The sequence below is a fragment of the Rattus norvegicus genome, chromosome 1 (genome assembly GCF_036323735.1).
Source record: "Rattus norvegicus strain BN/NHsdMcwi chromosome 1, GRCr8, whole genome shotgun sequence".
Lineage (NCBI taxonomy): Eukaryota > Metazoa > Chordata > Mammalia > Rodentia > Muridae > Rattus > Rattus norvegicus.
In genome coordinates this window covers 75,063,951-75,180,849 of record NC_086019.1, presented here as the reverse complement: position 1 = coordinate 75,180,849, position 116,899 = coordinate 75,063,951, and the positions used below count along the sequence as shown (strand labels likewise).

The following is a 116,899-nucleotide window of genomic DNA, read 5'->3' as shown; positions in this document are numbered from 1 at the left end:
GAACAGGACTCCCCTTGGGGGAATTAGGAAGGATTGAAAGAGCTAACGGGGTTTGCAACCCCATAAGAGCAATAAAACCAACCAACTAGAGCTTCCAGGGACTAAACTACTACCCAAAGACTATACATGGACTGACCCAGGGCTCAAACTGCATGTGTAGCAGAGAATAGACTTGTTGAAGCACCAATGGAAGGGGAAGTCCTTGGTCCTGCCAAGGTTGAACCCTCAGTGCAGGGGAATGTTGGGAGGTGGTAAGTGGGGGTGTATGGGGAGGTAACACAATTCTGATGGAGGGGGAGGAGATAGGGGGCTTATGGACAGAAACCAGGAAAGGGAATAACACTTGAAAAGTAAATTAAGAAATATATCTAATAAAAAAAGAAATGTAGGCACTGAAGCTGCAGGTACCCTGCTGTCAAGACTGAGCCTGGATCTGAAGGGATCCGGTCAAACAAATCCCGTGGGAGGGAGAGCTAAACCTTCAGAGGGCAGACATGCCTGGGAACACTCTGCCCACATTTCTGACACTAGAGGAAAAGGCCTAACACCATCTGGGCACCCTGTGCACAGAGACCCGAGAAAAGGCAGGGAAGGTCCTTCTGGTTGCTGGCCTCACGGAGAGCTGAAACAGAAACCCCGAGGAGTGAATTCAGGCCTGAGACCAGAGGTAAGACCAACTTTCCTGCTCCAAGTAACCTGCCTGGTGGACTCAGGACACACAAAGGCAAAATTCCTATGGGACCGGACACTTCTGGTTTCTAGCAAGAGCCTGAATGTCTCGGATCCCGGCCCACAGCTCCCTGTTCCCAAACCCCGTGGGAGGGAGAGCTAAATCTTCAGAGGGGCAGACACACCTAGGAAGTCAGAGGAGATTACCCTCTGCCCACATTTCTGACTCTAGAGGAAAATTCCTAGTACCATCTGGGCCCCTTGTGCACAAGAAAAGGCAGGGCAGGCCCTTCTGGTTGCTGGCCTCACAGAGAGCTGAAACACAGCCCCCGAGGAGTGACTTCAGGCCTGAGACCAGATGTAAGACCAACTTTACTGCTCCAAGTGACCTGCCTGGTGGAGTCAGGACACACACGCCCACAGGAACAGCTGAAGACCAGTAGACAGAAAAGACTACATGCCTGAAAGCAGAACACTCTGTTCCCATAACTGGCTGAAAGAAAACAGGAAAACAGGTCTACAGCACTCCTGACACACAGGCCTATAGGATGGTCTAGCCACTGTCAGAAATAGCAGAACAAGGTAACACCAGAGATAATGTGATGACAAGAGGAAAGCACAGGAACCCAAGCAACAGAAACTAAGACTACATGGTATCATCGGAGCCCAATTCTCCCACCAAAGCAAACACTAAATATCCAAACACACCAGAAAAGCAAGATCTAGATTTTAAATCACAGTTGATCATGATGATGGAGGACTTCAAGAAAGACATAAAGAACTCCCTCAGAGAAATGCAGGAAAGCACAAGTAAACAAGTAGAAGCCTATAGAGAGGAATCACAAAAATCCATGAAAGAATTACAGGAAAACACAATGAAAGAGGTAAAGGAATCAAAAATGGAAATAGAAGCAATAAAGAAAGCACAAAGGGAGACAACCCTGGATATAGAAACCAAAAGAGACAAGGTGCCATAGATACAAGCATCACCAACAGAATACAAGAGATAGAAGACAGAATCTCAGGAGCAGAAGATTCCATAGGTATTATCAACACAACTGTTAAAGATAATGTAAAAGGGAAAAAGGTACTGGCCCAAACCATACAGGAAATCTAGGAAATAATGAGAAGATCAAACCTAAGGATAATAGATATAGAAGAGAGTAAAGACTCCCAGCTCAAAGGACCAGTAAATATCTTCAACAAAATCATAGAAGAAAACTTTCCTAACCTAAAGAAAGAGATGCCCACAAACATACAAGAAGCCTAGAGAACTCCAAATAGAATGGACCAGAAAAGAAACTCCTCTGGTCACATAATAGTCAAAACACCAAATGAGCAAAACAATGAAAGAATATAAAGAGCAGTAAGGGAAAAAGGTCAAGTAACATATAAAGGCAGACCTATCAGAATTATACCAGACTTCTCACCAGAGACTATGAAAGCCAGAAGATCCTGGACAGATGTCATACAGACATTAAGAGAACACAAATGCCAGCCCAGGTTACTGGATCCAGCAAAACTATCAATTAACATAGATGGAGAGACCAAGATATTCCATGACATGATCAAAATGTGAATGCTTCACGCCTTCTTTAAAAGGGGAACAAGAATACCCTTGGCAGGGAAGAGAGAGGCAAAGATTAAAACAGAGACTGAAGGAACACCCATTGAGAGCCTGCCCCACATGTGGCCCATACATATACAGCCACCCAATTAGACAAGATGGATGAAGCAAAGAAGTGCAGACCGACAGGAGCCAGATGTAGATCGCTCCTGAGAGACACAGCCAGAATACAGCAAATACAGAGGCAAATGCCAGCAGCAAACCACTGAACTGAGAATAGGACCCCCGTTGAAGGAATCAGAGAAAGAACTGGAAGAGCTTGAAGGGGCTCGAGACCCCATATGTACAACAATGCCAAGCAACCAGAGCTTCCAGGGACTAAGCCACTACCTAAAGACTATACATGGACTGACCCTGGACTCTGACCTCATAGGTAGCAATGAATATCCTAGTAAGAGCACCAGTGGAAGGGGAACCCCTGGGTCCTGCTAAGACTGAACCCCCAGTGAACTAGACTGGTGGTGGGAGGGCGGCAATGGGGGGAGGGTTGGGAGGGGAACACCCATAAGGAAGGGGAGGGGGGAGGGGGATGTTTGCCCGGAAACCAGGAAAGGGAATAACACTCGAAATGTATATAAGAAATACTCAAGTTAATAAAAAAAAAAGATATTCCATGACAAAACCAAATTTACAAAATATCTTTCTACAAATCAAGCCCTACAAAGGATAATAAATGGTAAAGCCCAACATAAGGAGGCAAGCTACACCCTAGAAAAAGCAAGAAACTAATCCTTTTCCAACAAAACAAAGAGAAGACAAGCACACAAAAATAACCTCACATCCAAATACGAATATAACAGGAAGCAAGAACCACTATTCCTTAATATCTCTCAAAATCAATGGACTCAATTCCCCAATAAAAAGACATAGATTAAAAAACTGGATATGCAATGACGACTCAACATTTTGCTGCTTACAGAAAACACACCTCAGAGAGAAAGACAGATACTACCTCAGAGTGAAAGGCTGGAAAACAACTTTCCAAGCAAGTGGTGTGAAGAAGCAAGCTGGAGTAGACATTCCAAGATCGGATAAAATCAATTTTCAACCAAAAGTCATCAAAAAAGATAAGAAAGGACACTTCATATACCTCAAAGATGGACTCTCAATCCTAAATATCTATGCTCCAAATACAAGGGCACCTACATACATAAAAGAAACCTTACAAAAGCTCAAAGCACACTTTGCACCTCACAAAATAATAGTAGATTTCAACACCCCACTCTCATCAATGGACAGATCATGGAAACAGAAATTAAACAGAGACATAGACAGACTAAGAGAAGTCATGAACCAAATGGATTTAACAGATATTTAGAGAACATTCTATCCTAAAACAGAAGCATATGCCTTCTTCCCACCACCTCATGGTACTTACTCCAAAATGGACCATATAATTGGTCATTTAACAGGACTCAACAGATACAGAAATATAGAAAGAATCCCATGGGTCCTATCAGACCATCATGGGCTAAAGCTGGTCTTCAATAAAAATAAGGAAAGAATGCCCACATATACATGGAAGTTGAACAATGCTCTACTCAATGATAACCTGATCAAGGAAGAAATAAAGAAAGAAATTAAAGACTTCCTAGAATTTAATGAAAATGAAGGTACAACATACCCAAACTTATGGGACACAATGAAAGCTGTGCTAAGAGGAAAACTCATAGCTCTGGGTGCCTGCAAAAAGAAAGAGGAAAGAGCATATATCAGCAGCTTGACAGCACACCTAAAAGCTCTAGAACAAAAAGAAGCAAATACACCCAGGAGGAGTAGAAGGCAGGAAATAATCAAACTCAGAGCTGAAACCAACCAAATAGAAACAAAAAGGACCATAGAAAGAATCAACAGAACCAAAAGTTGGTTCTTTGAGAAAATCAACACGATAGATAAACCCTTAGCCAGACTAATGAGAGGACACAGAGAGTGTGTCCAAATTAACAAAATCAGAAATGAAAAGGAAGACATAACTACAGAATCAGAGGAAATTCAAAAGATCATCAGATCCTACTACAAAAGCCTATATTCAACAAAACTTAAAAATCTGCAGGAAATGGACAATTACTCCAAAGTTGGACATAACTCCAAAGCCACAGTAACTCCTCACAGAGAAGATAACGAAAAGGAGCAGTGTCACACCTATGTATTTCTGAGCAAGACTGGGCACCCCAGAACTCTTCCTCATTGCAGGTTTTCCCAGAATCTCCTGAAAAATGGTCCACACTCAGCTAACAATGTCAGAACTCCTAGGACATTAAGCAAGAACCTCACAAGACATCGGGAGGGCACAAAAAACAAGGAACTTCTCCATACATAATTTCAATTTCATATATCTTTAGATAACATAACTAAATTAATGAATAAGATATGTCATCACATGCCAAGACTCCATGTAAATCTGAGAGATGTTACAGATGCTTGTGGAAGGCCAGCAAAATGGCTCCTTTGGTAAAGGTGCTTGCCATCAAGCCTGATGATCTGCATTCAATTCCTGGGACCAATACATGGAAGGAGAGCACTGACTCCTGAAAATTATTCTCTTATTCAATAAATAAATAATAAGTAAATAAATAAATATGTCTAATAGTAAATAAATACCTGTATAATATGCAAAATTATAGTATTGAAGGGGGTGTAGACAGACTTCCTAGATCAGCTTTTCTCAACTTTTGGGTCTTGATCCCTTGTGTGTTGGGGTTGAAATGAGATAATCAGCCTATCAGATATTTACCTGATGATTCATAACAGTAGAAAAATTGAAGTTATGAAGTAGTTATAAAAGTAATGTGATTGTTGAGGGATACAACAACATGAGGAACTCTATTAAAGGGCTGCCACATTAGGAAGGTTAAGACCCACTGGTCTACATCTTTAACCATCCTTAATCCAGGTTTCAGTAAGCTAGAATCATCTGGGCATCTGTAACCTTCACTGAGAACCTGTTTTCACTCACACCTGTCTGCAGAAATCAGCCAAGTGTTCTAGGTATCACTGGTGACTGACTCCTCCCATCGTACTCAACAAAGAAAGAACAATTGTCCTCTCAGTAGAATCAAAAGAAAAAAATGCAAAAGATGTAATATCTCTCTCTACTCCCAGGTCTTTGTAAGCTAGAAAATAGCCCAATAAAGAGGTCCAAAAACAAATGAACAAACAAACATACAAAAAACCCACCAAAACCCTCACAATGAAAGAAAAGATCATTTAAAATAATCCTCTTTTTTAAAAAGTGTGTGTGTGTGTGTGTGTGTGTGTGTGTGTGTGTGTGTGTGTGTTCAGTACAGAGGATAATTCAGGAGAGTCATTTCTTGTTCTTTCCTTCCACAAACTGTGTCCACTGGATTGAACTCAGGTTCTTGGACTTTGGAGCAGGTATTTTTTTGAGAGTAAGGGTGGCACTACAGTGACAACACTGGACACACTGAAGAGAGAACAGTGTGGAGTTCTAGTTTGGTAGTGGAGCACTTGCCTGACATACTCGAGGACCACAATTGTGTTTCACATCAAGCCAGCCTTGATTACAAAAAACAGGGAATACAAGGAGATATAAGGCAGGTTTGATCAATTCAAAGTTGATATAAGCCTGACCCATCTTCCATATATATATATATATATATATATATATATGTGTGTGTGTGTGTGTGTGTGTGTGTGTGTGTGTGCGTGCGTGTGTGTGTGTATGTATGTATTATATGTTCTCATTATATATTCTCATATATTCCCATTGTATGTATATATATTCTCATATATTCCCATTGTATGTATATATATTCTCATATATTCCCATTGTATGTATGTATGTGTGTATATATATATATATATATATATAGAGAGAGAGAGAGAGAGAGAGAGATGTTTACATTGATCACCTATGTCCATGCAAAGCTTCCCAGTGGATGTGTGAGAATAAGATTAAATGGAACTCCATAAATTTTTTCAATATATACACCTATAGAAGTTTAATATATATTGAGTATAATAAATTATTAGTAATAACTTATAATAAAATAGAGCAACATGAATAATACACAGTAAAAGCTATTTAATACTAATGAGTTCTTTATTTCTGAGATTTACCACTTAACTTTTTAAATGTTTAATACAGTTATTTATCCATCTATGACTGGATAGTGGGTCCGAGGAAAACTTGCAAAAGTAAATTTCTCTTTCCTCCATCAACTCAGGTCTTCAAGGCTTGAAGTCAAGTACAATCAGCTGAGCCTTCTCATGGCTGGCCCCTTTCCCACTTAATATTTTCAAAACGCAGTTGATATTGGCAGCCTAAGTCAAGAAAAGGAAGAGCCATGGTAATGACAGAGTTTGAAATTTATCCACAAGTGTTGTACACATCTGTAATCCTAGCATTTCAGATTCTGATGTAGAAAGAGCCCGATTTGGACTAACTTGATCACTGAAGACTGGTGTCAGAGACGGACTGTCTACCCTCATTTATACCCTCCTTTTAAATGCTAAATAATGACGATACACATAAAATGATAAGAGGAGGATGAAGGGGTCCATCTGTACAGTCAGAAGCCTTGGAGATCCCTTACCTGGATTCATCAGGAACCCTAAATACCCAGATTCACTGCAATATCCATTGCCTATAGAATACCAAGACCTGAGGGTTTAGAGCTACACCAAACTTTCAACATCAATCATGTCTGCTTTCCTTTTGCCAAACTCCCTCCCCCAACCACCACCACCGATGAGAAGGAGGGAAGCACTAGCCAATCACACAGCAACATAGACTGTTTCTTCCCAGTTTCAGCTGCTGCCATATATTAAGAACTAACCTAGGGCAGTGAGTCAGCAAGTCTTGTCTTCTGCTTCATTTCTCTTGTATGTTTTTTTTCTTTTTTTCGGAGCTGGGGACCGAACCCAGGGCCTTGCGCTTGCTAGGCAAGCGCTCTACCACTGAGCTAAATCCCCAACCCCTCTCTTGTATGTTTTTATTGGCTTTGTTATTTGAGGAGCCAGTATGTGTGCATCCGTTATTCTTCCCATTTGCTTCCCTCATGTCCAGAGCAACCAGAACAAGTTTGCATCCTTTCTCATGGTTATTTGGACTCACTTTAGCAGGGTAGCCAGGACTCTAACTTTTTTTTTCTTTTTTGTTTTTGCAGGAAAACAAAAATCATTACTTGTCCAAATCCTCAAACACTTGCTTCAGCTGGATCCACAGACATCCCTAACAACTTAATCTGGCTTTTTTTCAACTTTGAAGTAAGTAGAGGGATCACAAGAGACTGTTAGCGGGGCTGGAGACATTAAAAGACCAGGGAGTGAGGCCCTTCAGATACAAAGAGAAAATAAATAATGTGTAGGCATAGTGAGGATTGGACAACTGAAAATGTAGAGATACATATTTATATTTATATTTATATTTATATTTATATTTATATTTATTTATATGTTTGTGAGACCAATAACCAGGAGAACCCACAGAGAACCAGGCAGGTACACTAGTATTTGTGTCTGAGATCTTTACCTGAGTTCACCCTTTAAAGACTCACACTTTTTGTTTCTTGGCTATTAGGTAAATGCGTGGACAAAAATTGCTTTCATATCAATAAAAACTGCTCTTTACTGTTGGCCGGAGTGTTGAGTTGTTGTGCCAGTTCTAAAGGAATATATGAACTCCCTGACCTCTAATATCTCAAAAAGATACTGTCGTAGATTTAATTAGTTTTTAAAGGGAAACCATGTAGTTACCGGAACACCAGGAAAATGTAATGTGATAATCAAGGCAGATACTGGAGTTAGGTAGCTTCAAGGAAAAGACAACAAAGATTTTCAGCAGCAGAGCGGGAGCTCAGAAGGAGCAGACCAGGTGTTCCATGAGGGAGGAAATGTGAAGCTGCCAACCCTTGCATCACAAACAGTAAGGCTATATAATTCTCAATAATTTTGATGTTACTGGAGTTGTTCCGTGTTTTGAGTCTGTATCAAGTACAATGGGCAGCTGAGAAATCACTGTGTAGCCAAGGATGACCTTGAACTTCTAATCCATCTGCTTTCAGCTCCCAGGATCTGGTGTAACAGGTTTGCTCCACAACATCTGATTTTCTTTGTTGTTAGGGATGGAATCCAGGGCTCTGTAGATACTAATCGAGCATGCTACCAGCTAGCTTACATGCCTAACTATTTCTGCAGTTTTATACGACTTAGTTTACATAATTTTGTAATAGAGACCCTGCAAATTTATCTGTAATATTTATCACAAATAACTCAGGGTTTGTTTTCTGAAAATAAAAGTGGTGTTGTTTAGAACCACAGTATATCAAAGTCAGGAAATTAACTGTTGGCCAACATTAAGAATTATTTATCCTGGAATGATGGCTCATACCTTTGACCTAGCACCAAAACCAGGTGAAATAATAATGAACGAAGGAAAGAGAGTAGAATAAAAAAAAAGTCAGTAGATTCTGTGAGAGACCTCAAAGGCCTAATTAAAAGGAATATTAAAAATGAATAAATAAATAAGAAAATAGTCATAGTGTCACACAATGAACCCCATTCCAGCAGAAAGTCTCCTTGAGTTTGAAATCTACTTCTTCTACAAAGTAAATTTCAGGACAGCCAATGCTTCATTAAACCTCAACTTCAATAACAACAATAAAAAGAAAACAAACAAACAAACAAAACAAAAACAACCAAAAAAAACACTTAATGTTTATAGTGTATTGTTTTTAAATGGTACAATGTGTTTTTCTATTAAATATGTGTTACCACTTCCAGCATGAAGCCTGTGCCTCAAGCAGTTGGGGTACTGGCATAAATGTGTATGCTTGTGCATACCCTGAATCCCTCCACTCCTGTGAGGGGTGTGTGTGTGTGTGTGTGTGTGTGTGTGTGTGTGTGTGTGTGTGTAAAATTCATCTAGAAGGACAAGATGAGTTTGTTTTGAACCAACATATTGAAAAAGATGCTGGAATCTGAAGTCTGGAGAAAGAATTTGTTTCACCTGGTAGAGTTAGGCTTCAACATTTCCCTTAGGGGTTGAAGGTTTAGATGGTGACAAGCATACTTGCCAAACTGCTCAAAACCCTGAGAGTGATATCCAATGCTGGAACTAAAAACTCTTAAAAAGAAATGAAAAGTGAAGAATGTTCTTCTCCAAGAATCTGTATAGATAACCAAAATCATCAGTTTTGTTGGGTTGAAAGTGTTAATTAATGGTATGTGATAAAGCTCCAAGAAGATAACTGAGGATACTCTATTTGCTATTCTGTTTTGGTTTTGTGTATCCTGCTTTTTTTTATTCTTTTTTTTAATCTTTATTAACTTCAGTATTTCTTATTTACATTTCGATTGTCATCCCGTTTCCCGGTTTCCAGGCCAACATCCCCCTAACCCCTCCCCTCCCTCTCTATATGGGTGCTCCCCTCCCCATCCTCCCCCCATTACCGCCCACCGCCCAACAATCACGTTCACTGGGGGTTCAGTCTTGGCAGGACCAAAGGCGTCCCCTTCCATGGTGCTCTTACTAGGATATTCATTGCTACCTATGAGGTTGGAGCCCAGGGTCAGTCCATGTATAGTCTTTGGGTAGTGGCTTAGTCCCTGGAAGCTCTGGTTGCTTGGCATTGTTGTACATATGGGGTCTCAAGCCCCTTCAAGCTCTTCTAGTCCTTTCTCTGATTCCTTCAACGGGGGTCCCGTTCTCAGTTCAGTGGTTTGCTGCTGGCATTCGCCTATGTATTTGCTGTATTCAGGCTGTGTCTCTCAGGAGAGATCTACATTCGGTTCCTGTCGGCCTGCACTTCTTTGCTTCATCCATCTTATCTAGTTTGGTGGCTGTATATGTATGGGCCACATGTGGGGCAGGCTCTGAATGGGTGTTCCTTCTGCCTCTGTTCTAAATTTTGCCTCCTTATTCCCTGCCAAGGGTTTTCTTGTTCCCCTTTTGAAGAAAGAGTGAAGCATTCGCATTTTGGTCATCCCTCTTGAGTTTCATGTGTTCTATGCATCTAGGGCAATTCAAGCATTTGGGCTAATGGCCATTTATTAATGAGTGCATACCATGTGTGTTTTTCTGTGATTGGGTTACCTCACACAGGATGATATTTTCCAGTTCCATTCATTTGCCTATGAATTTCATAAAGTCTTTGTTTTTGATAGCTGAGTAATATTCCATTGGGTAGATGTACCACATTTTCTGTATCCATTCCTCTGTTGAAGGGCATCTGGGTTCTTTTCAGCTTCTGGCTATTATAAATAAGGCTGCTATGAACATAGTGGAGCATGTGTCTTTGTTATATGTTGGGGCATCTTTTGGGTATATGCCCAAGAGAGGTATACCTGGGTCCTCAGGTAGTTCAATGTCGAATTTTCTGAGGAACCTCCAGACTGATTTCCAGAATGCTTGTACCAGTCTTCAATACCACCAACAATGGAGGAGTGCTCCTCTTTCTCCACATCCTTGCCAGCATTTGCTGTCACCTGAGTTTTTGATCTTAGCCATTCTCACTGGTGTGAGGTGAAATCTCAGGGTTGTTTTGATTTGCATTTCCCTTATGACTAAAGATGTTGAACATTTCCTTAGGTGTTTCTCAGCCATTCGGCATTCCTCAGCTGTGAATTCTTTGTTTGGCTCTGAACTCCATTTTTTAATAGGGTTATTTGTCTCCCTGCGGTGTAACTTGTTGAGTTCTTTGTATATTTTGGATATATGCCCTCTGTCTGTTGTAGGATTGGTAAAGATCTTTTCCCAATCTGTTGGTTACCGTTTTGTTCTACCCAGAGTGTCCTTTGCCTTACAGAAGTTTTGCAGTTTTATGAGATCCCATTTGTCGATTCTTGATCTTAGAACATAAGCTATCAGTGTTTTGTTCAGGAAATTTTCTCCAGTTCCCAAAAGTTCGAGATGCTTCCCCACTTTTTCTTCTATTAGTTTGAGTGTATCGGGTTTGATGTGGAGGTCCTTGATCCACTTGGACTTAAGCTTTGTACAGGGTGATAACCATGGATCGATCTGCATTCTTCTACATGTGGACCTCCAGTTGAACCAGCACCATTTGCTGAAAATGCTATCTTTTTTCCATTGGATGGTTTTGGCTCCTTTGTCAAAAATCAAGTGCCCATAGGAGTGTGGGTTCATTTCTGGGTCTTCAATTCTGTTCCTTTGGTCTATCTGTCTGTCTCTGTACCAATACCATGCAGTTTTTATCACTATTGCTCTGTAATACTGCTTGTGTTCACGGATAGTGATTCCCACAGAAGTCCTTTTATTGTTGAGGATAGTTTTAGCTATCCTGGGTTTTTTGTTATTCCAGATGAATTTGGAAATTGATCTGCCTAACTCTCTGAAGAATTGGATTTGTATTTTGAGGGGGATTGCATTGAATCTGTAGATCACTTTTGGTAAAATGGCCATTTTTACTATATGAATCCTGCCAATCCATGAGCATGGGAGATCTTTCTATCTTCTGAGGTCTTCTTCAATTTCTTTCTTCAGAGTCTTGAAGTTCTTATCATACAGATATTTTACTTGCTTGGTTAAAGTGACACCAAGGTATTTTATATTATTTGGAACTATTATGAAGAGTGTCAGTTCCCTAATTTCTTTCTCGGTAGAGGAAGGCTACTGATTTATTTGAGTTAATTTTATACCCTGCCACTTTGCTGAAGGTGTTTATCAGCTTTAGTAGTTCTCTGGTGGAACTTTTGGGATCACTTAAATATACTATCATGTCATCTGCAAATAGTGATATTTTGACTTCTTCTTTTCCAATCTGTATCCCCTTGATCTCCTTTTGTTGTCTGATTGCTCTGGCTAGAACTTCAAGAACTATATTGAATAAGTAGGGAGAGAGTGGGCAGCCTTGTCTAGTCCCTGATTTTAATGGGATTACTTCAAGTTTCTCTCCATTTAGTTTAATGTTAGTAACTGGTTTGCTGTACATGGCTTTTACTATGTTTAGGTATAGGCCTTGAATTCGTATTCTTTCCAGGACTTTTATCATGAAGGGGTGTTGAATTTTGTCAAATGCTTTCTCAGCATCTAATGAAATGATCATGTGGTTTTTTATCTTTCAGTTTCTGTATATAATGGATCACGGTGATCGTTTTCCATATATTAAACCATCCCTGCATGCCTGGGATGAAGCCTACTTGATCATGGTGGATGATTGTTTTGATGTGCTCTTGGATTCGGTTTGCCAGAAGTTTATTTAGTATTTTTGCATCGATATTCATAAGGGAAATTGGTCTGAAGTTGTCTTTCTTTGTTGGGTCTTTGTGTGGTTTAGGTATAAGAGTAATTGTGGCTTCATAGAAGGAATTCGGTAGTGCTCCATCTGTTTCAATTTTGTGGAATAGTTTGGATAGTATTGGTATGAGGTCTTCTATGAAGGTCTGATAGAATTCTGCACTAAACCTGTCTGGACCTGGGCTCTTTTTGGTTGGGAGACCTTGAATGACTGCTTCTATTTCGTTAGGAGTTATGGGGTTGTTTAAATGGTTTATCTGTTCCTGATTTAACTTTGGTACCTGGTATCTGTCTAGGAAATTGTCCATTTCCTGCAGATTTTCAAGTTTTGTTGAATATAGGCTTTTGTAGTAGGATCTGATGATTTTTTTGAATTTCCTCTGATTCTATAGTTGTCTCCCATCTCGTTTCTGATTTTGTTAATTTGGACACATTCTCTGTGTCCTCTCATTATTCTGGCTAAGGGTTTATCTATCTTGTTGATTTTCTCAAAGAACCTACTTTTGGTTCTGTTGATTCTTTCTATGGTCCTTTTTGTTTCTACTTGGTTGATTTCAGCTCTGAGTTTGATTATTTCCTGCCTTCTACTCCTCCTGGGTGTATTTGCTTCTTTTTGTTCTAGAGCTTTTAGGTGTGCTGTCAAGCTGGTAACATATGCTCTCTCCTGTTTCTTTCTGCAGGCACTCAGAGCTATGAGTTTTCCTCTTAGCACAGCTTGCCTCTTGCCATCAGATTGTCTCTGGTGTTACTTTGTTCTGCTATTTCTGACAGTGGCTAGACCGTCCTATAGGCCTGTGTGTCAGGAATGCTGTAGACCTGTTTTCCTGTTTTCTTTCAGCCAGTTATGGGAACAGAGTGTTCTGCTTTTGGGTGTGTAGTCTTTCCTGTCTACAGGTGTTCAGCTGTTCCTGTAGGCCTGTGTCCTGAGTCCACCAGGCAGGTTGCTTGGAACAGAAAAGTTGGTCTTAACTGTGGTCCCACAGCTCAAATTGCTCGTGGGGGGCTGCTTTTGAGCTCTCTGTGAGGGCAGCAACCAGGAGGGCCTGCGCCACCTTTTCCAGGAGCCCCTGTGCACCAGGGTCCCAGATGGCATTATGTGTTTTCCTCTGGAGTCAGAAATGTGGGCAGAGTTTAGTCTCTCTGGCTTCCCAGGCGTGTCTGCCTCTCTGAAAGTTTAGCTCTCCCTACCATGGGATTTGGGTGCAGAGAACTGTTGATCCAGCCCCTTCAGGTCCGGGCGGTATCTGGAGTGCCATGTATCCTGCTTTTTAAAAAATAATAATTTTCCTTTTTTAAGTTTTGTTTGCTTGTTTGTTTTTTGTTTGTTTTTGAGACATGGTCTCCTTTTGTACTCTTAACCTGCTTCAAAATTAGAAATAGAACTACCTCTGCCTCCTGGGTTCTGGGATTAAAGGTGTGTGCCAACAAGGTTAAGTTTTTGTTTGTTTGTTTGGTTGGTTGGTTGGTTGGTTGGTTGGTTGGTTTGTGATAAGGATTCTCTGTGTAGCACTGGCTGTCCTGTAACTCAGTCTGTAGATGAGGCTGGCCTGGAACTCAAAGATAATCCTGACTCTACTTCCTAAATGTTGGGAGCAAAGGTGTATGCCACCACTGCATGGCTTATTTTATATATGTTAATTGTACCTGATAGTTATTCTCAAAGAATCTACTGACTTTGAGTCTGTCTCTGTCTCTGTCTCTGTCTCTCTGTCTCTGTCTCTCTCTCTCTCTCTCTCTCTCTCTCTCTCTCTCTCTCTCACTGTATTTTGCCTATTATTATTTCCTTCTGAGTTTGATTCCCCTCTTTGTTGTTTCTCTCTTAAAGTATGTAACTTGCTCATGAAATTTTAAGCTAAGTATAGTTCAGTTAGTATACGTGAACAGTTGTGGGGTCACTCATTTGATCACTGTCAACTACCAAGTATGCCCCCTCCGTATGAAGACAGGTTCACATCTCAGTAGCTATCAAGTGCCAATAGCTCCTCAGTTAGGAGTGGGACCTTGTCACCTTCTCTTCCATTCATGATAGAATGTTGACAGCTTGAGTTTGTTCATGGAACCACAGCCACTGTGGGTTTGGGTGTACAACAACTGTGCCAAGTCCAAGAGACAGCTTTTCACAGTTCTCCTTCCCATATTCTGCAATTTAAATTCTTTCACAAATTTCCCCATCATATTTCAGAAAGCAAAGCCTCATCTAAAGAATATTCATGGTTGAGACTGCCCCTTTTCTCTTTTCAGCATCATTCACAGGAAGACTGCCTGTAACTTTGTAACTCTGCAAACTGTCAGGCAGAAGTTATAGGAGACATGACCTAGGGCTTCCTGCTTTCAGTCTTTGATTCTTTGATGATCTTTAAGTTCAGAGCACACTGAAAATGGACCAAAACAATTCATTTCTTACAGTGCCCATGAGAGAAGAGGGACTGCTGCGGTTATGGTAACCTGAGCAAAAGTCTTATGTGGATTCTTACACTTTACTTCTTCCTACAGTGTATGATCTAGTTGTCACTAATGGTAGGAACATAGTTCCACACCACACTGGCAACTGTCTGGGAAGTTCTTTTTGGAGAAACCAAACCTCATCCACCCAGGCAAAACTAGAATTTGTGGCTTCAAGGCAGATGTGAAGCCCAATTGGATGTATTTTTTAAAAAAATAGGAAAATGTTCCAGAAGAGAGAGAGAGAGAGAGAGAGAGAGAGAGAGAGAGAGAGAGGAGAGAGAGAGAGAGAGAGAGAGAGAGAGAGAGAGAGAGAGAGAGAGAGAGAGGTGGGGTTGGGGGGAACATACTAGATAGGAAATCAGATTCCTAAGAGCTACTCGGAGATAGTTTCTTTGCAGTAGGCACACACTGGAACTTGGTGGCTCTCAATGAGGTTATACCTCTTAAGATTGCTAAGAAATACCACCAACCTGTTGACCCTCCCACTTCTAATACTGCCAAAGAGTGTACTTTGTGGTGATGGAGAGACAGCTCAGTGATTAAGAATGTTTGCTGCTCTTCCAGCAGACCCATGTTTATTTCCCAGATGAGTGGCTCACAACTGCCTGTAACTTGTTCCAGACTACTGATGCCTTCTTTTGGCCTATGCACACACATCAAGCACATGCATGTGTAAACACACACGCACACACACACACACACACACACACACAGACTCACAGACACAAAAATCATATCAAGAAGCATATGAATACATACATACACACTAAAAAGAATCCAAATATTTTAAACAAGAATGTCATTTGTAATATAATTAAAAGTTGAAGGTATTTTCTCACAATACAAAGTTTTGAGGTGGCTTTAGGATGGGTATCTTGTAGAACAGGAGACCAGAATGGTAGAGAATCAAAGTTATAGATTATGTTAACTCAGTGGTTATCAACCTTCCTAATTCTGTGTCTCTATATAGTTCCTCAAATTGTGGTGATCCCTAATCATAAAAATTTTTCATTGCTAATTTATTGCTGTATATTTGCTAACTGTTATGGGTCTTAATGAAAGTATGTGATATGCAGAATATCTGATATGCAACCCCAGTGAAAGGGTTACTCGATCTTTAAGGGGTCATGACCACAGGTTGAGAATCTGTTTTAGCGAGATGTAATCACAGATTATTCTTGTTTTTGTTATACCCAGTAGAGATGTCTTCAAGAAGGTATGACCTAGAACTATGTGATGGCAGTTCATTTATCTTCTTAGATACAATATCTTTTGAAGAACATACACCGTGTCAGTGGGCTTTTTGGCCCTTGTCAGTGGGGTCTAACTTCTGACTATTTTATCAGTCAAAACAGGAGACTGTGTTTCTAGAGCACAGCGTCATTTCTCCCCAAGCCTTTTCCCACATCACCATAATTCAATCCTTGCCATCTACAAGCTCTATCTAGAACTTTGGAATTGTCTCCAATTTTTTGTGTGTATCTTGATTTCTTAGTTTCCCTCTAAAGAGTCTAGATGTTGGGTAAAGTCTCCCTTTGGACTTCTTGATATAGTCAGTTAGTGATTTCATCAGTTATTTCAAAGGGCCCAGTAGTACCCTATGTATCCAGATACATAGATATAAAGTTCCATCTCAAAAAATCAAGTGTGAATTGAACATACATATATACTTGTAATTTCAATTACATTTATTTTATTTGCATATGAGTATACACATAGGGTTATACACATGCATAGGAGTGTCTGTTTTGTCAGAGACCTGCTTATAAGAGTCGATTTTCTCTTTCCACTGTGTACTCACATCTGAATCCTAAGGCCACTCAGGAGTAGGTTTTATACTCCTTCCGTCTTTCCTTTTTCTTCCATCCCTCCTTTGCTCCCTCCCTCCATCTCTTCATCCTTCCTTCTCTCCCTCCTTTGCTGCTTCCCTTCCCCATCCCTTCCTCCTTCCTTTTTTCTTTCCTTCCTTCCTTCATTTGCATGTGATGCTAGAACTAAACCAGAGCTGGCTGCTTGCTAGGCAAGCATTCTTCCAGCTGAACCACATCCAAAGTCCTTTGTTTTTATTTTCATATTATTAATGATGAATAATGTTTAACATCTTTTCATGAGTGTGAATGCATGTGTGTGCACAGGTGTGTGGGGAACCAGAAGACAACCTCAGGTGTCACTCTATAGGAGCCAGTTCATTTTATTTTGCACGTAGACTGTGTTGTTCTAATACCATTTGTTGAAAGGACACTCCTTCATGTACATTCCCATTACTTACATATAAATCTATTTCCTTTAGATTGACATGTGCTAGGTGACTATAGGTTAAGAATTTTCATATTTTCTGGATAATTCTATTTCTGCATCTGATATCTGGTGAGGGTCCTCCTTTCTGTGCTGTTGTCTTAGAGTTAAAATTCTGGGGTATCTTTGTTAAGTCTTCCTTTGGATGATTTTCTCATTTCTGATTGTTTTGTTTTGCAGTACTGAAGACTGAATCTAGTGCAGTGAACACACTATACAAGCAGTCTACCATTGATCTGTATATCAGCCTTCTTTTTATTTTTTGTTTTAATACGCTTCAAAGATAATATTTACTTATTTACTTATGTGTATGAAAGTTTTGTCAGTGCACCACATGCATGTGTGGTGCGCAGGGAACAAGTTACCACATGCTGTTGAACTGGAGTTATAGGTGATTGTGAGTCATTTGATATGGGTGCAAGTAACTAAACTCAGGTCCTCTTCGTAATCACCAGGTACTTTTTTTTTATTAACTTGAGTATTTCTTATATACATTTCGAGTGTTATTCCCTTTCCCAGTTTCCGGGCAAACATCCCCCTCCCTTTTTTTTTTTAAACCGCTGAGGTGCACCTCACTGTTATTGTAAGCCACTACATGAGTGCTGGAACATAAACCCAAGTTCTCTGGAAAAGCAGGTGGTACTTCTAGCCATTTATTTTGAGACAGAAGTTCACTAATTGCCGTGGTTTGCCTTGCCTTGAGTATGTTTGTAGGCAGACACTGAGGTTTTAATCCTCCTGCTCCTTCCTCTGACATAGGTGGGATCCCAGGCCTGTGCTACTGGACTTAGATATCTGTTTATATTTACAGCTATTTTATGACAGTGTATCATGTTCCAAAATAACATTATAATACTTATTTCCTTATATGCTAGCATCTGTATACTAGCATTCCACCTAATGTCACTGGAGTTACTGGTAGCAGTAATTCTTTTTAACATTTGTTCATGTGTTTGTGTGTGCTTGAGTATATGTAGTGTACAATATGTGTAGCATACCTGCAGAGTCCATAAGAGGGAGTCAGATCCCATGAAGCTAACGTTATAGACAACTGTGAGCCCACCAGTATGGGCACTGGAAAGTAAAGCTGAGTCTTCTGCAAGAACATCAAACGCTCTTAACTGCTGAGCCATTATTCCAGCCCCATCAGTAATTCTTTAGAATAGTAAATCTCACTGTGTTGTTTTCTAAGTGTTATTGCAGTGGTTCTCAACCTGTGAGTTGCAACCCTTTTGGGGTGGGGGGGATGAAACACTACTTAAAAGGGATCGCCCAACACCATAAGAAAAATACACTATTCATAAAGTAGCAAAACTGGTGTTATGAAGAAGCAGAGAAAGTAATTTTCTGATTGGAGGACACCAAGACATGAGAAACTGTATTAAAGGGTTATAGCATTAGGCCTTTGAGCCTTTTAATGAGATGAGAACTAATATGATCCCATATTGAAAAAGTTCCTGCCCTTATTTATCCCCCACAATGAACAGTGTATTATGTGATAAGTTTGTGACCAAATGTATGTGTTGAGGTAGAAAGTGAGGTGTTTGTGTAGAAGATAAATATCGACAGCAAGGATTTCCTCAATTACTTTCTACCTGATTTTTGAGATAGGATTTCACAGTGAAGCTAGAGCTCAAGGAATTTGACTACAGCAGCAGCTATCAGGCCACAGGGATCCTTTTATGTCTTCCCACTGCTAGGATTACAGCAATTTGCCATCACGCCCTGCATCTTTTTATATCTTTAAATGCATTAATTCCCAAAAAGCAGTTTCCCCTACTTTCATGGATCCCAGTTTCCTTCACATATACCTCTTTCCAAGATCTACTCCTCCTTTGTTTCCCTTAAAAAAAATACAGCATAATAAACTACAATAAGGGGCTGGAGAGACGGCTCAGTGGTTAAGAGCACCCGACTACTCTTCCAGAGGTCCTGAGTTCAATTCCCAGCAACCACATGGTGGCTCACAACCATCTGTAAGGAGATCCGATGCCCTCTTCTGGTGTGTCTGAAGACAGCTACAGTGTACTTATATATAATAAATTAAAAAATCTTTAAAAAAATAAAATATACTACAATAAGACTAGGCACAAAGCCTCATCAAGGCTGGATGAGGAAACCCAATAGGAGAAAAATTGTCAAATCCAGATAAAAGAGTCAGGGACAGATCGCCCCCCAACTCTTAGAGAGCCCCCAAAAATACCAAACTATACAACCATAACATTTATTCAGAAAACCTAGGGCAGACCCATGCAGGCTCCATGATTGTCTCTTCAGTCTCTTTGAGCCCCTATGAGCCCTGTTTAATTGATTGTGTGGGTTGTGTTCTCATGGTGTCCTCCACCCTTCTTGCTTCTGAAATCCTTCTGTCTCTTCTGTGGGATTTTTCCTGGATTCACCTTCATTTTGGTCATAGTCTCTGCATCTGCTTCTTTTACTTGCTCAATGATGCCTCTGATGATTCCTGAGACCAGCACTAATATATGAGTATAGCAGAAAAATCATTCCAAATCATTTCATTGACTTTTATTTTTTGGACAGTTGTGTTTGCTTCTATCATGGGTCTCTAGACTGCCCAACGAGTGGTTCCTGGCCATAACTGTAGCTCCAGGTGTATGTTCCCTCCCATATTATGGGCTTCAAGTTGGATCAGTCACTGGTTGTCCACTCCCAAAAGTTCTACATCCCCTTTACTCCAACATATCTTGAAGACCAGACATATACAGCAGGTTAAAGGTTTTTGTGGCTTCACATCCTGCTTCTGACATGAATGATGTGGAACCAACTTATGCCCCTACAATTGTGCACCAAACACTTTATGAGCTCAAACATTTCCCATTGACATTGTTTAATCTTAATTATGAAACTCAGCTGTTTGCCTGATTTTCCCACAGATCCTTGTACTCTATCTTCCTGAAGACACAATGGCATCTTTCTTTTCTGATTTTGGCCTTATGTGGTACTTGGAAGAGTTAAACAAGAAAGAATTCATGAAGTTTAAGGAGTTCCTCAAACAGGAGATTTTGCAACTAGGGCTGAAGCAGGTTTCCTGGACAGAAGTGAAGAAAGCATCCCGGGAAGACCTTGCCAGCTTACTGTTGAAACATTATGAAGAAAAGCAAGCCTGGGATATGACCTTCAATTTTTTCCAGAAGATCAATAGGAAGGATCTCATAAAGAGGGCAAAAAGAGAGATTGACGGTGAGTTGGCGAAAGCTTCTTTACAGTGATTGAGGATCATGTCTTAGTTTTGATAAATTTTTCATGCCCATCTACCATAGAGGCAGCAGGTAGAATGGGATTTTCTCCTGGAGGAAGGAGACAGCTTTATATAGACACATTAGGTCTAGTCTGTGTGGTCAAAAGTATGAGTGTATCATGCTATCATGCTCTAACTAGTTGAGCAAGCTTCTACACAGGACATTAGTAATGTTCCCTTGAATCTAAACTGGAGCCTTAAACCTATAGTGAAAGGGTAGCACTATGAATTTAGGCTAGCAGCAACAGAAAACACCTATAATAGATCATATTCATGGGGTTAGGAAGGTGGCTGAGTCTGTCAGGTGCTTGCTGATTAAACATGAAAAACTGACTTTAGATATCAGCAAGTTGGCCAGTCAGTTTGGCAGTTTCTAAGTCAGCTAAAAAGCTGTCTCAAAAAATGAGATGGAGGGCCTGAAGAGATAAGTCAGTGATTAAGAACACCTGATCTTACAGAGGATCTTGACTCTATTTCCAGAACCTACCTAGTGGTTCACAGCAATCAGTGACTTCACTTTCAGGGGATCCAATGATTTCTGCTATCCTCTGAGGACATTGTACACATCTGGTGCACATATATGCATACAGACAAAAGCATTCATTTACTCAAATTAAAAACAAATCTTTTAAAGTGATAAGCAATTAGACACCTAATATCCACCTCTGGTCTCCATATGCATGTGTATTGCACCTCTCTCTCCCTCCCACATACGTATCATATATGCATTTGAATCATCCTGGTATAAGATATCATGGATGGTGTAAGGTTTAATTCATTTGTCTTTTATGTTCTAGTGTTTTAGTACAATGAACCTAGATTTATGTGAGTTCTAAGCTCATTCTGCTTGGAAGTCACTGATAATCTTAAATCTGTGGCTATAAAATATTCTTTACTCCAGCCATTAAAAGGTGTCATTGTGCTGATTTTTCCCCACATCTAAAAAAATTTGCTTTCCATCTCAATATCAATGCCCCCTCTTCTTAATAAACACCTCACACAGATCCTCCACTCATCCCCCTCCCCTTTTCCTCTGAGAAGGAGACCCCTGGGTACACCCCCCCCCAACCCTGTGCTGCCATATTAAGTCACTTCTTGTCTAGGCACATCATCTCCTGCTGAGAGCAGAGAAGGCAGCCCAGTTAGGGGATCCACAGGCTGGCAACAGATTCAGGGACAGCAAATACTCCAGTTGTTGGGGGACCCACATGAAAATCAGGCTGCACATCTGCTACACACATGCTGTGGGCAGGAGGGCCTAGATTCAGCCCATGCTTGCTCTTTGATTGGTGGTTCAGTCTTTGGGAACCAAGATTAATTGACACTTTTGATGTTCCTGTGGAGGCCCTGCTCTCTTCAGGTCTCTTCCTCCAACTCCTCCATAAGATTCTGAAAGCTCAAATTAATGTTAGGCTGTGGGCCTCTGCATCTCTTTCTATTGGCTGGTGGGTGACCTCTCAGAGGACAGTTATGCTAGGCTCCTGTCTGCAAACATAATGGAGTATTATTAACAGTCTCAGAGTTTGGTCCTTGCCAGTAGGATGGGTCTCAATTTGGGGCAGTCACTTCTTGGCCACTGCCTCAGTTTCTGCTCCATTGTTTTCTCTGAACATCCTGTAGGTATGCAGGGTACATTAATGAGTTGACAGGTTTGTGGGTGGGTTGCTGTCCTTATCCCTCCATGGCAAGTACTGCCTGGCTTCAGGAAGTGGCCACTTCAGAATCCATGTTTTCAACTGCTAGAAATATAAGCTAGAGTTATATTCATAGACTCCCTGGGATCTCTCCCCATCCTAGGTCTCTGGCACATCCTAGAGTTGCCCCCCATTGATTACTATTCTCTCTCCCCTGTACTCCCTAAACCATAGCCCCCATCCTCATCACCTCCCCATCTTCTCTTCTACCCAGTTCCCTCTCTCCATCAAATTCTAATATGTATTTTATTTCTTTTTCTAAGAAATATTCAACCATCGTCCCTTGGGCCCTCCTTGTTATTTGGTTCTTTAGTTGTGTTGATTATAGTGTGGTTATCCTGTACTTTATGTCTAATATCCACTTATAAGTGAGTATATACAATTCATGTTATTTTTATTTGTTTAAAAATTGTGTCAGTGCTTTGTTGTTTCCCACCTTCTTCTTGAAATACAGTTGCATGTAAGAGTCTTTAATTCATGATTAAAATATATGTGAACAGTTAGAAACTATATTATATGTATATGAGAGTGACTGCATACACTATTTAGGGACTATATATACCTTGAAGGCAAGAAGAGTACATCAGATCTGGACCTACAGAATGTGGATACTCTCATGTGGATGCTTGTAACTAAACCCAGAACTTCTGGGTGCTGTTAAACCCTGAGCCGTCTCTTGAACGTCACATGTTGGATCTTCATACAGTGTCTTGTATATATTTATTTTTATATTTCTCTCTGTGCTTTAGGATAGCTTTAGTTTCTAACTGTCCTTGGACCCTTCATTCCCTATTCAGCCACTTATAAGCAATAAAATATCCACTTGTTGGCTTCTTTTGACTTTTCTTACATGTATTATTTGTTTGTACACACTTACTCATTAGTATACCATACTTCACAAGTTGAGATAAGAGAAAAACTTAGAGATTTAATTCTGGCTCTGACATTTGGGTGTCCCAGACCAAACTTAAGTACTCAGGCCTAATGGCAAATGTCTCTATAGAATATTACCAGCCCCTATTTATTGATTTTTTTCATTTTAAAAAATGGATATTTTTTATTTACATTTCAAATGTTATTCCCTTTCCCAGTTTCCTGTCCATCAGTCCCCTAACTCCTACCCCTCCCCTTCTATAAGGGTGTTCCCCACCCTATCGACCCCCCTTAATACCCTCACCAACAATTCCCTACACTGGGGGTCCAACCATGGCAGGACCAAGGGCTTCTCCTTCCATTGGTGCCCCAACAAGGCAATCCTTTGCTACATATGCAGTTGGAGCCTTGGATCAGTCCATGTATAGTCTTTGGGTAGTAGTTTACTGCCTGGAAGATCTGGTTGGTTGGCATTGTTGTTATTATCGGGTTGAAAGACCTTTCAGCTCTTTCAGTCCTTTCTCTAATTCCTACAACAGGAGTCCCATTCTTAGTTCAGTGGTTTGCTACTAGCATTCGCGTCTGTATTTGACCTGTTCTGGCTGTGTCTCTCAGGAGAGATCTGTATCCTGTCAGCATGCACTTCTTAGCTTCATCTATCTTGTCTAATTGGGTGGCTATGTATATATGGGTCACATATGAGGCAGGCTCTGAGTGACCATTCCTTCAGTCTCTGCTCTAAACTTTGTCTCCCTAGCCCCTCCTATGGATATTTTTCTGCCCCTTTTTAAGAAAGAGTGAGGCATTGGCACTTTGGTCATCCTTCCTGAGTTTCATGTGGTCAGTGCATTCCATCTTGGGTAATTAGAGATTTTGGGCTAATATCCACTTATCAGTGAGAGCATAGCACGTGTGTTTTTCTGTGATAGGGTTATATCACTCAAGATGGTATTTTCTAGTTCCATCCATTTGCATATGAATTTCATGAAGTCATTGCTTTGATAGCTGAGAAGTACTCCATTGTATGGATGTACCATATTTTCTGTTGAAGGGCATCTGGGTTCTTTCCAGCTTCTGGCTATTATAAATAAGGCTGCTATGAACATGGTGGAACATGTGTCTTTGTTGTATGTTGGAGCATCTTTTGGGTATATGCCCAGGAGAGGTATAGCTGGGTCCTCAGGTAGTGCAATGTCCAATTATCTGAGGAACCTCCAGACTGATTTCGAGAGTGGTTGTACCAGTCTGCAATCCCACCAACAATGGAAGAGTGTTCCTCTTTCTCCACATTGTTGCTAGCATCTGCTATCCCCTGAGGTTTTGCTCTTAGCCATTTTGACTGGTGTGTGGAGTAATCTCAGGGTTGTCTTGATTTGCATTTCCCTGATGACTAAGGATGTTGAACATTTCTTTAGGTGCCTTTCTGCCATTCAATATTGCTCAGCTGAGAATGTTTTGTTTAGTGCTGTTCCACATTTTTAAATAGAGTTATTTGGTGCTCTGGAGTCTAACTTCTTGAGTTCATTGTATATTTTGGATATTAGCCATCTATCAGTTGGAGGATTGGTAAATATCTTTTCCCAATCTGTTGGTTGCCAATTTGTCCTAATGACAGCATCCTTTGCATACAGAAGCTTTGCAGTTTTATGAGGTCCCATTTGTTGAGTCTTGATCTTAGAGCATAAGCGATTGGTGTTCTGTTCAGTTAATTTTCCCTGGTGCCCATATGATCGAGACTCTTCCCCACTTTCTCTTCAATTAGTTTGAGTGTATCTGGTTTAATGAGGAGGACCTTGATCCACTTGGACTTAAGCTTTCTACAGGGCAATAAGCATGGATCGATCTGCATTCTTCTACATGCTGACCTCCAGTTGAACCATCATCATTCATTGAAAATGCTCTTTTTTCCATTGGATGGTTGGTGAGAGTGGGGTGTTGAAATCTCCTACTATTATTGTGTGGGGTTCAATGTGTGATTTGAGCTTCAGTAAGGTTTCTTTTATGAATGTAGGTGTCCTTGTATTTGGAGTGTAGATATTTAGGATTGAGAGTTCCTCTTGGTGGATTTTTCCTTTGATGAATATGAAGTGTCCTTCCTTATCTTTTTTTTATGACTTTTGGTAGAATGTCGATCTTATTAAATATTAGAATGGCTATTCCAGTTTGCTTCTTTGGACCATTTGATAGGAAAGTAGTTTTCCAACCTTTTGTCTTTGTCTCTGAGGTGTGTTTCCTGCAGGCAGCAAAATACTGGGTCCTCATTACATATTCAGTTTGTTAATCTGTGTCTTTTTATTGGGGAATTGAGTCCATTGATATTCAGAGATATTAAGGAATAGTGATTGTTTCTACCTGTTATTTTTTTATTTGGAGGTGGAATTATGTTTGTGTGCTTCTCTTCTTTTGGTTTTGTTGCAAGGTGATTCCTTTCTTGCTTTATCTAGGGTGAGGTTTATCTCCTTGTGTTGGGCTTTATCATTTATTATCCTTTGTAGGGCTGGATTTGTAGAAAGATATTGTGTAAATTTGGTTTTGTTATTGAATATCTTGGTTTCTCCCTCAGTGATAATTGAGAGTTTTGCTGGATACAGTAGCCTGGGCTGGCATTTGTGTTCTCTTAGGGTCTATGTGACATCTGCCCAGGATCTTCTGGCCTTCATAGTTTCTGGCGAGAAGTCTGGTGTAATTCTGATAGGTCTACATTTATATGTTACTTGACCTTTCTCCCTTACTGCTTTTAATATTCTTTCTTTGTTTTGCGCACTTGGTGTTTTGATTATTATGTGACAGGAGGAATTTCTTTTCTGATACAATCTATTTGGAGTTCTGTAGGCTTCTTGTATGTTTATGGGCATCTCTTTCTTTAGGTTTGGGAAGTTTTATTCTATGATTTTGTTGAAGATATTTACTGGCCCTTTAAGTTGGAAGTCTTCACTCTCTTCTATACCTATTTTCCTTCAGTTTGATCTTCTCATTGTGTCCTGGATTTCCTGTATGTTTTGGGCTAGGAGCTTTTTCCGTTTTACATTATCTTTGAGAGTTGTGTCGATGTTTTCTATGGTATTTTCTTCCCCTGAGATTCTTTCTTCTATCTTTTGTATTCTGTTGGTGATGCTCACATCTATGACTCCTCATCTCTTCCCTAGGTTTTCTCCCTTTGTGCTGTCTTTAGTGTTTCTATTTCCTTTTTTTTTTTTTAGAGATTACATTTTCATTTGAATTGCTTTCTTTTTTTATTTATTTATTTTTTTTATTTTTTTTTATTTTTATTTTTTTATTAACTTGAGTGTTTCTTATATACATTTCGAGTGTTATTCCCTTTCCCGGTTTCCGGGCAAACATCCCCCTCCCCCCTCCCCTTCCTTATGGGTGTTCCCCTCCCAACCCTCCCACCATTGCCGCCCTCCCCCCATAGACTAGTTCACTGGGGGTTCAGTCTTAGCAGGACCCAGGGCTTCCCCTTCCACTGGTGCTCTTACTAGGATATTCATTGCTACCTATGGGGTCAGAGTCCAGGGTCAGTCCATGTATAGTCTTTAGGTAGTGGCTTAGTCCCTGGAAGCTCTGGTTGCTTGGCATTGTTGTACTTTTGGGGTCTCGAGCCCCTTCTATTTCCATTTTTAACTCCTAGGTCGTTTTGTTCATTTCCTACTCCTGTTTAGTCATGTTTTCCTGTAATCCTTTAAGGGATTTTTGTGTTTCCTCTTAAAGGGCTTCTGCTTGTTTACTTGTGTTTTCCTGTATTTCCTTAAGGGAGTTATTTATGACCTTCTTAAAGTTCTCCATCATGATGATAAAATATGATTTTAAATCTAAATCTTGCTTTTCTGGTGTTTTTGTATGTCCAGTATTTGCTTTGGTGGGAGAACTGGTCTCTGATAATTCCAAGTTGTCTTGGTTTCTGTTGCTTGAGTTCCTGTGCTTGCCTCTCACCATCAGGTTGTTTCTGGTGTTTGCTTTTCTGGCTGTTTCTGTGGTGGCTTGACCCTCCTGTGGGCCTGTGTGTCAGCACTCCTATAGACCTGTTTTCCTATTTTCTTTCAGCCAGTTATGGGAACCAAGTGTTCTGCTGTCAGTTGTGTAGTCACTCCTTGCAGTTGGCTTTCAGCTCTCGGTGAGGGCAGCAACTAGAAGTGTCCTGCCCCTATGGCTCCTAGGTCCTTGTATGCAGAGGGCACAGATAGCACTAGGCATTTTCCTCTTGAGTTGGGAATATGGGCAGAGAGTAGTCTCCTCTGGTTTCTCAGAAGTTTCTGCACTTCTAAGGGTCTAGCTCTACATCATGGGATTTGGGTGCAGGGAGCTGTAGGCTGGGATCAGAAAAGTTCCAGGCACAACCAGAATCTGTTGATTCATAAACTAAGACCTTTTGTATATATGTATGCCTTGCTTTTCCTTAGTTTCTACTGATTTCCCAAACTGCCTTTTTTTTTATTAAGTGCCTTTTAAAAATTGTTATACTTGGCATACAAAGTGTTTCAGTACAAATTTGTGTGTGTGTGTGATGTGTGGTGTGTGTGTGTGTGTGTGTGTGTGTGTGTGTGTGTGTCCTTATGCTTTGCTCTCAGTATTTGACCACTGTCACTCTCCATTTCCCATTACTATCTTCAGGCCCTTGAACCTGTACCCTTTTTGCTTTCTTGCCATGTATGTGGTAGGTTGTGTATGTTAAAATATGTTTAAGGCACCTTTTAAATTTTCCCATGCACATGCATATGTGTGGGGTTATGTGTGTGAGTGCAGTGCCTGCAGAGGCCAGGCCCTCTCGAGATGGATCATAGGATGTTTTGAGCACCCTGATATGTATGATGGAAACCACTCTCAAGACCTCTTTTAGAATAGCCAGTGCCCTTAACTACTAATGCATCTCTCTAGCCCCATTATTCTATACTTTTAATGTCAGGGTGATAGTACCTGTTTTCATTATGTAGTCAATCTTCTGTTAATAGTAATACAATTTTTTAGTTTTACGCTGTCATGACAACCATGTATTATTACACTCTGTTAGGTGTACTCATCTGTGTATGTAGGAGGGGTTAACAGACACTGATAATTGAGTTTAGAGAGCCATGCATTCTGCCACACCTGATTGGTGCTTCTAATATCCAAGTGGTGCAGCTTCACACAGCACAGGGTTCCATATGGTTCAAAGTATTATCTAGGAAAGTGATCCTTCTGGTTTTGAATGAGAACATTCACTAAGTACATTGCAAGTCAAAGTCAATAATAAAAAGGAAATGATAGAGATAAACAGTAGGTGGATATGTAGGTAAGTAGGTAGGTAGTAGGTGGATGGATGGATGGATGGATGGATGGATGGACAGATGGATGGATGGATGGACAGATGGATGGGCAGACAGACTGATAGATAGCAAAACATCATCAAATTGTGCCCTCAAACCATCCAATAGAAGTTGATGGGAAAAACTGTTTTTTTATTTTATTTGATATTTTATGTATTTACATTTCAAAGGTTATCTTATTTCCCCCCTCTTCAATACCCCTCCTTCTATGAAGATGCTCTCACCTCACTGCCCTAGCATTACCCTACATTGGGGAAACAAGCCTTCACAGGACCAAGGGCATATCCTACTATTGATGCCAGACAATGCCATCCTGCTACATATGAGGCTGGAGCCATCGGTCCCTCCATGTATACTCATTAGTTGGTGGTTTAGTCCCTGGGAGTTGTGCAGGGATATAATTGGTTGATATTATTCTTCCTATGGGGTTGCAAACCCCTTCAGCTACTTCAGTACTTTCTCTAACTCCCCTATTGTATTCCTGTGCTCAGTCAGATGGTTAGCTGCAAGCATCCTCATCTGTATCAGTAAGGCCCTGGCATATTAGGAGACATCCATATGAGACTCCTGTCAGCAAGCACTTCTTGGCATCAGCAATAGTGACTGGGTTTGGTGACAGCATATGGGATGGATCCACAGGTGGGAGGTCTCTGGATGAACTTTCCTTTAGTCCCTGCTCCATTCTTTGTTTCTGTATATCCTCCTATGAATATGTTCTTTCCCCTTCTAAGAAAGACTAAAGCATCTACATTTTTGGTCTTACTTCTTCTTGAGCTTCATATTGTCTGTGAAGTTTCTCTAAGGTATTCCGTGCTTTGGGGCTAATAGCCACATATCAGTGAGTACAAACCATGTAAGTTCTTTTGTGACTGTGCTACCTCACTCATGATATTTTCTAGTTCCTTCCATATGCCTAAGAATTTCATGAAATCATTGTTTTAATAGCTGAGTAATATTCCATTGAGTAAATGTACCACATTTTCTGTATCTATTCTTCTGTTGAAGGGCATCTGGTTTCTTTCCAGCTTCTGGCTATTATAAAGAAGGCTGTTATGAACTTAGTGGAGTATGGGTCCTTGCTATACATTGGAGCATCCTTTGGATGTATGCCCAGGCAGGAGTGGTATAGCTAGGTCTTCAGGTAATACTATGTCCAATTTTTCTGAGGAACTGCCAGATTGATTTCCAGAGTCAACCATTAGTACCAGCTAGCAATCCCACCAACAGAGGAGGAGTATTCCTATTTATCCAGATCCTCACCAGCATCTGTTGACACCTGAGTTTTTGAACTTAGCCATTCTGACTGGTGTGAGTTAGACTCTCGGGGTCCTTTTGATTTGCATTTCCCTGATGACTAAGGATATTGAACATTTCTTTAGGTGCTTCTCAACCATTTGCTATTCCTCAGTTGAGAATTCTTTGTTTTGTTCTGTACCCCAATTTTAATTGTGCATTTTTATTTTATTTTTATTATATTTTCATATTTCCTTTACTTACATTTCAAATTCCCTGCTGGAATGCCCCATGCCTCCCCCCACTCCATGCCTCTATGAGAGTGCTCCCCTACCCACCCACCCACAAACTCCTTCCCATCTCCATGCCCTGGCATTTCACTACCCACGGGCATAGAGCCTTCATAGGACCAAGGGCCTCCCCTCTCATTGATGCCAAATAAGGTCATCCTCTGATATATATGTAGCTGGTCTTCAGTATATTAAACCATCCCTGCATGCCTGGGATGTAGCCTACTTGACCATGGTGGATGATTGTTTTAATGTGCTCTTGGATTCGGTTTGCCAGAATTTTATTGAGTATTTTTGCGTCGATATTCATAAGGGAAATTGGTCTGAAGTTCTCTTTCTTTGTTGGGTCTTTGTGTGGTTTAGGTATAAGAGTAATTGTGGCTTCATAGAAGGAATTCGGTAGTGCTCCATCTGTTTCAATTTTGTGGAATAGTTTGGATAGTATTGGTATAAGGTCTTCTATGAAGGTCTGATAGAATTCTGCACTAAACCCGTCTGGACCTGGGCTCTTTTTGGGTGGGAGACCTTGAATGACTGCTTCTATTTCGCTGGGAGTTATGGGGTTGTTTAACTGGTTTATCTGTTCCTGATTTAACTTCGGTACCTGATATCTGTATAGGAAATTGTCCATTTCCTGCAGATTTTCAAGTTTTTTTGAATATAGGCTTTTGTAGTAGGATCTGATGATTTTTTGAATTTCCTCTGATTCTATAGTTATGTCTCCCATCTCGTTTCTGATTTTGTTAATTTGGACACACTCTCTGTGTCCTCTCGTTAGTATGGCGAAGGGTTTATCTATCATGTTGATTTTCTCAAAGAATCAACTTTTGGTTCTGTTGATTCTTTCTATGGTCCTTTTTGTTTCTACTTGGTTGATGTCAGCTCTGAGTTTGATTATTTCCTGCCTTCTACTCCTCCTGGGTGCATTTGCTTCTTTTTGTTCTAGAGCTTTTAGGTGTGCTGTCAAGCTGCTGACATATGCTCTCTCCTGTTTCTTTCTGCAGGCACTTGGAGCTATGAGTTTTCCTCTTAGCACAGATTCCATTTTGTCCCATAAGTTTGGGTATGTTGTACCTTCATTTTCATTAAATTCTAAGAAGTCTTTAAGTTCTTTCTTTATTGCTTCCTTGTACAGGTTATCATTGAGTAGAGCATTGTTCAACTTCCATGTATATGTGGGCGTTCTTCCCTTATTGTATTTGAAGACCAGCTTTAGCCCATGGTGGTCTGATAAGACACATGGAATTATTTCTATCTTTCTCTATCTGTTGAGGCCTGTTTTATGACCAATTATATGGTCAATTTTGGAGAAAGTACTATGAGGTGGTGAGAAGAATGTATATCCTTTTGCTTTAGGATAGAATGTTCTATAAATACCTCTTAAGTCCATTTGGTTCATGACTTCTCTTAGTCTGTCTACATCACTGTTTAATTTCTGTTTCCATGATCTGTCCATTGATGAGAGGGTGGTGTTGAAATCTCCCACTATTATTATGTGAGGTGCAATATGTGTTTTGAGCTTTAGTAAGGTTTCTTTTATGTATGTAGGTGCCCTTGTATTTGGGGCATAGATATTTAGGATTGAGAGTTCATCTTGGTGGATTTTTCCTTTGATGAATATGAAGTGTCTTTCCTTATCTTTTTTGAAGACTTTAGTTGAAAATCTATTTTATTTGATATTGGAATGGCTACTCCAGCTTGCTTCTTCTGACCATTTGCTTGGAAAGTTGTTTTCCAGCCTTTCACTCTGAGGTAGTGTCTGTCTTTGTCTCTGGGGTGTGTTTCCTGTAGGCAGCAGAATGCAGGGTCCTCATTGCGTATCCAGTTTTTTAATCTATGTCTTTTTATTGGGGAGTTGAGACCATTGATGCTGAGAGATATTAAGGAATATTGATTATTGCTTCCTGTTATATTCATGTTTGGATGTGAGGTTATGTTTGTGTGCTTTTCTTCTCTTTGTTTTGTTGCCAAGACGATTAGTTTCTTGCTTTTTCTAGGGTGTAGCTTGCCTCCTTCTGTTGGGCTTTACCATTTATTATCCTTTGTAGCGCTGGATTTCTAGAAAGATATTGTGTAAATTTGGTTTTGTCATGGAATATCTTGGTTTCTCCATCTATGTTAATTGAGAGTTTTGCTGGATACAGTAACCTGGGCTGGCATTTGTGTTCTCTTAGGGTCTGTATGACATCTGTCCAGGATCTTCTGTCCTTCATAGTTTCTGGTGAAAAGTCTGGTGTGATTCTGATAGGTCTGCCTTTATATGTTACTTGACCTTTTTCCCTTACTGCTTTTAGTATTCTTTCTTTGTTTTGTGCATTTGGTGTTTTGACTATTATGTGACGAGAAGATTTTCTTTTTTGGTCCAATCTGTTTGGAGTTCTGTAGGCTTCTTGTATGTTTATGGGCATCTCTTTCTTTAGGTTAGGGAAGTTTTCTTCTATGATTTTGTTGAAGATATTTACTGGTCCTTTGAGCTGGGAGTCTTCTCTCTCTTCTATACCTATTACCCTCATTGAGTCCTGGATTTCCTGTATGTTTTGGACCAGTAGCTTTTTCCGTCTTACATTTTCTTTGACAGTTGTGTCGATGTTTCTATGGAAGCTTCTGCTCCTCAGATTCTCTCTTCTATCTCTTGTATTCTGTTGGTGATGCTTGTATCTATGGCTCCTTGTCTCTTCCTTTGGTTTTCTATATCCAGGATTGTTTCCCTGTGTCCTTTCTTTATTGCTACTATTTCAATTTTTATCTCCTTCACCTGTTTGATTATGTTTTCCTGGATTTCTTTCAGGGATTTTTTGTGATTCCTCTCTATAGGCTTCTACTTGTTGATTTATGTTTTCCTGTGTTTCTCTAAGGGAGTTCTTCATGTCTTTCTTGAAGTCCTCCAGCATCATGATCAACTGTGATTTTAAATCTAGATCTTACTTTTCTGGTGTGTTTGGATATTCAGTGTTTGCTTTGGTGGGAGAGTTGGGCTCCAATGATGCCATGTAGTCTTGGTTTCTGTTGCTTGGGTTCCTGTGCTTTCCTCTTGCCATCACGTTGTCTCTGGTGTTACCTTGTTCTTCTGTTTCTGACAGTGGCTAGACTGTCCTATAGGCCTGTGTGTCAGGAGTGCTGTAGACCTGTTTTCCTGTTTTCTTTCAGCCAGTTATGGGAACAGAGTGTTCTGCTTTTAGTCACGTAGTCTTTCCTGTCTACTGGTCTTCCCGCTGTTCCTGTGGGCCTGTGTCCTGAGTCTATCAGGCAGGTCACTTGGAGCAGAAAAGTTGTTCTTACCTGTGGTCCCTCAGCTCAAGTTGTTCGTGGGGGGCTGCTTTTGAGCTCTCAGTGAGGGCGCCAACCAGGAGGGCCTGCACTGCCTTTTCCCGGAGCTCCCGTGCACTGGAATCCCAAATGGCATTAGGTGTTTTCCTCTGGAGTCAGAAATGTGGGCAGAGTGTAGTCTCTTCTGGCTTCCCAGGCGCGTCTGCCCCTTTGAAATTTTAGTTCTCCCTCCCACGGGATTTTGGTGCAGAGAACTGTTGACTGATTCCCTTCATGTCCGGGCAGTGTCTGGACTGTGGGGGATCTGCTGTTCGATTGGCCCTATCTTCCGGTTCCCAGAGGCCATATACAGTTTCCTCTTTGACCAGGGATGTAGGCAGGGGTGGGCAGTATTTGTGGTCTCTCCCACTCTACAGTCTCAGGAGTGCCCACCTGTCCGGGCAGTGAGCTCTCTCTCCTTGTTGAGTGTTTTTACATTGATATTCATGAAGGAAATTGGTCTGATATTCTAAATTTGCTTTTATTATTAGTCTTGTTTCCATTACCTTCCATTCACTGAATCAGTGAATCCATCATTGTTTAACAGAGTTGGAGAGAAAAAGACTATGAAACATGAATGGGGGAAAATATGGTTTACTCTTCATTTCCTTCTCATTTCTTCACTGGATAACTCTAATCCCCACACAGGAACTCCTGTTTATCCAGAAGCACACTGCTTAAAAGTAAACCCAGAGATGCAGAATGTTGATTAGACGTATATTTTCACCCCCTCTCATTCAGACAGATTGGGAATGAGGGTAAATAATCTATGTAGAAGATCATGACCCATGGAAAATCCTTGAGGTTGTCCTGTACATCAGGTGTCTGAATCAAAAAGAAAGAAAATGATGACATTATCTTATCACATAAAACTCAGTGATGGGTTCTCTGACAGTTACCAGCAAGCAGGGAAAAGGAGAAAACTAGCCTGCTGGCTATAGGATTTGTTGAAGTCTGCCAGCACAGCCCAGATCAACTCTGTGGCACTGTTCTTTCACTTCTGTGTTCATTTCTACTATGTCCATGGTTCAATTCATTGCCACATCATACTGATCATTCGTGAGACAAAAGAAGACATTCTCCAGCATATCAGAATAGTGGGCACCAGGAGCACCAGTGTTCGCCTGTCTATTAACTGAGTGTCATTTATCCAATGTTCCAGCACACTGTCTTGAAGGTTTTTCATTAGTCACTGTTTTTCTATTGTATTGGTCACTGGTTAGTGGTCATATTGAAGAGCAGGGAATTCTTCTTCTTTGTGGTTAGTATACGATTTTGCAAAATGCAAAATCACCTTACCCAAATCATCCACGAAATTCAGAACGCAATGAGACAACCAAACCTATGGATAATAAGGGTAGAAGAGAGTGAAGATCCCCAACTTTAAGGGCAAGTAAATATCTTCGACATAATTATGGAAGAAAACTTCCCTAACCTAAAAAGAAGAGATGGCCATGAACATACAAGAAGCCTACAGAACTCCAAATAGATTGGACCAGAAAAGAAATTCTTCCTGTCACATAATAGTCAAAACACCAAATGCACAAAGAATATTAGAATATTAGAATAAAAGAAAAAGGTCAAGAAACATGTAAGGCAGTCCTATTAGAATTATACCAGACTTCTCAATAGAGACTATGAAAGCTGTGAAATAGTGGGCAAATGTCATACAGACCCTAAGAGAACAAAAATACTAGCCCAGGCTACTATATCCAACAAAACTCTCAATTACCATTCATACAGAAACCAAGATACTCCATGACAAAACCAAATTTACATAATATTTTTTCAACAAATCCAACCATACAAAGGTAAATACATGGAGAACTCCAACATGAGGGAAATTATACCCTAGAAAGAGTAAGAAATTAATCATTTTTCAACAAACACAAAAGAAGATACTTATACAAACATAAAATTGACTTTCAACCAGTAGTTATCAAAAAAAGATAAGGAAGGATACTTTATATTCATCAAAGGAAAAATCTACCAAGATAAACTCTCAATTCTAAACACCTATGCTTCAAATGAAAGGACACCCATATTCAGAAAAGAAACTTTACTAAAGCTCAAAGCATGCATTGCACCACAATAAATAATGGGAAACTTCACCCCACTCTCATTAATGGACAAATCATGGAAACAGAAACTAAACTGACACACAGTGAAACTAACAGAAGTTATAACCCAAATGGATTTAACAGATATCTATATAATATTTCATCCTAAAACAAAAGAATATAACTTTCTCTTTTTTTTTTTTTTTAATTAACTTGAGTATTTCTTATATACATTTCGAGTGTTATTCCCTTTCCCGGTTTCCGGGCAAACATCCCCCTCCCCCCTCCCCTTCCTTATGGGTGTTCCCCTCCCAACCCTCCCACCATTGCCGCCCTCCCCCCATAGACTAGTTCACTGGGGGTTCAGTCTTAGCAGGACCCAGGGCTTCCCCTTCCACTGGTGCTCTTACTAGGATATTCATTGCTACCTATGGGGTCAGAGTCCAGGGTCAGTCCATGTATAGTCTTTAGGTAGTGGCTTAGTCCCTGGAAGCTCTGGTTGCTTGGCATTGTTGTACTTTTGGGGTCTCGAGCCCCTTCAAGCTCTTCCAGTTCTTTCTCTGATTCCTTCAATAGGGGACCTATTCTCAGTTCAGTGGTTTGCTGCTGGCATTCGCCTCTGTATTTGCTGTATTCTGGCTGTGTCTCTCAGGAGCAATCTACATCCGGCTCCTGTCGGTCTGCACTTCTTTGCTTCATCCATCTAGTCCAATTGGGTGGCTGTATATGTATGGGCCAAATGTGGGACAGGCTCTGAATGGGTGTTCCTTCAGTCTCTGTTTTAATCTTTGCCTCTCCCTTCCCTGCCAAGGGTATTCTTTTTCCTCATTTAAAGAAGGAGTGAAGCATTCACATTTTGATCATCCGTCTTGAGTTTCGTTTGTTCTAGGGATCTAGGGTAATTCAAGCATTTGGGCTAATAGCCACTTATCAATGAGTGCATACCATGTATGTCTTTCTGTGATTGGGTTAGTTCACTCAGGATGATATTTTCCAGTTCCAACCATTTGCCTACGAATTTCATAAACTCGTTGTTTTTGATAGCTGAGTAGTATTCCATTGTGTAGATGTACCACATTTTCTGTATCCATTCCTCTGTTGAAGGGCATCTGGGTTCTTTCAATTTTCTGGCTATTATAAATAAGGCTGCGATGAACATAGTGGAGCACGTGTCTCTTTTATATGTTGAGGCATCTTTTGGGTATATGCCCAAGAGAGGTATAGCTGGATCCTCAGGCAGTTCAATGTCCAATTTTCTGAGGAACCTCCAGACTGATTTCCAGAATGGTTTTACCAGTCTGCAATCCCACCAACAATGGAGGAGTGTTCCTCTTTCTCCACATCCTCGCCAGCATCTGCTGTCACCTGAGTTTTTGATCTTAGCCAATCGCACTGGTGTGAGGTGAAATCTCAGGGTTGTTTTGATTTGCATTTCCCTTATGACTAAAGATGTTGAACATTTCTTTAGGTGTTTCTCAGCCATTCGGCATTCCTCAGCTGTGAATTCTTTGTTTAGCTCTGAACCCCATTTTTTAATAGGGTTATTTGTTTCCCTGCGGTCTAACTTCTTGAGTTCTTTGTATATTTTGGATAGAAGGCCTCTATCTGTTGTAGGGTTGGTAAAGATCTTTTCCCAATCTGTTGGTTGCCGTTTTGTCCTAACCACAGTGTCCTTTGCCTTACAGAAGATTTGCAGTTTTATGAGATCCCATTTGTCGATTCTTGATCTTAGAGCATAAGCCATTGGTGTTTTGTTCAGGAAATTTTTTTCCAGTGCCCATGTGTTCCAGATGCTTCCCTAGTTTTTCTTCTATTAGTTTGAGTGTGTCTGGTTTGATGTGGAGGTCCTTGATCCACTTCGACTTAAGCTTTGTACAGGGTGATAAGCATGGATCGATCTGCATTCTTCTACATGTTGCCCTCCAGTTGAACCAGCACCATTTGCTGAAAATGCTATCGTTTTCCATTGGATGGTTTTGGCTCCTTTGTCAAAAATCAAGTGACCATAGGTGTGTGGGTTCATTTCTGGGTCTTCAATTCTATTCCATTGGTCTATCTGTCTGTCTCTGTACCAATACCATGCAGTTTTTATCACTATTGCTCTGTAATACTGCTTGAGTTCAGGGATAGTGATTCCCCCTGAAGTCCTTTTATTGTTGAGGATAGCTTTAGCTATCCTGGGTTTTTTGTTATTCCAGATGAATTTGCAAATTGTTCTGTCTAACTCTTTGAAGAATTGGATTGGTATTTTGATGGGGATTGCATTGAATCTGTAGATTGCTTTTGGTAAAATGGCCATTTTTACTATATTAATCCTGCCAATCCATGAGCATGGGAGATCTTTCCATCTTCTGAGGTCTTCTTCAATTTCTTTCTTCAGTGTCTTGAAGTTCTTATTGTACAGATCTTTTACTTGCTTGGTTAAAGTCACACCGAGGTACTTTATATTATTTGGGTCTATTATGAAGGGTGTCGTTTCCCTAATTTCTTTCTCGGCTTGTTTCTCTTTTGTATAGAGGAAGGCAACTGATTTATTTGAGTTAATTTTATACCCAGCCACTTTGCTGAAGTTGTTTATCAGCTTTAGTAGTTCTCTGGTGGAACTTTTGGGATCACTTAAATATACTATCATATCATCTGCAAATAGTGATATTTTGGCCTCTTCTTTTCCGATCTGTATCCCTTTGATCTCCTTTTGTTGTCTGATTGCTCTGGCTAGAACTTCAAGAACTATATTGAATAAGTAGGGAGAGAGTGGGCAGCCTTGTCTAGTCCCTGATTTTAGTGGGATTGCTTCAAGTTTCTCTCCATTTAGTTTAATGTTAGCAACTGGTTTGCTGTATATGGCTTTTACTATGTTTAGGTATGGGCCTTGAATTCCTATTCTTTCCAGGACTTTTATCATGAAGGGGTGTTGAATTTTGTCAAATGCTTTCTCAGCATCTAATGAAATGATCATGTGGTTCTGTTCTTTCAGTTTGTTTATATGATGGATCACGTTGATGGTTTTCCGTATATTAAACCATCCCTGCATGCCTGGGATGAAGCCTACTTGATCATGGTGGATGATTGTTTTGATGTGCTCTTGAATTCGGTTTGCCAGAATTTTATTGAGTATTTTTGCGTCGATATTCATAAGGGAAATTGGTCTGAAGTTCTCTTTCTTTGTTGTGTCTTTGTGTGGTTTAGGTATAAGAGTAATTGTGGCTTCGTAGAAGGAATTCGGTAGGGCTTCATCTGTTTCAATTTTGTGGAATAGTTTGGATGATATTGGTATGAGGTCTTCTATGAAGGTTTGATAGAATTCTGCACTAAACCCGTCTGGACCTGGGCTCTTTTTGGTTGGGAGACCTTTAATGACTGCTTCTATTTCCTTAGGAGTTATGGGGTTGTTTAACTGGTTTATCTGTTCCTGATTTAACTTTGATACCTGGTATCTGTCTAGGAAATTGTCCATTTCCTGAAGATTTTCAAATTTTGTTGAATATAGGTTTTTATAGTAAGATCTGATGATTTTTTGAATTTCCTCTGAATCTGTAGTTATGTCTCCCTTTTCATTTCTGATTTTGTTAATTTGGACGCACTCTCTGTGTCCTCTCGTTAGTCTGGCTAAGGGTTTATCTATCTTGTTGATTTTCTCAAAGAACCAACTTTTGGTCCTGTTGATTCTTTCTATGGTCCTTTTTGTTTCTACTTGGTTGATTTCAGCTCTGAGTTTGATTATTTCCTGCCTTCTACTCCTCCTGGGTGTATTTGCTTCTTTTTGTTCTAGAGCTTTTAGGTGTGCTGTCAAGCTGCTGACATATGCTCTTTCCTGTTTCTTTCTGCAGGCACTCAGCGCTATGAGTTTTCCTCTTAGCACAGCTTTCATTGTGTCCCATAAGTTTGAGTATGTTGTATCTTCATATTCATTAAATTCTAAAAAGTTTTTAATTTCTTTCTTTATTTCTTCCTTGACCAGGTTATCATTGAGTAGAGCATTGTTCAATTTCCACGTATATGTGGGCATTCTTCCCTTATTGTTATTGAAGACCAGTTTTAGGCCGTGGTGGTCCGATAGCACTCATGGGATTATTTCTATCTTTTTGTACCTGTTGAGGCCCGTTTTTTGACCAATTATATGGTCAATTTTGGAGAAAGTACCATGAGGAGCTGAGAAGAAGGTATATCCTTTTGCTTTAGGATAGAATGTTCTATAAATATCCGTTAAGTCCATTTGGCTCATGACTTCTCTTAGTCTGTCGACATCACTGTTTCATTTCTGTTTCCATGATCTGTCCATTGATGAGAGTGGGGTGTTAAAATCTCCCACTATTATTGTGTGAGGTGCAATGTGTGTTTTGAGCTTTAGTAAGGTTTCTTTTACGTATGTAGGTGCCCTTGTATTTGGGGCATAGATATTTAGGATTGAGAGTTCATCTTGGTGGATTTTTCCTTTGATGAATATGAAGTGTCCTTCCTTATCTTTTTTGATGACTTTTAGTTGGAAATTGATTTTATTTGATATTAGAATGGCTACTCCAGCTTGCTTCTTCTGACCATTTGCTTGGAAAGTTGTTTTCCAGCCTTTCACTCTGAGGTAGTGTCTGTCTTTGTCTCTGAGGTGTGTTTCCTGTAGGCAGCAGAATGCAGGGTCCTCGTTGCGTATCCAGTTTGTTAATCTATGTCTTTTTATTGGGGAGTTGAGGCCATTGATATTGAGAGATATTAAGGAATAGTGATTATTGTTTCCCTTTATATTCATATTTGGATGTGAGGTTATGTTTGTGTGCTTTCATTCTCTTTGTTTTGTTGCCAAGACGATTAGTTTCTTGCTTCTTCTAGGGTATAGCTTGCCTCCTTATGTTGGGCTTTACCATTTATTATCCTTTGTAGTGCTGGATTTGTAGAAAGATATTGTGTAAATTTGGTTTTGTCATGGAATATCTTGGTTTCTCCATCTATGTTAATTGAGAGTTTTGCAGGATACAGTAACCTGGGCTGGCATTTGTGTTCTCTTAGGGTCTGTATGACATCAGTCCAGGATCTTCTGGCCTTCATAGTTTCTGGCGAAAAGTCTGGTGTGATTCTGATAGGTCTCCCTTTATATGTTACTTGACCTTTTTCCCTTACTGCTTTTAATATTCTTTCTTTATTTTGTGCGTTTGGTGTTTTGACAATTATGTGACGGGAGGTGTTTCTTTTCTGGTCCAATCTATTTGGAGTTCTGTAGGCTTCTTGTATGCCTATGGGTATCTCTTTTTTTAGGTTAGGGAAGTTTTCTTCTATGATTTTGTTGAAGATATTTACTGGTCCTTTGAGCTGGGAGTCTTCACTCTCTTCTATACCTATTATCCTTAGGTTTGATCTTCTCATTGAGTCCTGGATTTCCTGTATGTTTTGGACCAGTAGCTTTTTCCGCTTTACATTATCTTTGACAGTTGAGTCAATGATTTCTATGGAATCTTCTGCTCCTGAGATTCTCTCTTCCATCTCTTGTATTCTGTTGGTGAAGCTTGTATCTACAGCTCCTTGTCTCTTCTTTTGGTTTTCTATATCCAGGGTTGTTTCCATGTGTTCTTTCTTGATTGCTTCTATTTCCATTTTTAATTCCTTCATCTGTTTGATTGTGTTTTCCTGGAATTCTTTCAGGGATTTTTGCCATTCCTCTCTGTAGGCTTCTACTTGTTTATTAATGATTTCCTGTGTTTCCCTAAGTGTGTTCATGTCTTTCTTGAAGTCCTCCAGCATCATGATCAAATATGATTTTGAAACTAGATCTTGCTTTTCTGGTGTGTTTGGATATTCCATGTTTGTTTTGGTGGGAGAATTGGGCTCCGATGATGGCATGCAGTATTGGTTTCTGTTGCTTGGGTTCCTGCGCTTGCCTCTCGCCATCAGATTATCTCTAGTGTTACTTTGTTCTGCTATTTCTGACAGTGGCTAGACTGACCTATAAGCCTGTGTGTCAGGAGTGCTGTAGACCTGTTTTCCTCTCTTTCAGTCAGTTATGGGGACAGTGTGTTCTGCTTTCGGGCGTGTAGTTTTTCCTCTCTACAGGTCTTCAGCTGTTCCTGTGGGCCTGTGTCTTGAGTTCACCAGGCAGCTTTCTTGCAGCAGAAAATTTGGTCTTACCTGTGGTCCCGAGGCTCAGGTTCGCTCGTGGGGTGCTGCCCAGGGGCTCTCTGCAGGGGCAGCAACCAGGAAGACCTGTGCCGCCCCTTCCGGGAGCTTCAGTGCACCAGGGTTCCAGATGGTCTTTGGCTTTTTCCTCTGGCGTCCGAGATGTGTGTGCAGGGAGCAGTCTCTTCTGGTTTCCCAGGCTTGTCTGCCTCTCTGAAGGTTTAGCTCTCCCTCCCACGGGATTTGGGTGCAGAGAACTGTTTATCCGGTCTGTTTCTTTCCGGTTCCGGTGGTGTCTCAGGCAGGTGTCCTGCTGCTCCTGGGCCCTCCCCCACGGGAGCCAAGAGGCCTTATACAGTTTCCTCTTGGGCCAGGGATGTGGGCAGGGGTGAGCAGTGTTGTTGGTCTCTTCAGCTCTGCAGCCTCAGGAGTGCCCACCTGACCAGGCGGTTGGGTCTCTCTCTCACAGGGTCTGGGAGCAGAGAGCTGCTGCGGGCCGGGATCCGCGGGTGTGGGACTTCCGGTAAACACAGAACGTGCCCGGTCCTAGAGAAATTCTGCTTCCGTGTGTCCCAAGCTCACCAGGCAGCTTTCTTGCAGCAGAAAATTTGGTCTTACCTGTGGTCCCGAGGCTCAGGTTCGCTCGTGGGGTGCTGCCCAGGGGCTCTCTGCAGCGGCAGCAACCAGGAAGACCTGTGCCGCCCCTTCCGGGAGCTTCAGTGCACCAGGGTTCCAGATGGTCTTTGGCTTTTTCCTCTGGCGTCCGAGATGTGTGTGCAGGGAGCAGTCTCTTCTGGTTTCCCAGGCTTGTCTGCCTCTCTGAAGGTTTAGCTCTCCCTCCCACGGGATTTGGGTGCAGAGAACTGTTTATCCGGTCTGTTTCTTTCAGGTTCCGGCGGTGTCTCAGGCGCAGAAGTCCTGCCGCTCCTGGGCCCTCCCCCACGGGAGCCCAGAGGCCTTATACAGTTTCCTCTTGGGCCAGGGATGTGGGCAGGGGTGAGCAGTGTTGGTGGTCTCTTCCGCTCTGCAGCCTCAGGAGTGCCCACCTGACCAGGCGGTTGGGTCTCTCTCTCACCGGGTCTGGGAGCAGAGAGCTGCTGCGGGCCGGGATCCGCGGGTGTGGGCGAATATAACTTTCTCTTAGCGCCACATGATATGTTCCCCAAAATTGACCATATAATCCATCACAAAATAGGCCTCAACAGATACAAGAGGAATGAAATAATGCCATGCATTCTAACAGATCACACAGACTAAGGCTGGTCTTCAACAACAACAAAAATGACAAAAAGCCCACATATGATGGAAGTTGAACAACACTCTACTCAATGATAACTTGGTCAAGGAAGAAATAAAGAAATTAAAGACTTTTTAGAATTTAATAAAAACAAAGGCACAACATTCCCAAACTTATGGGACACAATGAAAGCAGTGCTAAGAGGAAAACTCAACTCTGAGTGCCTGCAAGAAGAAACAGGAGAGAGCATACATGAGTAGCTTGACAGTACACCTAAAAGCTCTAGAACAAAAAGAAGCAAATACACCCAGGAGGAGTAGATGGCAGGAAATAATCAAGCTCAGGACTGAAATCAACCAAGTAGAAACAAAAAGAACTTTAAAGAGAAACTCAACAAGATAGATAAACCCTTAGCCAGACTAACCAGAGGGCACAGAGACAGTATCCAAATTAACAAAATCATAAAAGAAAAAGGAGACATAACAACAGAAAATGAAGAAATTCAAAATTTTTTTCAGATCTTATTACAAAAGCATAGATTCAACAAAACTGGAAAATCTAGATTAAATGGACAATTTTCTAGGAAGACACAAGGTACTGAACTTTAATCAGGGTCAGATAAATCTTCTAAACAGTCCCATAACCCCTAAAGGAATAGAAGCAGTCATTAAAAGTGTCCCAACCAAAAAAAGCCCAGGACCAGGTGGGTTTATGGCAGAATTCTAGCACACCTTCAAAGAAGACCTAATATCAATACTCTTCAAATGATCCCACAAAATAGAAACAAAAGGAACACTACCCAATGTGTTCTTTGAAGCAACAATTAAGCTTATACCTAAACCACACAAAGACCCTACAAAGAAAGAGAACTTCAGACCAATATCCCTCAATAAAATTCTTGCAAACTAAATCCAAGAACACATCAAAAAGATTATTCGCTGTGACCAAGCAGGCTTCATCACAGGGATGCAGGGATGGTTCAATATATGGAAATCCATCAATGTAATTCAGTAGATAAAGGAAAAGAAAAACCACATGATTATCTCATTAGATACCGAGAAAGCATTGACAAAATTCAAAACCCCTTCTTGCTAAAAGTCTTGGAAACATCAAGAATTCAAGGCCCATATCTAAACATAGTAAAAGCAATATACAGCAAACCAGAAGTCAACATCAAACTAAGTGAAGAGAAACTTAAAGCAATCCCACTAAAATCAGGCCCTAAACAAGGCTGCCCACTCTCTCCCTACATATTCAACATTGTACTTGAAGCTCTGGGCAGTGCAATTAGACAACAAAAAGAGGTCAAAGTTACAAATTGGAAAGAAATATCACTATTTGCAGATGATATGGTAGTATACTTAAGTGACTCCCAAAACTTCCACCAGAGAACTCCTTAACCTGATAAAATTTCAGCAAAGTGGCTGGATATAAAATTACCTCAATCAAATCAGTAGCCTTCGTCTACTCAAATGATAAACCGTCTGAGAAAGAAATGAGAAAAACAGCACTCTTCACAATATTCACAAGTAATAAACCTCTGTGTGAGTCTAATGAAGCAAGTTAAAATCTGTATGACAAAAACGTTGTCTCTGAAAAAGAAATGAAAGAGGATCTCAGAAGACGGTAAGATCTCCCATGCTCATGCTCATAGATTTGCATATTAATATAGTAAAAATGGCCATCTTGCCTAAACCAGTACACAGATTCAAAGTAATCCCCCATATTCCATTCAACTCTTCATAGACTTAGAAAGAGCAATTTGCAAATTCATTGGCAGTAACAAAAATCCCAGGCTATCAAAAACTCTTCTCAACAATACACGAACTTCTGGGGGAATCACTATCCCTGACCTCAAACTGTATTACAGAGCAATTGTCATTAAAAACTGCATGGTAATGGTACAGAGACCGGCAGGTAGATCAATGGGGAAGCCTCCTCAAGACAGCCAACTGGAGTTCCCATGTACAGTAATTAGTGTCCTGTCAAGCAATAATCCCAATTCTAAAAGCATATAATGTTAAGAAGGTTACATTAACAAATCTGACTCTCATAACATCATCAAATTGTATTTTCACAGCATCCAGCTTAAACCAGGTTGGGAAGTTGAAGCCAGCTGGAGCTCCCAGTTCAGCTCGTTTTCCATAGCTTAGTTTCACTGGATTCTAATTTGGGCTTCTTATTCCACTGCAGGCACTTTCATATCATGGGGAAAACAGTCATAAAATATGCTTGAAATGCTTCATATTTTACCTGTCCTCAAGGGCATAGTATTTTTATGCTTGATCTGTTTTATTCTCGTCTCTTCCTGTTACAGAATTAGGGTCACCCTATTCCTAGACAAGAACCCAAGAAGGTGGGTACTACATTTAGACATGTTTGGGTCTGAAATGAGGAAGACAGACAACCTTACTTCAAGTGGCAGCTTTTAAAAGAGCCTGTGACAATTTAACAGTGTAACATTCCTGATACACACAGAAATGCAACTGTGATCCTGGCCAGTGCATAAACTTCTCACTTAAACTAGCCTTGTTTTGGGCCAACAGATTACAAAATCATAAAAACATATATCATAAGGGGGCTGAAGAAATGAATCAGTGGCCAAGAGCATGTTCCTCTCTTGTAGAGTGCCTGAGTTCAGTTCCCAGCACCCGTGTGTGGGTTATTCATGGACAGTGGTAAATCCAGCTCTGAGTTGTGGTGGGATTTAATGTGTCTGACCTCTATAGGAAACCACTAAAACAATTTTTTTTTGTATTTCAGTATTTAATACTAAAACTAAGTGGACATATTGCCATTATGTATTTAACTATATTATGTTTTAATTAAATCTTAGAGTCAAGATCAAAATATAACAAAGTCTGTGATTTGTTTTGGGTTCAATTTAAGGGAGGCACCAACCCACTTTTCATGAAGCATGCAAATGTTACACTGACAAAAGTTCGTAATCCAGTACTGAGTCTCTTGATCCTGCCATGTAGCCACATAGAAGCTCCAAGTAGTCACATGGGCCTCCACCATGCATTACTGTGGGTGTCCCATGATGAAATCTGTGATCTCAGAATGTATTTCTGCCTTAGTTTCTAACCTTTGTTGTACCCAGTTTACTCAGCCTCACTGGTAGAATAGCCTTTTATTTCCCACTTCTCTTCAAGGCTATTCTTGCCACATAGAAGGTGTTTCTGCAGCACACAGTTCTCTATGTGCCCTCCCTTTGACCTTTGACCATTGTCCCATAACAGTAGTGACCATCCTCCACTGTCACTCTTCCTGACTGCATTGACCGTATGTGGCCTTTTATTTATTCTTGTGAATTCTAGAATATGGTTAGTAATTTTCACAAAACCTTGCTGGAGTTTTATTGAGATGACAGTGAGTCTTTAATAAGAACTGAATCTTTATACTTGTGAGTCTTCTAATTTGCTAGTGTGGTATGTCTTTTTTTTTAACGTTACTTTGGTTTCAATGTTTTATAGTACTTCAAAGGTTTTACAAATTTATCAGTAGTTTAACAAGTTCAAAAATCAAATCAGTATTTGATTATTAGGATTTTCTTATGCTATTGTAAACATTTATTTAAAGCTTATGTTCTAATTGGTACCAGTGTAAGGAAATACATTCAATTTTTATATAATAGCCTAAAACAAATTATTTTAATGATCCATTCTGGTAATTAAAGTGTTATTGTCAGATGTGGGGCAATGCTTAACTTTGATATATTGTGGATTTATTTCCCTTGTTCTCAGGATACCCAAAATTATACCGAGCTCATCTGAAGACAAAGCTGACCCATGACAGTTCCAGAATATTTAATATTAATATTCAGGATTTTTTGAAGGAGAAATTTACCAAGGATGACCATGATCGTTTTGAGACCCTTCTTCAATCAAAGGGAACTGAATCGAAGCCACAGGTGGTGGTCCTGAGTGGTGTTGCTGGAATTGGCAAGACACTGATGTTGAAGAGGTTAATGCTGGCCTGGATAGAAGGCCTCGTGTTTCCATACAAATTCTCCTACATCTTCTACTTCTGCTGTCAAGAAGTGAAGCAGTTGAAGACAGCTAGCCTGGCTGAACTGATCTCCAGAGAATGGCCTGACCCCTCAGCTCCCATAGAGGAGATTCTATCTGAACCTGAAAAACTCTTATTTATCATTGACAGCTTAGAAGGGATCGAATGTGATTTGTTCAAATGTGATTCAGAGCTGTGTGATAACTGCATGGAGAAGCAGCCAGTGAATATACTGTTAAGCAGTTTGCTCAGAAAGAAGATGCTCTTAGAAGCCTCTCTCCTCATTTCCACTACCCCAGAAACTTTTGAAAAGATGGAGGACAGGATTGAGTACACACATGTGAAAATAATAACAGGACTTAATGAGAGCGATATTAAGATGTGTTTCCACAGATTATTCCAAGATAGGAACAGAGCCCAGGAAGCCTTCAGTCTGGTGAGAGAAAATGAGCAGATGTTGACTATATGTCAAGTCCCTGTGCTCTGCTGGATGGTGGCTACTTGTCTAAAAACAGAAATAGAGAAGGGAAGAAATCTAGTCTCCACCTGCCGACGGACCACCTCTCTGTACACTACTTATATCTTCAATTTGTTCATTCCCCAAAGTGCCCATTCTCCAAGTAAGAAAAGCCAAGACCAGCTGCAGGGCTTGTGTTCTCTAGCTGCAGAGGGCATATGGACTGACACATTTGTTTTTACTGAGGAGGCTCTCAGGAGAAATGGGATCCTGGATTCTGACATCCCCACACTATTGGACATTGGCATGCTTGGAAAGATGGGAAAATTTGAAAATTGTTACATTTTCCTCCACCCATCTCTCCAGGAGGCCTGTGCTGCCATCTTTTATCTGCTAAAGAGCCATGGAGACCACCCTATCGAGGACGTAAAAAGTGTAGAGGCACTCTTGTTTACATTTCTAAAGAAAGCCAAAGTACAGTGGATTTTGGGGGGCCGTTTCATCTTTGGCCTTTTACATGAATCAGAACAAAAAAAGCTAGAGGCATTTTTTGGCCACCAGTTGTCCCAGGAAATAAAACATCAGCTGTATCAGTGCCTGGAAACCATAAGTGTCAATGAAGAGCTTCAAGAACAGATAGATGGCATGAAGTTGTTTTACTGTCTGTTTGAGATGGAGGATGAAGACTTTTTAATGGAAGCAATGAACTATATGGAACAGATTAACTTTGTGGCTAAGGATTATTCTGATGTTATTGTTGCTGCCTACTGCTTAAAACACTGTTATACACTGAAGAAACTATCCTTTTCTACCCAAAATATTCTTAATGAAGAACACGAACACAGCTGTATGTGAGTCCCTTCACTATTTTTTTCAGTCCCACTTTCAGAATCTGCCCTGGTGTATTGATGATTTATATAGACAGATTTAAAACTTACCCTTACTGGTGGTTCAACAGTAAGTGATAGACCTAGAAACTACGTACAGACAAACCACAAAACCAAACTCAAAAGGTTGTGTGTGTATATACGTATATGTAATATACATATGTGTGTATACACATGTATATACATACTTTGTATAAATATGTATGTATATAAACGTATTCATATATATTCATATATGCATATATATAAGCTGTCAATTTTAGAGATGGTGGTGCACATAAGGGACAGCAGGGAGATAGTAATGGAATACTATGTCAATTACATGGTTTTAAAAATAAATTTAAAAAGAAAATAGAGCATTTATGGGACAAAACAAGAAATTCACCTGTTTTTTTGTTTTTTTTTTTTATTAACTTGAGTATTTCTTATATACATTTCGAGTGTTATTCCCTTTCCCGGTTTCCGGGCAAACATCCCCCTCCCCCCTCCCCTTCCTTATGGGTGTTCCCCTCCCAACCCTCCCCCAATTGCCGCCCTCCCCCCATAGACTAGTTCACTGGGGGTTCAGTCTTAGCAGGACCCAGGGCTTCCCCTTCCACTGGTGCTCTTACTAGGATATTCATTGCTACCTATGGGGTCAGAGTCCAGGGTCAGTCCATGTATAGTCTTTAGGTAGTGGCTTAGTCCCTGGAAGCTCTGGTTGCTTGGCATTGTTGTACTTTTGGGGTCTCGAGCCCCTTCAAGCTCTTCCAGTTCTTTCTCTGATTCCTTCAATAGGGGACCTATTCTCAGTTCAGTGGTTTGCTGCTGGCATTCGCCTCTATATTTGCTGTATTCTGGCTGTGTCTCTCAGGAGCGATCTATATCCGGCTCCTGTCGGTCTGCACTTCTTTGCTTCATCCATCTTGTCTAATTGGGTGGCTGTATATGTATGGGCCACATGTGGGGCAGGCTCTGAATGGGTGTTCCTTCAGTCTCTGTTTTAATCTTTGCCTCTCCCTTCCCTGCCAAGGGTATTCTTTTTCCTCATTTAAAGAAGGAGTGAAGCATTCACATTTTGATCATCCGTCTTGAGTTTCGTTTGTTCTAGGGATCTAGGGTAATTCAAGCATTTGGGCTAATAGCCACTTATCAATGAGTGCATACCGTGTATGTCTTTCTGTGATTGGGTTAGCTCACTCAGGATGACATTTTCCAGTTCCAACCATTTGCCTACGAATTTCATAAAGTCATTGTTTTTGATAGCTGAGTAATGTTCCATTGTGTAGATGTACCACATTTTCTGTATCCATTCCTCTGTTGAAGGGCATCTGGGTTCTTTCCAGCTTCTGGCTATTATAAATAAGGCTGCTATGAACATAGTGGAGCACATGTCTCTTTTATATGTTGAGGCATCTTTTGGGTATATGCCCAAGAGAGGTATAGCTAGATCCTCAGGCAGTTCAATGTCCAATTTTCTGAGGAACCTCCAGACTGATTTCCAGAATGGTTTTACCAGTCTGCAATCCCACCAACAATGGAGGAGTGTTCCTCTTTCTCCACATCCTCGCCAGCATCTGCTGTCACCTGAGTTTTTGATCTTAGCCAATCGCACTGGTGTGAGGTGAAATCTCAGGGTTGTTTTGATTTGCATTTCCCTTATGACTAAAGATGTTGAACATTTCTTTAGGTGTTTCTCAGCCATTCGGCATTCCTCAGCTGTGAATTCTTTGTTTAGCTCTGAACCCCATTTTTTAATAGGGTTATTTGTTTCCCTGCGGTCTAACTTCTTGAGTTCTTTGTATATTTTGGATAGAAGGCCTCTATCTGTTGTAGGGTTGGTAAAGATCTTTTCCCAATCTGTTGGTTGCCGTTTTGTCCTAACCACAGTGTCCTTTGCCTTACAGAAGCTTTGCAGTTTTATGAGATCCCATTTGTCGATTCTTGATCTTAGAGCATAAGCCATTGGTGTTTTGTTCAGGAAATTTTTTCCAGTGCTCATGTGTTCCAGATGCTTCCCTAGTTTTTCTTCTATTAGTTTGAGTGTGTCTGGTTTGATGTGGAGGTCCTTGATCCACTTGGACTTAAGCTTTGTACAGGGTGATAAGCATGGATCGATCTGCATTCTTCTACATGTTGCCCTCCAGTTGAACCAGCACCATTTGCTGAAAATGCTATCTTTTTTCCATTGGATGGTTTTGGCTCCTTTGTCAAAAATCAAGTGACCATAGGTGTGTGGGTTCATTTCTGGGTCTTCAATTCTATTCCATTGGTCTATCTGTCTGTCTCTGTACCAATACCATGCAGTTTTTATCACTATTGCTCTGTAATACTGCTTGAGTTCAGGGATAGTGATTCCCCCTGAAGTCCTTTTATTGTTGAGGATAGCTTTAGCTATCCTGGGTTTTTTGTTATTCCAGATGAATTTGCAAATTGTTCTGTCTAACTCTTTGAAGAATTGGATTGGTATTTTGATGGGGATTGCATTGAATCTGTAGATCGCTTTTGGTAAAATGGCCATTTTTACTATATTAATCCTGCCAATCCATGAGCATGGGAGATCTTTCCATCTTCTGAGGTCTTCTTCAATTTCTTTCCTCAGTGTCTTGAAGTTCTTATTGTACAGATCTTTTACTTGCTTGGTTAAAGTCACACCGAGGTACTTTATATTATTTGGGTCTATTATGAAGGGTGTCGTTTCCCTAATTTCTTTCTCGGCTTGTTTCTGTTTTGTATAGAGGAAGGCAACTGATTTATTTGAGTTAATTTTATACCCAACCACTTTGCTGAAGTTGTTTATCAGCTTTAGTAGTTCTCTGGTGGAACTTTTGGGATCACTTAAATATACTATCATGTCATCTGCAAATAGTGATATTTTGACCTCTTCTTTTCCGATCTGTATCCCCTTGACCGCCTTTTGTTGTCTGATTGCTCTGGCTAGAACTTCAAGAACTATATTGAATAAGTAGGGAGAGAGTGGGCAGCCTTGTCTAGTCCCTGATTTTAGTGGGATTGCTTCAAGTTTCTCTCCATTTAGTTTAATGTTAGCAACTGGTTTGCTGTATATGGCTTTTACTATGTTTAGGTATGGGCCTTGAATTCCTATTCTTTCCAGGACTTTTATCATGAAGGGGTGTTGAATTTTGTCAAATGCTTTCTCAGCATCTAATGAAATGATCATGTGGTTCTGTTCTTTCAGTTTGTTTATATGATGGATCACGTTGATGGTTTTCCGTATATTAAACCATCCCTGCATGCCTGGGATGAAGCCTACTTGATCATGGTGGATGATTGTTTTGATGTGCTCTTGAATTCGGTTTGCCAGAATTTTATTGAGTATTTTTGCGTCGATATTCATAAGGGAAATTGGTCTGAAGTTCTCCTTCTTTGTTGTGTCTTTGTGTGGTTTAGGTATAAGAGTAATTGTGGCTTCGTAGAAGGAATTCGGTAGGGCTCCATCTGTTTCAATTTTGTGGAATAGTTTGGATAATATTGGTATGAGGTCTTCTATGAAGGTTTGATAGAATTCTGCACTAAACCCGTCTGGACCTGGGCTCTTTTTGGTTGGGAGACCTTTAATGACTGCTTCTATTTCCTTAGGAGTTATGGGGTTGTTTAACTGGTTTATCTGTTCCTGATTTAACCTCGATACCTGGTATCTGTCTAGGAAATTGTCCATTTCCTGAAGATTTTCAAATTTTGTTGAATATAGGTTTTTATAGTAAGATCTGATGATTTTTTGAATTTCCTCCGAATCTGTAGTTATGTCTCCCTTTTCATTTCTGATTTTGTTAATTTGGACACACTCTCTGTGTCCTCTCGTTAGTCTGGCTAAGGGTTTATCTATCTTGTTGATTTTCTCAAAGAACAAACTTTTGGTCCTGTTGATTCTTTCTATGGTCCTTTTTGTTTCTACTTGGTTGATTTCAGCTCTGAGTTTGATTATTTCCTGCCTTCTACTCCTCCTGGGTGTATTTGCTTCTTTTTGTTCTAGAGCTTTTAGGTGTGCTGTCAAGCTGCTGACATATGCTCTTTCCTGTTTCTTTCTGCAGGCACTCAGCGCTATGAGTTTTCCTCTTAGCACAGCTTTCATTGTGTCCCATAAGTTTGAGTATGTTGTATCTTCATTTTCATTAAATTCTAAAAAGTTTTTAATTTCTTTCTTTATTTCTTCCTTGACCAGGTTATCATTGAGTAGAGCATTGTTCAATTTCCACGTATATGTGGGCATTCTTCCCTTATTGTTATTGAAGACCAGTTTTAGGCCGTGGTGGTCCGATAGCACGCATGGGATTATTTCTATCTTTCTGTACCTGTTGAGGCCCGTTTTTTGACCAATTATATGGTCAATTTTGGAGAAAGTACCATGAGGAGCTGAGAAGAATGTATATCCTTTTGCTTTAGGATAGAATGTTCTATAAATACCTGTTAAGTCCATTTGGTTCATAACTTCTCTTAGTCTGTCTAAGTCTCTGTTTAATTTCTGTTTCCATGATCTGTCCATTGATGAGAGTGGTGTGTTGAAATCTCCCACTATTATTGTGTGAGGTGCAATGTGTGTTTTGAGCTTTAGTAAGGTTTCTTTTACGTATGTAGGTGCCCTTGTATTTGGGGCATAGATATTTAGGATTGAGAGTTCATCTTGGTTGATTTTTCCTTTGATGAATATGAAGTGTCCTTCCTTATCTTTTTTGATGACTTTTAGTTGAAAATTGATTTTATTTGATATTAGAATGGCTACTCCAGCTTGCTTCTTCTGACCATTTGCTTGGAAAGTTGTTTTCCAGCCTTTCACTCTGAGGTAGTGTCTGTCTTTGTCTCTGAGGTGTGTTTCCTGTAGGCAGCAGAATGCAGGGTCCTCATTGCGTATCCAGTTTGTTAATCTATGTCTTTTTATTGGGGAGTTGAGGCCATTGATATTGAGAGATATTAAGGAATAGTGATTATTGCTTCCCGTTATATTCATATTTGGATGTGAGGTTATGTTTGTGTGCTTTCATTCTCTTTGTTTTGTTGCCAAGACGATTAGTTTCTTGCTTCTTCTAGGGTATAGCTTGCCTCCTTATGTTGGGCTTTACCATTTATTATCCTTTGTAGTGCTGAATTTGTAGAAAGATATTGTGTAAATTTGGTTTTGTCATGGAATATCTTGGTTTCTCCATCAATGTTAATTGAGAGTTTTGCTGGATACAGTAACCTGGGCTGGCATTTGTGTTCTCTTAGGGTCTGTATGACATCAGTCCAGGATCTTCTGGCCTTCATAGTTTCTGGCGAGAAGTCTGGTGTGATTCTGATAGGTCTCCCTTTATATGTTACTTGACCTTTTTCCCTTACTGCTTTTAATATTCTTTCTTTATTTTGTGCGTTTGGTGTTTTGACAATTATGTGACGGGAGGTGTTTCTTTTCTGGTCCAATCTATTTGGAGTTCTGTAGGCTTCTTGTATGTCTATGGGTATCTCTTTTTTTAGGTTAGGGAAGTTTTCTTCTATGATTTTGTTGAAGATATTTACTGGTCCTTTGAGCTGGGAGTCTTCACTCTCTTCTATACCTATTATCCTTAGGTTTGATCTTCTCATTGAGTCCTGGATTTCCTGTATGTTTTGGACCAGTAGCTTTTTCCGCTTTACATTATCTTTGACAGTTGAGTCAATGATTTCTATGGAATCTTCTGCTCCTGAGATTCTCTCTTCCATCTCTTGTATTCTGTTGGTGAAGCTTGTATCTACAGCTCCTTGTCTCTTCTTTTGGTTTTCTATTTCCAGGGTTGTTTCCATGTGTTCTTTCTTGATTGCTTCTATTTCCATTTTTAATTCCTTCAACTGTTTGATTGTGTTTTCCTGGAATTCTTTCAGGGATTTTTGCGATTCCTCTCTGTAGGCTTTTACTTGTTTATTAATGTTTTCCTGTGCTTCCCTAAGTGTGTTCATGTCTTTCTTGAAGTCCTCCAGCATCATGATCAAATATGATTTTGAAACTAGATCTTGCTTTTCTGGTGTGTTTGGATATTCCATGTTTGTTTTGGTGGGAGAATTGGGCTCCGATGATGGCATGTAGTCTTGGTTTCTGTTGCTTGGGTTCCTGCGCTTGCCTCTCGCCGTCAGATTATCTCTAGTGTTACTTTGTTCTGCTATTTCTGACAGTGGCTAGACTGTCCTATAAGCCTGTGTGTCAGGAGTGCTGTAGACCTGTTTTCCTCTCTTTCAGTCAGTTATGGGGACAGAGTGTACTGCTTTCGGGCGTGTAGTTTTTCCTCTCTACAGGTATTCAGCTGTTCCTGTGGGCTTGTGTCTTGAGTTCATCAGGCAGCTTTCTTGGAGCAGAAAAGTTGGTCTTACCTGTGGTCCCGAGGCTCAAGTTCGCTAGTGGGGTGCTGCCCAGGGGCTCTCTGCAGCGGCAGCAACCAGGAAGACCTGTGCCGCCCCTTCCGGGAGCTTCAGTGCACCAGGGTTCCAGATGGTCTTTGGCTTTTTCCTCTGGCGTCAGAGATGTGTGTGCAGGGAGCAGTCTCTTCTGGTTTCCCAGGCTTGTCTGCCTCTCTGAAGGTTTAGCTCTCCCTCCCACGGGATTTGGGTGCAGAGAACTGTTTATCCGGTCTGTTTCCTTCAGGGTCCGGCGGTGTCTCTGGCAGGTGTCCTGCTGCTCCTGGGCCCTCCCCCACGGGAGCTCAGAGGCCTTATACAGTTTCCTCTTGGGCCAGGGATGTGGGCAGGGGTGAGCAGTGTTGGTGGTCTCTTCCGCTCTGCAGCCTCAGGAGTGCCCACCTGACCAGGCGGTTGGGTCTCTCTCTCACCGGGTCTGGGAGCAGAGAGACGAAATTCACCTGTTTTGATAATAGCTTCCTTTTTGTAAGATTCATTTTTAATTTATATGTGTGTAGCTACATGTTAGTATGCACATGTGTGGAGATGGCCTGAATGGCCAGAGGAAGTCATCAGATCCCCTGGAGCTATAGTTCAATGCCAGATGTGGGTTCTGGGATCCAAATTCTTATTATCTGAAGAATCTTAAATACTGAACTGTCTGCAGTCCAACAGGCTCTATTTTGAGCCCCAGATGGACTCTTTTAAAGATAATTCTATTGTTCTTATTAATATTTTTTTTGTTAATTGTTTTGAGACTGGGTCTTACTATGTAGATGTGGCAAGCCTGGAACTCAGATAGATATCCATGTGCCAGTCTCCAGAGTACTGGGATTAAAGGAATTTGCCACCGGGCCTGGCTATTTTTGTTAATTATTAGTTTGCATATTTATGAGGTCACAGTGATACATTAGTTCATATATGCATGAGCCCAGGAAGTAGCTCATTATGCAGAGTATTGTGTGGTATAATGTACAGGTCCTGGAACTGTTCCCAGACTCATAAAACTGAGTATAAGGGAATATGCCTGTAATCTAAATACTGTGCCAGGCTTAGAATGTATAAGACAATGTATGTGAAGAAAGCAACACATTAATCACACTTAGCCAGGTATGAGAGTATCATATTTGTAACACCAGCACTCAGGAAACTGAAGCAAAAAGTTCACTCAGCATTTTAAAGGAACTTGGGCTACATACAATGTGGGTTCCAGGTCAGTCTGGTCTAAAGAGTGTGATTTTTTCCAAAAACAAAAAGTCAAAACCCAAAATAACCAAATTAAACAAAAAATACATTTGTATAGTTTCTGATCTTTTGGCTCTATTTTTTCTATCCTGAGAATAGAATCCAGGGCATCGTATATATAAGGCTAGAATGTGACCAGGAATGGCAGCCCAAGCTTATGTTCTTGAGACATGATTTAGCCTTCTATTTGTTCTGTAATCAAGGCTGGCATTGAATTTCTGGTCTTTCTGCAGCAATAATATAAGTTAACGTGATTCCTTAGGAGCCCTATAATTTATCCTTGGAACTCATTTCATATTTGAAGTCTTATTAGGTGAGCTGGCACAATGACTCAGCAGATACAAGGTACCTTCCCTCAAATCTGATGACCCTTAGACCACATAGGAAAACTGATCCTGAGTTCCACAGGTTGTTCATTGACTTCCATACACACATCATGACACATACGTTTCCACACACAGAAATGTTACAAGGCAAATTTTATTATCCTGTTAGAGGTAAATAAAGTAGACAAACTCATTAATACTATCTAAGATTATAAACTTAAAAAAACAAAAGTAAGTAAAAAAAATAAAAATAGACTGAGTAAGTAGTGGCATCTGAAGGTTGAGCCAGAAGGTTTTGTTGTAAGTTTTGACTCAGTGGCTATGGCACCCTTTTTCATTTTTTTATTCTAAAACTACCTGGGTTATCTATGAAGCAGGTTTTCTCAACTTTGACACTGCCATGCTATCTGGGTTATCTTATCCTGTTGTGGGAATGGGAAGGGTAAATGAAAGCCGCAGATAAGTCTGGTTCCCCATGGGTAGGTTCTCAGAATCCTCTGATATTTTCCCAATAGACATTAACTGCATCTCTACCTCAAGATGTAGCAGCCAGACTCCCACAGAACTTGTCATATGTCTGACTAAGAACTGAAAACATGAAATGACCTTAGCTAGCTACCCTTACTCAGTATAGGAGTCAGTTTGCTACATTCATGTGCTGTTAATGGCTTGACTTAACATTTTGTAAATGAGTAGAATCTGAAAGTGCTGACAGGTATTATAATCAATTTATTTTTATTTTATGAATGATTTTGCCTAAACATGTGCATGTTCATGGTGTCCATGCAATGCCCAAGGTAGACAGAAGACTGTGTCAGGTAAACCTGGAATTGGAGTTATGGATAGTTGTGAGCCACCATGTAGGTGCTGAAAACTGGACTCAGGTCTTCTGGGAGAAAAGCCAAATACTCTTAGCCACTGAGCCATCTTTCCAGATCTTTGAATTAACTTACTAACTGTGTAACATATCCCTCTCTCCTCTTTTACAGGGAAAATCTTCTAACCTGTTGGCGTCATATTTGCTCTGTGCTCATAAACAGTAAGGACATCCAGGAACTCCAAATAAAAGACACTAATCTCAATGAACCAGCATTCTCAGTCTTGTATAATAGTTTGAAGTACTGCAATGACACCCTTAAAGTACTTGTGTAAGTTAGAGGTATATTTGATTTAGTCGTATAACAGAAGTAACAGACTAGCCTACCCACCATCTCCTAGCTAACTGAATAAATGAAGGCTTGTTCAGTCTAAAATAGAATCTCACTGTCTTTCAACTTCTAATGTCTGTTGCTGATCCTTATTCATTGAGGGGTGTCCCATAAATTATAGGATGATGAGATAGTGTGTGTGTGTGTGTGTGTGTGTGTGTGTGTGTGTGTGTGTGTGTTGGGGGAAGGGGGCTCTGCTCTTTAGATGCTAGTAGCTTCCTCATATAATAGCCAACCTTGCTTTCACACATTTCCACACAAGTTCCACATAGAAGGGAAAAATCTCCCAGTTTGAGAAACAGTGAGCTGTGTCATGGGGTTCTAAAATTACTTATGTTGTTACTGCAGGATATAGAATCTTGCCGAAGATGACAGCTCAGGCTGGGTGGAAATTGATTGATCCCACTCTTTATTTTGCAGGGAAAATAATGTGTTCTTCTTATGTGAAAAGTACCTGTTCTTTGAGTTGATTCAGAATTGCAATTTACAGCACTTGAACCTCAACCTCACATTCCTCTCCCACAGTGATGTGAAACTGTTGTGTGATGTCTTGAACCAGGCAGAATGCAACATAGAAAAACTGGAGTAAGTCTGTGTGGTCTATTATCTCACTGACTCCCCTCAAAGAAGGCATCTTAATTTTGATCCATTTCCTGTGATTTAAAAATCCTCTAACCTAAGAAATGGTAGAAAAAAATGTTTACTGGACTCAAAAGTTCAACTTATGAGCCATCGCTATGGAAAATCAAGGTAGCAAAACCTGGATGCACAGTCACATCACATGCACTATCAAGAGCATAGAGCAATGGATTAATGCACACATGCTAGTGATCAACTCACTTTCTTCACTCCTATACAGGTCAGGATCCTGCTTCCTGAGGAAAGGTGCCCCCCCCCACAGTGGCTGAGTCTTACCATCTCAGTTAACTTCATTAAGACATTGCCCATAAACATGTCTACAGGCCAACCTTTTCTAGAGAACCACTCATTGAGATTCCCTTTCTAGGTGACTATAGATTGTGTGGAGGTGACAAAAATCATCACAGAACTAGTTTTTAATTTGTTCACTTGTGTCCTATTTTTCTATTCATGTGTAGACTTCCTTACTTTAAAACCTGATCATAGCTAGTCAATGAGGTGGTTCAGTGGATTAAGGCATTTGCTGCCAATCCCACGACCCAAGTTCTACCCCCGGGACCCACATGTAGAAAGGAAAGAATCAACTTCCACAAGTTGTTCTCTTTTGCCACACATTCTCCACATTGTCTTTTGTATGCTATAGCATATGTAATAGTGCATACATACAAAATGTAAATAAATAAATGAATGCAATGGATAATAATGTAAAATACTGTGTTGTTATGAGCTACTGTTGCCCTTTCAGAGGTCCAGAGTTCAATATTCATACCCAGCATGGTGGTTCACAACCAACTGTAACTCGAGTTTCACAGAATCTTCTATCTTCTGTCACGTGTAGGCATTAGGTATTTGTATGATACACAGAAATACACAGGCAAAACACATGTGAAACAAAAATTGTGTAAGTCTAATTTATTTTTTTCTTAAATTTAACTGATTATGGAATGTGAAGGTTAATTTCTAAGTGGGTATATTTACTTTGGAAATCATTACTTTGCTTCAGATTTCATGGCTCCCAATGTACCTTAGAACTCAGAACTGCTAAGTGTACTGTCTGTGAGTGAGTACTGTCTATGGTTGCATGAGTCCATTTGCTGAAAGATGGGGGCTAATCTGAACCATTCATTGCAGGTGTTCATACCAGAAAGTTGTAATTATGACTGATAGTAAACTAGCTGAAAAACATGTGGCTATTGATCATATCTAAATGGATCTCAAATATTGTTGGCAGCACGAATTTGATTCAAAGGATGTCATGTGGTTCACATACAATGTTTAAAATGGCCAGGACTGTGGTATTAGAGGCAAGGAGAGTGGTTCCTGGTCTGCAGCTAGTGACAGAAAAGCTGAATGGGAATTAATATGAAGGACTACAGTACTTGATGTATATACTTTATCCTAATTTTCTGCCCTAGGTACTGTTAATCTGTATGGTTTTCAGATAATGGTGCATTGATTTTGAATGATTGAGTTTATTGAGCAAGAAAACTAATAACTAACTAAATAAGTAAATAGCAAGTCACACATCAGCAGTGGAGACTAGGATAGCTCAGTGTGCAAGAAAACTAAAGGTGACATCATATAAGAACCTACAAACATCCAGAAGAAACTGACTGAAGAAACCTCACTGAACTAATCAGAGGCAAATCCTAATATCATGTCCTGGGAGAATGAGCAGGGTGTCCATTTGCAACCCAATGTTAAAGAAGAGAAAAGACAGCAGATGGATAATGTCTGCAATAACATGAGGAAGAGGGGTGCTTTGGCTCATCCATCCAAAATGAGTGGAAAGGACTTGACATAGCCCTGGTGGAGTTCCCCCATTGAGAGAACCAGGCAGAATAGAGATTTCTTTCTACTCATATGTTCCCTCCAGCACTCTCTTTCATGGTGTATACCATTATTATGTTGTTGTTATGTTGTGGTATAAACAATAGTAACTTTAGTTGGTACTGGCTTAACTTCGAGCCATTCTCAAGAATAGTGATTTTATCGTGGGTGTGGCTACTCACCCCACTTCTTATTAAAGATCAAGAGGAGACAGCGGCATTCAATTTCAACAGCACAATTTATAAATATAGCTTTTATTACATCTGGTAACTCAAGTGCATCACACACACACACACACACACACACACACACACACACACACACCAATAAATACATGTCGATTATAAACTGGACTAGAAACATTGCTCAGAGGATTATGGGCATTTGGTTTTCATGGAGTGAATCTAGGTTTAAGTGCTGTTCCAGCACTCACACCGTACAATCATACAGCTTTTATCTACCTATAATTCTAGTTCTAGGGGATATGGCAACCACCTCCTGCACTCTATAGGCAAAAGACATACATTTCATACACATATATACATGCGGGCATAGTCTTATACAAATTACAAATAATTTTTTAAAAAGTAAATAATGTCAAGTTCTGAGAAGTCCCACAGCTTCATGGGGATAGCAAAATAAAATGTCATAAACACAGAGAAGCATATGATGTTATCCTTTTCCTACAGGGTAGCAGCCTGTAACCTTTCACCTGATGACTGCAAGATGTTTGCCTCTATCCTGATGAGCAGCAAGACTTTAAAGCAACTTAATTTGTCATCCAATATCTTAGGAAAAGGGATATCCTCACTGTGCAAATCTTTGTGCCACCCAGACTGCATTCTGGAGCACTTAGTGTAAGTGGCCTTGGGTGATGTGATGCACTATAGAGACTGTGGAAATAGTTTGAACATGGACTCTGTTTACTAAAATCTCTCCACTGTGTGTCTGGGGAAATGGATCTGTGGGTAGGAGTGCTTTCTATGCTGATATCAGCAGTAAATGACGTCTGTAATAGCAGAGCTGAGAAATGAAGATAGGTGAGTCCTAGAACACAAGGATTAGTCTTATTGGTGAGTCCTAGTCTTTTTTTTTTTGTGTGTGTGTGTGTGTGTGTGTGTGTGTTAACTAGATTTTATTGGGGATAAAATTTGCAGATCGATTTCAGAACAATTGATATCATTACTGTTGAGTCACCGACCTTGTGTACACAATAGCTTTCCTTCACTGTTTTCCAGCTTTAACAAGTGTCTCCATGCATAGTTTGGTAAATATGTGCTGAGGAATTTTTCATCTTGAGGGCAATTGTAAGTGTCCACACTTACTTCTATTTTTTTATATGCTATTTTTTTTAATTTAGAGAATACTTTATTAGTTTTTGTAATCAAACCCACGTATATAAGACCTTACATATTTAATACAGTGTGTTACCCCTGTACAAATGGAAAAAACTTAAGTTCAACATTTCTAGACCAATATGGCTGTTAATTTCTGTACAGTGCCAACTCAACACAGTAAACGGGGATACTTTTTTCGAAAGTTGACAGCACAGGTAAAGTTTCAAAAAATTCAAATTATATATCTGTATATATATATTTATATTTATATAAAAAGACCAATAATAGCAGTGTGTTATGCATCAACAGCAGCAACAGCTTTTCCAGGTTCTGCAGTCATCTGAACAAAACTGTAGAGACATCCAGCACACTCCATTAAAAAAAAAAAAAGTAAAAAAACAAAACCCGAGAAAACAGCACAGTTCTGTTACTCTTGTGGTACCTGGCACCATTTTTTTTTAAATTAGCTTCTCAATCATCATCTGGAAAGAAAACATTCTGAGCAACATCATTAAAAACAGCTCTGATAAAGCACGGTCACTACTACGTATCATAAAGCAGGTACAAGCTATTTTACATCCACAGAGGTATGATACAGTACTGTCCTACATCTATAATACTAGAGGATACAATTTAAAAGGCATTATTTGAGACTTGATTCTACTTTTCCAGCAGAGGGCCCAAAGGATGGTGTGACACAGCTTTGTAAAGAAACATACTCTAGACAGGATTTCCTTTCACTAGTGGCACACTTCTAAGGATTCATTCTCTCCATGAATGTCAGCTAAAACCGTTATTAAAAAAAATGAAATATCCCTAGAACAAAACCGTATAACCACCGGATTCACATGAAGATGACCTAGTGGAGACAAGCTGGACCTCACCTTACCAACAAGCTAGCAAATCTGTTATGTTTAAACAGTGAGACCTCCAAGGAAGGAGATGCCAAGTAGTGCTTCAAAGCTTCGGACCACAATCAAACACAGCATCCTTTTCAACAGAAGCAGAAGCTCATCTGAATATGCTCATGGATGCTGACATCAACATTTAATCATCTCCTCACTCATCCAGGAAGAGGGGGAGATCAGTTACTACTGTACTTTATTGTGTTCAACCAAATCACCATGTTACAAAAATAGCAAGCTGCCATAATAAAAAATAAGGCTCCTCTATCCAGCACCAGATAGCATCATTTTACTTTCAAGCCTAGAAATTGCACACTTGTATATAAACCAATCGAAGATGAGGATTGAGAGTTCATCTTGGTGGATTTTTCCTTTGATGAATATGAAGTGTCCTTCCTTATCTTTTTTGATGACTTTTAATTGAAAATTGATTTTATTTGATATTAGAATGGCTACTCCAGCTTGCTTCTTCTGACCCTTTGCTTGGAAAGTTGTTTTCCAGCCTTTCACTCTGAGGTAGTGTCTGTCTTTGTCTCTGAGGTGTGTTTCCTGTAGGCAGCAGAATGCAGGGTCCTCATTGCGTATCCAGTTTGTTAATCTCTGTCTTTTTATTGGGGAGTTGAGGCCATTGATGTTGAGAGATATTAAGGAATAGTGATTATTGCTTCCTGTTATATTCATATTTGGATGTGAGGTTATGTTTGTGTGCTTTCATTCTCTTTGTTTTGTTGCCAAGACGATTAGTTTCTTGCTTCTTCTAGGGTATAGCTTGCCTCCTTATGTTGGGCTTTACCCTTTATTATCCTTTGTAGTGCTGGATTTGTAGAAAGATATTGTGTAAATTTGGTTTTGTCATGGAATATCTTGGTTTCTCCATCTATGTTAATTGAGAGTTTTGCAGGATACAGTAACCTGGGCTGGCATTTGTGTTCTCTTAGGGTCTGTATGACATCTGTCCAGGATCTTCTGGCCTTCATAGTTTCTGGCGAAAAGTCTGGTGTGATTCTGATAGGTCTGCCTTTATATGTTACTTGACCTTTTTCCCTTACTGCTTTTAATATTCTTTCTTTATTTTGTGCGTTTGGTGTTTTGACAATTATGTGACGGGAGGTGTTTCTTTTCTGGTCCAATCTATTTGGAGTTCTGTAGGCTTCTTGTATGCCTATGGGTATCTCTTTTTTTAGGTTAGGGAAGTTTTCTTCTATGATTTTGTTGAAGATATTTACTGGTCCTTTGAGCTGGGAGTCTTCACTCTCTTCTATACCTATTATCCTTAGGTTTGATCTTCTCATTGAGTCCTGGATTTCCTGTATGTTTTGGACCAGTAGCTTTTTCCGCTTTACATTATCTTTGACAGTTGAGTCAATGATTTCTATGGAATCTTCTGCTCCCGAGATTCTCTCTTCCATCTCTTGTATTCTGTTGGTGAAGCTTGTATCTACAGCTCCTTGTCTTTTCTTTCGATTTTCTATGTCCAGGGTTGTTTCCATGTGTTCTTTCTTGATTGCTTCTATTTCCATTTTTAATTCCTTCAACTGTTTGATTGTGTTTTCCTGGAATTCTTTCAGGGATTTTTGCGATTCCTCTCTGTAGGCTTCTACTTGTTCTCTAAGGGAGTTCTTTATGTCTTTCTTGAAGTCCTCCAGCATCATGATCAAATATGATTTTGAAACTAGATCTTGCTTTTCTGGTGTGTTTGGATATTCCGTGTTTGCTTTGGTGGGAGAATTGGGCTCCGATGATGCCATGTAGTCTTGGTTTCTGTTGCTTGGGTTCCTGCGCTTGCCTCTCGCCATCAGATTATCTCTAGTGTTACTTTGTTCTGCTATTTCTGACCGTGGCTAGACTGTCCTATAAGCCTGTGTGTCAGGAGTGCTGTAGACCTGTTTTCCTGTTTTCTTTCAGCCAGTTATGGGGACAGAGTGTTCTGCTTTCGGGCGTGTAGTTTTTCCTCTCTACAGGTCTTCAGCTGTTCCTGTGGGCCTGTGTCTTGAGTTCACCAGGCAGGTTTCTTGCAGGGGAAAAGTTGGTCCTACCTGTGGTTCCAAGGCTCAAGTTTGCTCATGCGGTACTGCCTAAGTCCTCTCCGCGGCGGCAGCAACTGGGAAGATCTGCGCTGCTCCTTCCGGGAGCCTCCGTGCACCAGGGTTCCAGATGACGTTTGGTGTTTTCCTCTGGTGTCTGGATGTGCACAGAGTGCAGTCTCTTCTGGTTTCCCAGGCGTGTCTGCCTCTCTGAAGGTTTAGCTCTCCCTCCCACGGGATTTGGGTGCAGAGAACTGTTTATCCGGTCTGTTTCCTTCAGGTTCTGGCGGTGTCTCAGGCGCAGGGATCCTGCCGCTCCTGGGCCCTCCCCTACGGGAACCCAGAGGCCTTATACAGTTGCCTCTTGGGCCAGGGATGTGGGCAGTGTTGGTGGTCTCCTCCGCTCTGCAGCCTCAGGAGTGCCCACCTGATCAGGCAGTGAGGTCTCTCTCCCACGGGGTTTGGGAGCAGAGAGCTGCTGCGGGCCGGGATCCGCGGGTGTGGGACTTCCGGTAAACACAGGAAGTGCCCGGTCCTAGAGGAATTTTGCCTCTGTGTGTCCTGAGTTCACCAGGCAGGTTTCTTGCAGGGGAAAAGTTGGTCCTACCTGCGGTTCCAAGGCTCAAGTTTGCTCGTGGGGTACTGCCTAAGTCCTCTCCGCGGCGGCAGCAACCGGGAAGATCTGCGCCGCTCTTTCCGGGAGCCTCCGTGCACCAGGGTTCCAGATGTCGTTTGCTGTTTTCCTCTGGCGTCTGGATGTGCACAGAGTGCAGTCTCTTCTGGTTTCCCAGGCTTGTCTGCCTCTCTGAAGGTTTAGCTCTCCCTCCCACGGGATTTGGGTGCAGAGAACTGTTTATCCAGTCTGTTTCCTTCAGGTTCCGGCGGTGTCTCAGGTGCAGGGGTCCTGCCGCTCCTGGGCCCTCCCCTACGGGAACCCAGAGGCCTTATACAGTTGCCTCTTGGGCCAGGGATGTGGGCAGGGGTGGGCAGTGTTGGTGGTCTTCTCCGCTCTGCAGCCTCGGGAGTGCCCACCTGATCAGGTGGTGAGGTCTCTCTCCCACGGGGTTTGGGAGCAGAGAGCTGAGTCCTAGTGTTAATAAGGCAGAGAGCAACTGAGGTAGACACCAGCATCAGCATCAGCATCAGCATCAGCATCAGCATCAGCATCAGCATCAGCTTCCAGACACAGAAGCACAATGCAGCATACACATTGATTGTTAGATTTCCAAGGAAACATAGAGAGACAAGGGGTAGAAAAAAATAGAGCCTAATCTCAGCAGACTGGACTATTTATTCCAAAACAGTAAAGGGCAGAGCATTTCCTGTTGGAAAGGGGTGCTTGTGTGGAGGAAATCTAGCTGTGAATCTTGATAGGGGTGATGTGAGAGTATTGTTTGCATCCATAAGGGGCTAGTACAGTTACCTAGTCTCTCTTTCGTTGGGATTAGAATGCTGCCAAAGGGTGCTTGGGTGGGTCTGCATTCTTCCTTTCCTTGAATTGTCATAGCATTCTGTGTTTACCTGCTGACTGGAGCAAGATAATGTGTAGGAATCCTGTCCGTGGACCACGACAGTCTGTGACACCACACAGACATCTTAACTAGTTATAATAGCACCCATTGATATGTCTCATAGCATAAGCTTCAAAGTAAAACCCTAAGAAACATAGACAATGACATGGGACCAGAAAGATAGCTCAGTGATGAAGAACACACTCACATTGCTCTTCCAGAAGACTCATTTGTTTCCTTGCACTCCTGTCAAGAAACTTAAGAACCACTGTTAAGTTCCTCTAGGTCTATGGAATCAAATAAGCTGCACAGGCACCCTTCCTCATAAGGAAAGACCCGCACATAGCATAAACAAATACACATAATTAAAAATAAAATCTTTAAAACATGCAGTTACTCAGATATACACGAGGTTTGGTTGCACATACCTGTAGTTACAACTGTGTAGGAGTCTGAGACAGGAGGATTTCCAGTTCGAGTTCAAACTTCAAAAACGACCATGCAAAAATGGAAGAAGAAAACCGATTCCACAAAGCTGTTCTCTGACCTCTACATACACACACTGGTATGTACCTTGCATACATCATATATACACATCCATACAATAATCATTATTAATATTTTTATTTGGTTATGAACTTAATATTTGTAGATTCTTTTTCTTGCTATTCCCTAGTCAACATAAGACAACAGATAGTTGGTGTTTAAATTGTATTGTATATTATAAGAAGACTGGAGGATGTTGGAACTAGTATATGGGAGAATAATGACAGATTGAACACATGCCAAACCTCTGTACATACAGCTCTTGAATACCTACAGAGTTTTTGCATTCACAGTGATCCTAACCCACATCCATATTCAACCTTGCTACCCATAGATACCAAGAGATTAATGTACTAAATTTCAACAGCTTTCGACTTAATTAAAATCCCTGTAGCAGACACACAGACCTGTTTCTATAACTTGTTTTTGGCATACAGTATGGCTCTCAACTGGGACACTCACAGAGTCCATACCTTTAACTCCTTGACCTTATTTCATACTTAATGTGTTGTTCTTGTAATTGTAGGTGGAATAAATGAGTAGGCTAACAAGGAAGAAAATTAAGAACTTTAGAATTCAGGAGAGAGGTTTGGTGTTTTGGATGGTGACAGTGATTGTGATTTTTCATATCACGTATTCCTATATATTCCATATTATGATGGTCAGTGTTAGCGGTCATCCTGGGGAAATATAGGATCACCTGAGAAGCGAGTCTCAAGTCTCTAGATCTGGAGGACCCATGAGCATGGCAGTGAGCGATTGTCTTCATATTGCTAATAGTTCTGTGAAGACTGGGGTCACAGTAGGCGGCACCATGACCCTGGATTTGAGCCTTGGATTATTTGTGAGTGAAAATTAATTACATATGTATGAATTCTCTGTATCCTTAACTCTAGATGTGATGTGGCCAGCTGCTCAAAGTTTCTGTCTTCTTCGCTTCATACAATGAGAGAGTGCAATCTGGAATACAGAACTAAATTGGAGCCTGTCTTCCCAAAACTGATTTTTGTAAAGATATTCTATAATATCAACAGAAATGTGAAACTAAACCATATATTTTTTCAAAATATATTTTTCATACTGTTCATTACACAAGACAAAAGGGATGTGGATGCCATAATAAAATAATCATGTTGCTTTAAGAAGGTTCATTAGAGCCAGTAATGGAGGTGTTGTTAATAAAAGGATTTAGGTTAGCATCAGTTAAGGTCTTCAATACATAACCATTGTCCATCAGTTTATTCAGTTTCAATGCTAGATCCAATGTAAGTCAGAACAAATGAAGAGAGATGTGTTTGGATAAGCCAGAAGTTCCTCCTCTTGCTTGAATAATTACTGTTTTATGTGTAAATGTTATATTTTCCCCCTTCATACACCCTTTCTCTCCCCACAGTTTGGCCAAGTGTTCCCTCAGTGACCAATGTTGGGACTACCTTTCTGATGGTATTAGGCAGAACAAAACTCTGAACCATCTTGATATCAGCTCCAATGATCTGAAGGATGAAGGACTGAAGGTTCTCTGTAGGGCTCTGGCTCTCCCAAACAGTGTCCTCAAGTCACTATGGTAGGTTTCTTTGAGCTTGGCCTTGGAGGACCTCTTAAGGAATATTTAATGTATATGCCTGAAGATTCTTTTCTGGGGACAGATATATATCTGCCTTGACCTCTGTATTATGCATGGCGCTGATATATGGTAGGCAGCCATTCTGAATATAGACACAAAGTACTAAGATAAAGAAAAACTTATGGCTTGAGTCTAAGGGATGACTAATATATTTGGAGTAGGTGCTAGAAGATGAGTAGGTATCATCAGACGAAAAACTGGACCCCAAATTTTACATAGAAGAGTCTTTAGTGATTTTTTTGTACTCACTGTGATTTTAAAATATCTGACAGAAGCAACTTAAGTGAGTCAAGATTCATTGAAGTCATGGTGTGGAATGGTCTGATCTCTCCTGGTGGAGAAAAAAGCATGATAGAGTGGCCTCATAGTAGTAGGAGTGTGCTTTAAAGTTCTTCACATTTTTGTGGATCAGGAAGCTAAGTATGGAATCAAAGTCAGGGTCTAGGATATAATCTTTAAGCCCACAACTCACTGTTAGACCACAATATTTCATAGGTCCCACAACTTATCAAATCAGTGTCCCCATCTGGGAATTAAGTTTTTAAACACGGGAGCCTGTAGGAAACATGTCATGTCCAAAGGAAGAGGAAGGCATGAAAGAGAAGACTCAAAAATGTGTGTATAAATTAGTTATTGTGCCTGAAAATTCTACCATGGAAAAACAAACAGCAGTGTAACAGTAAAGGTAAGAGAAACGGCAGACCTCTTGTTTTCAAATTATAAAATCAAGAAGTATTTGAGTAATTTAGTGTGGTGATTTGGTGATGCCAAGTGGATTAGTATTCCATGATCAAATGGCTTTTGGTGAGAAATCCAGATATGTAAGTCTTGGTAGAACACTGTTACTTAATCTGTTATGAAATCTCAGAGGCACATTTTTGTCTTCTCTAGAAAGGGGGTAGGGAACAAAATGAAAACACAAAGTAGAACTTACTTTTTCCTCTAACAATGGCTTTGGCTATTTTATAATTGAAAACCCACAGAAGGTAAAATATAGAATATATTTTAAAAAATATTCAAAGTACCTAGGTTCCCCCACTATAAAGAATGAAGAAAAAGTAGTTTAAAACTATAAAGCCCATAATGTCTCTAAAATTACTGCATTTGTATTTTAAAATACGTTGGGAAAGGAAAATCAAGTTTTATCCAATTTAGTGTCATTAAGTATATCATCCATACTCTAAGGTAGGCACAGGATTATGGGGTTTGGTTTTTTTTGTTGTTGTTGTTGTTTTGTTTTTTGTTTTTGTTTTTTTGTTTTTTTTAGTTTTAGGTGATTGGTTGATTTGGCCAAACTAAACTACAATGAGAGCATACATCAAAAAAAAAAGAGTGAAAAGCATATGGTACTTTCAAACACCCAGAAATACAAACATGTCAATAATATGAAGTGGAAAACTACACTCAAAATATTTTCACAGATTAAAGAGTTGTTTGAGAGCTGGAAAGTTGGATTATCAGTATATAGCACTTGGTTCAATTGAGTGGAATTTGCTTGGTTCCCAGCACTGAAGTACAAGACTCAGTACCTTCTGTAACTCCAGCTCTGAGAAACCTGACCAACTCTCTTGTCCTTTGTAGGCACCTATGTACATTTGAGAGACGTGTAAGACACTGAAATTTCAGAAATCAGAAACAGAATGGGCTCATCAGATAGGCTCATCATATAATGCAAGTGGATAAAAGATGATAAAAAATATGCTATTTTAACAAGTATGCCCAGTCAGCAACTATTCTTGTGGGTAGCAAAGGCAGTGACACCATGTCATCTTTCTTCCCTTAATATAAAATATGAATCTTTAAAGCTCTATGGTAGCAACTCCTACCCCTGACTTATCAATATTTGGGGTTAGCCATAGAGACTAACTATATTTTCATACGAGTTTCCAATAATCAGTCATTGTTCAAAAGTATTATGTAACATAATATTTTTTCTATCTTTATTAACTTGAGTATTTCTTATTTACATTGTGATTATTATTCCCTTCCGAGTTTCCGGGCCAACATTCCCCTAACAATTTCACCTCCCCTTCTAAATGGGTGTTCACCTTCACATCCTCCCCACATTACCACCCTCCCCCCGACAATCATGTTCACTGGGGGTTCAGTCTTGGCAGGACCAAGGGCTTCCCTTTCCACTGGTGCTCGTACCAGGCTATTCATTGCTACCTATGAGATTACAGCCCACGGTGAGTGCATGTATAATCTTTGGGTAGTGGCTTAGTCTCTCGAAGCTCTGGTTGGTTGGCATTGTTGTTCATATGGGGTCTATAGCCCCTTCAAGCTCTTACACTCCTTTCTCTGATTCCTTCAACAAGGGTCCCGTTCTCGGTTCGGTTGTTTGCTACTGGCATTTGGCTACGAATTTGCTGTATTCTCGGTGTGTCTCTCAGGAGAGATCTACATCCGGTTCCTGTCGACCTGCACTTCTTTGCTTCATCCATCTTATCGAATTGGGTGGCTATATATGTATGGGCCACATGTGGGGCAGGCTCTGAATGGGTGTTCTTCTGCCTCTGTTCAAAACTTTTCCTCCCTATTCCCTGCCAAGAGTATTCTTGTTCCCCTTTGAAAGAAAGAGTGAAGCATTCGAATTTTGGCCATCCTTCTTGAGTTTCATGTGTTCTCTGCATCTAAGATAATTCAAGCATTTGGGCTAATAGCCACTTATCAATGAGTTCATACCATGTGTGTCTTTCTGTGATTGGGTTACCTAACTCAGGATGATATTTTCCAGTCCCATCCATTTGCCAATGAATTTCACATAGTCATTGTTTTTGATAGCTGATTAATATTCCATTGTGTAGATGTTCCACATTTTCTGTATCCATTCCTCTGTTGAAGGGCATCTGGGTTCTTTCCAGCTTCTGGCTATTATAAATAAGGCTGCTATGAACATAGTGGAGCATGTGTCTTTATTATACGTTGGGGGCATCTTTTGGGTATATGCCCAAGAGAGGTATAGCTGAGTCCTCAGATAGTTCAATGTCCAATTTTCTGAGGAACATCCAGACTGATTTCCAGAATGGTTGTACCAGTCTACAATCCCACCAACAATGGAGGAGTGTTCCTCTTTCTCGACATTCTCACCAGCATTTGCTGTCAACTGAATTTTAGATCTTAACCATTCTCACAGGTATGAGGTGAAATCTCAGGGTTGTTTTGATTCGCATTTCCCTTATGACTAAAGATGTTGAACATTTCTTTAGGTGTTTCTCAGCCATTTGGCATTCCTCAGCTGTGAATTCTTTGTTTAGCTCTGAACTCCATTTTTTAATAGGGTTATTTGTCTCCCTGTGGTATAACTTCTTGAGTTCTTTGTATATTTTGGATATAAGCCCTCTATCTGTTGTAGGATTGGTAAAGATCTTTCCCCAATCTGTTGGTTGTCATTTTGTCCTAACAACAGTGTGCTTTGCCTTACAGAGGCTTTGCAGTATTATGAGATCCTATTTGTCGATTCTTGATCTCAGAGCATAAGCCATTGGTGTTTTGTTCAGGAAATTTTCTCAAGTGCCCATGTGTTCGAGATGCTTCCCCACTTTTTCTTCTATTAGTTTGAGTGTATCTGGTTTGATGTGGAGGTCCTTGATCCACTTGGACTTAAGCTTTGAACACAGTGATAGCATTGATCTATCTGCATTCTTCTACATACTGACCTCCAGTAGAACCAGCACCATTTGCTGAAAAGCTATCTTTTTTCCATTGGACGGTTTTGGATCCTTTGTCAAAAATCAAGTGACCATAGATGTGTGGGTTCATTTCTGGGTCTTCAATTCTATTCCACTGGTCTATCTGTCTGTCTCTGTACCAATACCATGCAGTTTTTATCACTATTGCTCTGTAATACTGCTTGAGTTCAGGAAAAGTGATTCCCCCTGAAGGCCTTTTATTGTTGAGGATAGTTTTAGCTATCCTGGGTTTTTTGTTATTCCAGATGAATTTGCAAATTGTTCTGTCTAAGTCTCTGAAGAACTGGATTGGTATTTTGATGGGGATTGTATTGAATCTGTAGATCGCTTTTGGTAAAATGGCCATTTTTACTATATTAATCCTGCCAATCCATGAGAGGGAGATCTTTCCAAAATCTGAGATCATCTTCAATTTCGTTCTTCAGAGGCTTGAAGTTCTTATCATACAGATCTTTCACTTGCTTGGTTAAAGACACACTGAGGTGTTTTATATTATTTGGGAGTATTATGAAGGGTGTTGTTTCCCTAATTTCTTTCTCGGCTTGTTTCTCTTTTGTGTAGAGGAAGGCTACTGATTTATTTGAGTTAATTTTATACCCAGCCACTTTGCTGAAGGTGTTTATCAGCTTTAGTAGTTCTCTGGTGGAAATTTTGGGATCACTTAAATATACTATCATATCATCTGCAAATAGTGATATATTGACTTCTTCTTTTCCAATCTGTATCCCCTTGATCTTTTGTTTTCTGATTGCTCTGGCTAGAACTTCTAGAACTATATTGAATGAGTAGGGAGAGAGTGGGCAGCCTTGTCTAGTCCCTGATTTTAGTGGGATTGCTTCAAGTTTCTCTCCATTTAGTTTAATGTTAGCAACTGGTTTGCTGTATATGGCTTTTACATTGTTTAGGTATGGACCTTGAATTCCTATTCTTTCCAGGACTTTTATCATGAAGGGGTGCTGAATTTTGTCAAATGCTTTCTCAGCATCTAATGAAATGATCATGTGGCTTTGTTCTTTCAGCTTGTTTATATAATGGATCACATTGATGGTTTTCCATACATTAAATCATCCCTGCATGCCTGGGATGGAGCCTACTTGATAATGGTGGATGACTGTTTTGATGTGCTCTTGGATTTGGTTTGCCAGAATTTTATTGAGTATTTTTGCATCGATATTCATAAGGGAAATTGGTCTGAAGTTCTCTTTCTTTGTTGGGTCTTTGTGTGGTTTAGGTATAAGAGTAATTGTGGCTTCATAGAAGGAATTCGGTAGTGCTCCATCTGTTTCAATTTTGTGGAATAGTTTGGATAGTATTGGTATGAGGTCTTCTATGAAGGTCTGATAGAATTCTGCACTAAACCCGTCTGGACCTGGGCTCTTTTTGGTTGGGAGACCTTTAATGACTGCTTCTATTTCCTTAGGAGTTATGGGGTTGTTTAACTGGTTTATCTGTTCCTGATTTAACTTCAGTACCTGGTATCTGTCTAGGAAATTGTCCATTTCCTGCAGATTTTCAAGTTTTTTTGAATATAGGCTTTTGTAGTAGGATCTGATGATTTTTTTAATTTCCTCTGATTCTGTAATGTCTCCCTTTTCATTTCTGATTTTGTTCATTTGGACACACTCTGTGTGTCCTCTCATTAGTCTGGCTAAGGGTTTATCTATCTTGTTGATTTTCTCAAAGAACCAACTATTGGTTCTGTTGATTCAATCTATGGTCCTTTTTGTTTCTACTTGGTTGATTTCAGCTCTGAGTTTGATTATTTCCTGCCTTCTACTCCTCCTGGGTGTATTTGCTACTTTTTGTTCTAGAGCTTTTAGGTGTGCTGTCAAGTTGCAGATATATGCTCTCTCCTGTTTCTTTCTGGAGGCACTCAGAGCTATGAATGTTCCTCTTAGCAGAGCTTTCATTGTGTCCCATAAGTTTGGGTATGTTGTACCTTCATTTTCATTAAATTCTAAGAAGTCTTTACTTTCTTTCTTTCTTTCTTCCTGACCAGGTTATCGTTGAGTAGAGCATTGTTCAACTTCCACAAATTTGTGAGCATTCTTCCCTTATTGTTATTGAAGACCAGCTTTAGCCCGTGGTGGTCTGGTAGGGCGCATGGGATTATTTCTATCTTTCTGTATCTATTGAGGCCTGTTTTTTGACCAATTATATGGTCAATTTTGGAGAAAGTACCATGAGGAGCTGAGAAGAATGTATATCCTTTTGCTTTAGGATAGAATGTTCTATAAATACCTGTTAAGTCCATTTGGTTCATAACTTCTCTTAGTCTGTCTAAGTCTCCGTTTAATTTCTGTTTCCATGATCTGTCCATTGATGAGAGTGGGGTGTTGAAATCTCCTACTATTATTGTGTGAGGTGCAATGTGTGTTTTGAACTTTAGTAAGGTTTGTATGTAGGTGCCCTTGTATTTGGAGCATAGATATTCAGGATTGAGAGTTCATCTTGGTGGATTTTTCCTTTGATGACTATGAAGTGTCCCTCCTTATCTTTTTTGATGACTTTTAGTTGAAAATTGATTTTATTTGATACTAGAATGGCTACTTCCGCTTGCTTCTTCTGACCATTTGCTTGGAAAGTTGTTTTCCAGCCTTTCACTCTGAGGTAGTGTCTGTTTTTGTCTCTGAGGTGTGTTTCCTGTAGGCAGCAGAATGCAGGGTCCTCGTTGCGTATCCAGTTTGTTAATCTCTGTCTTTTTATTGGGGAGTTGAGGCCATTGATGTTGAGAGATATTAAGGAATAGTGATTATTGCTTCCTGTTATATTCATATTTGGATGTGAGGTTATGTTTGTGTGCTTTCATTCTCTTTGTTTTGTTGCCAAGACGATTAGTTTCTTGCTTCTTCTAGGGTATAGCTTGCCTCCTTATGTTGGGCTTCACCATTTATTATCCTTTGTAGTGCTGGATTTGTAGAAAGATATTGTGTAAATTTAGCTTTGTCATGGAATATCTTGGTTTCTTCATCTATGTTAATTGAGAGTTTTGCAGGATACAGTAACCTGGGCTGGCATTTGTGTTCTCTTAGGGTCTGTATGACATCTGTCCAGGATCTTCTGGCTTTCATAGTCTCTGGCGAAAAGTCTGGTGTGATTCTGATAGTTCTGCCTTTATATGTTACTTGACCTTTTTCCCTTACTGTTTTTAATATTCTTTCTTTATTTTGTGCATTTGGTGTTTTGACTATTATGTGACAGGAGGAGTTTCTTTTCTGGTCCAATCTATTTGGAGTTCTGTAGGCTTCTTGTATGCTTATGAGCATCTCTTTCTTTAGGTTAGGGAAGTTTTCTTCTATGATTTTGTTGAAGATATTTACTGGTCCTTTGAGCTGGGAGTCTTCACTCTCTTCTATACCTATTATCCTTAGGTTTGATCTTCACATTGAGTCCTGGATTTTCTGTATGTTTTGGATCAGTAGTTTTTTCTGTTTTACATTTTCTTTGACAGTTGTGTCGATGATTTCTATGGAATCTTCTGCTCCTGAGATTCTCTCTTCTATCTCTTGTATTCCGTTGGTGATGCTTGTATCTACGACTCCTTGTCTCTTCCTTTGGTTTTCTATATCCAGGGTTGTTTCCCTGTGTTCTTTCTTCATTGCTTCTATTTCCATTTTTAATTCCTTCGACTGTTTGATTGTGTTTTCCTGGAATTCTTTCAGGGATTTTTGTGATTCCGCTCTATAGGCTTCTACTTGTTTATTTATGTTTATTTATGTTTATTATGTTCTCTAAGGGAGTTCTTTATGTCTTTCTTGAAGTCCGCCATCATCATGATCAAATGTGATTTTAAATCTAGATCTTGCCATTCTGGTGTGTTTGTATATTCAGTGTTTACTTTGGTGGGAGAATTGGGCTCCAATGATGCCATGTAGTTTTCATTTCTGTTGCTTGGGTTCCTGTGCTTGCCTCTTGCCATCAGGTTGTCTCTGGTGTTACCTTGTTCTGCTATTTCTGACAGTGGCTACACTGCCCTATAGGCCTGTGTGTCAGGAGTGCTGTAGACCTGTTTTCCTGTTTTCTTTCAGCCAGTTATCGGAACAGAGTGTTCTGCTTTTGGGCATGTAGTCTTTCCTGTCTACTGGTCTTCAGCTGTTCCTGTGGACCTGTGTCCTGAGTCTACCAGGCAGGTCACTTGGAGCAGAAAAGCTGTTCTTATCTGTGGTCCCGTGGCTCAAGTTGTTCGTCGTGGCGTCTGCTTTTGAGCTCTTAATGAAGGCGGCAACCAGGAAGGCCTGCACCACCTTTTCCCAGAGCCTCCGTGCACTGGGGTCCCAGATGGCATTAGGTGTTTTCCTCTGGAGTCAGAAATGTGGGCAGAGTGTAGTCTCTTCTGGCTTCCCAGGCCTGTCTGCCCCTCTGAAGGTTTAGCTCTCCCTCCCACGGGATTTGGGTGTGGAGAACTGTTGAGCATGTCCCTTCAGGTCTGTGTGGTGTCTGGACCACAGGAGACCTGCTAACATAATATTTTTAATTTTAAAATTATTTTTTGCTTCACTTTACATGTGTGCCTCTGAGTGCATCTCCTGTATGCATATAAATGAGGAGGTTGCAAAGGGAAATCAGATCCCCTGGTCCTGAAGTTATAGGTGGTTATGAGCTGCCATAAATGGATTCTGGCAAACAAACCTGAGTCTACTGCAGAAGTCTGCTCTTAACTTCCGAGCTACCTTTTTCACCCCCCTATTTTAATTCTTATTACAATGTATTGCAGTTCATCTTCAAGGCCATTATTAATATCTTGGTTTGCTTGGCTTACACCCTTGTCATTGTCTATTGGTCACTGAGAATATTATGCTATCTGAGGGGCTCAGTGCTGTCTGAAATTCCAGGCATCACAGTCTTGTGAAACACTTCCTCTTCCAATCCAGAAGTAACCACTGTATTGCGAATTTTCTTTTGAAGTTTGAGACATTGTCTCATCACCACTAGTGGCTGCCAGGACCTGGCTGAAGTCTTAAGGAACAACCAGAACCTGACCAGTCTACAAATTTCATACAATAAGATAGAAGATGCTGGTGTGAAGCTGCTGTGTGATGCTATAAAACAACCCAACTGCCACTTAGAGGATCTTGGGTAGGTATCATCAAGGTTATAGCTGTGCCTTTGAGGATTTGAAAAGGTGGGCAATTAATGTGTAGAAAAAGAAATCAAAACTCCATAGGGGGCTGTAGAGATGGCTCAGTAGTTAAGAGCACTGGTTGATCTTCCAGAAGACCCACATTTAATTCCCAGTACCCACAAGGTAGCTCTGAAATGTCTCTAACTACAGTTGCAGGGAACCTGCCACCTTCATACATATAATACGTGTAGGCAAACTAATAAAATAAAAATAAAAATGTAAATAAATAAATAACTCCATAGAGGCAGTATAACAGTTAGCCATGGTTGTATAAATAAGCCACTCTATAAGTTTAATCCTAGAAGCAATGAGTCTTTTCTGCTAATCGGATAAAGTTATTTTGCATGGATATATGTCTAGATGAATAGATGGAGAGATGCATGGATATACAGGTGGATGTCAATTCCAATGAATGAATGCATAGATGGGTGGATGGCTGAGGGCTGCATGCAAGGGATAAATGTTTATTCCATGGATGGGTGGATGCATATTTGGTTGGATGAATACACAGATGGTTGGATACATGGATTGGTTGGTGATTGATGGTTGCAGGCGTAGATGTGTGGTTGCATTAATGGATGGAAGCATGCATATTTCAGATAGCTGTTATATGGATGGGTACATAAATAGATGGATAGATACAAGAATGCATGGCCACTGGAGATGACAGGAGTGCCTGGATTACATCTCATTAACTATTTGAGTAGATCAACTGATGGAGCAACTTCTTTGGCTGGCATGACAAAAATAAATTGAGTGCCTCATAAAACAGAGATTTATTTACTTTTTTTTTTCGGAGCTGGGGACCGAACCCAGGGCCTTGCGCTTGCTAGGCAAACAGAGATTTATTTATAAACACGGCTATAGATAGTAGAAGTAAAATTATGCTACTAACAAAGATGGTTCATTTATCAGACCAAGAAAAGAAATATGTTACAGGATTTTTTTTTCATGACTTGAAAGTGACTGGCTTCTCAGTGTGTCTTAACAGATATGCAAGATTAGATCCCACCCTAGTGTCATCATTATCTTAGTTGCCTCTGTAAAGACTCTGTCTCAAAATTTGGTCCTGTAGGACACTAGGGATTAGAACTTCAACACATGGCAGCAGCTCTCTGCTCCCAGACCCGGTGAGAGAGAGACCCAACCGCCTGGTCAGGTGGGCACTCCTGAGGCTGCAGAGCTGAAGAGACCACCAACTCTGCTCACCCCTGCCCACATCCCTGGCCCAAGAGGAAACTGTATAAGGCCTCTGGGCTCCCGTGGGGGAGGGCCCAGGAGCGGCAGGACCCCTGTCCCTGAGACACCGCCGGAACCTGAAAGAAACAGACTGGATAAACAGTTCTCTGCACCCAAATCCCGTGGGAGGGAGAGCTAAACCTTCAGAGAGGCAGACAAGCCTGGGAAACCAGAAGTGACTGCTCCCTGCACACACATCTCGGACGCCAGAGGAAAAAGCCAAAGACCATCTGGAACCCTGGTGCACTGAAGCTCCCGGAAGGGGCGGCACAGGTCTTCCTGGTTGCTGCCGCTGCAGAGAGCCCGTGGGGAGCACCCCACGAGCGAATCTGAGCCTCGGGACCACAGGTAAGACCAAATTTTCTGCTGCAAGAAAGCTGCCTGGTGAGCTTGGGACACAGGAAAGCAGAATTTTTCTAGGACCGGGCACGTTCTGTGTTTACCGGAAGTCCCACACCCGCGGATCCCGGCCGGCAGCAGCTCTCTGCTCCCAGACCCTGTGAGAGAGAGACCCAACCGCCTGGTCAGGTGGGCACTCCTGAGGCTGCAGAGCGGAAGAGACCACCAACTCTGCTCACCCCTGCCCACATCCCTGGCCCAAGAGGAAACTGTATAAGACCTCTGGGCTCCCGTGGGGAAGGGCCCAGGAGCGGCAGGACCCCTGTGCCTGAGACACCGCCGGAACCTGAAAGAAACAGACCGGATAAACAGTTCTCTGCACCCAAATCCCGTGGGAGGGAGAGCTAAACCTTCAGAGAGGCAGACAAGCCTGGGAAACCAGAAGTGATTGCTCCCTGCACACACATCTCGGACGCCAGAGGAAAAAGCCAAAGACCATCTGGAACCCTGGTGCACTGAAGTTCCCGGAAGGGGCGGCACAGGTCTTCCTGGTCGCTGCCGCTGCAGAGAGCCCGTGGGCAGCACCCCACGAGCGAACCTGAGCCTCGGGACCACAGGTAAGACCAAATTATCTGCTGCAAGAAAACTGCCTGGTGAACTCAAGACACAGGCCCACAGGAACAGCTGAAGACCTGTAGAGAGGAAAAACTACACGCCAGAAAGCAGAACACTCTGTCCCCATAACTGACTGAAAGAGAGGAAAACAGGTCTACAGCACTCCTGTCACACAGGCTTATAGGACAGTCTAGCCACTGTCAGAAATAGCAGAACAAAGTAACACTAGAGATAATCTGATGGCGAGAGGCAAGCGCAGGAACCCAAGCAACAGAAACCAAGACTACATGCCATCATCGGAGCCCAATTCTCCCACCAAAACAAACATGGAATATCCAAACACACCAGAAAAGCAAGATCTAGTTTCAAAATCATATTTGATCATGATGCTGGAGGACTTCAAGAAAGACATGAACACACTTAGGGAAGCACAGGAAAACATTAATAAACAAGTAAAAGCCTACAGAGAGGAATCGCAAAAATCCCTGAAAGAATTCCAGGAAAACACAATCAAACAGTTGAAGGAATTAAAAATGGAAATAGAAGCAATCAAGAAAGAACACATGGAAACAACCCTGGATATAGAAAACCAAAAGAAGAGACAAGGAGCTGTAGATACAAGCCTCACCAACAGAATTCAAGAGATGGAAGAGAGAATCTCAGGAGCAGAAGATTCCATAGAAATCATTGACTCAACTGTCAAAGATAATGTAAAGCGGAAAAAGCTACTGGTCCAAAACATACAGGAAATCCAGGACTCAATGAGAAGATCAAACCTAAGGATAATAGGTATAGAAGAGAGTGAAGACTCCCAGCTCAAAGGACCAGTAAATATCTTCAACAAAATCATAGAAGAAAACTTCCCTAACCTAAAAAAAGAGATACCCATAGACATACAAGAAGCCTACAGAACTCCAAATAGATTGGACCAGAAAAGAAACACCTCCCGTCACATAATTGTCAAAACACCAAACGCACAAAATAAAGAAAGAATATTAAAAGCAGTAAGGGAAAAAGGTCAAGTAACATATAAAGGGAGACCTATCAGAATCACACCAGACTTCTCGCCAGAAACTATGAAGGCCAGAAGATCCTGGACTGATGTCATACAGACCCTAAGAGAACACAAATGCCAGCCCAGGTTACTGTATCCAGCAAAACTCTCAATTAACATAGATGGAGAAACCAAGATATTCCATGACAAAACCAAATTTACACAATATCTTTCTACAAATCCAGCACTACAAAGGATAATAAATGGTGAAGCCCAACATAAGGAGGCAAGCTATACCCTAGAAGAAACAAGAAACTAATCGTCTTGGCAACAAAACAAAGAGAATGAAAGCACACAAACATAACCTCACATCCAAATATGAATATAAAGGGAAGCAATAATCACTATTCCTTAATATCTCTCAATATCAATGGCCTCAACTCCCCAATAAAAAGACATAGATTAACAAACTGGATACGCAATGAGGACCCTGCATTCTGCTGCCTACAGGAAACACACCTCAGAGACAAAGACAGACACTACCTCAGAGTGAAAGGCTGGAAAACAACTTTCCAAGCAAATGGTCAGAAGAAGCAAGCTGGAGTAGCCATTCTAATATCAAATAAAATCAATTTCCAACTAAAAGTCATCAAAAAAGATAAGGAAGGACACTTCATATTCATCAAAGGAAAAATCCACCAAGATGAACTCTCAATCCTAAATATCTATGCCCCAAATACAAGGGCACCTACATACGTAAAAGAAACCTTACTAAAGCTCAAAACACACATTGCACCTCACACAATAATAGTGGGAGACTTCAACACCCCACTCTCATCAATGGACAGATCATGGAAACAGAAATTAAACAGTGATGTCGACAGACTAAGAGAAGTCATGAGCCAAATGGACTTAACGGATATTTATAGAACATTCTATCCTAAAGCAAAAGGATATACCTTCTTCTCAGCTCCTCATGGTACTTTCTCCAAAATTGACCATATAATTGGTCAAAAAACGGGCCTCAACAGGTACAGAAAGATAGAGATAATCCCATGCATGCTATCGGACCACCACGGCCTAAAACTGGTCTTCAATAACAATAAGGGAAGAATGCCCACATATACGTGGAAATTGAACAATGCTCTACTCAATGATAACCTGGTCAAGGAAGAAATAAAGAAAGAAATTAAAAACTTTTTAGAATTTAATGAAAATGAAGATACAACATACCCAAACTTATGGGACACAATGAAAGCTGTGCTAAGAGGAAAACTCATAGCGCTGAGTGCCTGCAGAAAGAAACAGGAAAGAGCATATGTCAGCAGCTTGACAGCACACCTAAAAGCTCTAGAACAAAAAGAAGCAAATACACCCAGGAGGAGTAGAAGGCAGGAAATAATCAAACTCAGAGCTGAAATCAACCAAGTAGAAACAAAAAGGACCATAGAAAGAATCAACAGAACCAAAAGTTGGTTCTTTGAGAAAATCAACAAGATAGATAAACCCTTAGCCAGACTAACGAGAGGACACAGAGAGTGCGTCCAAATTAACAAAATTAGAAATGAAAAGGGAGACATAACTACAGATTCAGAGGAAATTCAAAAAATCATCAGATCTTACTATAAAAACCTATATTCAACAAAATTTGAAAATCTTCAGGAAATGGAAAATTTCCTAGACAGATACCAGGTATCGAAGTTGAATCAGGAACATATAAACCAGTTAAACAACCCCATAACTCCTAAGGAAATAGAAGCAGTCATTAAAGGTCTTCCAACCAAAAAGAGCCCAGGTCCAGACTGGTTTAGTGCAGAATTCTATCAAACCTTCATAGAAGACCTCATACCAATATTATCCAAACTATTCCACAAAATTGAAACAGATGGAGCACTACCGAATTCCTTCTACGAAGCCACAATTACTCTTATACCTAAACCACACAAAGACACAACAAAGAAAGAGAACTTCAGACCAATTTCCCTTATGAATATCGACGCAAAAATACTCAATAAAATTCTGGCAAACCAATTCAAGAGCACATCAAAACAATCATCCACCATGATCAAGTAGGCTTCATCCCAGGCATGCAGGGATGGTTTAATATACGGAAAACCATCAACGTGATCCATCATATAAACAAACTGAAAGAACAAAACCACATGATCATTTCATTAGATGCTGAGAAAGCATTTGACAAAATTCAACACCCCTTCATGATAAAAGTCCTGGAAAGAATAGGAATTCAAGGCCCATACCTAAACATAGTAAAAGCCATATACAGCAAACCAGTTGCTAACATTAAACTAAATGGAGAGAAACTCGAAGCAATCCCACTAAAATCAGGGACTAGACAAGGCTGCCCACTCTCTCCCTACTTATTCAATATAGTTCTTGAAGTTCTAGCCAGAGCAATCAGACAACAAAAGGAGATCAAGGGGATACAGATCGGAAAAGAAGAAGTCAAAATATCACTATTTGCAGATGACATGATAGTATATTTAAGTGATCCCAAAAGTTCCACCAGAGAACTACTAAAGCTGATAAACAACTTCAGCAAAGTGGCTGGGTATAAAATTAACTCAAATAAATCAGTTGCCTTCCTCTATACAAAAGAGAAACAAGCCGAGAAAGAAATTAGGGAAACGACACCCTTCATAATAGACCCAAATAATATAAAGTACCTCGGTGTGACTTTAACCAAGCAAGTAAAAGATCTGTACAATAAGAACTTCAAGACACTGAGGAAAGAAATTGAAGAAGACCTCAGAAGATGGAAAGATCTCCCATGCTCATGGATTGGCAGGATTAATATAGTAAAAATGGCCATTTTACCAAAAGCAATCTACAGATTCAATGCAATCCCCATCAAAATACCAATCCAATTCTTCAAAGAGTTAGACAGAACAATTTGCAAATTCATCTGGAATAACAAAAAACCCAGGATAGCTAAAGCTATCCTCAACAATAAAAGGACTTCAGGGGGAATCACTATCCCTGAACTCAAGCAGTATTACAGAGCAATAGTGATAAAAACTGCATGGTATTGGTACAGAGACAGACAGATAGACCAATGGAATAGAATTGAAGACCCAGAAATGAACCCACACACCTATGGTCACTTGATTTTTGACAAAGGAGCCAAAACCATCCAATGGAAAAAAGATAGCATTTTCAGCAAATGGTGCTGGTTCAACTGGAGGGCAACATGTAGAAGAATGCAGATCGATCCATGCTTATCACCCTGTACAAAGCTTAAGTCCAAGTGGATCAAGGACCTCCACATCAAACCAGACACACTCAAACTAATAGAAGAAAAACTAGGGAAGCATCTGGAACACATGGGCACTGGAAAAAATTTCCTGAACAAAACACCAATGGCTTATGCTCTAAGATCAAGAATCGACAAATGGGATCTCATAAAACTGCAAAGCTTCTGTAAGGCAAAGGACACTGTGGTTAGGACAAAACGGCAACCAACAGATTGGGAAAAGATCTTTACCAATCCTACAACAGATAGAGGCCTTATATCCAAAATATACAAAGAACTCAAGAAGTTAGACCGCAGGGAAACAAATAACCCTATTAAAAAATGGGGTTCAGAGCTAAACAAAGAATTCACAGCTGAGGAATGCCGAATGGCTGAGAAACACCTAAAGAAATGTTCAACATCTTTAGTCATAAGGGAAATGCAAATCAAAACAACCCTGAGATTTCACCTCACACCAGTGAGAATGGCTAAGATCAAAAACTCAGGTGACAGCAGATGCTGGCGAGGATGTGGAGAAAGAGGAACACTCCTCCATTGTTGGTGGGATTGCAGACTGGTAAAACCATTCTGGAAATCAGTCTGGAGGTTCCTCAGAAAATTGGACATTGAACTGCCTGAGGATCCAGCTATACCTCTCTTGGGCATATACCCAAAAGATGCCTCAACATATAAAAGAGACACGTGCTCCACTATGTTCATCGCAGCCTTATTTATAATAGCCAGAAAATGGAAAGAACCGAGATGCCCTTCAACAGAGGAATGGATACAGAAAATGTGGTACATCTACACAATGGAATATTACTCAGCTATCAAAAACAACGAGTCTATGAAATTCGTAGGCAAATGGTTGGAACTGGAAAATGTCATCCTGAGTGAGCTAACCCAATCACAGAAAGACATACATGGTATGCACTCATTTATAAGTGGCTATTAGCCCAAATGCTTGAATTACCCTAGATCCCTAGAACAAACGAAACTCAAGACAGATGATCAAAATGTGAATGCTTCACTCCTTTAAATGAGGAAAAAGAATACCCTTGGCTGGGAAGGGAGAGGCAAAGATTAAAACAGAGACTGAAGGAACACCCATTCAGAGCCTGCCCCACAGGTGGCCCATACATATACAGCCACCCAATTGGACAAGATGGATGAAGCAAAGAAGTGCAGACCGACAGGAGCCGGATGTAGATCGCTCCTGAGAGACACAGCCAGAATACAGCAAATACAGAGGCGAATGCCAGCAGCAAACCACTGAGCTGAGAATAGGTCCCCCGTTGAAGGAATCAGAGAAAGAACTGGAAGAGCTTGAAGGGGCTCGAGACCCCAAAAGTACAACAATGTCAAGCAACCAGAGCTTCCAGGGACTAAGCCACTACCTAAAGACTATATATGGAGTGACCCTGGACTCTGACCCCATTGGTAGCAATGAATATCCTAGTAAGAGCACCAGTGGAAGGGGAAGCCCTGGGTCCTGCTAAGACTGAACCCCCAGTGAACTAGACTATGGGGGGAGGGCGGCAATGGGGGGAGGGTTGGGAGGGGAACACCCATAAGGAAGGGGAGGGGGGAGGGGGATTTTGCCCGGAAACCGGGAAAGGGAATAACACTTGAAATGTATATAAGAAATACTCAAGTTAATAAAAAAAAAAAAATTAGAGAAACGTAAAAAAAAAAATACAAATAAAATTAAATTAAAAATGAAAAAAAAAAGAACTTCAACACATGAATTTTGATTATATGCAGTTTAGTTAATGTCAGAATGAATCTCAATGGTTCAAAAAAATAATTATCAAGGTGCTTGAGATGTAGGCTCAGAACTTACCAACCATCACGTCACTGGATTACCCAGTGTGAGGTACAATTTCATCCTAGGTTCAAGGGCTGGAACAGCACACCATTATTGGAACTATTAGTTCACCACCGACATGGATACTGAGAATGAGCAACTGTGATCACATTTGCCAATGAAGGGTTAATTTGATGTCATGAACAGTGGATATTTAAGAGCCTGTCCTCAGAGGCTATGGAGTGAGCTTAGGTTAAATGATTAATTTACCTCCCAATCACAGGCCTAATCAATGTAACATAGAACTACTTTGTTGTTATTGTTGCAGGTTGGAAGCCTGTGAGCTAACTGGTGCCTGTTGTGAGGACCTTGCTTCTACATTTACCCAGTGTAGGACTCTGTGGGGGATCAACCTGCTAAATAACACCTTGGACTACACTGGCTTGGTTGTCCTGTGTGAGGCTTTGAGACAGCAAAAGTGTACCCCGCATGTACTTGGGTGAGCTGGCCTCTGATCTTTTTGGTAGGATGAGTCCTGCGGGCTAAAAGGGGATAAACTAAGATATGAAATGTACAGCTAATAAACATTTAAGATAGAAATATGAACCCCATCCATAGAGAGCTTGCCATACAAGCATAGGAACCACAGTTGGATCCTCAGAAACTACATGAAAAAACCAAGCATGGGGTTTGCAATTATAATGTCAGTATTGGAAGGGTAAATACAGAGTATCCTTAATGTTCTCACTGGGCAGTCAATCTACTCAAATTGGTGAGTTTCAGGAAAAAAAATAGATCCTGTCTCAAAAAATCAAGAATAATACCTGAAGTTGACATCTGACATCTGCTTGTTCACATACACACCCAAATTGCAAGTAACTCAATAAGAAGTCCATTGGTCACACTAATGATTATCCTGCAACTGCTGCACCAGGACATATATCTTATCAAGAAACCTCACCTATTACTGAGACACTATGGGCAATTCATTGGTATTTGGTGAGGGGACACTCTACAATATATTTTTTTAATTTTGTCTATTTTTTTCATTTAGTTTATATTATTTATTGGTTATTTTATTTATTTACATTTCAAATGTTCTCTCCCTTTCCTCTTTTCCCTCCATAACCTCCTAGTCCATCCCCCTTCCCCCTACTTCTATGAGGGAGCTCCCCCAACCACCCACCCAACTACTTCCATCTCACTGCCCTAGCATTCCCTATGTGGAGGCATCGAGTCTCTACAGGACCAAGGGCCTACTCCCAATGATGCCAGATAAGACTGTCCTCTGTTACGTAAGCAGCTAGAGCCATGCGTTCCTCAGTGTGAACTCTGGTTGGTAGTTTAGTCCCTGGGACTTCTGGGGGTTCTTGTTAGTTGATATTGTTGTTCTTCCTTTGGGGTTGCAAACCCCTTTGGCTCCATCAGTCTTTCCCTTAACTCCTTCATTGGGGTCCCCTTGCTCAATCTGATGGGTGGCTGTGAACACCCACATCTGTATTGGTCAAGGGTTGGCTCTCAGGGGACAGCCATACCAGGCTGTCAGCAAGTGCTTCTTGGCATCAGCAATAGTGTCTTTGTTTGGTGTTTGAAGATGGGATAGGTCCCTAGGTAAATCAGTCTCTGGATGGCCTTTTCTTCAGTCCCTGCTCCACTCTTTGTCCCTGGATTTCCTTTAGACAGGAAAAAAATCTGTGTCAATATTTCTTAAATGGGTAGGTGGTTCCATCCCTCAACTGAGGGCCATGCCTAACCATTGGATATGGTGTCCAGATTTTCTCTCTCCCCTCTGTTGGGTATTTCAGCTAATGTCATCCCTGTTGGGTCCTGGTAGCCTCTTTTTTCTTATCATATGGGAATTTTTAGTGGCTATCCCCAGTTCTCCATCCCCCACTGCTACACACCTATGTGCAACCTCCTTACACACTGTACTTCTCCCCTGTGTCCTCCCACCGGATCCTGTCCCCTCCCACTCTCCATCTCCCTCCCAGATTGCTCACTTCTTCTATCTCCCATAATCATTTACTTTCCACTTCTAAGTAAAACTAAAGCATGCACACTTTGGTCTTCCTTCTCCTTGAGCTACATATGGTCTACGAATTGTGTCACAGGTATACTGAGCTTGTTTCCCTAAAATTCACTTATCAGTGAATACATAACATATATGTTCTTTTGTGACTGGGATACCTCACTCAGAATAATTCTTTCTAGTACGTACATTTGCCTGCAAATGTCATAAAGTTGTTGTTTTTAATAGGTGTAAGGTACTTTATTGTGTAAATGCACCACATTTTCTGTATCCATTCTTCTGTTGAAGGACATCTGGTTTCATTCCAGCTTCTGGTTATTATAAATAAGGCTGTGATGAACATAGGAGAGCATGGGTCCTTCTTATTTGTTGGAGCATCTTTTAGGTATATGTCCAGGAGTGCAATAGCTGGGTCCTCATGTAGTACTATGTCCAATTTTCTGAGGAGCCACCAGACTGATTTCCAGAGTGGCTGTATCAGCTTGCAATCCCACCAGCAATGGAGGAGTGTTCCTCTTTCTCCACATCCTCACCAGCATCTGTTGTCACCTGAGTTTTGATCTTAGCCATTATGACAGGTGTGAGGCAGAATCTCAGGGTTGTTTTGATTTGCATTTCCCTGATGATTGAAGGATGTTGAACATTTCTTTAGGTGCTTCGCAGTCATTCAGTATTCCTCAGTTGATAATACTTTGTTTAGCTCTGTACCCCATTTTCAATAGGATTATTTGATTTTCTGGAGTCTAACTTTCCAGGTTATATATATTAGACATTAGTACTCTATCAGATGTAGGATTTGTAAAGACCTTTTCCCAATTTGTTGGTAACTGTTTTGTCCTATTGACAGTGTCTTTGCCTTACAGAAGATTTGCAATTTTATCAGGTCCCATTTGTCAATTGTTGATCTTAGCACATAAGCCATTGGTATTCTGTTCAGGAAAGTTTCTACATGACCATGTGTTCGAGGCTCTTCCCCACGTTCTCTTCTACTAGTTTCAGTGTATCTGATTTTATGTGGAAGTCCTGGATCCACTTGGCCTTGAACTTTGTACAAGGAGATAAGAATAAATCAATTCACTTTCTTCTATGTGCTGACCCTCACTTGAGCCAGCACCATTTCTTGAATATGCTGACTTTTATCTACTGGATGATTCTGGCTCCTTTGGTAAAAATTAGGAAACCATATGAGTGTGGGTTTGATTCTGGGTCTTCAATTCTATTCTACTGATCTACCTGTCTGTCTCTGTACTAATATCATGCAGTTTTTATCACTATTGCTCTGTAGTACAACTTGAGGTCAGGGATGGTGTTTCCCTAAAAGGTTCTATTATTGCTGACAATAGTTTTTGCTAGACTGGGTTTTGTTATTCCAATGAATTTGAGAATTGATCTTTCTATCTCTGAGAAGAATTGAGTAGGAATTGTTATGGGGATTGCATTGAATCTGTAGATTGTTGTTCATCTCATTGGATGCTGAAAAAGCATTTGACAAAGTACAATACCCCTTCATGTTAAAAGTCTTAAAGATCAAGAATTCAAGCCCCATACATAAACATAATGAAAGCAATATACAACAAACCAATAGTCAACATTAAACTAAATAGAGAGAAACTTGAAGCAATCTTACTAAAATCAGGGACCAGACAAGGCTGCTGACTCTCTCACTATCTGTTCAATATAATATTGGAAATTCTAGTCAGATCAATTAGATAACAAAATGAGGTCAAACGGATACAAATGGGAAAGGAAGAAGTCAAGATATCATTATTTGAAGATGACATGATAGTATATATGTGACCCCAAAAATTCCACCAGAGAACTCCTACAGCTGCTGAACAACATCAAAGTGGTTAGATATAAAATTAGTTCAAACAAATCAGTAGCCTCCTCTATTCAAAGGATGAACAGGTTGAGGAAGATATTAGGGAAGTGACACCCTTTGCTATATTCATAAGTAACAGAAAATTTCTTGGTGTAACTCTAACCAAGCAAGTGAAAGATAGATAAGACAAGAACTTGAAATCCTTCAATACTCATGGGAGGAAATACGGGGACAAAGAGTGAAGCAGAGACTGAAGGAAAGGCCATCCAGAGACTGCCCTACCTGGGGTTCATCCAATATGCAGCTACCAAACTTAGTCACTATTGCTGATGCCAAGAAGTGCTTGCTCACAGGAGCCTGATATGATGTCTCTTGAGAAGCTCTCCCACAACCTTACTGATACAGATGAGGATGATTGCAGCTATCCATCATACTGAGCACAGGGATCCCAATGGAAGAGTTAGAGAAAAGACTGAAAGAACTGAAGGAGTTCACAACCCCATAGGAAGAACAACCAGACCCCCCAGAGCTCCCAGGGACTAAACCACCAACCAATGGGTACACATAGAGGGACCCGTGACACCAGCTGAGGATGGCAGTGTCTGGCATCACTTGGAGGAAAAGCCCTTGGTCCTGTGAAGGCTCATTTTCCAAGTGAAGGGGAATGCCAGGGTGTTGAACTGGGAGTGGGTGGGTGGGAAGGAGAGCATTCTCATAGAAGCAGGGAAAGGGGGAGATCCTGGAAATGGGATTACATTTGAAATGTAAATACATAAAATATCCAATAAATAAAATTAAAATGAAAAAATGAAGACAAAAATTGAACTTCAAGTCTTTTATGAAAGAAATTGAAATGGTTGGAACTGGAAAATATCATCCTGAGTGAGCTAACCCAATCACAGAAAGACACACATGGTATGCACTCATTGATAAGTGGCTATTAGCCCAAATGCTTGAATTACCCTAGATGCCTAGAACAAATGAAACTCAAGACAGATGATCAAAATGTGAATGCTTCACTCCTTCTTTAAAAGGGGAACAAGAATACCCTTGGCAGGGAAGAGAGAGGCAAAGATTAAAACAAAGACTGAAGGAACACCTTCAGAGCCTGCCCCACATGTGGCCCATACATATACAGCCACCCAATTAGACAAGATGGATGAAGCAAAGAAGTGCAGGCCGACAGGAGCCGGATGTAGATCGCTCCTGAGAGACACAGCCAGAATACAGCAAACACAGAGGCGAATGCCAGCAGCAAACCACTGAACTGAGAATAGGACCCCCATTGAAGGAATCAGAGAAAGAACTGGAAGAGCTTGAAGGGGCTCGAGACCCCATATGTACAACAATACCAAGCAACCAGAGCTTCCAGGGACTAAGCCACTACCTAAAGACTATACATGGACTGACCTTGGACTCTGACCTCATAGGTAGCAATGAATATCCTAGTAAGAGCACCAGTGAAAGGGGAAGCCATGGGTCCTGCTAAGACTGAACCCCCAGTGAACTAGACTGTTGGGGGGAGGACGGCAATGGGGGGAGGGTGGGGAGGGGAACACCCATAAGGAAGGGGAGGGGGGAGGGGAATGTTTGCCCGGAAACCGGGAAAGGGAATAACACTCGAAATGTATATTAGAAATACTCAAGTTAATAAAAAAAAAGAAAGAAGAAATTGAAGACCTCTGAAGATGGAAAGATCCCCGTGCTCATGGATTAGCAAGGTTAACATAGTAAAATGGCCATTTTACAATACTTAAAATTAAAAAATAGATTCAAATAATATTTTCTGTGAATAGGAGACATAGGGTAGGGGTATTAGATTAAGTAAAAAGACCTTCCTAGGGGTTGGGGATTTAGCTCACTGGTAGAGCGCTTGCCTAGCAAGCGCAAGGCCCTGGGTTCGGTCCCCAGCTCCGAAAAAAAAAAAAAAAAGACCTTCCTTGCCTTGTGACTGGTGAATACCTAAGTAAGTACTAGTGATATTTGGTAGTCTTATACTGATAATCCACCAAAATGCTTGTAAATATAATTTTGTTTATACAGACATTCCTGACTTAAGATTGTTTGGATTTGCCCAGTAATTCCTTTCTTTTTTCTTCCAACACAGTAGTCATTAGTGATATGAGATAACATTTTTAGTATAAGATTTTGTTGTTATTATTGTTGCTATGTGATTTGATTTTTGCCCACCTAGAGATTAATGTGACTACTCCGAGAATATTTATGATAGGCTAAGGGATCTAGGGTGATCTCTTTGTAGAAAAAAGGCTTATGTTATGCATTTTTCATATAAATATGTTATTCAGGTTATTTTATATAAGCATAAGTTATTTTATAAATGTGATATACAATATATATTATTTTTATAATACTCAGCACTTATCTCTATGCTTAATTTTTCTGTCTATCATTTTCAAACCCATAAGAAATCAAATTAATTTTAATGAAAGTATATGAGCTCATGTGCACTTGTGTATATGGATTATGTACAAAAGTGTGATGACCAGATGACAGTCTCTAATGGGCATAACATCATCAGATACCATCTACCTCAGTTATTTTGAGATGTGCTCTCTCTCTCTCTCTCTCTCTGGAACATGAAAGTAACAAATTCTGTAAGGATGGTTAGCCAACCAGTGCTAGGGACCTGCCAGATTCTGCTTCATTGGTTCTTGGAGTACAGTCATATGACACTATTTCCAGCTTTTTATGTAGGTGTTGGGAATTAGCCTCGGGTCTTCCTGCTTATAAAGCAAACACTTCACTAGGAGAGCTGTCTCCCCAGACCCCCAAGATCAGGGTCATTTCAGGTGATTACTGAGCCATGTATTTCTAGCAGAGTGAAATCTTATCAGGGTGTCCAACCTTTTGACATTAAACACACACACACACACACACACTCTCTCTCTCTCTCTCTCTCACACACACACACACTCTCACACACACACTCTCACACACACACACTCACACACACACTCTCACACACACACACTCACACACACACTCCCACACACACACACTCCCACACACACTCACACACACACTCACACACACACACTCACACACACACTCACACACACACTCTCACACACACACACTCTCACACACACTCTCACACACACACAGACACTCTCACACACACACAGACACACAGACACACACACTCTCTCACACACACACACACACACACACACACATAACACACACACAGTTCAGACTCAAAAACATGAAGTTTGTTTTTTTTTTAAAAAAAGTCATATTGTTTTGGATAAACTTTTGTGTTAAACCTTTTCAAAACTACCCTCTTCTTCATGTTATCTGTGGACCACATGTCTATGAGATATTGGGTTAAAATATTTATAACTCTAGATGCCTCTCCTGAGAAGAAGGCAGAGGCTCAATTCCTTAAGATTTCCTCTGGCAAATTCCCCTGCCTCATGAAAATGATGAGTGTCTGAAAAAATTCTTTCTTAATTGTTGTTCTCTGGAGGTTTAGAGGGTACCAAGCTGGAGTCATTGCATAATGAATTAGACAAAGGCAAATTTACTGTTATTTTCTGAGCCTTCTAGCTCAGCATTTGATTCCAATTGAGCCACGTTTACACTGCACCCTTTGGCATGGTATAAGTTCCTTTGATCTGATCTGGAAAGTAAGCATTGCCATTTGACGTGATAATTTAAGAAATATACAGATCAGATAATGTGGCAGATCTTATCAAACCAAGGAAACTTCTATGGTGTTCTCCTTTCCGCCACCATGGAAAGTCTCAGAAAGACATATACTGTAATTAATATATGCCCTAGGATTATGGTTGATTCCTATGGTTTATACTTGATACATAAAAAAATATATATATAACATGATGGTTTGCATAAATTTTCTTCTGCAAGCTCAGATGTTTGAATAGATGGTCTGAAGTTCATACTGCTATTTGGGTAGATAGGCGTAGTGTGACCTTGCTTGGGGAAGCATGTCCCTGGAATAGGCTTTGAGTTTGCAAAACCTCGTACCATGCACAGTGAGCTTTCTCTACTTCATGATTGTGGTTTAAGAAATGGCTCTGCTTTGTTCTTCTGGACCACTCTTCCAAGCTACCATGGTGATGGACTCTAATCCTGTAAGAACTGTAGGGGTTCTACACAAATAATCCACTCCTTCTGAGAGTTGCTTTGGGCATGGTGTTTTATTACAATAGTAAATACTAAATACAGACAAAGAAAACAGAGAACAAGGAACAAGGGTTTGAGTTTGTGTGGTGGGGGGTGTGACTGTGAGTGTATGTGTCTGGATGCACATTCATGAGAACAGTTAGCTAGAGCACTAAGACTATAAAGATCATGGAAAGAATTACCTTCTGGGACTTGAAGAAAAATCAAGCCTTTTCCAAGTCTTCTACCCAAAACCCTAAAACTTCATGCCTCTTATCACCAGTCTCAGTATAAAAATCAAATTGAAATCAACAAAAGGTGAGAATTCATACCACAGAGATGGTCAGAGCAGACTCTGTGAAGAGGTTCAGGCAAGTAAAGCACTTGCAGCAGAAGTATGAGGACCTGAGTTCATCCACATAAAAAAATGTTGATTGTGTTCTCATATGTCTGTAACCTTAGAGCCGGAGAGAACAGTGGAGACAGGAAGCTCCCTGAAGCTTGCTGGACAGCCAGTCCATGAACGGCAGGTTCAGTGAGAGACCCTGACTGGAAAACATACACACACACACACACACACACACACACACACACACACACACACACACACACACACACACAAATACAATCACACAAATTTGTTTCCTTCATTTTTCAAATAATTATGTGTATGTGTATTTTGCCTGCATGCATTTTCTGGCTTAGAGACCAGAAGGTGGTGTCAGACACTCTGGAATTTGAGTTTCAGATGGTTGTAAGCTTCAATGTGGGGACTGAACCTGAATCCTCTTCAAAAATAGCCAGTTCCCTTAGCTATAGAACCATTGCTTCAGTACTCAAATTAATTTTTAATGGAAGAATCGGATGTTTACATGTAAGAGCATATCATCTCATAGCACAGATATTGTACCCTATTCAGAGGGATCATCAGGGTCATATTCTTGTGACCTGAGGAAAAACTATAGAGGGAAAATGAGATGGTGGAAAGCACAAACAGACATGTGAGGGTCTGAGAAATGGCTCTTCAGTTAAGAGCAGTTTCCTCTCTTGCAGAGGAATCAACTATAGTTCCCAGTTCCCAACATGGCAGCTCACAGCTGCAATAACCCTAGCTTCAGAGGATCCATAACGTATTTCTGATTTCCACAGACACCTGAACACATGTGGTGCATATAAACTCACACAGGCACATACATGTACATAAATAAATAAACCTTTAAATCTTAAAACAAGAAAAATTAATTAAAATTGTTAATTTTTATATCTTTCTAGATTGCGAATTACTGATTTTGATAATGAAACCCAGGCATTTCTGGTTGCTGAGCAAGAGAAAAATCCTGACTTGAGCATCCTAAGTGGCGTGTGAGCAGAAGCAGAAAACAAGGATGGAAATTCTGATGCAAGAACCAGGGGTATACTCTGAACTCAAACTACCTCCATAAAAAGAAAGTAGGATCATTATTTTGGCCCATTGAATACAATGTTATAGATCAATAATGTTCTAATAAAATATGATTTCTTTGTATCCCTTTTGGATATGTTTTGCAAGACAGATGTGGTTTTTTTATTTGTACTACATATTCAAACATACTATAATTACATTTTATTTTCCATACTGGTATCTTGAGCACCCAATAAAGTGTTAAGTATCTTTAAGTAGTGACTTGGAAATCTCTTAAAATGATATTTGCCTGTTAGTAGATTACTGGAGCCATAGAGTAAGTCTAAGCAGTAATGGTACCCTAAAAGGTTGTTGGGGAAGTTTTAATTGGCTCTGCATGAGAAACCTTTAGCAGAGTGTCTAGACTGGACACTCAGAATATGGAAACTGTTGCTGTTTTGCGCTTTTTTCATTAAATAATAATTTATGCATTTTCCAACTTTACTGACTTCTAGTTTCAAATATTAATGTTCTACATAGTTACGTGTGTGTGTGTGTGTGTGTGTGTGTGTGTGTGTGTGTGTGTACACGTGTGTATATATGAACACATGAGCATCAGTACCTGCAAAGAACACAAGAGGGTGTCAGATGCCTTGAAGCTAGAGCTTCAGGCAGTTATAAGCTGTCCATCATGGGTACTGGAAACTGGACTTACATCCTGAAAGAACAGTATGTGAGCTTAACTGCTGAGCCATTTCTAACCTCTTGTTTATGTTGACTTTGAAAGATAGTGGCCAAACTGAGATTCTGAGAAAGGCTGACTTGACTTGATTCTTAGACCTATTATCAATCTAATTAGGGTCTTCTGGTTTTGGATGAAGGTATTGAAAAGGCATATTTTTATATTTTTATTATTTCCTTGAATATTTAATACTATATATTTTGATCATACTCACAATCCTTCCTTCTTAACTCTTCTCAGATCCCTCCTCCTCTTTCCACCCAACTTAGTGTCATGCCTCACTCTCCTCTCAATGTCACTATGTGTTATCCAAGCATTCCTTTCTTTTTTTGAACAGAAGCAAAATATGCTTTATTTTTTTCTTTATTAACTTGAGTATTTCCTATTTACATTTCGATTGCTATTCCCTTTCCCAGTTTCTGGGCCAACATCCCCCTAACCCCTCCCACTCCTTTTCTATACAGGTGTTCCCCTCCCCATCCTCCCCCCATTAAAGCCCTCCCCCGAACTATCACGTTCACTGGGGGTTCAGTCTTGGTGGGGCCAAGGGCTTCCCCTTCCACTGGTGCTCTTACTAGGCTATTCATTGCTACCTATGAGGTTGGAGCCCAGGGTCGGTCCATGTATAGTCCTTGGGCAGTGGCTTAGTCCCTGGAAGCTCGGGTTGCTTGGCATTGCTGTTCATAAGGGGTCTCGAGCCCCTTCAAGTTCTTCCAGTCCTTTCTCTGATTCCTTCAACGGGGATCCTGTTCTCAGTTCAGTGGTTTGCTACTGGCATTCGCCTATGTATTTGCTGTATTCTGGCTGTGTCTCTCAGGACAGATCTACATCCAGTTCCTGTCAGCCTGCACTTCCTTGCTTCATCCATCTCATTGAATTGGGTGGCTGTATATGTATGGGTCACATGTCGGGTAGGCTCTGAATGGGTGTTCCTTCTGCCTCTGTTTTAATCTTTGTCTCCCTATTCCCTCCCATGGGTATTCTTGTTCCCCTTTTAAAGAAGGAGTGAAGCATTCACATTTTGAACATCCGTCTTCAGTTTCATGTGTTCTTTGCATTTGGGTAATTCAAGCATTTGGGCTAATAGCCACTTATCAATGAGTGCATACCATGTGTGTTTTTCTGTGATTGAGTTACCTCACACAGGATGATATTTTCCAGTTCCATCCATTTGCCTATGAATTTCATAAAGTCATTGCATTTGATAGCAGAGTAATATTCCATTGTATAGATGTACCACATTTTCTGTATCCATTCCTCTGTTGAAGAGCATCTGGGTTCTTTTCAGCTTCTGGCTATTATAAATAAGGCTGCTATGAACATAGTGGAGCATGTGTCTCTTTTATATGTTGGGGCATCTTTTGGGTATATGATCAAAAGAGGTATAGCTGTGTCCTCAGGTAGTTCAATGTCCAATTTTTTGAGGAACCTCCACACTGATTTCCAGAATGGTTGTACCAGTCTGCAATCCCACCAAAAATGGAGGAGTGTTCCTCTTTCTCCACATCCTCAACAGCATTTGCTGTCACCTGAGTTTTTGATCTTAGCCATTCTCACTGGTGTGAGGTGAAATCTCAGGGTTGTTTTGATTTGCATTTCCCTTATGACTAAAGATGTTGAACATTTCTTTAGGTGTTTCTCAGCCATTTGGCATTCCTCAGCTGTGAATTCTTTGTTTAGCTCTGAACCCCATTTTTAATAGGGCTATTTGTCTCCCTACGGTCTAACTTCTTGAGTTCTTTGTATATTTTGGATATAAGCCCTCTATCTGTTGTAGGATTGGTAAAGATCTTTTCCCAATCTGTTGGTTGCTGTTTTGTCCTAACCACACTGTCCTTTGCCTTACAGAAGCTTTGCAGTTTTATGAGATCCCATTTGTCGATTCTTGATCTTAGAGCATAAGCCATTGGTGTTTTGTTCAGGAAATTTTTTCCAGTGCCCATGTGTTCCAGATGCTTCCCTAGTTTTTCTTCTATTAGTTTGAGTGTGTCTGGTTTGATGTGGAGGTCCTTGATCCACTTGTACTTAAGCTTTGTACTTAATAATAAGTACAAATAAGGGTAATAAGCATGGATTGATCTGCATTCTTCTACATATTGACCTCCAGTTGAACCAGCACCATTTGCTGAAAATGCTATCTTTTTTCCATTGGATGGTTTTAGCTCCTTTGTCAAAAATCAAGTGACCATAGATGTGTGGGTTCATTTCTAGGTCATCAATTCTATTCCATTGGTCTATCTGTCTGTCTCTGTACCAATACCAGGCAGTTTTTATCACTATTACTCTATAATACTGCTTGGGTTCAGGGATAGTGATTCCCCCTGAAGGCCTTTTATTGTTGAGGATAGCTTTAGCTATCCTGGGTTTTTTGTTATTCCAGATGAATTTGCAAATTGTTCTGTCTAACTCTTTGAAGAATTGGATTGGTATTTTGATGGGGATTGCATTGAATCTGTAGATTGCTTTTGGTAAAATGGCCATTTTTACTATATTAATCCTGCCAATCCATGAGCATGGGAGATCTTTCCATTTTCTGAGGTCTTCTTCAATTTCTTTCTTCAGTGTCTTGAAGTTCTATTGTACAGATCTTTTACTTGCTTTTTTAAAGTCACACCGAGGTACTTTATATTATTTGGGTCTATTATGAAGGGTGTCGTTTCCCTAATTTCTTTCTCGGCTTGTTTCTCTTTTGTGTAGAGGAAGGCTACTGATTTATTTGAGTTAATTTTATACCCAGCCACTTTGCTGAAGTTGTTTATCAGCTTTAGTAGTTCTCTGGTGGAACTTTTGGGATCACTTAAATATACTATCATATCATCTGCAAATAGTGATACTTTGACTTCTTCTTTTCCGATCTGTATCCCCTTGACCTCCTTTTGTTGTCTGATTGCTCTGGCTAGAACTTCAAGAACTATATTGAATAAGTAGGGAGAGAGTGGGCAGCCTTGTCTAGTCCCTGATTTTAGTGGGATTGCTTCAAGTTTCTCTCCATTTAGTTTAATGTTAGCGACTGGTTTGCTGTATATGGCTTTTACTATGTTCAGGTATGGGCCTTGAATTCCTATTCTTTCCAGGACTTTTATCATGAAGGGGTGTTGAATTTTGTCAAATGCTTTCTCAGCGTCTAATGAAATGATCATGTGGTTTTGTTCTTTCAGTTTGTTTATATAATGGATCACGTTGATGGTTTTCCGTATATTAAACCATCCCTGCATGCCTGGGATGAAGCCTACTTGATCATGGTGGATGATTGTTTTGATGTGCTCTTGGATTTGGTTTGCCAGAATTTTATTGAGTATTTTTTCATCGATATTCATAAGGGAAATTGGTCTGAAGTTCTCTTTCTTTGTTGTGTCTTTGTGTGGTTTAGGTATAAGAGTAATTGTGGCTTCATAGAAGGAATTCGGTAGTGCTCCATGTGTTTCAATTTTGTGGAATAGTTTGGATAATGTTGGTATGAGGTCTTCTATGAAGGTCTGATCGAATTCTGCACTAAACCCGTCTGGACCTGGGCTCTTTTTGGTTGGGAGACCTTTAATGACTGCTTCTATATCCTTAAGAGTTATGGGGTTATTTAACTGGTTTATCTGTTCCTGATTTGACTTCGGTACCTGGTATCTGTCTAGGAAATTGTCCATTTCCTGAAGATTTTCAAGTTTTGTTGAATACAGGTTTTTATAGTAAGAACTGATGATTTTTTGAATTTCCTCTGAATCTGTAGTTATGTCTCCCTTTTCATTTCTGATTTTGTTAATTTGGACATACTCTCTGTGTCCTCTTGTTAGTCTGGCTAAGGGTTTATCTATCTTGTTGATTTTCTCAAAGAACCAACTTTTGGTTCTGTTGATTCTTTCTATGGTCCTTTTTGTTTCTGCTTGGTTGGTTTCAGCTCTGAGTTTGATTATTTCCTGCCTTCTACTCCTCGTGTGTGTATTTGCTTCTTTTTGTTCTAGAGCTTTTAGGTGTGTTGTCAAGTTGCTGACATATGCTCTTTCCTGTTTCTTTCTGCAGGCACTCAGCGCTATGAGTTTTCCTCTTAGCACAGCTTTCATTGTGTCCCATAAGTTTGGGTATGTTGTACCTTCATTTTCATTAAATTCTAAAAAGTCTTTAATTTCTTTCTTTATTTCTTCCTTGACCAGGTTATCATTGAGTAGAGCATTGTTCAATTTCCACATATATGTGGGCATTCTTCCCTTATTGTTATTGAAGACCAGTTTTAGGCCGTGGTGGTCCGATAGCACGCATGGGATTATTTCTATCTTTCTGTACCTGTTGAGGCCCATTTTTTGACCAATTATATGGTCAATTTTGGAGAAAGTACCATGAGGAGCTGAGAAGAAGGTATATCCTTTTGCTTTAGGATAGAATGTTCTATAAATATCCGTTAAGTCCATTTGGCTCATGACTTCTCTTAGTCTGTCTACGTCTTTGTTTAATTTCTGTTTCCATGATCTGTCCATTGATGAGAGTGGGGTGTTGAAATCTCCAACTACTATTGTGTGAGGTGCAATGTATGTTTTGAGCTTTAGTAAGGTTTCTTTTACGTATGTAGGTGCCCTTATATTTGGGGCATAGATATTTAGGATTGAGAGTTCATCTTGGTGGATTTTTCCTTTGATGAATATGAAGTTTCCTTCCTTATCTTTTTTGATGACTTTTAGTTGAAAATTGATTTTATCTGATATTAGAATGGCTACTCCAGCTTGCTTCTTCTGACCATTTGCTTGGAAAGTTGTTTTCCAGCCTTTCTTTTTTTTTTAATTTAGAGAATACTTTATTAGTTTTTGTAATCAAACCCACGTAGATAAGACCTTACATATTTAATACAGTGCGTTACCCTGTACAAATGGAAAAAACTTAAGTTCAACATTTCTAGACCAATATGGCTGTTAATTTCTGTACAGTGCCAACTCAACACAGTAAATGGGGATACTTTTTTCCAAAGTTGACAGCACAGCTAAAGTTTCCAAAAATTCAAATTATATATCTGTATATATATATATATGTATATATATATATATATATATATATATATATATATATATATAAAGACCAATAATAGCAGTGTGTTATGCAGCAACAGCAGCAACAGCTTTTCCAGGTTCTGCAGTCATCTGAACAAAACTGTAGAGACATCCAGCACACTCCATTAAAAAAAAAAAAAAGTAAAAAAACAAAACCCGAGAAAACAGCACAGTTCTGTTACTCTTGTGGTACCTGGCACCATTTTTTTTTAAATTAGCTTCTCAATCATCATCTGGAAAGAAAACATTCTGAGCAACATCATTAAAAACAGCTCTGATAAAGCACGGTCACTACTACGTATCATAAAGCAGGTACAAGCTATTTTACATCCACAGAGGTATGATACAGTACTGTCCTACATCTATAATACTAGAGGATACAATTTAAAAGGCATTATTTGAGACTTGATTCTACTTTTCCAGCAGAGGGCCCAAAGGATGGTGTGACACAGCTTTGTAAAGAAACATACTCTACACAGGATTTCCTTTCACTAGTGGCACACTTCTAAGGATTCATTCTCTCCATGAATGTCAGATAAAACCGTTATTAAAAAAATGAAATATCCCTAAAACAAAACCGTATAACCACCGGATTCACATGAAGATGACCTAGTGGAGACAAGCTGGACCTCACCTTACCAGCAAGCTATCAAATCTGTTATGTTTAAACAGTGAGACCTCCAAGGAAGGAGATGCCAAGTAGTGCTTCAAAGCTTCGGACCACAATCAAACACAGCATCCTTTTCAACAGAAGCAGAAGCTCATCTGAATATGCTCATGGATGCTGACATCAACATTTAATCATCTCCTCACTCATCCAGGAAGAAGGGGAGATCAGTTACTACTGTACTTTATTGTGTTCAACCAAATCACCATGTTACAAAAATAGCAAGCTGCCATAATAAAAAATAAGGCTCCTCTATCCAGCACCAGATAGCATCATTTTACTTTCAAGCCTAGAAATTGCACACTTGTATATAAACCAATCGAAGATGAGGATTGAGAGTTCATCTTGGTGGATTTTTCCTTTGATGAATATGAAGTGTCCTTCCTTATCTTTTTTGATGACTTTTAATTGAAAATTGATTTTATTTAATATTAGAATGGCTACTCCAGCTTGCTTCTTCTGACCCTTTGCTTGGAAAGTTGTTTTCCAGTCTTTCACTCTGAGGTAGTGTCTGTCTTTGTCTCTGAGGCGTGTTACCTGTAGGCAGCAGAATGCAGGGTCCTCATTGCGTATCCAGTTTGTTAATCTATGTCTTTTTATTGGGGAGTTGAGGCCATTGATGTTGAGAGATATTAAGGAATAGTGATTATTGCTTCCTGTTATATTCATATTTGGATATGAGGTTATGTTTGTGTGCTTTTCTTCTCTTTGTTTTGTTGCCAAGACGATTAGTTTCTTGCTTCTTCTAGGGTATAGCTTGCCTCCTTATGTTGGGCTTTACCCTTTATTATCCTTTGTAGTGCTGGATTTGTAGAAAGATATTGTGTAAATTTGGTTTTGTCATAGAATATCTTGGTTTCTCCATCTATGTTAATTGAGAGTTTTGCAGGATACAGTAACCTGGGCTGGCATTTGTGTTCTCTTAGGGTCTGTATGACATCAGTCCAGGATCTTCTGGCCTTCATAGTTTCTGGCGAAAAGTCTGGTGTGATTCTGATAGGTCTGCCTTTATATGTTACTTGACCTTTTCCCTTACTGCTTTTAATATTCTTTCTTTATTTTGTGCGTTTGGTGTTTTGACAATTATGTGACGGGAGGTGTTTCTTTTCTGGTCCAATCTATTTGGAGTTCTGTAAGCTTCTTGTATGCCTATGGGTATCTCTTTTTTTTAGGTTAGGGAAGTTTTCTTCTATGATTTTGTTGAAGATATTTACTGGTCCTTTGAGCTGGGAGTCTTCACTCTCTTCTATACCTATTATCCTTAGGTTTGATCTTCTCATTGAGTCCTGGATTTCCTGTATGTTTTGGACCAGTAGCTTTTTCTGCTTTACATTATCTTTGACAGTTGAGTCAATGATTTCTATGGAATCTTCTGCTCCTGAGATTCTCTCTTCCATCTCTTGTATTCTGTTGGTGAAGCTCGTATCTACAGCTCCTTGTCCCTTCTTTTGGTTTTTCTTTTGGTTTTCTATATCCAGGGTTGTTTCCATGTGTTCTTTCTTGATTGCTTCTATTTCCATTTTTAATTCCTTCAACTGTTTGATTGTGTTTTCCTGGAATTCTTTCAGGGATTTTTGTGTCTCCTCTCTATGGGCTTGTACTTGTTTATTTATGTTTTCCTGGAATTCTTTCAGGTATTTTTGCGATTCTTCTCTGTAGGCTTCTACTTGTTTATTAATGTTTTCCTCTGTTTCTCTAGGGGAGTTCTTCACGTCTTTCTTGAAGTCCTCCAGCATCATGATCAAATATGATTTTGAATCTAGATCTTGCTTTTCTGGTGTGTTTGGATATTCCATGTTTGTTTTGATGGGAGAATTGGGCTCTGATTGTGCCATGTAGTCTTGGTTTCTGTTGCTTGGGTTCCTGCGCTTGCCTCTCGCCATTAGATTATCTCTAGTGTTACTTTGTTCTGCTATTTCTGACAGTGGCTAGACTGCCCTATAAGCCTGTGTGTCAGGAGTGCTGTAGACCTGTTTTCCTGTTTTCTTTCAGCCTGTTATGGGGACAGAGTGTTCTGCTTTCGGGCATATAGTTTTTCCTATCTACAGATCTTCAGCTGTTCCTGTGGGCCTGTGTCTTGAGTTCACCAGGCAGGTCTCTTGCAGCAGAAAAGTTGCTCTTACCTGTGGTCCCGAGGCTCAAGTTTGCTCGGGGTGTGCTGCCCAATAGCTCTCTGCGGCGGCAGCAACCAGGAAGATCTGTGCCGTCATTTCCGGGAGCTTCAGCGCACCAGGGTTCCAGATGGCGTTTGGTGTTTTCCTCTGGTGTCTGAGATGTGTGTGCAGAGTGCAGTCTCTTCTGGTTTCCCAGGCGTGTCTGACTCTCTGAAGGTTTAGCTCTCCCTCCCACGGGATTTGGGTGCAGAGAACTGTTTGTCCGGTCTGTTTCCTTCAGGTTCAGGCGGTGTCTCAGGCGCAGCGGTCCTGCCGCTCCTGGGCCCTCCCCCACGGGAACCCAGAGGCCTTATACAGTTTCCTCTTGGGCCAGGGATGTGGGCAGGGGTGGGCAGTGTTGGTGGTCTCTTCCGCTCTGCAGCCTCAGGAGTGCCCACCTGACCAGGCGGTGAGGTCTCTCTCCCACGGGGTCTGGGAGCAGAGAGCTGCTGTGGGCCGGGATCCGCGGGTGTGGGACTCCCGGTAAATACATTAGGTGCCTGGTCCTAGAGGAATTCTGCCTCTGTGTGTCCCGAGATCACCAGGCAGGTCTCTTGCAGCAGAAAAGTTGGTCTTACCTGTGGTCCCGAGGCTCAAGTTTGCTCGCGGGGTGCTCTCTGCGGCAGCAGCAACCAGGAAGATCTGTGCCGTCGTTTCCGGGAGCTTCAGTGCACCAGGGTTCCAGATGGCGTTTGGTGTTTTCCTCTGGCTTCCGAGATGTGTGTACAGAGTGCAGTCTCTTCTGGTTTCCCAGGCGTGTCTGCCTCTCTGAAGGTTTAGCTCTCCCTCCCCCCATTTGTCAATTCTTGATCTTCAAGCATAAGCCATTGGTGTTTTGTTCAGGAAATTTTCTCCAGTGTGCATGTGTTTGAGATTCTTCCCCACTTTTTCTTCTATTAGTTTGAGTGTATCTGGTTTGATATGGAGGTCCTTGATCCACTTGGACTTAAGCTTTGTACAGGGTGATAAGCATGGATCGATCTGCATTATTCTGCATGTTGACCTCCAGTTGAACCAGTACCATTTGTTGAAAATGGTATCTTTTTTCCATTGGATGGTTTTGGCTCCTTTGTCAAAAATCAAGTGCCCATAAGTGTGTGGGTTCATTTCTGGGTCTTCAATTCTATTCCATTGGTCTATCTGTCTGTCTCTGTACCAATACCATGCAGTTTTTATCACTATTGCTCTGTAATACTGCTTGAGTTCAGGGATAGTGATTCCCCCTGAAGGCCTTTTATTGTTGAGGATAGTTTTAGCTATCCTGGGTTTTTTGTTATTCCAGATGAATTTGCAAATTGTTCTGTCTAACTCTTTGAAGAATTGGATTGGTATTTTGATGGGGATTGCATTGAATCTGTAGATCGCTTTTGGTAAAATGGCCATTTTTACTATATTAATCCTGCCAATCCATGAGCATTGGAGATCTTTCCATCTTCTGAGGTCTTCTTCAATTTCTTTCTTCAGAGGCTTGAAGTTCTTATTGAACAGATCTTGTACTTGTATCCAAGCATTCTTGAATATGAGCTCCTTTACTGGAACATGGTTAGTTGCTGAACTTAAAGAAAACTGATCCTTCTTCCCAGCAGCTAAGGAGTTACAGCTCCTCAACTAGAGATGGAACTTCATGTACAACCCCACTTTTCACATTGTGATCTGGTCTTAATTTAGTCTTACATATGTCTTAGGCATATGAAAGGCATATTTTTAAAGAAATCACTCATTCCTTCTAACTAACACTAAAAATAAGAGCTGATACTCTTTTTAATCAAACCTCGTCTTATTCCTCTCTGTGTAAATTCTACAAGTAACCCTTTCCTAAGACAAGTGGCAGCATTATTCATATATTCTTAACCAATTCTTTCAATAACATAAAATATTGAATTTTTTAGTTATCTAAAAGAAATAACATCTTCAAGTTGTCAATATTGTTGGTCTGGCCCTGTAGCTACTTTTATGTGCCTACAAGCACAGATAGCGCGAGTGAGGAAGAGCCATAGATAACAAGTTTAAATTAATAAACATGCATATACATGTATCTATCCCTGCATGACCAGACTAGAAGCAAGAATAAATATGAAATATATACTTATGAATTTATACCATGCTTAGTGATGTTTTAAAATGTTAATGTAAGCTTGCTCAGTGGTTAAGTGTTCTTGCCACTAAAATGGACAGCTTCAGCTCCATCTCTGGAATTGTTGTAGAAGGAGAAAACTGAGTCCCAAAAGTAGGGCTCTGACCACACACAATTACACACAAATCAATAAATACCCAAAAACAAATTTATGTAACCAGTTATGATATGTCACTCTCTTCTATGGTCCCAGTACTGTGGAGGTAGAGGCACACAGCTCAAAATTTCAAGGTAATTCTTGCTGTATAAGGAATTTAAGGCTATCCTTGGCTGTGTGAAACCTTGTCTCAAGTAAAACCCCAATGTAGAGAAGTAGGCATGAAATCCCACCTATATTTAAAGAGCTTTTGGCAATTAATACCTCCTGAGAGAAAGAGTCTATTTTCTTTAAAGATGAAGACACTGGAAAAGTGACCATTACTCCAGGAGAAAGCCAAACATCCAAGAGTATATGGGCAGCAGAAATTGTACTTAGTGTTGTTTTAAAAAATCTGGTAAACAGTTTAATGACAAAGTGTTGGGTGCCACCATTCCTAGAGAGACATGAACTAGCTCTATTCACTCAAGATAGGGACCAATTATAGAACAAATAATATACTACCTGAGTACAACATGGGTGATACAGTGAGCTTTATTGGCTATACTCAGAGTATCAGAATGATGCAAAGTCTACTACATCATGAAAGCCCACTCTAGAATGGGTGACAGTTCACATCCCAAAGCTAGAAAACTGGATCTCATTTCCCAGCCTGCAGGTTGGAGTGTCCTTTCCAGATAGCTGACTTGTCTCCATTTGTTCTACACAGTCCTGCTAGTATGTACTTCTAAGTTGCTGGTGTGATCTCTGAAACTTGAAGGGAAGAAGGCAGGGGCTGGAATCTGCATTATCTTTACTGTTTATTCTCCAGTAGGAGTAGAAGAGCAATAATGAGTTTATTTCATATCAGGGTCTTTCTGTAGCTATTTTGAGCTATTTATTTTCTATCTCAAGGTGCTTCTACTGTGTTCCCCCCTTAGAACACTCTTGTTTCACTTGCTTGTAAAAAATCCTATACTAAATGTAGATTGAGAACTACATAAAGAAATGTTCAACATCCTTAGTCATCAGGCTAATGCAAATCAAAACAACCCTAAAATTCCACTACACATCAGTCAAATGGCTAAATTCAAAAACTCAAGTGACTCCATATTACTCACCTATCAAAAACAATTACTTCATGAGATTTATAGGCAAATGGATGGAACTAGAAAATATCCTGAGTGAGGTAACCTCATCACAAAAAACACACATGGTATTTACTCACTGATAAGTGGATATTAGCCCAAAAGCTTGAAATATCCAAGGTACAATCCACACACCATATGAATCTCAAGAAGTTGGAAGACCAAAAAGTGGATGCTTCACTCTTTCATAAAGAACAGAATATTCACAGGAGGAAATACAGAGACAAAACGTGGAAGAGAGACTGAGGGAAAGGTCATCCAGAGATGTCCCCACCCAAGGATCCATCCCATATACTATCATCAAACCCAGACAATAATGTGGATGCCAAGAAGTGCATGCTGATAGGAGTCTGACATAGCTGTCTCCTGGGAGGCTCTGCAAGAGCCTGACATTATAGAGGCAGGTACTTGCAGACAACCACTGAACTGAGAATAGGGTCCCTAATGGAGGAGTTAGAGAAAGAACTGAAGGAGCTGAAGGAGTTTTTAACCCCATAGGAAGAACAACAATATCAACCAACCAGACTGCCCAGAGCTCCCAGAGACTAAACCACCAACCAAAGAATACACATGGAGGGACCCATGGTTCCAACCACATATGTAGCAGAGGATGACCTAATTGGGCATCAATGAAAGTAGAGGCCCTTGGCCCGGTGAAGGCTCAATGCTCCTGTGTAGGGGAAAGCTAGGATGGGGAGATGGGAGGGAGTGGACTAGTGGGTAGAGGAAATACTCTAATAGAGACAGAGGAGGAGGGAAGGGATAGGGGAACTCCAGAGGGGAAATTGGGAAATGTAAGTTAAAAAAAAGGAAAATCTAAAAATCAAGACGAGAGAGAGAGAGAGAGAGAGAGAGAGAGAGAGAATCTTTATTCTAGTTGAGAGAGAGAGAATCTTTATTCTAGTTGAGAGAGAGAGAGAGAGAGAGAGAGAATCTTTATTCTAGTTGGCTGTGACCACACCCAAGTGTTTGGCACTTTCATATATCCCTGTCTGTCTAGAACACAGTTTTGTTTTTCACCGATACATACCTATGGCTGTTTCTGCTCCCCCATCATTCCTATTTTCTTCCATTTTATCTCCCCTTTCTCTCAGATTTACTTCTCCACTCTCTCCTTTTCCATTCAGTAAAACAAAGATAGCAAAAAGCAAACAAAAAAAAAAAAAACAAAAAAAAACAAAACCAAACAATAGCTACAACACCAGCAACAACAACATGGTCTTCTAGGAACAGTCATATTATACTTAGAATTTCTGACCAAAAACTTCTCCAACAGGGATCCTAAATATTATGGTTTCTGCTCAGGTGCTTTTGAGCATCTTTGGATTTCAGATATTCTTGTTCGGATTGTCCTATAGTCAGTGATGCTTGCTTTCTTCTCTGACCCGGATGCCACATAATGTTTCATATTATACCCACATTCCTAGGGATTCTGAGTGATCCTGCAATAAGCATAGTAGGACTGGTGGTGGAGATGATATGTAGTGAAGATTTCACTTGCCAAGTCATTTACTACACCTGGAAATGTCTATCCCTTTCCCTAGAAATGTCTGTGAGTTGTTGATATGTTCCCATTTGATGCCATTGCCATTAGAGTAGTCATGCACACAAAAAGTAAACAAAGTTCCAATAGAGTTAAATGGAAATGTAGGTGAAATGACATATGTCTTCAGGACACTTTACTCAAACATTGTTTAACACATATTCTTCAAAGCAGAGCATAAGACTTGGTCTAAAATAGATCTCAATTTAAGGCACAGGGAAAGTATCAACAAATAGGAGAGACTTGAGTCCTGCACCTAAAGGTGAAAGAGAGTCACCAAGAGGAACTACAAACCTGAGAACAGAGGTAAGACCAACGTTTCTGCTCCAAGTGACCTGCTAGGTGTACTCAGGACATACAAAGGCAGACGTACTCTGGGCCAGGGCAATTCCACTTTCTGGCTGTGCCCAGAACTGAACTGACCCCACCCCACAGCTCCCTGCTCCCAAATCCCATGGGGGAGATAGCTGAACACCCAGAAGTGTGGACGATCCCAAGACCACGGGACATAATGCCACTTCTGCCCACCTTTTCCCACATCTCTGGCCCAAGAGGAAAGTGCATAGTGCCTCTGGACAAAGGAATATAGGAACAGTCAGAGGCTTTGGTTCCAGTGGTTCCAGTCTGGGCCTGGAACTTAACTGAACCAGTCACACAGCTCCCTGCAACCAAATCAGATGGGGGAAAGAACTAGATCCTCAGAAGTACAGACACTCCTGAGGTCTGAGAAGAGGCTACCCTCTGCCCACATTCCCGAACAAAAAGAGAATCACCAAGTACAATCTGTGCCCCCGAGACACAGGAACATAGGAGCAGTCAGGGGCAGGACTTGTCCAGTTCCTGCCTGTACCTAGAGCTTAAAGCTGGTCACCAGGAGTGCCCACACACATGATACCAGAGCACTCTATTCCCAGAACCAGCTGAAAGAAAACAGGAATGCAGGTCTATGGGAGGGATGATGCACAGGCCTACAAGAGGGTCAAGCCACTGTCAGAAACAGCAAGAAAATCTAACACCAAAGACAACCTGAGGGCGAGGGTCAAGTTCACGACACTAAGCAACAGAAACTAAGCACAAAGGGAGACAACCCTGGGGATAGAAAACCTAAGGAAGAGATCAGGAGTCATAGATGCAAGCATCACCAAAAGAATACAAGAGGTAAAAGAGAGAATCTCAGTGGAAGAAGATACCACAGAAAACATGGACACAACCGTCAAAGATAATGTGAATCACAAAAAGTTCCTAACAAAATATCGAGGAAATCTGGGACTCCCATCTTAAAGAGGCAGTAAATGTTTCAACAAAATTATAGAAGAAAATTACCTAACCTAAAGAAAGAGATGCCCATAAACATAAAAGAAGAGCTTCCTGGTTGCTGCCGCCCCAGAGAGCCCGTGGGCAGCACCCCGTGAGCAAACTTGAGCCTCGGGACCACAGGTAAGACAAACTTGTCTGCTGCAAGAGAGCTGCCTGGTGAGATTGGGACACACAGAGGCAGAGTTCATGTAGGACCAGGCACGTCCTGTGTTTGCCGGAGATCCCACGCCCGCGGATCCTGGCCCGCAGCAGCTCTCTGCTCCCAGAACCCGTGGGAAAGACACCTCACCGCCTGGTCAGGTGGGCACCCCTGAGGCTGCAGAGCCGAAGAGACCACCAACACTGCCCAACCCTGCCCACATCCCTGGCCCAAGAGGAAACTGTATAAGGCCTCTGGGCTCCCGTGGGGGAGGGCCCAGGAGTGGCAGGACCCCTGCCTGAGATACTGCCAGAACCTGAAAGAAACAGACCGGATAAACAGTTCTCTGCACCCAAATCCCGTGGGAAGGAGAGCTGAACCTTCAGAGAGGCAGACAGGCCTGGGAAACCAGAAGAGACTGCTCTCTGTACATACATCTCGGACGCCAGAGGAAAACACCAAAGGCCATCTGGAACCCTGGTGCACTGAAGCTCCTGGAAGGGGCGGCACAGGTCTTCCTGGTTGCTGCCGCCACAGAGAGCCCTTGGGCAGCACCCGCCTGGTGAACTCAAGACACAGGCCCACAGGAACAGCTGAAGACCTGCAGAGAGGGTAAACTACACGCCCGAAAGCAGAACACTCTGTCCCCATAACGGACTGAAAGAGAGGAAAACAGGTCTACAGCACTCCTGACACACAGGCTTATAGGACAGTCTAGCCACGGTCAGAAATAGCAGAACAAAGTAACACTAGAGATAATCTGATGGCGAGAGGCAAGCGCAGGAACCCAAGCAACAGAAACCAAGACTACATGGCATCATCGGAGCCCAATTCTCCCACCAAAGCAAACACGGAATATCCAAACACACCAGAAAAGCAAGATCTACTTTCAAAATCATATTTGATCATGATGCTGGAGGACTTCAAGAAAGACATAAAGAACTCCCTTAGAGAACAAGTAGAAGCCTACAGAGAGGAATCGCAAAAATCCCTGAAAGAATTCCAGGAAAGCACAATCAAACAGTTGAAGGAATTAAAAATGGAAATAGAAGCAATCAACAAAAGAACACATGGAAACAACCCTGGACATAGAAAATCAAAAGAAAAGACAAGAGCTGTAGATACAAGCTTCACCAACAGAATACAAGAGATGGAAGAGAGAATCTCGGGAGCAGAAGATTCCATAGAAATCATTGACTCAACTGTCAAAGATAATGTAAAGCAGAAAAAGCTACTGGTCCAAAACATACAGGAAATCCAGGACTCAATGAGAAGATCAAACCTAAGGATAATAGGTATAGAAGAGAGTGAAGACTCCCAGCTCAAAGGACCAGTAAATATCTTCAACAGAATCATAGAAGAAAACTTCCCTAACCTAAAAAAAGAGATACCCCAGCAGCTCTCTGCTCCCAAACCCCGTGGGAGAGAGACCTCACCGCCTGATCAGGTGGGCACTCCTGAGGCTGCAGAGCGGAGAAGACCACCAACACTGCCCACCCCTGCCCACATCCCTGGCCCAAGAGGCAACTGTATAAGGCCTCTGGGTTCCCATAGGGGAGGGCCCAGGGGCGGCAGGACCCCTGCGCCTGAGACACCGCCGGAACCTGAAGGAAACAGACTGGATAAACAGTTCTCTGCACCCAAATCCCGTGGGAGGGAGAGCTAAACCTTCAGAGAGGCGGACACGCCTGGGAAACCAGAAGAGACTGCACTCTGTGCACATCCAGACGCCAGAGGAAAACACCAAACGCCATCTGGAACCCTGGTGCACGGAGGCTCCCGGAAAGAGCGGCGCAGATCTTCCCGGTTGCTGACGCAGCGGAGAGGACTTAGGCAGTACCCCACGAGCAAACTTGAGCCGTGGAACCGCAGGTAGGACCAACTTTTCCCCTGCAAGAAACCTGCCTGGAGAACTCAGGACACACAGAGGCAAAATTCCTCTAGGACCGGGCACTTCCTGTGTTTACCGGAAGTCCCACACCCACGGATCCCGGCCCGCAGCAGCTCTCTGCTCCCAAACCCCATGGGAGAGAGACCTCACCTCCTGATCAGGTGGGCACTCCTGAGGCTGCAGAGCAGAGGAGACCACCAACACTGCCCACCCCTGCCCACATCCCTGGCCCAAGAGGCAACTGTATAAGGCCTCTAGGTTCCCGTAGGGGAGGGCCCAGGAGCGGCAGGATCCCTGCGCCTGAGACACCGCCTGAACCTGAAGGAAACAGACCGGATAAACAGTTCTCTGCACCCAAATCCCGTGGGAGGGAGAGCTAAACCTTCAGAGAGGCGGACACGCCTGGGAAACCAGAAGAGACTGCACTCTGTGCACATCCAGACGCCAGAGGAAAACACCAAACGCCATCTGGAACCCTGATGCACGGAGGCTCCCGGAAAGAGCGGCGCAGATCTTCCCGGTTGCTGCCGCAGCGGAGAGGACTTAGGCAGTACCCCACGAGCAAACTTAAGCCGTGGAACCACAGGTAGGACCAACTTTTCCCCTGCAAGAAACCTGCCTGGTGAACTCAAGACACAGGCCACAGGAACAGCTGAAGACCTGTAGAGAGGAAAAACTACACGCCCGAAAGCAGAACACTCTGTCCCCATAACTGGCTGAAAGAAAACAGGAAAACAGGTCTACAGCACTCCTGACACACAGGCTTATAGGACAGTCTAGCCACGGTCAGAAATAGCAGAACAAAGTAACACTAGAGATAATCTGATGGCGAGAGGCAAGCGCAGGAACCCAAGCAACTGAAACCAAGACTACATGGCATCATCGGAGCCAAATTCTCCCACCAAAGCAAACACGGAATATCCAAACACACCAGAAAAGCAAGATCTAGTTTCAAAATCATATTTGATCATGATGCTGGAGGACTTCAAGAAAGACATAAAGAACTCCCTTAGAGAACAAGTAGAAGCCTACAAAGAGGAATCGCAAAAATCCCTGAAAGAATTCCAGGAAAACACAATCAAACAGTTGAAGGAATTAAAAATGGAAATAGAAGCAATCAAGAAAGAACACATGGAAACAACCCTGGACATAGAAAATCAAAAGAAAAGACAAGAGCTGTAGATACAAGCTTCACCAACAGAATACAAGAGATGGAAGAGAGAATCTCGGGAGCAGAAGATTCCATAGAAATCATTGACTCAACTGTCAAAGATAATGTAAAGCAGAAAAAGCTACTGGTCCAAAACATACAGGAAATCCAGGACTCAATGAGAAGATCAAACCTAAGGATAATAGGTATAGAAGAGAGTGAAGACTCCCAGCTCAAAGGACCAGTAAATATCTTCAACAAAATCATAGAAGAAAACTTCCCTAACCTAAAAAAAGAGATACCCATAGGCATACAAGAAGCCTACAGAACTCCAAATAGATTGGACCAGAAAAGAAACACCTCCCGTCACATAATTGTCAAAACACCAAACGCACAAAATAAAGAAAGAATATTAAAGGCAGTAAGGGAAAAAGGTCAAGTAACATATAAAGGCAGACCTATCAGAATCACACCAGACTTTTCGCCAGAAACTATGAAGGCCAGAAGATCCCGGACAGATGTCATACAGACCCTAAGAGAACACAAATGCCAGCCCAGGTTACTGTATCCTGCAAAACTCTCAATTAACATAGATGGAGAAACCAAGATATTCCATGACAAAACCAAATTTACACAATATCTTTCTACAAATCCAGCACTACAAAGGATAATAAAGGGTAAAGCCCAACATAAGGAGGCAAGCTATACCCTAGAAGAAGCAAGAAACTAATCGTCTTGGCAACAAAACAAAGAGAATGAAAGCACACAAACATAACCTCACATCCAAATATGAATATAACAGGAAGCAATAATCATTATTCCTTAATATCTCTCAACATCAATGGCCTCAACTCCCCAATAAAAAGACATAGATTAACAAACTGGATACAATGAGGACCCTGCATTCTGCTGCGTACAGGAAACACACCTCAGAGACAAAGACAGACACTACCTCAGAGTGAAAGGCTGGAAAACAACTTTCCAAGCAAATGGTCAGAAGAAGCAAGCTGGAGTAGCCATTCTATTATCAAATAAAATCAATTTTCAATTAAAAGTCATCAAAAAAGATAAGGAAGGACACTTCATATTCATCAAAGGAAAAATCCACCAAGATGAACTCTCAATCCTCATCTTCGATTGGTTTATATACAAGTGTGCAGTTTCTAGGCTTGAAAGTAAAATGATGCTATCTGGTGCTGGATAGAGGAGCCTTATTTTTTATTATGGCAGCTTGCTATTTTTGTAACATGGTGATTTGGTTGAACACAATAAAGTACAGTAGTAACTGATCTCCCCTTCTTCCTGGATGAGTGAGTAGATGATTAAATGTTGATGTCAGCATCCATGAGCATATTCAGATGAGCTTCTGCTTCTGTTGAAAAGGATGCTGTGTTTGATTGTGGTCCGAAGCTTTGAAGCACTACTTGGCATCTCCTTCCTTGGAGGTCTCACTGTTTAAACATAACAGATTTGCTAGCTTGTTGGTAAGGTGAGGTCCAGCTTGTCTCCACTAGGTCATCTTCATGTGAATCCGGTGGTTATACGGTTTTGTTCTAGGGATATTTCATTTTTTTAATAACGGTTTTAGCTGACATTCATGGAGAGAATGAATCCTTAGAAGTGTGCCACTAGTGAAAGGAAATCCTGTCTAGAGTATGTTTCTTTACAAAGCTGTGTCACACCATCCTTTGGGCTCTCTGCTGGAAAAGTAGAATCAAGTCTCAAATAATGCCTTAAATTGTATCCTCTAGTATTATAGATGTAGGACAGTACTGTATCATACCTCTGTGGATGTAAAATAGCTTGTACCTGCTTTATGATACGTAGTAGTGACCGTGCTTTATCAGAGCTGTTTTTAATGATGTTGCTCAGAATGTTTTCTTTCCAGATGATGATTGAGAAGCTAATTTAAAAAAAAATGGTGCCAGATACCACAAGAGTAACAGAACTGTGCTGTTTTCTCGGGTTTGGTTTTTTTACTTTTTTTTTTTAATGGTGTGTGCTGGATGTCTCTACAGTTTTGTTCAGATGACTGCAGAACCTGGAAAAGCTGTTGCTGCTGTTGATGCATAACACACTGCTATTATTGGTCTTTTTATGTAAATATAAATATATATATACAGATATATAATTTGAATTTTTGAAACTTTAGCTGTGCTGTCAACTTTGGAAAAAAGTATCCCCGTTTACGGTGTTGAGTTTGCACTGTACAGAAATTAACAGCCATATTGGTCTAGAAATGTTGAACTTAAGTTTTTTCCATTTGTACAGGGGTAACACACTGTATTAAATATGTAAGGTCTTATATACGTGGGTTTGATTACAAAAACTAATAAAGTATTCTCTAAATAAATAAAAAAAGAGAGTTTTGGAAAGTTTCATAAAATGCTCATTAAAACTGAAGCATGTGAAATGCTAAAAAAAAAAAAAAAAAAAAAAAAAAAAAAAAGAGAGAGATACCCATAGGCATACAAGAAGCCTACAGAACTCCAAATAGATTGGACCAGAAAAGAAACACCTCCCGTCACATAATAGTCAAAACACCAAACGCACAAAACAAAGAAAGAATAGTAAAATCAGTAAGGAAAAAAGAACAAGTAACATATAAAGGCAGACCTATCAGAATCACACCAGACTTCTCGCCAGAAACTATGAAGGCCAGAAGATCCTGGACTGATGTCATACAGACCCTAAGAGAACACAAATGCCAGCCCAGGTTACTGTATCCTGCAAAACTCTCAATTAACATTGATGGAGAAACCAAGATATTCCATGACAAAACCAAATTTACACAATATCTTTCTACAAATCCAGCACTACAAAGGATAATAAATGATAAAGCCCAACATAAGGAGGCAAGCTACACCCTAGAAGAAGCAAGAAACTAATCGTCTTGGCAACAAAACAAAGAGAATGAAAGCACACAAACATAACCTCACATCCAAATATGAATATAACGGGAAGCAATAATCACTATTCCTTAATATCTCTCAACATCAATGGCCTTAACTCCCCAATAAAAAGACATAGATTAACAAACTGGATATGCAACGAGGACCCTGCATTCTGCTGCCTACAGGAAACACACCTCAGAGACAAAGACAGACATTACCTCAGATTGAAAGGCTGGAAAACAAATTTCCAAGCAAATGGTCAGAAGAAGCAAGCTGGAGTAGCCATTCTAATATCAAATAAAATCAATTTTCAAATAAAAGTCATCAAAAAAGATAAGGAAGGACACTTCATATTCATCAAAGGAAAAATCCACCAAGATGAACTCTCAATCCTAAATATCTATGCCCCAAATACAAGGGCACCTACATATGTAAAAGAAACCTTACTAAAGCTCAAAACATACATTGCACCTCACACAATACTAGTGGGACATTTCAACACCTCACTCTCATCAATGGACAGATCATGGAAACAGAAATTAAACAGAGATGTAGACAGACTAAGAGAAGTCATGAGCCAAATGGACTTAATGGATATTTATAGAACATTCTATCCTAAAGCAAAAGGATATACCTTCTTCTCAGCTCCTCATGGTACTTTCTCCAAAATTGACCATATAATTGGTCAAAAAACGGGCCTCAACAGGTACAGAAAGATAGAAATAATCCCATGCGTGCTATCGGACCACCACGGCCTAAAACTGGTCTTCAATAACAATCAAGGAAGAATGCCCACATATACTTGGAAACTGAACAATGCTCTACTCAATGATAACCTGGTCAAGGAAGAAATAAAGAAAGAAATTAAAAACTTTTTAGAATTTAATGAAAATGAAGGTACAACATACCCAAACTTATGGGACACAATGAAAGCTGTGCTAAGAGGAAAACTCATAGCGCTGAGTGCCTGCAGAAAGAAACAGGAAAGAGCATATGTCAGGAGCTTCACAGCACACCTAAAAGCTCTAGAACAAAAAGAATCACATACACCCAGGAGGAGTAGAAGGCAGGAAATAATCAAACTCAGAGCTGAAATCAACCAAGTAGAAACAAAAAGGACCATAGAAAGAATCAACAGAACCAAAAGTTGGTTCTTTGAGAAAATCAACAAGATAGATAAACCCTTAGCCAGACTAACGAGAGGACACAGAGAGTGTGTCCAAATTAACAAAATCAGAAATGAAAAGGGAGACATAACAACAGATTCAGAGGAAATTCAAAAAATCATCAGATCTTACTATAAAAACCTATATTCAACAAAACTTGAAAATCTTCAGGAAATGGACAATTTCCTAGACAGATACCAGGTACAGAAGTTAAATCAGGAACAGATAAACCAGTTAAACAACCCCATAACTCCTAAGGAAATAGAAGCAGTCATTAAAGGTCTCCCAACCAAAAAGAGCCCAGGTCCAGACGGGTTTAGTGCAGAATTCTATCAAACCTTCATAGAAGACCTCATACCAATATTATCCAAACTATTCCACAAAATTGAAACAGATGGATCACTACCGAATACCTTCTACGAAGCCACAATTACACTTATACCTAAACCACACAAAGACACAACAAAGAAAGAGAACTTCAGACCAATTTCCCTTATGAATATCGACGCAAAAATACTCAATAAAATTCTGGCAAACCGAATCCAAGAGCACATCAAAACAATCATCCACCATGATCAAGTAGGCTTCATCCCAGGCATGCAGGGATGGTTTAATATATGTAAAACCATCAACGTGATCCATTATATAAACAAACTGAAAGAACAGAACCACATGATTATTTCATTAGATGCTGAGAAACATTTGACAAAATTCAACACCCCTTCATGATAAAAGTCCTGGAAAGAATAGGAATTCAAGGCCCATACCTAAACATAGTAAAAGCCATATACAGCAAACCAGTTGCTAACATTAAACTAAATGGAGAGAAACTTGAAGCAATCCCACTAAAATCAGGGACTAGACAAGGCTGCCCACTCTCTCCCTACTTATTCAATATAGTTCTTGAAGTTATAG

At 40.6% G+C, this 116,899-nt stretch overlaps 1 protein-coding gene across 1 annotated transcript; it reads left to right on the top strand.

Moving 5' to 3' along the window:
• The first annotated feature begins 7,423 nt into the window (after positions 1-7,423).
• On the top strand, positions 7,424-94,428 carry Nlrp4a (NLR family, pyrin domain containing 4A). The gene is made up of 10 exons (NM_001106220.2): positions 7,424-7,525; positions 20,147-20,453; positions 46,356-47,928; positions 56,864-57,022; positions 57,503-57,667; positions 60,241-60,408; positions 67,268-67,438; positions 76,096-76,266; positions 84,885-85,055; positions 93,829-94,428. Exons 2-10 carry the CDS (start codon positions 20,177-20,179, stop codon positions 93,920-93,922), a joined length of 2,949 nt encoding a protein of 982 aa, NP_001099690.1. The 5' UTR covers positions 7,424-7,525; positions 20,147-20,176; the 3' UTR covers positions 93,923-94,428.
• The last annotated feature ends 22,471 nt before the right edge of the window (positions 94,429-116,899 follow it).

Bases quoted from the DNA above. Each gene is read 5' to 3' on its own strand.
- Nlrp4a (NM_001106220.2), top strand. From the start codon at position 20,177: ATGGCATCTTTCTTTTCTGATTTTGGCCTTATGTGGTACTTGGAAGAG. The intron at 20,454-46,355 runs GTGAGTTGGCGA...CCTTGTTCTCAG, and splicing joins GGCAAAAAGAGAGATTGACG to GATACCCAAAATTATACCGA. The intron at 57,023-57,502 runs GTAAGTTAGAGG...TTTATTTTGCAG, and splicing joins GACACCCTTAAAGTACTTGT to GGAAAATAATGTGTTCTTCT.